Raw genomic sequence first — 144179 nt, forward strand, 5'->3', positions numbered from 1 at the left:
CGGCCCAAGGGTGGGATCAAATGCATCATCAGTAGTCTCTACGCTCTTGTCTGTTCTTATCTGGAGCCAATTTTCCTTGACCATTAGTAGTTCAGATTCTTCTGTATAGTTAGCATGAATTAAACTTGTAGTACTTTGAACTCTATCCTGGTTCCTGACTTCTTCCACCTGATATTACATAACTATTGGCCAGTCTTCTCTTTTAGAGGAAACTATTTGAAATGGTAGTGAACCAACTATGTAGCACCCTAGAAGAAGGAGATGCCATATGGAATCTGTTAGGAATGCTATAGTACAGGTAGTCCTAAACTTACAGCAGTTCATTTAGTGACCATTTGAAGTTACAACAGCACTGAAAAAGTGACTTATGACCATTGTTCATACTTATAACTATTGTAGACTGTAAAATTCAGACACTTGGCAGCTGACTCATATTTGTGAGGGTTGCCGTGTCCTGGGGTCATGTGATCATCTTTTGTGATCTTCTGACAAGCAAAGCCAATGGGGAAGGCAGATTCACTTAACAATTATGTGACTAACTTAACAACTGCAATGATTCACTTAACAACTGTGGCAAGAAAGGTCGTAAAGTGGGGCAAAATTCACTTAGCAACTGTCTCACCTAACAACAGTAAATTTGGGCTCAGTTGTGGTCATAGGTCGAAGACTAGCTGTAGTGGAACTGGGCAAGGGATTGGATTAGGCCAGGGGTAGACAACCTTGGCTCTTTTATGACTTGTGGACTTCAACTCCCAGAATTCCTGAGCCAGCCATACTGAGGGGGAAAGGGAGAGGTTTCCAAGCTGAGCCATGCTGGCTCAGGAATTCTGGGAGTTGAAGTCCACGAGTCATAAAAGAGCCAAGGTTGCCTACCCCTGGATTAGATGATCTGAATGCCCTTTTCCAAAGCCTGTAGCCCATGATACTTCTCCATGATTGTCAACTGGATTTTGGTAAGAGCAAATGATGCCTTCAAGTTCTAAACTTTGTAGAGGTTTCAGAGGTTTACAAGATTAATGGTATCTAAGAGGTTTAGGAGGACTAGAGGAATACACTCTGTCCAGGTCCGGATTGTCAACCACCAGAATGTCTAATAATATTATGGTCTCCTTAGTCCCCAGGGAAGAGAGGGACAGTTTGAAAAATATTGCAAAAGTTTGAAATTCTTCCATTCTTTGAAAAATGGATAAATAGCTCTTCCTTGACCAGGATACGGAGAACGAAGTTTTCAAAGATTAAGAGGAAGTTACCAAAGTTTGTGGAGTTACAGCCATGGCTGCCACCTTATCCTGCAACATAAATATGATTATTTCATAACTTTATACTATTTATGTAGTGTTCATTTAATACACAGAAGCTTTATTCTATGGAGGTTCCCAGTCATAAGGCAACTGGACTTTCTTTGTTTTGCTTGAAGACATTTTGCTTCTCATCCAAGAACTGAAGAAGCTTCTTAGATTAGAAACAAAAAGTCTTCAAGCAAAACAAAGACAGTTGCCTTTTGAAAAAGCACTTTTGGGAGAAGCTTTATTTGTTTTTTTTTTTATAAGTAAGCAAACTTATGTTCAGTCGACATTTGAATGAGGGGGAGCAGGTTACAAGAATAGGTTAGGACTTAATTTGCTTCTGGAAATAAATACTCTTAGAATTGGTGAAATGTCAGCCAGAAATTTGCTTTAAAGATGCTCATACTCATGTTTATGCATAATAATCCATAATATGCTGGAAATTACTTACAGACATATAGACTCTTTGCTGTCCCTTTTTTTAAAAAATAGATGTTTTTAATGAAATAGCAACAATCCTTTCTGAGGATCAGAACTAATGTATTTTAATTTAACAAAGCAATGATACATATTCAAGATCTCTTAAGAATTAATACATAATTTATACCTTCGTGCTTAACAACGTAAGTGCCTTTCTAGATCAGATTAACATCCTTGACATGAATCTCAGAAATATGGATGTCATTAGAATAGTTAATGATCTATCACTGGACAGGAAAGTTCTGTTGACCTGTTTCTTTCAATAATATTCTAAAATACATTTTTTTTAAAAAAGTAAAATGCATGTACCGACCTTACAACATGAGGATATTGGGATTAAATAATGTGTGTAAATTGACATTTGCCAATGTACTTTGTAATGTAAATGCACTGTAAACCTATTTAGGGCTTATCTGCATTAAACTGATAATAACTTCACGAATTTCATCCTGAGAATTCTTATTCTTCCTTCTCTAGATTAAATAAGAATATGGAAGCATACAATTTAGAAGATTAGCAAATTGGACTAAAATGGTGATGAAATGCCAGTTCTTCCTATGTTGGATAGGAAGTAAGATGGGAGGGTTAGTTATTTTTGTTTTTTGTTATGCTATCCTTCACTCTGACAGAAAGAAGAGGGGGTCAACCTAGTCTCCAAAGTACTGAAGGCAGAACAAGAAGTGAGGGATGGAAACTAATCCAGAAGAGAACCAACCTAGAACTAAGGAGAAATTTCCTGATAGTGAGAACAATTAATCAGTGGAACAGCTTGCCTCCGGAAGTTGTGGGTGCTCCATCACTGGAGGCTTTTAAGAAGAGACTGGGCAGCCCGCTTGTCTGAAATGATATAATGTCTCCTACTTGAGCAGGGGTTGGACTAGAGGACCTCCAAAGCCATCTCTGTTATTCTTTTACTTTGAAATAGTTGATGGGCAGAAGGGCCAACTTTGGAATTAGCTTCTTGTCTTTTCTTATAGGATGTCCTCTTTTAAAGCTCTTCACTTTACTGTTTACAGAAACAGAAAGCAGGAGAACTTCGTTGTCACTATATAATCCATTACTATTAATTATCTCCCTCCTTTCCCCAAAATTCCATGTCTGTTATGAAAAAAAAGCTTTATTGCTTTCCATCTAGGCTTCTCACACAAAGCAAAACATTAAATACATATTTGGGGGAAGGCAAGATTTCATCAGGATTCAACCCTGATGATACCAGTGGAGGAGTGTATGTGTGCATGCAGCTCCTACTTGGCCTTTGCTTCCTTCTTTTATGCAGCTAGCGTGCCATCCATTTTTCCCAAGTAGGTAGTCCCACTACTAATCCTCTAGATTTGATAGATCAACAATTCCCAGGATTTCTAGTTAGCTCGGAATCCCAGTACACATCTAAAATGCACTGATTGGGAAGTGGCTGGCTCCATACTTCATACAACAAACCAAACTCTCTTACTAGCACTGATGATATTATCTAGTTTGGTAAAGAAATGTCTGCAAGCAAACTCCCAAGCTCAGAGAGCATCAAGGACTCCACAGTTCAACTCTGAATTACAAATATTCTCATCTCTCCATACTTTGTAGAATATATCAGAATACAAGTATTTTGTCAACGCTGCTAACATCGGATGTTTTTGCTTTGACAACATATGCAGATGCAACCATTTTCCTTCTTACGTTTTACTCTTAGAATTAGAGTTAGAATTAGATGAAATCTCAATTCCCCTCCCCTGAGCCATAGAATTAGATGATACTGGGGGGGGGGGAGGAGGAGGAATGTGCATGGGCATTTAGTTAGGCATAACAATACTGTAACTAGTGTGAGAATCAAGGTTTTTGAAATAAGAGATGATAAGAATTGGCGGGGCTGGAGAACTGGAAGAAGAACCTGCATTTCAAACTAATTGGAGAATGCGATTTATGATTGTAAATTAGAGGAGGGAATTGTGCTTTGATACTATGTGCTCAGGGGAGGGGAATTCAGATTTTGGCTTTGGCTATGTAAGTGCCGATGCTATGCTTCTCGAATAAAGATTCTTTAAGGTAAACAATGCCTCGAAGTTCTTTGAAGAGTTTCATCTGTCGGAACCAGGACATATTGCTCAAGGTAACAACAATTCATTTAGTGACTGTTCCAAGTTATAACAGCACTGAAAAAAATGACTTAGGATCGTTTTTCACACTTACGACCTTGGTAGCAACCCCATGATCTTGTGATCAAAATTCAGATACTTGGCAAATGGCTCATACTTATGACCATTGCTGTGTCCCAAGGTCATGTGATCCCCTTTGGCAACCTTTCGACAAGCAAAATCAATGGAGAAGCCAGATTCGCTTAACAACCCTGTTACTAACTTATTAACAGCTGTGGCAAGAAAGGTCATAAAATGGGGCAAAGCTCACTTAACAGATGTCTCACTTAAGAACAGAAACGTTGTGCTCAATTGTGATCATAGGTCAAGGACTACCTGTAATAGAATTTTTGGCAAACATGAAAAATGTATATAAGTGGATGCTATTAGTGACGTGCTGTTGACATGTATCTCTCTCTCTTTGTGTGCGTGTAATTATTACTTACTAGTTCTTTTTTTTAGAATTCACCCAACTAAACAAAGCAAATGAGGCGCAGTCTTGGGGTACAGCTCAAACAAACGGTTGACTGTACTTCACTGTATTATATTGGGGTGATCTTTTAATTGTTGGATGTTATGCAGCTTCTGTAAATAATGCTAATTGTGAGACCATGTCTATCTTTATCCAGTGACAATGGCACTTCCTTCTTCTATTAGAAGTTAAGTACCAATATTCCCAAAGAGTTCATCATCCGTTTCTAGGATTAGGATAATATGGGGATAATTCAAATGTTAAAGAGTATTCCAGCTCCATGTATCACATTTTGTACATGCTTGAATTAGTGTATTAAGTCAGCTGAAGAAAAAAATGCCTATTACCACCTCCCCCCCACCCATATTTGGGAGGTACAGTTTCCTCAGTCCCAGGTGTTCAATGGTATCAAAAGGTGTTGAGAAGAATAATAGCATGCAGAGGGGTGCAATTCTTCCTCTAAAGGTAGCCCTTGGTTTACGACCACAGTTTCTGTTGCTAAGTGAGACAGTAGTTAAGTGAGCTCTGCTCCATTTTACGATCTTCGCAGTGCCCCATGGTCACATGATAAAAATTTAACGATCTTTCTTGCCACAGTTGTTAAGTGAATCACTGCATTTGTTAATAACATGGTTGTAAAATGAAACTGGCTCCCCCATTGACGTAGCTTGTCAGAAGGTCACAAAAGGTGATCTCGTGACCCTGGGACACTGTAACTGTCCAAGGGTCATGAGAAGCAATGGATGGAAACTAACCAAGGAGAGAAGCAACCTAGAACTAAGGAGAAACTTCCTGACAACTAGGACAATTAACCAGTGGAACAACCTGCCTCCAGAAGTGGTGAATGCTCCAACACTGGAAGTTTTTAAGAAGAGACTGGACAGCCATTTGTCTGAAATGGTATAGGGTTTCCTGCCTGAGCAGGGGGTTGGACTCGACCTCCAAGGACCCTCCCAACTTTATTATTATTATTATTATTATTATTATTATTATTATTATTATTATTATTATTATTATCAATCATCGCACAGTCAGCCAGATGTTCAGACTGGATTTGGCATTTTGTCTACCTATCGAGTCCTTACCCAGGACCTGTGATAGGCAGATGTGGATGTTTGATGGTATTACAGATATCGTCGCAGGATGGAAGCAGTTCCTAATAAGGCTGCCTTTTGCAATTGACTAATAGCGAATTTGTCAATGCCAATGGTGTTCAAGTGGTGCTCCAGTTGTTTTGGGATTGCACCCAAGGAGCCTATTACTATTGGTACTACCCTTGCTTGCTTTTGCCACAGTCTTTCTATTTCTATTTGTAGTCTTTGTATTTTGTTATCTTCTCCAGTTCTTTCTCGTCTATTCTGCTGTCTCCAGGCACTGCCACATCCACTATCCAGACTTTTTTGTCTTTCTTATCGACAATTGTTAAGTCTGGGGTGTTATGTTGCAGGTGCTTGTCTGCTTGAATTCTGAAGTCCCAGAGCAGTTTAATTTTATCATTTTCTATGATTTTCTCTATTTTATGATCCCACCAGTTTTTGCTTACAGGCAAATGATATTTATTGCAGATCTTCCAATGCACCATTGTTGCTACTTTGTCATGCCGCTGCTTGTAATCAGTTTGTGCAATCTTCTTGCAACAGCTTACCAAGTGGTCCACTGTTTCTTCAGCTTCTTGGCATAGGCGGCACTTACTGTCTGTTGCTGTCCTCTCAATTTTGACTTTGTATGCATTTGTCCTTAAGGCTTGGTCTTGTGCAGCCAGAATTAGTCCCTCGGTCTCTTTCTTCAATTTTCCTGCTCTTAGCCATTGCTAGGTTTTATTATTATCTGCTTTCCCAGCTATTTTTTTCATGTATTGGCCATGTAGTGCTTTGTCTTCCCATGTCTCTATTCTGTTCTTCATTTGGTCTTTCTTGTAGGCCAGTTTGGTCTCTCCAGTAGTCAGTAAGCCTTCCTGATATACTAATTTCAGTGCATCTCCATCATTGTCCTTCAGATATTCTTCTAAAGCCATTTTTTCTTCTTCAACCATCTGATGTACTTGCAGCATTCCACGCCCACCTATTTGCCTTGGTAAATAAAGTCTATCAATGTCACTTTGTGGATGAAGGGCATGATTCATTGTCATTATTTTTCTGGTCTTCCTATCCATTGTTTTTAGTTCTGCTTGAGTCCAGTCCACTATTCCAGCTGTGTATCTAATGACTGGAATTGCCCAGGTGTTGATATTATTATTATTATTACTGCTACTACTATCACCTTTCATCACCTTCTGACAAGCAAAGTCAACTGTAACTGTCACAAGTAGGAATGCCAAGCATTCAAATTTTTATCATGTGTCCATGGGGTGCTGCAATGGTCGTAAGTGTGAAAAAACGATCATAAGTCACTTTTTCAGTGCTGTTGTAATTTCAAACAGTTACTAAACCAATGACTTTACGTTGAGGACTACCACATCTTATGCCAAGCCCTGAAATGAAAAGCCAAGACAAGAAGATATTTGTAGCTCAGGATTGAAAGAGGGGTCCTTGGTGCTCTCTGAGCTTGGTTGTTTTCTTGCAGACGTTTGATTACCCAACTAGGTAACGTCATCAATGGTAGCATCACTGATGATATTACCTAGTTTGAGTAATAAAACATCTGCAAGAAAACAGCCAAGCTCAGAGAGCACCAAGGATTCCCTGAAATGAGAAGACCCTGCATGATCTGCTTCTTCTAATCTGCTACCTACTCACCGCCATCCTCTCAACAATGTTACCCAAAAGCGAGACATTGGAGAGTGGACAATATTTGTCAAGTATTGCCAGAATCATAGCATTGCTGGCTGAGGAATTCTGGCAGTAGACGTCCATAAGTTGCTACGTTTGGAGACACCCCGGCCTAGGGGAAGATAATTCAGGGGAAAATAACTGAGACAGTGGTAGTGAGAGATACCACAGCACTCCAAGGGGGTTTGCATTTAGCCTATAGGTCTAGGCATCATGTTGGAATGCAACGTATCCAGAGTCTTTTAGGCCAACAGGGAACCAGCTAACATCAAAAGTCATCACCACATTGATTTACACCAGGGGTCTTCAAACTTGGCAACTTTAAGACTTATGGACTTCAACTCCCAGAATTCCTCAGCCAGCCCTGGGAATTGAAGTCCACAAGTCTTAAAGTTACCAAGTTTGAAGACCCCTGATTTACACCAATGAAGAATCAAGACTTTGGGGAATCTGAATGTATGGCTCACAAAATGATGTGCAGAACTGGCACTGGGGCCAAAGGCTATCCATCCTCCCCATAAAGGAGATGGCCATCCTAACAAAGTCGCTGGCCAACAACCCCCAGCATTCTGCTTCTACTGCTGGGATGGTGTATATCCAAATTTGGAGTTGTACCTAAAACTCAGTAGGGTTGACTTTTTGTTTTCCTCCATTGGCATTCTAGGCCAGGCATGTCAAACTGCCGGCCCGTGGGCTGGATGCGTCACGACAATACCGTGCCCACCGCATTACCAGCAATGGGGGGAAAGCCGCGATACGTCGCGCGACATCCGTCGCGAGGTTGACATGCCTGTTCTAGGCACCTCTTTTGGCTAAAGTTCCCAAATTCCTCAGTAAGTTCAGCAGTCGTTGTCATGGCCCAGGCTCAGGACATCACTCCAATTCCAGACCACCTGTTCATCCATCACCACCAAGTAATTACAGGTGATCCTTAACTTACAATCTTTTGTTTAATGACCATTCAACATTAGAGTGGCAGTGAAAAAAAGTGACTTATAACCATTTTTCACACTTGGTCACGTGATCCAAAGTTGGGCGCTTGGCAATTGGTTCATTGTCCCAGAGTCATGTGATCACCATTTGTAACCTTCCCGGCTGGCTTCTAATAAGCAAAGTCAATGGGGGAAGCCAGATTTGCTTAACAACCGCATGATTCACTTAACAACTGCAGTGAATCACTTAACAGTTGTGGCATAAAAAGCATAACTCACTTAATAACTGTTCAGCAATGGAAATTCTGGGCTCAGTTGTGGTCATAAGTTGAGGACTACCTTGATGGAGTTTACCATCATGAAGCAATCACCAATGGTTCAGACATCAGGACTCTGTATTGGGATAGCCAGGCTGGAAATGGGAATTGACAATCTCTCTTTTCCTGAAATTTACAGCTTCTCTTTTCTCTTTTCATATTTATGCCTCTGCCTTATATCTCTTATCTCACCATAACTAGGATCAGTCTATCCAAATGTATCAGTCACCAACCCAACAATAACCTGGAAACGAGCTGCTGGACACGTGTCTCAAACTGGCACTTCAGTTCTCCATCAACTTTATTATTCAGTCAGTGATTTTCTTCAAAGATTTAGCATTCTTTTCTGTATTTTTTTTAAAAAAATAATGACATTTATTTTGAGCATTTGTTTAGCTTCAGTAGAGGGCATCGATGATGCCAACACATTTTAATTTTTTATAATTACATCGTTCTGTTTATTTCCAAGGGTGATTCATAATAGCAATTAGAATTGGTTTGTGACCTTCCAGTCAATCTTGACTCCTGGCAAGTGCTTGCATGAACCCTGCAGTTCTTCTGGCAGGATTCTCAGAAGTCGTTGCCGCCTTCTTCCTAGGGGAGGAGAAAGAATTATTATTACCCATCTCTTACAGTTTCTAACCCAGTATTTTTAACCAGGGTACCAAAGTAACTCTCAGAATATCATATAGTATAGGAACATTTCATCATAATATCAACCATCTGAATACAGCAAAGACTACATTAACAATAGCAAATTACTGGTAAAAAAATAACCGATTTTTCAATGGATTTAAAAAAAAAAAGCTGTTCCAGTGAAGCCAAAGATGTCTCCAAGTTAAGATGGGAAGGGTGAACCTGTCAAAGTTATTTAGAGTTGTTCCTTGGGTGCTTTTTCCAACGGGAAAGTGGACTTTCTTGGGGTTTTTTTCCCCCTAAAAAATTAAAAAAGTTTCTTGGATGAGAAGTGAAACATTTCTCCACACCCCGAAAAAAAATTCCAAGAAATTCCAGTTGCCTTTTTGAAAAAAAGCACTTTTGGGATGACCATGACCTGGATGATTGAGTATCTCCATAAATATTGATCAGAGTTAGGACCGCCTTACTGAGAGTGTGCTTTTTGCAACAGTCACCTTCAACATCTCAGTGATGACATTATGCAAAGAAGACTCACTTCTGAATGTAGACAGATAGAAGCTTCTGTAAGTCCCTGAGTCCCAGGACTTTGACTTGATTCCAGAAATGGACTGGGAATCTGTGCAACTGATTAACCTCTCCAACAGCAAGATGCAATGAGCATTATGCTCCATCCTTGTTTGACATTTATGATGGTTTTGCTTTACTTCAGGTCCTGGGCAAAACCACTCCATGGTGAGCAATGGATTTGATTAATGACTGCTGCAAATAAAAGTCGTAAAATTGGGCGAGTCACATGATTGACCTGATTTACAACTGTCATGACATACAATCATAATGGGCAGGCTACATTATGGTCGTACAGATAGTCCTTGACTTATAGCCACAACTAAGCCCCGCATTTCTGTTGCTAAGCGAGACAGTTAAGTGAGTTTTGCCCCATTTTACAACCTTTCTTGCCACAGTTGTTAAATGAATCACTGCAATTGTTAAGTTAGTAATATGGTTGTTAAGTGAATCTGGCTTCCCCATTGACTTGGTTTGTCAGAAGGTTGCAAAAGGGGATAACTTGATCCCAGGACACTGCAACTGTCATAAGTATGAACTAGCTACCAAGCATCTGAATTTTGATCATGTGACCATGGAGATGGTGCAATGGTCGTGTGAAAAACGGTCACAGGTCAGTGCCAATGACCTCTGGGTCCCTAGTAATTCATTTGTTTAGTGCTTGCAGCCCAAACTGGCAGCCTTTTATCAAGATCTAAGGCAGTGGTTCTCAACCTTTTTAATGCCGTGACCTCCAACCGATCATAAGTTGAGGACTACTCAACTGGTGCAGCACCGTTTGCAGAATGGGACTTTTGGCGGGCTCAGCAGGGCAGAGACAGCCTGGACAATTCCTATTGGCTTTTGAAAGCCAATAGAATTAGACTCTATTCAAGAGAGCCTATTCTATTGGATTTCAAAAGCCAATAGAATAAAAGGGAGTAGCACAGCTAAGGAAAAGGGGGGGGGGGAAATGGCGGACTGCGTTGTTTGGCAACCCCCGTGAAATGGTCGTTCGACCCCAAATGGGGTCCCGACCCACAGGTTGAGAACCAATGTTCTAAAGGATAGTCTGCGTTGATTGTCTTTAGGATTGACTGATCTCCTTGCAGTCCAAGAAGACTCTCAACAGGTTGAGAACCACTGATCTAAGGCAATATTTTTCAACTCCCAGAATCCCCCAGCTAGCATTCAGGCTGGGGGGGGGTGGTTCTGGGAGTTGAAGTCTGCACATCTTAATATGGTTAAGGTTGGAAATACTGATCTAATACACATTTGTTTTAGCCATTAGAGGTTTTAATTAGAAATGATCTACACTTCCTCATGTAGGGAATCCACTGAACTACAGGATTGATAGGCAGGATCCTAGGAATACATACACTGATTGGTTGGATGGGAAGTGGCCCTTAGTTTGTCCATTTGTGTGACGCAGGGTGTTGTCCCATGCCAAAGCTATCCTACACAACCTCTCTCTCAGTAACCACAATTGAAGTTGTCACCAACGGTAGCTCTTAGCACGGGGATATTTATAGGTATGGTTCTCAGGCATTCTGAATTATACACAATAGCATGCTTACTCATGAATGAAATTACTGGAACCCCGTTGAGGAAGGAGTACACAACAAGATTCAAGGCAGAGCCTTGGGAAACAAATGCTGTAATTATGCCATGCTTGAAAACAAGTAGCTTTCAATGTGTCCATGTGCCTAGAAAAGGAAGAATTATAGATCAACCCTTGTTCCCTTCCCATTCCCCGTCTTTCTTTCCCTCCTCCTCCTCCTCCTCCCTATTTTTTTTTTTTCAGTTTATCACCCATAATTTCAGGATGTGTTTTGTTTCTTTAAGCTGTTTTATCTCTCAGCTCATGAGGTCACTCATGTGTGAAGTCTTTTGTTCCAGATCTCACCTTTCGCCTTGATGATAGAAAATTGATCGGGCCTTAAAGCACAAGTTCAATAGACAGCCCTCTTGGTCCTTTGTTTAGGAGAATAGCTACCACTGAAGACCACGAGCAGGTTGCTATTAATATGACAGCCTCTCTCTATCTCCCACTGTAATTTATAATGAAATACCTAATCTCCATTATTTTGATGCAAGCAGGCGATCCCGCGGAAAAAAAAAAGAGCCTTTTCATCTAGTTCCCAATGGCAGTTACATGAGAAATGGCAAACCAATAATTTTTGTCAAGTTTTTTAAGCCAACAGAAATGCTTTTCCACTGCTACAGTTTCAAAAGGCACAGATAAAGCTCATTCAGTGAGATGAATGAAAAAAGCCATCTGGGGTTTTTCTTTTTGACTTCCTCTCCTTTTTCCTCCATCCTTGTAATCAAATTTGAGCAAAATCAAATGGGGCTTTCTATGAAAGTACCTTTTGTTGATCTGAACGAGCTGGTAATTTACAAAATACCCTTCTTTTGTGAGGTAGGCTAAAGAAATAAAGGGGAAAAAAAAAGAACCAGTAGCTTTTAAAGCTGGGCCTTAGTGGGACTCTACATGCAGTGAAAGCTGCCTGTGTAGAGAGTCTGTAATGCATTTCAAAACCAGGCCTTATCCAGGACACGGGAAGAACAAACAGATACGCATTTTGTGGGAAGAAAATAAGAATGGGGAATGGAAAAAAAAAACCCATAAAAGAAGAGAGGAAGAGAAAGACAGCAGAATTTGAATTTGGATAAAGCCTTAAAATTATTTTGGATTTCAGTCGTCTCCTTTTTGCACATCATATTTAACAAGCAAGACTGACCGACCTCATCAGCTGGACTTCCAAGGCTTAATATTTTGGTCTTTAAAGAGGACAACTCCTGGTTCATCTCTTCAATATTCCAATGGAACGGCTTCCCGAATCATCTATATATATTTACTTATCACACTCATGATTTGGGTCGAAGAAAAAATAATAATACTTGACTAAAAGCTGGACATATTCTTTCCCATTTGCTAACAATTTGTAGTTTTTATGAAACACCTTTTTTTGGTGTGGCAATTGGACCATCTAGACAACACAACAGTAAGTTTATGCATTGTTTTCATGTCTAAGTTGAGTCCTATTGAGTAACTGGATCTGTGAAGCTTTCAGCTGTATTTGCCGGATTTGGGAAACTGTGTTTATGTTATGCAGAGATTTGAGGTTTTAATTACACACTGTGAGATGTTGTAATAGTCCTGATGAATAAACATGAAAATGTGGTTGTTATTGCAAAATAATTTGCTGAAAATAATAAAGTTCAGAATCGCATGTAGATGTTTTTCATGCTTTGATTAGTAGTAGTCCTGACAGTTGCTTAAATCTGGTAAAAAAGCTGTTCCTTTGTAATGAATATTGTATTATCAGTATTGTGCAGCAGTTCTTGTAAAATATGTTGCAGGTATTGTATATTGTAAAGTTTACAGATTAGTTTATTCAGCCTTGCTTTATCATTTTCCATAGTCAAAAAATGAAACATTCTAGCTGGTTAAAAAAAAAAATCCTCTTCTTTTTGGTTGCTATTTATATATTACAGTGTGAATAGATTTGAAATAGCTCTTTCAGTGATTTGTTAGCAGTGTTCTTGCATTTCTTCAGAAAGAATGTGTGCATAGGATTATAACGGTATCACATCCAATATGGTAATTAATCTTAAACTGATGTATGTGCAACATTTAAACCAAGTGTTAGTATCAGCATTTCTGTAAATACACAAAAGCCAGCCACGGAATTCTTCGATCTAAAAACATGTCATCTGAATTCTATGTGGACTAGTATAAAAGGTCTCATTCTTCAGAATAAACCAAGATTTTCTTAACGGAGTTGCATTTTTCATTTCCATTCTAATCAGACAGACAGGAAATGGCAGTTTCATTCTTCACAACAGAGTGGGCTGTTTGCTGCCTCCTAATGTCCGACTTATCAATAGCAAATGTGACAAAGGTCTCTTTTTCAAATGCATGCCAATTTTATGTCTGTCTGTTTCCAATCAGACCGATCCTTTGCTTTGGAAAATCCCATTGGTGGCTAGAAAGAAAGTATATCAGGTGGGATTTCGACTGTTAAATACACCTTGCAATCAGTTGCAATTAATGTACGGCGTGTTTTGTGTTGAAATAATGCATAATGTGCACGGTGCTGTATTTTTGTACAGGTAAGCAAATGAAAACTTAGAGTTAGGGTTAATGAGATACTAACACGGACTAGCTGTTTTATTTTTAATCATCAAAAAGTGCCATTTCTGGTGCGAAGAAGAAAAAAACTGCATCTTTAAATTTCCACTATATACAATAACTAAAAATGTAGGAATCTTGATGCATCTGGATATTTGGTTGAAGACAAGGGCAAAATGGGAACTGTGACTCTAACATACAGTACTAAAATAGAGACAGCAGATAGAGGCACTGGGGTTATCTGCTTCTCCATGACAGAGGTGGGATACGTAGAATCAAGGGTCTGAAATAAGGTGGATGGAAGTATGAAAAGCCGAGAAATAGGATGCAAATATAGAAAATAAGTGTGATTTATGAAATTAAATAATGTTTGGAATTAAATCTAGCAACCTTTTCCTAATCCAAAATTGCAAACAATACACAGCCAGTCTTTTTCTATTTATTTTAACTAATATGTAGGACGAATGAGATCAGCACAGCTAAATACCTCTTAGCTCTGCTCTCTCTTTCTGAACAATGAAGAGTTGGTTGAAAATGGAGGGTTTACTTTTGTGAGAATGTCATAGTGTAGATGTTACTGTTAGTAAGCACATAAACATACAACCTGTGGATAAACCATTCAACCTAATCTTAACTTCTTGCAGGAGCATTTTGGAACTGGAGCATTTCAAGGAACCCTCAAACTCTATAGACTTAATCTCTTTTTTGGAAATGTGTTTCCTTTTTGAAAATTAAAACATTTTACATATGGGAGATAAATTTGGATCATCTTGAGGTCATCTATTCTTTGTGATGGGGACATAATGGAGAGGAAACCAGCAGATACATTCTCAGCCCAACCTGATGTAATTTTACTGAGGCAAACATAATTTATGCTGAATTAATGAAGTATATTTATTTATTTGTTTGTTTGTTTGTTTATTTTATGAGACTTATATACTGCTTTAAGTGAAAGCACTCTCTAAGCGGTGTACACCAGTAAGCAATGTATATATATATATTTACATTGCCCCCAACAATCGGGGTCCTCATTTTACCTACCTCGGAAGGATGGAAGGCTGAGTCAACCTTGAGCCGGTGAGATTTGAACCGCTGACCTGCTGAACACAGTCAGCTAAAGTGGCCTGCAGTACTGCACTCTAACTGCTGCACCACCTCGGCTTTGTGTGTGTGTGTGTGTGTGTGTGTGTGTGTGTGTGTGTGTGTGTGTGTTCCTGCACAGATCTACACTGGTCAGATCCCACCTCAAAGGTTTAAGATGAACTGAGATGGGTTTGGAGAAGGATAATAAATAAGAACAGGGACAAAAAAATGTAAGTCTTATCAAGAGAGATTTTGAAAAAATAATATGGGAATATAGTATATCTCAGTAGATGGAGGAGAGAGATGAGTTTCAGTACCTGGAAAGATGACAAAAGAAAGGAGATTGAGGTCTGTTCCCTATTATTCCAGAGTGCAGGATACAAAATAATGGACTTAAATTACAGCAATATGGATTCCAGTTAAATTGTAGAAAAGATACCCCAACTGTAACAACAATTCAACTAGAGGGGTGATGGATTTCTTTTCATCAGTAGTGTTCAAGACAACCATCTTGCAAAGATGCTTTAATTTGGATTCCTGGGGAGTTGAATGTGATGACACAAATAGCTCCTTCCAATTCTTTGATTCTATGATCCCTCTATCCATATCCTAGAAATGTTACAGCTGACTCCAATATTCTGCGGTTTTTCTACTGGTTCATAAAAATATATCTTCCATAGAACACCAGTCTTCCCTGAACAATTTTAAAGTGTTCTATGAAATGGTCTCAAGATCTAATAACTGTGTGTTGGCAGCTTTGGACCCACTCAGTTCCCTTAGATAAAGAAAGATCCTTTGGATGGCTGAAGAAGAAATCCTGCCGTTTCCAGCACTCTCTAAACACTACTATTCTTGAATTTACCTCTTGATGATGGGTGGATTTGAGATCTGAGCTCGTAAAAAAAATTGTTTTGCAAAATTTGAGATTTTGTAGAACAGAACTTGGAGGGTGTCGTTAGACAATGTACTAAGGCTGGAGAGCACGCTATTTTAGGTAAAGGTAAAGATTTCCCTGTCCATTGTTTTTGACTCTAGGACAGAGGTAGGCGACCCAAAACACTCAAAGAGCCACTTGGACCCGTTTCCCACCAAAAACAAAACACATATAATAAAGGTAAATATATATATAATAAAGGTAAAAAAGGATATATGCAGTGTTATCTTCATTTTAGATGTCAAAAGGGTCTCTCTCTCTGTATCTCCTCTCCCTCTCTCTTTCTCTCCCTCCCTCTCTCTCTCCCCCCCTCCCCCTCTCTGATCTTCTGCTCACCTGGCAAGCTGGCTTCAAGCTGTTCTCCAACAAGCTCAGAGGTTGGCAACCTCGGCTTTTTTATGACTTATGGACTTCAACTCCCAGAATTCCTGAGTCAGCAGAGCTGGGCTAGCTAGCTCTCTCCTGCCTTTCCTGTTTCCTGTTTCCTGCAGAGACGCAGCAAAGGGAGGAGCTCCGCCCAGTAAGCTTTTCAGCTCGTGGGAGAACACTGTGAGTCCACTTTCTTTTTTACACACATACATACATACACACACACACACACACACACACACACACAGAGAGAGAGAGAGAGAGAGAGAGAGAGAGAGAGAGAGAGAGACTCTCTCTGTCTCTATCTTTCTCTGCAAATGGCAGAGGAGGCTGGGAGCTGCAGGGGAAGACTCAAAGAGCCACATGCGGCTCCAGAGCCGCAGGTTGCCGACCTGTGCTCTAGGACATGGTGCTCATCTCCGTTTCTTGACCAAGAGACCCAATGTTTTCTAAAGACAATTTCTGAGGTCATGTGGCCAGCATGGCTATTTGCCAAATTCTGTTACCTTCCCACTATTAATCTACTCGCTGTCAATCTGCTAACATCAGATGTTTTTGCATTGACAAAAGATGGAAATGTAGCCATATTTTACCTTTTGCTTTTAGAGTTAGATGATGCTGGGAGGGGGGATGTGAACGAGAATCCAGCTAGGCATAACAACTTTAGACCTAATGTGAAAAACAAGGTTATTGTAACCAGAGCTGATAAGGGATTGGCGGCTGGAGAACTGGAGAGGAAGCCTGTGCTTCAAGCTAATTGGGGAATGTGATTTATGACTATTAATTGGAGGAGGGAATTGTGCTTTGATACTATGTGCTCGGGAGGGGAATTCAGTTTTTGACTTTGATTATGCAGTGCCTATGTTATGCTACTCAAAATAAAGATTCTTTAAGGTAAACATGTCTTGAAGTTCTTTGGAAGACTTTTATCTGTCGGAACCATGACACTTGCATTTGCATGCTTTCAAACTGCTAGGTGGGCAGGATCTGGGGCAGGTAATGGGAACTCACCCTGTTGCGCAGAGCTCGAATCTCAAAGCAAGGCTGTCAGCCCTCCAGTGTCTTTAACCAAATTTAATGAATGCAGGAGAATATACTATTTTAAATGAGTACAAGTCAAGGTTGCTTCCTCACTCACTGGGCTGGGGATGAGATACAGATGATGGCAGGAGAGTCACATAGGAAATTGATGTTGTCGGTATATAATTGAGCAACGGTGAAATGGAAGTGGGCCCTGGAACACTGTCTTTGCTAAGTTTACAGGACAGGTAATCCTTGATTTATCACTGTAACTGACCCCGGAATTACGGTCAAAAATTGTGGGAGTCTTTAAGTGGGTCACCATGTGACAGCATCTGATTTTGTGATCTTTTTTGCGATGGTCATTAAGTGAATGCCACTGTTGTTAAACAAATGCTACAATTGTTAAGTGAATCCATTGTACCCAGTGGATGGTGTTGTTTTTTGCCAGAAGTAAAGACCTATTTCCTGCAAAAAATATAAATTGCAGTCATGTAACTGGAAGATGCTACAAATGGTTGTAGATGCGGGCTGGTTGCCAACACCCAAAATGTGATCAGGTCACTGCGGGGGGAGGGGGGAGGAAGTAGCTGTTGGAACTTCAAAACTGGATCAGTAAGTAGCTCTGGGGAGGTCCGTTATAAGTTTCATTGGTCGCTAAGTGACTGGTTGTAAATAAAGGATTACCTGTAATCTCTGTTCAATCTCTTCTAATTCTCTTCAAAGAAGTTTATTCCTGGTTTGTCCTATCTCTAAGTCCTTTTCTGATTCATTTTTTCTGAGTAGTGAGAACTGATTATGTACATCAGTTGGAGTTGCTGGATTGTGTCTTATGGATGATGTATCTAGGAATGTAAACTTTAAGAATCTCTTATTAGTTGGACAGGCCTGATAGATTTTAGTATTGTTTTAGTATTGTTTCGTACCACTTTATAAAGATCACACTTGGAATACTGCATCCAGTTTTGGTAACCACATTATAAAAAAGATGTTGAGACTTTGGAAAGAGTGCAGAGAAGAGCAACAAAGATGATGAAGAGCCTGGAGGGTAAAACATTTGAAGAACAGTTGCAGGAATTGGGTATGTCTAATCTAGTGAAAAGGACAAAGGGGTGACATGATTGCAGTCTTCTAATATTTGAGAAGCTGCCGTGAGGAAGAGGGGGATCAAGCTATTTTCCAAAGCACCAGAAGGCAAAACAAGAAACAATGGATGGAACTAAGCAAGGAGAGAACCAATCTAGAAATAAGGAAAAATTTTCTGATAGTGAGAACAATTAATTAGTGGAATGTCTTGCTTCAGACGTTGTGGGTGATCCACACTGGAGGCTTTTAAAAAGAGACTGGACAGCTACTTGTCTGAAATAGTATTTGGGTCTCCTGCTTGAGTGGAAGGTTGGACTAGAAGATCTCCAAGGTCCCTTCCAATTCTGTTATTTTGTTATTCTGATTTTCAGTGGAAATTTGGAACCCTGTTCTATTTTACTTTTCCATATTTGTAGTCTCCTAAGCTTCCTAATGGTATGCTGTAAAAAAAATTGTTTTTTCTTTTCCAAAGGATTAATTGTTTTTTGATGAAATTGGTCTTTTGAATTTTGGATAACTTTTATTGCTCCTATGCTGGCTATTGCAATATACATTGCACTCATTTCCAAGTAGATATTCATAAATTACATTTAAACCAATGGGGGGAACTTGAACTGTGAATAGCAAGCATTCTTGAAGTTAGGGAGATTGCTGTTAAAGGAATAAAGAAATTGGACAAATGTACAGCATTCATTATTTAATGGAAATTACAACAATCAAACAGATTATTTGAAGTATTTGAAAGAAAACCAGCTTTTGTTTGCCTAAAGTAAGCTTGAAAATACAATTTGGAGCTCAGAAAGTGCTTGTAAAAACAGTAACTAAACACAGAAGCAAACATGATTTATATGACTTTCTAACAAGTGTGTAACTTGCTAAATAAGAAAAAAAGGAAAGGAAAATAAAATGGAGGGCAAAGATAACAAGGATCCAATTAGAGAGTTTTGAAATCCCGATGATTGAGTGGTTTCTAGAATGGTATGAGGAACAAAGCTGGAATGAAAAATGGTTACTGATTAATAAATGTGAAAGAGAATGAAGGCAAAACGAAAGAATGAAGAACAGTTGCAGGAACTGGGTATGTCTAGTCTAATGAAGAAAATTACAAGACTACGTTTGAATTGCTTTGGTCATGTCACGTGTGCAAATTCATTGAAGAAGTCAGTGATGCTAGGAATGGTTAGTGGAACAAGAAGAAGGGCAAGCAAAGAACACACTAGCTTGATAACATCAAATCCGATAACAAAGGTGAACATCCAACAACTGAAAGAAATTGTGCTTGACAGAGTAGCATGGAGAATAGTTGCTGATAAAGTCACCAAGAGTTGCACATGACTGAATGGATAAAACAACAGTCTAATGAAGAGACACACTAGGCGTGACGTGATAGTATTCCAATATCTAAGGGACGGCTACAAAGAAGAGGGGGTTACCTACCGTATTTTTCTGTCTATAAGACGCTATTTTTTCCTGCAAACACCCTCTTCAAAAATCAGGTGCATCTTATACACGGAAAAATAATGGTAACCTCCGCAGCCCAGGGCTTGCCTATATTGGTTGCCATGCTGCCTGGTGCAGGTGTCAAGCCCCTGTGGGCTTGCCACTAATGGGAGGGGGGATGGGGCAAGATCTTCGGTTGGTCGAACATGCGGATTTGCCGGCTCATGGGCCAGATGCATCATGCCAAAACCACACCCACCCCATTGCTGGCAATGGGGAAAAAGTCACGATACATCGTGACACATCATGTGACGTCGCGAGTTTGACACCCGTGCTCTAGAGCAGTGGTTCTCAACCTGTGGGTCGGGACCCCATTTGGGGTCAAACGACCATTTCACGGGGGTCGCCAAACCACGCTGTCCGCCATTTTTTCCCCCTTTTCCTTAGCTGTCCTACTCCCTCTTATTGGTGGCCACACCCACTTGGGGGTCACCACAACATGGGGAACTATATTATGGGGTCGCGGCATTAGAGAGGTTGAGAACCACTGCTCTAGAGGTTGTGGGTCCTTCATCACTGGAGGTTTTAAGAAGAGATTGGACAGCCATTTGTCCGGAATGGTATAGGGTCTCCTGCTTCAGCAGGGGTTGGACTAGATGACCTCCAAGGTCCCTTCAATTCTGTTATTCTGTATTCTATGTCCCCTCCCTGTACTTGCCCTACAGAAACAGATAACCCTTATCTTAACTTTTTTGATATCTGTGAAGTTCTGGGTCTTCTCCCAAATGCTACATCAGGATGGGAGTTAAATCCAGCATGGCTGTCGTTGGTATGGGATTATTATGGTGCCTTGGTGGGAGTGTGATGGTTTTATAATTTTCTGGGATTCTGATTACTGTCAGCCATCCTGTTACTTAGAAGGTAAGGTATTTGTGTGAACATGGAAGGAAAGACAGGGAACAGGAAGGAAAGAAAGTGAGTTTTGTCCCCATTTTATGACCTTTCTTGCTATAGTTGTTAAGTGAATCATTGTAGTTAAGTGAATAACACAGTTGTTAAATGAATCTAGCTTCCCCCATTGACTTTGCTTGTTAGAATGTCACAAAGGGTGACCACATGAAGCCAGGACACTGCAACCATCATAAATATCAATCAGTTGCCAAGCATCTAAATTTTGATCATATGGCCATGGGGATGCTGCAATGGTTGTAAAGCATGAAAAATGGTGATAATTCACTTTTTTTCAATGCTTTTGTAACTTTGAATAGTCACTAAATGAAGTTTTATAATTGGGAACTACTGTAGTTCTTTCTTCCAATTTCTCCTTTCAAGCACCTGGATTGGAGGTTGGTTCTCCCAAGAGAATAGCAAGGGATATGGTGGGAAGTATAATTTTGAACAGTCATTAAATGAAAGTTGTAACTCAAGGACTATCTATTAATTTGCAATGGATAACAAAGGAAAAAAAAGTAATAAATGTGGTAAGCTAGCATTTGCCTAGCCTTATATCTTTTTACATATAGGTAGTCCTCAAGTTATAATAATAATAATAATAATAATAATAATAATAATAATAATAATAATAATAATAATAATAAATACATGATAAATAAATAATAATAAAAAAATACATGAAAAAAATAGCTGGGAAAGCAGATAATAATAAAACCTGGCAATGGCTAAGAGCAGGAAAATTGAAGAAAGAGACCGAGGGACTAATTCTGGCTGCACAAGACCAAGCCTTAAGGACAAATGCATACAAAGTCAAAATTGAGAAGACAGCAACAGACAGTAAGTGCCGCCTATGCAAAGAAGCTGAAGAAACAGTGGACCACTTGGTAAGCTGTTGCAAGAAGATTGCACAGACTGATTACAAGCAGCGGCATGACAAAGTAGCAACAATGGTGCATTGGAAGATCTGCAAAAAATATCATTTGCCTGTAAGCAAAAACTGGTGGGATCATAAAATAGAGAAAGTCATAGAAAATGATAAAATTAAACTGCTCTGGGACTTCAGAATTCAAACAGACAAGCACCTGCAACATAACACCCCAGACTTAACAATTGTCGATAAGAAAGACAAAAAAGTCTGGATAGTGGACGTGGCAGTGCCTGGAGACAGCAGAATAGAAGAGAAAGAACTGGAGAAGATAACAAAATACAAAGACCTACAAATAGAAATAGAAAGACTGTGGCAAAAGCAAGCAAGGGTAGTACCAATAGTCATAGGCTCCTTGGGTGCAATCCCAAAACAACTGGAGCACCACTTGAACACCATTGGCATTGACAAATTCGCTATTAGTCAATTGCAAAAGGCGGCCTTATTAGGAACTGCTTCCATCCTGCGACGATATCTGTAATACCATCAAACATCCACATCTGCCTATCCCAGGTCCTGGGTAAGGACTCGATAGGTAGACAAAATGCCAAATCCAGTCTGAACATCTGGCTGACTGTGCGATAATCCGTAATAATAATAATAGTAAAGTTGGAAGGGACCTTGGAGGTCATCTAGTCCAACCCCCTGCTCAGGCAGGAAACCCTACACCATTTTGGACAAATGGCTGTCCATTCTCTTCTTAAAAACTTCCAGTGTTGGAGCATTTACTGCTTCTGGAGGCAGGTTGTTCCACTGATTAATTGTTCTCACTGTCAGGAAGTTTCTCCTTAGTTCTAGGTTGCTTCTCTCCTTGATTAGTTTCCACCCATTGCTTCTTGTCCTGCCTTCAGGTGCTTTGGAAAATAGCTTAATTCCCTCTTCTTTATGGCAGCCCCTGAGATATTGGAATACTGCTATCATGTCCCCCCTTGTCCTTCTCTTCGTTAAACTAGACATACCCAATTCCAGCAACTGTCCCTTATATGTTTTAGCCTCCAGTCCCCTAATCATCTTTGTTGCTCTTCTCTGTACTCTTTCTAGAGTCTCAACATCTTTTTTACATCGTGGTGACCAAAACTGGATCCCGTATTCCAAGTGTGGCCTTACCAAGGCATTAAAGAGTGGTATTAATACTTCACGTGATCTTGATTCTATCCCTCTGTTAATGCAGCCTAGCACTGTGTTGGCCTTTTTGGCAGCTGCAGCACACGGCTGGCTCATATTTAGGTGATTGTCTACTAGGACTCCGAGGTCCCTCTCACAGTTACTATGAGTGTAATGGAGCCTGCACATTCCATTCGTAACTCAAAAACCTGTGAGAGTGATTCTCGTACCTCGAGAGCTTGATTTTTAGGCATGCACCTCACCCCAAAACTATGGCTTATTTTGGGGGTAAGGATTATATTAGCCCCCCCCCCCAAAATCAAGCTAGGTCTTACTTTCAGGGAAACACGGTAAATACAGAAGGAAGGAAGACAACACAATATGTAATTTAGAGATATTCAATCAGTCTAGGTGAACCTTGGATTTATGTTGCCCCTTCTTCCGGAGTCTGCAGGAAGATTGAAATAATCCACTTCCTGTCTTTAAGCAGCTGCGATCACTCTTTAAGTTGAAATCAAAAACTGCATTATTATGCTTTGCTTGAATTAGTCAAAATCAGGAACGCTTTACACTTGAGCTAGTGAATTTATAATTTATAACTATTGTCATTCAAATGTAAAACCCCTGGGCTACCCCAAAGTATAGAAACTTAAGCACAATCATGTGGTATCCAATCAGAAGTGATGATCACACACAATTCCCAAATAATTGTGTAACTTATCTCTCCAGATTTGTGACATAGAATGTTACAGAACACCCAGGAAGGGGTCGCCTTTTAAAGTATTGTATTGAGAAAAGGAGCAGAAGGAGGCCTCAAGGCAGGAGCTAAAGATGTCCAACAGAACAGACTGAGATGTTTAAGTGATATACAGGTATACAGGTAGAGATGGTGGAGGAGAAAAAAGTCTCGTGTCTGCTTCAAGATTAACACATTTATTATAGCATGGATTGCAGTTCACATTTTCCAAGTAGAGCCCCATGAAAGAATTTTGTGCAGCTGCTAATCAGCTGCATTTAAGGAGGGTTGATTGGCTAATTGACTGAGGCTCTATATGGGTAATGTATATGTGGCTTGCTTGCAGATTACGTGATCTAAGAAGGAGGGAATTACAGATAAAGTGAATAGTTCAGGGGTATCCAACCTTGGCAACTTTAAGACCTGTGGATTTCAACTCCTAGCCAGCAGAGGAGGCAATTACAAACTTATCATCAGAGTAAACAAGTTTAATGGATAAGAACAGGGCAGAGACTAAACATCAAGGTGAGTGTAGAGACTATAGGAGGAAACTAGGCTATGTTATAAGTGAAATTTGTTAATAAATTAAGTAAGTCCTAAAGAAAATGATGTTCCTAACAATGTTTAGAAGATAGAAAGTTGGTAGGAGAGGAAGTTCTTTACAGTTTGTTGTCCAGAATCAAATGGGCAATTGTCTTCCTGTTGGTCTAAATCAGGGGTGTCAAACTCACAATGTCACGTGATGTGTCATGACATATCGTGACTTTTTTTTCCATTGCCAGCAATGCGGTGGGCACGGTTTCGCCATGACGCATCCGGCCTGTGGGCTGGCAGTTTGATACCCCTGGTCTAAATTGTGCCTTATCCTCAGGGCTGGGGAATTCTAGGAATTGAAGTCTACAGACTTTAAATTTGCTGAGGATGAGAAATGGTTAGTGCCTACCATCTTTTTTGATATTATGCACAAATAGTCTGTTTCTCATTCAGTTTCTCTTGCTTGACTTGTTCCAAAACATTTCCCCTGTTTGAGATCACCATCTAATCCAGTGGTTCTCAACCTTTTTAATGCCATGACCCCCCCAACCGGTCGTAAGTCAAGGACTACTCAACCGGTCGTAAGTTGAGGACTACCCAGCTGGTGCAGCACCGTTTGCAGAATGGGACTTTTGGCGGGCTCAGCAGGGCAGAGACAGCCTGGACAATTCCTATTGGCTTTTGAAAGCCAATAGAATTAGACTCTATTCAAGAGAGTCTATCCTATTGGCTTTCAAAAACCAATAGAATAAAAGGGAGTAGCACAGCTAAGGAAAAGGGGGGAAAAATGGCGGACTGCGTTGTTTGGCGACCCCGTGAAATGGTGGTTTGACCCCAAATGGGGTCCCGACCCACAGGTTGAGAACCACTGATCTAATCTATGCCTTCAGATCTGTGTCTGTCTAGCTAAGGCTGCATTTCTAGTAGTGCTACCTTGGTAATCTTGGACTTCTGTCTGTAGCCAAGAGCCTATATTTGGCTTCCAGATCTTGTTGACTACATCCCCAAAGTCAAACACCACCACTAGTTTCTGACACATGATATTCACAACCTTTGAACCAGACAGGAAAGTCACCATATGTTTACATACTTGTCACAAATCCATCTTTGTTTCTAATGATTAACTCACCTACAACTCAAATCCTCTATCCTATTTCAAGGGAATATGATTTGAAGATTAAGTGTCTTCTACAGGAACTCTCCCTTAATCCTTGAAATGATGTCTTCCTTCCTATTCTGGAACGTATATGTAATCCCAACTAGAGAGCAGGTATTAGCATGTTAGAATATCTGGCAATTATTGGGTTAAATGCTAGGTATGTTGATGGGTCAGTGGGAGGAGTCTAAAAAGGTCATTGGGAGACTTCCTGGACACAAGCCACATGGGAAGCTCTTTGTCTAAAAGAAGCATGGGCCAGGGAAGGTCACACAATGAGCTTGAGCCGTTATAAAGATGGTATGGAAGAGCATCATACTTTTACCTAAAGATATGGTCTGAAGAAATGGACAAAAGATGTATTTTCCAGGAGTATCAACCACAGTGTGAATGCAAGTAATCTTTCTCATTAACATATATTTTTTGTTTATTATAAGATCATTTCTTTTGAGTTATCTATCATAGGCATTTTATATCAGAGTCAGAATACTTCCCTGTCTAATCCTTGAAATGATGTCTTTCTTTCCTAAGTCCCATGTTCTTCTAGATAGCAAGAGTCAAGTTCCTATCAGCCCCTCACAACCAAGAAACTAGGTTCTCACAATATCTTATTAACTTTATTGAAAAGGAAAAGGAGGGCTACTTTATCTAGATCAGACACGTCAACGTATCGGGATGGTTTTGCCATTGCCAGCAATGGGGTGGGCGCGGCTTCTGGATGATGCGTCCGGCCCACGGACCAGCAGTTTGACATCTTTGATCTAGATGTTTAATTTAGCAGCCCCTTTATCTCTAAATCCATAAGGGCATGGATTCCTTGATCCTTTTGCTAGCTGCCTGTTGAAACAATGGGTGTGTGGGGCTGCCCAGATGTTACAGGGTATTCTCAGAACCTGGGAAAGAAAGAAATGGCTGAAAGCAATGAGGAACAGATGGACATTTTCAGCCTCATCTCAGTCCATTAATTATGGAATATGCCAAAAAGAAATTAAAATAGCTTACAGAGACTCTGTTGTAATATACTCAAAAGCAAAGATAGCAATTCTCGTATTTTATTTCCAAATTTCTATAGTTTAACCCCTTCTTCCTATTATTAAATTCCATGTGAATCTTGCATTCTGGGTCATGTGCTGCTGTTAGGGGCTTGATCAAGGGTCTGAAGTCCATTAGAGCAAGGGACCTGTCATCCTGAGAGTGAAGGAGAAGAGGAGACAGTGCCTGGGGACAGAGTCAAGAGAGGACTCAGCCTAGAATCATTACATGTCCACAAATGCTCCGAGTTCAATTCCATTTGAATTCTGTTGACTCTCCCCTAATGCCAATTTAGTGCTGACAGTTAATTGAGTAGATTTTGCATAGGGGCTTGAGTGATAAATCTTCTTAACTGGAACTTAATGTGTAGTCCTGATTCTTGATGCCTGACAGAGAGTAGGATGAAGCTATTCCATCCCAGAAGGTCTTATCTACAAGCATTTCTGACTTTATAAGCAGTTCAGTTGTCTCAAAATTAACACAGTGGTCTTTCTCTCTAAGAACCTGGAGCTCATTGCACTGAGTAGAAACCCTTATGTTTAACAGACAAAAAGCCATACAACTGATTCTTCATGCATGAATGCAAAAGCACACCCTTCTCTTAGGAATTGAACAGTCAATATGCTCCTTCTTTGCAAAACTGCTCTACTCTTTTTTAACTCCAGGTGCAAGAAATCAGGGACCAGGATAGAGTTCAAAAGATTTATTTCATGCTACCTATACACAAGAATCTAAGCTACTTACAGTTAAGGCGAATTGGCGCCAGATAAGAGTCAATGGACTTTAAGAGGGGGGTGGACTTAGGTCTCTTACGGGGGTGTAGAGACTCCAAACTGATGGTGCATTTGACCCTGCCCTTGGGCTCAGCCTGGTCATCTTCATTCACCTTCCTGGTTCTCCCCAACTGCTTCTCCTCTTTTCTGGCTGGGAGTGAGCTGTGGGCTGAGAAATGACTCCATCGACTAATCACCTATTCCGTCAGTTGTAGCTTGTATCCAGTTGCTTGTATCCAGTTGTAGCTTGTATCCAGTTGCCATTTGAAAAAATACCTTTGGGACATAGAAAACTGAGAGCAAAAAAAGACGAATAGAACAGAAATAGCCTAGCCTAGCCTAGCCTAGCCAAGCCTAGAATAGAATAGAATAGAATAGAATAGAATAGAATAGAATAGAATAGAATAGAATAGAACAGAGCTAGAAGGGACCTTGGAGGTCTTCTAGTCCAGGGGTCCTCAACCTAGAGGACCTCTAGGTCCTCAACCTAGAGCCAAGGTGGCGCAGCAGTTAGAGTGCAGTACTGCAGGCCACTTTAGCTGACTGTGTTGAGCAGGTCAGCGGTTCAAATCTCACCGGCTCAAGGTTGACTCAGCCTTCCATCCTTCCGGGGTAGGTAAAATGAGGACCCAGATTGTTGGGGGCAATGTAAATATATATATACATTGCTTACTGGTGTACACCGCTTAGAGAGTGCTTGCACTTAAAGCGGTATATAAGTCTCATAAATAAATAAATAAACCCCCGGTCCATGGACCAGTACTGGGCCGCGGCATACCTGCAACCAGTCCGCACAAACAAGCAAAGCTCCATCCGTGGGATGCAGGCAGCACACAAAACCACGCACCCTCCGGTCCACGGAAAAACCTCTCACCACAGAACTTGGTCCCTGATGCCCAAAAGGTTGGACACCTCTGTTCTAGTCCAGCCCCCTGCTCAAGCAGGAGAACCTATACCATTTTAGACAAATGATTTTTCCCAATCTCTTCTTATAAACTTAGTGGTTCAAAAGTCTGCCCATAGAGTTTATTTCTTTTTTGTTTTCTTTTTAATGTATGCGTTTACTATGTTTTTAATTAGTACTTTTACATTTCATTTATTTTTATTTTATTTTTATTTTTTTGTTGGATGACGGAGATGTTTTATCCTAAGCATGTTTAATCTCAATTATTGCTGATTCACCCACTGCCTCTGCTGGAAGTTGGTTCCAAGTTTCAAATATTTTTTTCTGTGACAAACAAAAAGTAGTAATCCACTAGTCTTAAAATTGATCTTTGGGAGAACCTTCACTTTGAGCATTTCTCCAATTTTAAAACATCAGTTCCCCCCCCCCCATTACACAGTTGTAGCCTTTGTCCTCATATCCTAAGACTGCTGAAGTTACTTACTCAAAAAGCTATAGTGAGAAATGTTGTCGCCAAATTTATATTCTTTGTAAACTAAAATACACTAAACATGCAAATCAATGAGATTATTTTGTCTTCATGTTTATTGATGCCCTCAGAAAAAGTTGAGTACGTTAGTAGAACAAGGCTTACCTTATACTTATAGAAACCATGATACTATAGTTTTTTTCGTGTTATTTTACATGCTTTCTCTTTGATAATTATGTCTATCATTCTGATATTAAGGTAATTGGCCTATAATTTTCTCTGTCCCCATATTATTTTTTTTTAAAAAAATACTTTTATATTACGGTACTTATTTTCCGATATATGGGAAACGGATCCAATCTTCTGTAGAATATGGTGTTTCTCACAATTGACTGGCAATTTTAGTTCTTTAAAAACCTTGGGATGGATATCATTCAAACCCTGGGGTTTATTTATTTTTAATTTGTCAATTAGGCTTATAACCTCATGTCTTGTTCCCTTTCTTTCCCTTGATTCTTCTGAATAAATCATGATCTCATAACACCTTTCCTGGTCTGAGATATTATTCTTATTCTTAAAGTTTTGAATAATTTCCAAGCGTTGTGAGAGACTTGACCTTCTCCTGACTCTCCTTTTCAGCTTCCCTGTTATCAATTCAAATGAGGTCTTTGTGGTTCCAGCATGCAAAAAACGCTGGATGAAGGCATTTGCATATAGCCAGTGCTGGGTCCTCTTTGTAAGCAGAAAGGAGCTCACAACTGGTAAACACTATAAAATAAGAACAGCTGGAATGCACTGAAACTCAGGTGCAGTGAACTCAAGTGTAAAATGATGCATTTATATTTCTGCTTGATATATAGTACCTTCACTCAGTTACAGAGGCATTTTTGTGATCTGAGGGAATATACTTGAAATCTAATGTGAGTAAACTCCTAAGCAATCACACTCTTCTTTGTTGTAATAATTTTGTGAATGATTGCCATTCTCTCTCTCTCTCTCTCTCTCTCTCTCTCTCTCTCTCTCTCTCTCTCTCTCTCTCTCTCTCTCTCTCTCTCTCTCTCTCCCTCCCTCCCCCTCTCTCTTCTTTTATGACTCTATCCTTCTCATTATTATCTATCTTCAGGGGATGATTGTTCAAAATCTGATGAACATCACAGTGTGCAAAATGATAAGTTACTCAAAAAATACATTCACAAAAGACTAATGCTATTGAGGCACAACTTATGGAAGAAATACTAACAACAATAACAAGGACTTCTAAATTCCCATGATCCCTCTACTTCATATTCTTTCAAAGGTGAATTGTGACATCCCAAAGAGTTATGAAGACATTGTTATGAAGACATCATTCACTTGATGCAGAAATATGGTGAACATAAAGCAATGCAATAGTTGTAGAGCTGTTTATGAGATCTAAGCTTTCTTTTACCTTTTTTAACACCTTCAAAGATGAAGGTGACCCTGACACTCCTTCTGCAAAGGACATGATAATGGAGGTGGAGGGTGGAGGGGGAAGAGATTGCAGCAAGGAGAAAAAAGTTTAGGGAGAAGAGTAGGGGTGGAAGTAATGGTTTGCAATTGTTATCTCAGTCTGTGCAATTTTGCAATTTGCCAATGTTTTGCTACACTGGACATTGTTACCAGGAGCCCTGGTGGTGTAGTGGTTAGAAAGCAGCATTGCAGGCAAACTCTGCCCACTGCCAGGAGTTTGATCCCAACAGGCTCAAGGTTCATTCAGCCTTCCATCCTTCTGAGGTCAGTAAAATGAAGACCCAGATTGTCGGGGCCATATGCTGGTATTTGTAAACCACAGAGAGAGTGCTGTAAAACATTATGGGGCGATATATAAGACTAAGTGCTATTGATAGTGCCATTGTAGATGTTTTGCCAACCTTGGCATTTAAGAGTAGCTTAAGAAGCTGATTGAGGCAAAAAGAAAGAAAGAAAGAAAGAAAGAAAGAAAGAAAGAAAGAAAGAAAGAAAGAAAGAAAGAAAGAAAGAAAGAAAGAAAAAACTTCCCCCTGCCCAAATTTTGCTAAAGGAATTTAGCTGCCTTCAAAATGAAAATATTTTTGGAATTATGCAAAAGTTAGCAAGCTCACCCTTCCCATTAAAAAGGCTTTAAAATGTACACCTGCATTTGTTATTTTCTGGGAAATCATTTAGATAAAGCCATATGACTCCATCGTTGTTGTATGGAATGTATAAATTAAAATTAATAATTATTTTTAAAAAGGGAGTGTGTATGTGTATATATCTTGCCCAACCATAATTCTATTCATGGGGGATGGATCACAGAAATTCATTTTATCTTTTTAAGGAGTTATAGTATCACCAAGCTTGAAAACTCCTGCTCTACTTCTATGACAATGTGACTGGGATAATCTGGTTGCTATAATCCCCTTGATTTAATCTCAGTCACTGAAATCTAACACTCCTGGTTTTGGCCTCCTTTGGAAGGAAAAAGTTATTCCTTCAGCTTTTTGCTTGCTTTCAGTTTTTTTCCGTCAGGAGAGAGAGCATCTTCCAGTGCCTTGATTGTCTGTAATGACACGTTTTGTTTTGGTCTACTTCACACTGGAAGGATGCTAAAGAGTGGTGTCAATTTGTACAATGCTATTGGTCTCAATGTAGAACAAAGTGGACATCATCGAAGATTTGGGGGCACCTAGTACTGACCAGGTGCAGTCCATCTTATTTTATATTACTCTTGGACACAGTTAGGTTCTAAACTATTTTGTATCATTGATCAGAAAGTTGGACCACTTGAGAACTTCCTCTGCTGCTTTGATGGTGGGTGAGCAATGAAGAAAATCAGTTCTGAGTTGATTGATCTGAAATAATTGATAGCAGGTAACATAAAATAGGAAGCAGATGAAAACTTATTTTGTAAAAGAGATGGTCCTACTTATCTAGTTGCTGTTGTATTAGAAACTCTAATAAATTCCCATATAAAGCTAGGATCCTGTTTACTATATTGTCTCATCTCAGTATGACCCCCATCCGGTGGAGAGGTAGAAGAAATGAAAGCTGCTGCTGCTGCTTTCTTTTCCCCTTACTTGTCTGAGTTAGTGGTTCCTCAATTAGGGTATTACTGCTCATGAGGTATAAATCAAGGCTTTTCAACCAGTGGTACGGGTACCACCTGTGGTACATTGGCACCTGGCAGGTGGTATGCAACCATCCTAAAAACGTGGTAGCAGAGGAGGGGAATGAGTTGAACCTGTGGCAGCATTGCACAAGCCTGAGCGAGAGATGGCTGGAGCTGAAGGGCTGTCAGGGGTCAGCGGAAGCGCCAGGATCAGCGCCAGGCTCCAGTTGGAGCTCGGCGCTGATCCTGGTGCTTCTGCTGAGCCCTGAAGAAGCACCAATCAGCTGGAATGTTGCAGCATCTCCAGGGTCTTGTGATTTACATTCAGATGCTTGGTAACTGATTCATATTTATGACGGTCACAGTGTCCCAGGGTCATGTGAAGTGACCAAAACCTGCTGTAACCACCCAGCAGCCGGGGGAATAAAAACCAAACACCCCCCACCCCACCCCCACTTCCAATCCTCAACAGAAATGCTCACAACAATGAAAACCTCAGACAGGAGGAAGAGTGCTGCTGGGCGGGCAGGCAGGTGACTGTGCCTTGGGGTGCACTTTTTTCAGTGCCATTGTAACTTCTAACAGTCACTAAGCAACCTGTTGTAAGTCGAGGACTACCTGTACTTTATCACTTTTTTCCTTTTTTTTTTTTTGGTCATCAGGTTTTTGACACCTTGCTAGGTGACTGGTGGTACTCGGATATTGCCATATCCTAAAAGTGATACAATGGGTGAAAAGGTTGAAAAGCCCTGGTATAAATCCCTCTTATCTGGATGTTGATTGCTGGTAAGGTGGGTTGGTCTTTTTGTTATCTTTTTAGCTTCTTTGTTGTCTATTTGAATGGTGTGTACTTGTGGTTTATCTCTATGTGCCTACTGATGGCTGATTTGTCTGAGCGTCAGGCTTCTAGTAATTCTCTAGCATTTTTTGGACTTAGCTTGGTTTAGGATGCTCACAGTTTCCCAGTTGAAAGCATAGTTAAATCTATGTGTTGTGTAATTAAGGAGTTTTAATCATTCTTCTGACTGTAGCATGTGTACCTGGATGCAATCTGCTTGTATTTTGCCTGACTGTCCTGCATAATGGCTATTATATTCTTTATACTGTATGTTGTAGGTATCTCCTCTTTTCTTCTTTTTCTTGGGCTACTGGGTCTTTTGGTTTGCTTAAGATATTTTGGAGTTGGTTTGTATCCTATGGTCATGCCATGTGGTTGCAATAGTCTGTTGGTTGGTTCTGAGATGTTTTTCCTTTGTATGGCAACATTATTCTTTTCATAGCTTGTTTTAGTTGTGCTACAGTGGGTTCATTGGTCAGGCACTTTCTGATTAGGTTCTGTGGGTATCCAGTTTGTTGGAAAATGTAGAGGCAATCTGTTTTCTTTCTTTTGATGTTCTGGGCTGCTGCAGTACAGTTGTGCTCTTCTAAATAATATTCTTACACGGCTCCTCTTGTAGGAATTTGGGTTGTTACTTTGGTAGTGGAGTACTTGGTGTGGGTGGTTTATCTGACAGATATATGTTTCTATTTTGTCACCATTTTCTCTGCTGATGAGGATATTTAGAAAGGGCACAGTGTATTTTTGTTTTCTTCTCCCCTTATGGATTTTATGCCTTTGTTGATTATTTCATGAATCTTCTCTAGTTGTTTTTTTTTTATTATGACAACTGTACATTTATAAGAAACCTTATCAAGTTTCATCTAACCTGTCTGAAATCTCTGTAGTGCCTGAAGTTCTTGCTGAAAGTTGAGGCTTCAGGATGGGAGAAGGAGGAATAAAATCAAACAACTGACATAGATGATAGCTACAGGATGCCTGAAAATGTGACATGTGGGCAGAATGGATCGAGTGGACATAGGATATCTCTGACTCCTACTTGTAAGCTTCTCAGAGGCATCTAGTTGGCCACTGTAAGAAACAAACTGCTAGACTTGAGTTGGGCCTTTGAACCATCAAGTTGGGCTATTCTTATGACCTAACAATTTGCTTAAAGGTGCCTCCCAGGGTGATCATCTGTATATTCATATCATCTCCTCTCCATCTTCAGACAGACCAAGTACTGAAGTCTATTGACTGAGGGAGATCTGTCTGTGATCATTCAAGGAGTTGAGGAGATTGGAGGAAGCACACCTGGACAATGTGCAGTAGGGAGGCAGATGAGAGGCATTTATTTATTTATTTATTTATGAGACTTATATACCGCTTTAAGTGCAAGCACTCTCTAAGCGGTGTACACCAGTAAGCAATGTATATATATATTTACATTGCCCCCAACAATCTGGGTCCTCATTTTACCTACCTTGGAAGGATGGAAGGCTGAGTCAACTTTGAACCGGTGAGATTTGAACCGCTGACCTGCTGAACACAGTCAGCTAAAGTGGCCTGCAGTACTGCACTCTAACTGCTGCGCCACCTCGGCTCTTATATATTTCTTATATATTTATTTAGTGTATTGCATACAATGTCAGGGAAATCTACAAACGCTAGACACAATGCAGTCCTGGCAGCCTAAATTGTTAGTTTATTCTGTTTGGCACTTGCGTGCCTATCTTTGGAGCCCCACAGGAGCCGAATTGGTTTACACCAGCTGACTAGCGGCGTTCAGGTTGCTGGCTCTTCTGGGCTCCTCCACCATTTTGCTTCACCTTGCCTTCTATTGCGTTGCCTTGCATCCAGCCAGGTCCAGTGCCGGCTTTTGTTCTGCACGCACACAGACGTAGCTGTTTCCCACCAAAGTGGTATCCATTTATCTACTTGCAATATTGTGTCCTTTTGAACTGCTGAATGTGTGGTGGGGGAGCCAGGGAGCAAACAGCAGGAGCTCATCCCATCTCACAGAGTTGGGCTCGAACCGCTAGAGTGCAGATCATTTCTGGCTGGCAGTTCCAGCCTCATTAAGCCACTGTGCCACCCCGTCCCTAACTGAGTCATTTCTAACTGACTATAAGCTCAGTTAGAAATATTATCAGAAATCCTTTTTTTTATGGGCAAATTAATAGCTAACCAATCAAGGAATCAATATTAGGTAAGAAAGCTATTCTCTTTTTAAAAAGAAAAACAAGTATGTACAAATTATTTATTATTAATATTGCCTGTACCATAGCTGAGTAGCAACATTTTGGGGAGGAACATTTTTTTTTAAAAAAAAGGCCAATTTTGTTGGATTGGAGTGGGCTTTTCTCTTTTTCTAATCTGGGTTTTTGGTAACGAGATATAAACCATGTCAATTTTTTTATGTGTAAGGTTAAGGATGTAAAAAATAGTAAAGGATTAGGTGAGAAGATAATCTTTTATAATAGACACACAGAAACAGAAATTGGCTTTTTCCCAGAGGTATGTATTGGATCAACAAATTCATTGAGGTCCCTGCGATGTCCACCTAGAACCTCTGTCTTAGTCAGTCCCTCTGAGTTTAATCTTCCTCATTGTTACGTATTTATTGTTGTGAACTGTAGGTGATCCACTCACCTACAGTATGTATGATGTGATGGGCATTGTAGAAATTTAACCAATAAAATAAATATATGGGTAGTGATTTTCTCCAATTTCCAGAATTTGAGTTCTGGGAACATCAACCTGAGCATGGCTGGCTAGGGAACCCTGGGAGTTGAAATCTGTAGGTCTTTAAGTTGTCAAGGTTGGACACCCCCTGGGTTAGATGTTAGTTGATAAAGTCTTAATGTTTTAAGATCAGTCATCAAATAAGATTGGGTCACAGATGCTGGTGAAAAGATCCTTCATGAGAGCTTCATGACGAAATTTGGATACCAATCAAGTCAACAATTGTATTATTAAACATATGGTAAAAACATAATTCTGGAGTTTTCCAGTAGGTGTCACTATTGGCAAATCTAAAGGCCAAAGCATCACTTATTTGAACCGGTGTTGAATAATGAATTCACTCAGTTAATATTCAGTAAAGCAGGATTAATTAATATTAGAATGAAGACATGATAAAAATCAGTTGTTTCAGGCCTCCCTCCCTTGTGCTTTCTTGTTGCTTTATATATCATGTTTGTACTTTTCATTTTGTTTATTAAATTGCAATGTTATTCTTCGCACCATCTTATGCTTGTTTTCCTCTTTTCAGACCAGTAACGAATGGTGATACATTTACCTTTAATAATAAATAATTCTTTAATATAGGATATATTTCTTTAAATCAGTGGGATAATTTTTTTTAAGGCATCAAAAGTTCAGTATGCCGGCAGGGGAATTCAAGAAGTTTAAGATGACTCATCTTAAAGTTGCCACGTTTGGAAAACACTCCTTTAAAATAAGCATCAATATTCTGTTCTGTGCCTGGCACACTTTTGAAGGCTGTCATACCAGTCCTTTCCATGAGAATGCACAAGTTATATCAATTCAAAGACTATGCAATAAAAACCCTCTTTTGTTGTGCTTGGAGTACTGTGCACAGAGAACGAAGATATGTCTCAAGTGGAGGACAAGTAAGGTGCACATGGTTCAGAATAAGTAAAATTGAGAACATTTCCTTCAAGATAAGCAAGTCTTACCATATTTTTGCACTTCTCTATGTAGATACAGGATTGCATCTTGGAATTCAGTTTTGCATGAAAATAAACCTGTCTGAATAGAATAAGATGTATGGAGGAGAGGCTTATTCCCATGAAGGGCTGGATTCAATAATGCTTCAGCTGCAAGTATATACATACTTTCCTTTGGAAGAATTCAGCTATACTCAGTGCATTACCTCCGAATAGAAGAATCACTTTATTTTAGATCAAAGATCAATTCAGATCAATTTCTGTCATGCAGACATTCTACACACAAAAAAAAAACCCTATTTTTTCCCGTGCTATAATCCGTGGTTTAAAAGGAGTATTGCTGCAATCACAAGAGCTTTCTTCAGCATTCACATGTTCTAGAAACTTGGTTTGCCCATTACATTAAGCCATGTTCATTACTTTATTACTATATTACTTAATCTGGGTAGATGTTCATCCTTGCCACTTACAAAAGCAGCATTAAGTTTGTGTTTATTTCAGTGGTATAACAGATTTTGCAATGAATTAATATAATGTTATGAATTTAGGAGCGAATATTGTCATTTTTTTCATCTGTGCCTATCTTTGCCCATGGAGGAAATGACTTGTTTAAAGATTGGGATTATTTTTTTGTCTTTTTTTATTGAAATCAAAGTAGTCTGGTCTCTTATTGTTTATCCTTCCTTGTGCAAGAGAAATTATATAACAGAGCTCAGGAATTTGTTTTCATCTTCTGCCGGACAAATCTCTGAAAGTTGAAAACATGTGACCAGCAAAATCAAAGGTTGCAGAGTAAAAGAACCTGCCATCTGGTCATGTGATCCAGGGGGGAAAGCTGGCGCAGCCTAGAACTAAGGAGAAATTTCCTGACAGTTAGAATATTTAATCAGTGGAACGGCTTGCCTCCAGAAGTTGTGGGTGCTCCAACACTGGAAGTTTTTAAGAAGAGATTGAACAACCATTTGTCTGAAATGGTATAGGGTTTTCTGCACCTGAGCAGGGGTTGAATTAGAAGACCTTAAAAGTTCCTTCCAATTCTATTATTATTATTATTGTTGTTGTTGTTGTTTTTGTTGTTGTTGTTGTTAATCATCGCACAATCAGCCAGATGTTCAGACTGGATTTGACATTTTTGTCTATCTATCGAGTCCTTCCCAAGGACCTGGGATAGGCAGATGTGAATGTTTGATGGAATTACAGATATCGTCGCAGGATGGAAGCAGTTCCTAATAAGGCCGCCTTTTGCAATTGACTAATAGCGAATTTGTCAATGCCAATGGTGTTCAAGTGATGCTCCAGTTGTTTTGGGATTGCATCTAAGGCGCCTATTACTATTGATACTACCCTTGCTTGCCTTTGCCACAGTCTTTCTATTTCCATTTGTAGGTCTTTGTATTTTTTGTTGTTGTTGTTGTTTTTGTTATTATTATTACTATTACTATTATTATTATTGCCAATCGGGAGTTGTCCATGTTCCATGATTGTCCCAAATGTGAAATGTGGTAGTTAAGTAACCAGTTGTAATTTAAGGATTACCTTTACTAAAAATCCTTCTCTTGTGAGTACTGAATTGCATAACCCAATGAGAGTGATCAATTCCCAAATGCTGTAGTTTTCCTTTGGGGCTTACCAAGATACGTATTCTACGCCCAGCCTATTGGTACTCTCTTTCAGGTTGTTTTTTTTTAAATCGTATTTCTTTACCTTGCTCCCCCAGAATAACAAACGATAGTAATTACAAGGCTGAGCTATTCAGTTTGCATGGCCATTAGAGAGGAGTACTGGAATCAATGTCTGAAGAATTAGAGGTTTCCCAACTTATTTTACTGGGCTGGTATGTGCCTTTTTCTTCCCTCAAGCTTAATTTGAATCAAGAGTATTGACTCTGAACTGTGGGTGCAAATTCATGCTTCTGAGAATGTGCGGTGTATCTTTCCTCTTTTAGGGGCAAACTTTTCAAATCATGAGAATCTTGACTAAAAGTAGATTTTCACTGGGACCCATCTCCCCCCCCTCTCTAACTTAAGCAAAAATGGATTTTATGTTCACTTTTAATCACGAATTCACAACTTTTGAAATTAACAAATCAGAGAGGAGTACTGTAGTTCAGCACAGGAGCTATTAGGAGCTACTCACCTTTTATTCCGGATTTCCATTTCTGAGCTTCTTAGGAAATGTGAAACAGAAGATGAGAAGAAACTCCAACCTGAATGATGAGCAATAATTAACCTTGATAAAACTGTTCTTGGTCCTTTCTTGGATCCCATCAATATCACATCATCTCTGCCATATCAACACATTGAAGCATTCTTTGATTGGTAGAAAAATTGCCTTTTCCAAAACTGATAAATTACATATTTCTGCAACCGTTCCTCGATATCTGGAATGATATCACTTTTCCAATTTCCTAATATAATTTTTTTTTGCCACCCTACTCCCCCCCTGCTCAGTACAATCGTAATTCCCAATAAACAGTCAAATTCCAAAGATTGGGTATATGGTACCCATAGAAGAGAACATTCGTGGATCAGGGTTGAACTATGGGGTCCTTGGTGTTCTTTGAGCTTAGTGGTTTTTTTGCAGACCTTTCATAACCAATCTTAGAGGTTACTTATTTGGGTAATGAAATATCTGCAAGAAAACAACGGAGGTCAGAGAGCACCAAGGACTCTACAGCTTTGGTATAAAATGGCAAACCACTCTTGAAAAGTGCTGCCAAGAAAACAGCAGGGGACACACCAGAAGTCCAAATTGACTTGGAGGCACCGTGCTTTCCCTGCACTGCTATTTTACACGGCCAGCCACCAGGTAGGTGACTGGCTTGCTTGCAGCAGCGAAGCAGCTCAATATACATCTCTTTGTGATCCTCAGAAGCTGAAGGAGTAGGGGTGGCATAACCTGGGGGTGGAGTCAAGAGAGGAATCAGTCTGGAATTATGTTCCCACAAGCAGTTCAAGTCCAATCCCTCTCAAACTCTATTAACTCTTATGTAGCACCAGTTTAGTGCTGACCATTAGTTGAGTAGATTCTGGTGTTTAGGCATGAGCAATAAATCACCTTAACTGAAGTTTAATATATCATGCCTGACAGACATACCACCTCCACTGCCTACGTCTGGGAGTGGACTGTCCATGTCCTGATAAGACACTGCTGGAAAAGTGTCCTTGAATTTCATTGTCATCAAGAGATGAAGAGGTCCTGATTTAACTTTCCTTTTGATCAAATTACCTGACAAATGAAAACGTTTTATTCTATCCCTTCTTTTATCACAGCACCTTTGACAAAATGTGATTGAGCTGTTGTAGTGTCAATTTAATATCTAATACTCTGAGTTTTGTAGGTCAGTGCTTACAACCAGCATTGAACTGTACTTATTACACACTAAAGAAATAGGGGTTGGTTTTCCTTTTACCTTCTTTGAACAGTGGATGTGGAATCCCATTATCTTTATAAACCTCTCAAACACAGAATACTAATCAGACACCAATTCACAAATTCTTTACCACTGAGATGATTTTAGAAACGAAAAGCGTTTCACAGAAAAGGAAGCCCTGAGGAAAAATATGCTGATTATCGTAACATATTCAAAGTCTTTATTCCTCAAAGTTCAAATCAAGGAATGAAAATAAACACAGATCTTCTAAAATTATTTAAAATTGAGTTTTGTGCCTACTGGAGAGGCTACCACAGGCTAGCAACCAGACATAAAATACAGGCAATAACAATGTTGGCGATTCCCTCTCTGATTCTCTACTATGTCTCTGTCAGCAAGAGAGAGACTTTGTAGAAATAAATATAATAGAATACTTATTATTCACAGTTCTATTATTTGAAATGCTTTGTTCCTAGAAACTGCAGTTTGGTACCCTTAGAGCCTTACGTTGAAAACTTTGTCCAATTTATCCATGTTTGAATTTTTTTTTCTTAATTTTGCTGGACATTGAGAATTTTGAACGATGCCTGCCTAACTCCTTGTTTTGCACGCTCTCTCTGTCTTTCTCCTTCCCTCCCTCCAGTTGCACATACACACACTTATAGACAAAATAATGGTAAAATGAGGAACAGCCTACAGGGCATGAGGACGTATTTCACTTTAAAACAGGTCAACTTTAACAAAGCTAATAGCCTCAGGATTCATTATTTCCAGTCATTTGAAAAGCATCTAGCACTCCAAAAAATAAACCCTGAAATTTGTATTCCATCATTTAAAAGCCTAAACCCGACCTTATACATGTGAAGTTTTCAATACATTATTTTTTAAAATATTTTTAGAACTTTTATTAATACTAATAATGGTTGCATTACAAATGCACAATCTGAATCCAATGGCCACAGAGATCACTAGAAGTTCTTCATGATCAGTTGTCAGTTTTTTGACATTCTTTTTTTAATGTGACAGAAGATGAAAATCATTAAATACATAACTGAAGATACTTATCTCTATTTTAAGTGAAATGAGTGCAAATTTGAACTTTGTCCTAGTCCAGTGATGGCGAACCTTTTAGAGACTGAGTGCCCAAACCGCAACCCAAAACCCACTTATTTATTGCAAAGTGCCACGGCTGCATCAGCATTGTGTTTCCTTCAGGGAGGGCGGGGTGTGTGGCCCACTGGGTGGATGTGGCCAGGGTGGTCACAGAAGACTGGGTGGGTATGGCCAAGTAGGTGTGACCACCTCGATACTCTAACATCTTTACTTGAGCTTGCTAGCCGGCCATTTTGCCTGCTTTGTGCTGGGCGGGGCTGCTGCTCCAGGCGGCAGCAGCCTAATGGACCTGCGTGAGCTGCTAGTGGCCACAGTGTGTGTGCCCACAGAGAGGGCTCTGAGTGCCGCCTCTGGCACACGTGCCATAGGTTCGCCACCACTGTCCTAGTCCAAACAATATTTGGAATATGGCCCTCAGCCCCCCAAATATTGAACAGTTTTGGGTTAGATTATTACTGAATATATTTTCTAGTCAACAACTTATTTTAGGATAGAAACACTGAATTTAAAAGGTGGGTGGAAAGTTACAGACAAAATAAATCCCATATCTATCATCTGGTAGTTTATTACCAAAGTTTTTGCTCCTCCCACATATCACTTCATAACCTATATAGGCAATCAGGTGGTGGGACTAGTATTATTTATGAAGGTATGGCTTTTTCTAGAAATCTCTTGTGTCTGTGTGTATTTGACAGTTATGTACATATGGACTTGATTATCCTGATATAACAAACTCAGTTTGGTAATCCCAAAGGTGCTTTTCCAAAAGGCAGCTGGACTTACTTGGTTTTTTTTCTTTGAAAAGTTTCACTTCTCATCCAAGAAGCTTCATCAGTTCTTCAGGGAAAAAAATCTAGAAAGTCCAGTTTTGGACTTTGGAAAAGCATCTTTGGGGCAATTAGGACCCGGATGATTGAGAATCTCCATGGTCAGTTTGGCAATCATAATTCAATCCAATATATTTAGTATTTTTTTCCTGGACTGGACATCTTCAGTGCTGGGGATGGCTTCAGCAAATCCTTCTTCACTGGATTAAATAGGAGAGTTTAATGGTGAAGAGGTTGCTTGAATGTATCCATTTTTCTTATTTTAAGCTTTGAAACCTAAAAAGAATTTGTGATAAACTCAGTGGTTGGGTTGTCAGTGTCTGCCAAGTCGGCTAAAGATTCAATTCCTACCTTCCACAACAACCAAACAAGTCTGATTAGTTTTAATCTTGGTAGGCTTTGTGACTTAGGGTGTACCAGTATCTGCCTTGCCAGCTCACCTTATTGTGCGTATGGATCACCTACTATTTCTGGAGGATAAGAACAGACATTGTCATCTTCTGCCCATCTCCAGCTCATTGAGCTGGGCTGGAACCATTCTATTTCAATTTATCAAAACAAAACAAAGAAACAATACACCAATAGACTTATTTAAAAAACAACAGTAAAGTAGGTATGTATGTTAGCAAATATTGTAACCAATATGCTAGTACCAATATGTTAATAGCATTTGAAACAGAAGCTGCTGAAATTCTTTAAATTTTAGATCAGAGGTCCCCAACCTTTTGGGCACCAGGGACCGGTTACGTGGAGAGAAGTTTTTCTGCAGACTGGGGGGGGGGAGGAGTTGGTTTTGTGTGCTGTCTGCATCCTGCAAATGGGGCTTTGCTTGTTTGTGTGGGCCGGTTGCTGGCATGTTGCTAATTTAATTGAAAGAGAAAGATGTATAGACAATAAATGGATTTATTGGGGACCCCTGTTTTAGATGAACTATATCACATGGAAAATTGTCCAAAAGTCTCCATAAGTGATCTTAGCATCTTAATAGATTCCTTATTGCTGAAAATAAGCAAGTTCGGTCAGTGCAGATGGTTAAAACTACTTCCTCATCATGATTTATGACCATCCTTTTAACACCCAGATCAAGGATAGGTTGTACTTCATAAGATGGGCCAGTAAATAGCCTGAGACAGTTTCATGATTGACATCCAGATCAAGGATAGCTTGTACTTCATAAGATGGGCCAGCAACAGACTCACGCAGTTTCGTGATTGACATATATCTTCATGATGTTGACCAATACTTAGGGCAGTGATTCTCAAGCTTTTCTTCACCATGGACCCCCTTTAAATCCCTTTTGTGGCCACGAACCATGGCCACAGACCCCCAAGACATAACTCAAGATTTAAATCATAACATTTCTTCAAGCCTTCATGGACCTTCTGTGACAATATTATGCCCCCATCGGGGTCCGCTGACCACAGGTTGAGAACCACTGACTTTGAAGATTATTTCTTTACCCCTAATGGAGCTTTAAACAATGTGCGAAGTTGATTTCCTTCCATTAAATTCATTTATTATCTATACATCATTCTCTTCCAAGTAAATTAATCTTTTTTCCGTTGACTATCCTAGATGAAACATACACATTATAGTCAACTGATTCATTTGGGGAATGGGGGGGGGAGATAAAGACACAATGAGTTCTAATAGCTTAGTTACGGTATTCAAAACACAAAATAAGGGGTACAATGAAATGAAACAAAAAAGTAAATATTCTTCAGAAAAAAAGATACTGCTTTGGAACAGAGGCTCAGCTAAAGTGATTCAATTTCCTTGCAATCCAAGGGAGTCTTCTCCAACAACAAAAAATATTATACCCTTTTTATAAAAAATATAGTCTTTAAATCAGTCAGGTAAATGAAATCTTTTTCGTTGATCAACTTTACTCCTTCAGTGATCAGCTTTGTTCTTGATACTTCGTGTGCATGTCCATGTAGTTTATTGAGAAAACCTCCTATAGTTCTAAGAATGGGAGATGAAAAGACTTAATGGAAGGAAATAGATAAAACTTGCTACATCTCCTTCTGCCGTCACTCAAGGCCATCCTCACTGCCCTTCTCTGAACTACCCCAGTTTATCCAAATCCTGTACTGAATATTCAGTATATTCATATACTGAATATTCATCTAAGGGGTCTCACACTCTTTATTTAATGCTGCCACCCTCAGATCACCAGCGCTAAGATTGATCTACTCCGCAGCAGAATACTGTGCCCCTGTATGGGTTAATAGCTACCATACAAGTAAGTTAACAACACCAGGAGAATAATAAGCAGATGTATTAAAACCACTCTGACTTACTAGCTTCCTGTTCTGAGCCATATAGTACCATCAGGTTTACCAAGGCAAAATGCACTAGTGAGAGAATATAGAAAAATTACGAACAACTCCCTCCTACCGGTGTGTGTCAACCTTCCTCATTTATCAGCTGGAAGATTGAAATCCAGGATGCCCCCACTGGCAGTTGCACAACATGTGCCCCACAACTTTAACATCGATTCCCATTGGAAAGCCAAATGAATACCCAGACATAGGAAAACATATTAATGACCCAGCCTTTGAATTACTATGTCAGCAATGAACAATCCTGAATAGGATTCATACCTCATAAGGTGTCTGCCAGGACTCCCTGTATAAATGCGCCATAGTATCCTCCCCTCAGTGTGACTGCAGGGTCCCATGTCAAACTGTAGATCACATCGTGAGCGGCTGTAAACTGAGGGCATATACCGGTCCAGTATCTGGTTTTTTAAAAAAATATAAACGATGTTGCACTTCAATGGTTAAATGACCTAGATTAGGAATTACCAATTTTTACGGCTTGGCGGTGGGGGGAAGAGGGGAACCAGCACACATGCCAGCCCGCTGCTTGCACAAATCGAGGTGTGTGTGTGTGTGCGCGCGCGCGCCAGCCAGCCACTTATGCAGCCCAGTTCCAAACAGGCCACGGCCCGATAGTTGGGTGCAGCCTGGGGGTTGGGGACCCCTGGCCTAAACACTCATTTTTGAACATAGATCTTTTTAACATTTATATTTATTGTGTTTATTAATCTAGTTGAGATGTTACTATATATTTTCAGTCCATGTATGATATGCCATATGCTAAATAAATATTTAACGTATTGTAAGGACTCTCTTTTATTAATTAACTCAGTAGAATCTGAAAACTAGAACAAAGGTTTTAGAATTATTTTATTCTAAAACCTGGAGCACAAGTTTTTAAAGAGGAAATTGCATATTAAAAAATGGGTTCCAATTAAAAAATTACCTCACGAAGCTATAGATCTCCTAGGAAGCGGTATCAAGTCTTTAGGATATGTATGTGGAAGCCTGGAACATGTGGATTATCATTCTGTAGAGAATGATAAATGCTTTGTGTTATCTATCCCATTGTTAATTCTTCTTCCAGTAGGATGTTCATTTCCTTTTGCAGTTCTTATGGGATCACTGCACATTTTGAAACTTGGTCTGATAACTGACTGAATACTTCTTTTTCATAATCCTCCCTATTCATGATTGCTATTGCTCTCTTCTTGTCAGCTAGTTTAATTATAATCCAGGGTTTGGGATCAATTAGTGCAATATCTCTAATTCTGCTCTACCCAAATTTTGCCAATATAAATTGTTCTTTCTCTCAATCTGTTCCAATGTTTTTCAGGATCAGCTCCTCAGTTAACTGCATGGAAAGTCACAGAGGCCATTTACAGGCTCCAGTAGACCATCTCCACTATGTAGGCCTTAATATCTCATAAATGCAAAATAGGTTAACAGCAACTTGTTCAGTGACTGTTCAAAGTTATGACAATGCTGAATTCAGTGGTACTTACGATGGATCCCCAAAGTTGTGGCTGTTGCAGCATCCCTGAAGTCACACGGATACAACTTGGCTCAGATTTCTAATTATCCTGGTGTCTCAATTCATGTAATCGCCATTTGCAATCTTCCTTTGTCCACTTCCCAGAAGCTAAGTTAATGGGGAAGCTGCCAGGAAGTCAGAAATTGTGGTCACATAAAATATATACATTTTATTAGAACTTTCCAAGACTTAGGGACTGCAACTCCCAGAATTTCCCAGCCAGATACTTGAAATCCACAAGACTTAAAGTTGCCAAGTTTGGAGAGCCCTGCCTTAAAGTATAGAACAGGGATTTCTAAAAGATAGTTTTTTTCCAGGAGAATCAGTCCTGAGGCTCATCCTGAAACATACCGATTATGTCGAAGAGTGCAATTCTTTCACTTGCTGGTTTGCTTTGATTAAATAACCTGTTCTCCTGTTCTCAGGCAGTGAGCTAAGCTTTCAGGGTTCAATTACCGCCCTAGAAAACATATAGGTAACAATTATGTTAAATTTGAGTAACTTTCCGGAGGAACCAGAGACACACAAAAACAGCATAAATCTTCCAGCTAAAAGGATTAATTTATATAGCAAACTTCACTCCCTAAATATATGTTGAATTAATACATGGAAATAGATACAGGCAAAAATTAGTAAGCAATGTGCAGTAGCAATTATAATCAAGATTATAAGGAATATAGTCTAAAGAATGATGCAAGGATAAAAGCTACATTAAAATACTGCAGGTCTGACGCCTTTTGAAAAACATAGATGAGTCCTTCATTTCTGCCTCTTTGTCTTTCAGAATATGAAATCAAGACCAAGTCTGAATATAATTCAAAGCCTACTTTTTAGCCTAGCGGCCATATTGGGTTGGTTACACGTCGTCCTCGCTTCATGACCACTCCTTTGATGACTGTTCAAAATTATGATAATGCTGAAAAAAGTGGCTTACAACCAGGGCTCAAACTTACATTCATTGCAGAGCCCCCGTGGTCATGTGGTTGTGATGTGAGAGCTTGGCAGCCTGTTCACACTTATGGCGGGTTGCAAGTGCTTCGTAATCATATGATCACCATGTGTAGTTTCTCCTTCTGGTTTCCCCTGAAAATTATTGGGGAAGCCAACAGGGAAGGTCGCAAGCAACTATCACCTGCCCAGCCACTATTGACTCCCTCTGGTTCCTATGTGATCACTATGTGTAGTCTCTCCTTCTGGCTTCCCCAGAAAGTTATTGGGGAAGCCAACAGGGAAGGTCGCAAGTCACTATCACCTGCCCAGTCACTATTGACTCCCTCTGTTTCCTAGGGACTGGCTGAAAAAGGTCCGCTATGAAATCTAAGCAGGAAATACTGCTTGGATTTCAGGAGGGACTTTTTCACCCAGCTTGTTGGATGGCAAAAATGCCACTTGATGGAAAGACTCCACCCCGTAGGGTGAAATTGGATAAAAAAGGTCTCTTGAGATTTTTCCAGGTTCAGTTGTGGTCATAAGTCAAGGACTACCTGCATTTTGCTTAGCTAGGAAAACTTCTTACAGTTGCAATTTTTACTCATTTTATCTTTACATCAAGTTACTTTAAGTAACCCAGAAGCAATGGATGGAAACTAATCAAGGAGAGAAGCAACCTAGAACTAAGGAGAAACTTCCTGACAGTTAGAACAATTAACCAGTGGAACAACCTGCCTCCAGAAGCGGTGAATGCTCCAACACTGGAAGTTTTTAAGAAGAGACTGGACAGCCATTTGTCCGAAATGGTATAAGGCAGTGATGGCGAACCTTTAAGAGACTAAGTGCCCAAACTGCAACCCAAAACCCACTTATGCATCGTCGAGTGCCGGGGGGGTGTGGCCCATTGGCTGGGTGTGGCCAATTGGGTGGGCGTGGCTGCAGTGATAACGGCAGACTGGGTGGGACTAAAAAGTTCAATCAATCAATTCCAACTTTGCAAGATCTTTTTTTTCCCGTGAGAAGTTGAAATTGACTGATTGAACTTTTTTTTTTTTTTTGCACATGGCGGAGGCCTAAAATGAAAAGGTTTTATAAAACCCAGCTGAAGGCTTAGTACTGGGGCGACGGCACGCGTGCCCACAGAGAGGGCTCTGAGTGCCACCTCTGGCACCCGTGCCATAGGTTCGCCACCACTGGTTTGAGGTTTCCTGCCTGGACTAGATGACCTCCAAGGTCCCTTCTAACTTTATTATTATTATTATTATTATTATTATTATTACTTAAAATACTTGTTGCCAGATGTGTCATCTACCTTGTAAGTCGAGGACTATCAGTAGCATCATATTTATTTAAATTGTTCCTGTTAATTACTTACAGCACAAGGGATTTTTCTATAATTGCCAGAGAGAACCCAAGTGGCAGGAATGATCTCCACAAATGGGCTGCTTTCACTGGACCAGTTTTATACTCTTGCACCTCCTTCCCAGTTGCTTAATTTAGGCATCAGCAAGGAAGGAATTACATATCAATGAGGACTAAGTATCTAGCGGGCTCTGAGCACCTGCTAGAACAAAAGAGGGGAAGAATTATCTAATTGGGGTTAGAGCTGGGACTTATCTTGCAGCTAACCAGAGTAAACAGGAAAAGCTAGTTGGTCTAAGCAACCTCATTCCAGGTGTTAATTAAAAGATGGGGCTCATTCATAGGACGTCACTATTCCAGAAGCAGTTTGTTGACGGAATGTGCTATTCCAGATATGTTGATACCGATCAGTTTATTGATACACTCTTTTCTGGAATAAATATGAAGAATCTCTGGCTTTCTTTCTAAGAACCCCTGTTTTGCTCTTTGGAACCTTCTCAGACACCGAAGTGCCAAGTCCATTATTACTGCTCTACTGAAGTTTATAATAGAATTCAGGGTGCAGAATCCAATGGTAGCTTCCCATTCCTACCATCCATTCACCAAATTGGCATCACTGATTTATAAATCCAATTATTCATATGGAATCAGAAATGTAGACATTGTCTCCTTTATCAATAGCACTAGGTAGTTTTTGTGTGTGTGGCTGTAACTCAGTTGCTACTTGTGGCATCTGTGTGGATCTCTAAAGTGATTACCATCCTAAGACCATATATTGCTATCTCAACTTGGATCCATACTGATCTTACCCAGGCTGTCAGCAGCTACATCTTGTATCAAGCAGGAGACCCTTTACCATTTCAGACAAATGGTTGTACAATCTCTTTTTAAAAACCTTCAGTGACGGAGCACTCACAACTTCTGAAGGCAAGTTGGTTAACTGGTTAATTGTTTTCATTGTCAGGAATTTTCTCCTTAGTGCTAGTTTACGTCTCTCCTTGATTAGTTTCCATCCATTGCTTCTTGTCTTGCCTTCTGGTGCTTTGGAAAATAGATTGACACCCTCTTTTTTGTGTCAGGCCTTCAAATATTGGAGCACTGCTATCATGTCATGCCTGGCCCTTCTTTCACAAGACACACCCAATTTCTGCAACCATTCTTCATATGTTTTAGCCTCCAGACCCCTAATCATCTGTGTTGCTCTTCTCTGCACACTTTCCAGAGTCTCAATATCTTTTTTATATTGTGGTGATCAAAACTGGATGTAGTAAGTGTGGTCTTACCAAGGCATTATAAAGTGGCACTAATATTTCACGTGATCTTGATTGTAGCTCTCTGTTAATGCAGCCCAGGATTGAATTGGCTTTTTTGGTGGCTACTTGCTCATATTTAAATGATTGTCCACTAGGACTCCAAGATCCCTTTCACAGTTACTGCTGTTGAGCCAGGCTTCACCTATTCTATACCTGTAAATTTGATTTTTCTTGCCTAAGTGTAAAGTCATACTTTTCTCTCCACTGAATTGCATTTTGTTAGATAGGGTCCATTGTTCAAGTCTAACGAGATCTTTTTGGATCTTGAATTTGACTTCTGGGGTGTTGGCTATTCCTGTCATAATACTGACCTAATACAAAGGACCACAAATTCAATGTGATGGGTAGCTACATATATCTACTAATACCCTTTTTTTTCAAATTGCTAACAACCATCAAGTACTCTTGGGCTGGCAACTAGCATTTTCTTCAAGAATAAGCAAGATTCCTTTTAAGGACAAGAAGGATTTAATTAATGTCATATTTCTCTCAAGTTTGTTGGCTGTCAATCAACAGAATAACATAGACAATCATGCTGCAAGTTCATGAAATTGGATCTTTGATCAGCCTAGCCCAAACTGCAGTGATATGATCTTCCTTTCATTGGGGAAGGTACATTGGATAGAATGCAAAAATTAATCTTGTACCATTACCTTGATATACATTATGGTCCAGATGTTTCTTCCATAATATCTACCTCAGGGTCTTCAAACTTGGCAACAAATCTCAGAACTGTTGATTTTCAAATTGTTGGATGTCTCAGCACTGGAAATTCCTCCAGTTCACTTTCTTGAACCAGTTACTTCAAGTTTGTGACCTTTGTTTTTCTGCTATTTACAATCCCCAGAGTTGTCACAAAATGTATAGCAGTGGTAGTACCATATCTGCTTGCTCCATCTATCTGTCCATCATCCGTCCATCCAATAATTTCAATTTATAAGGCCATCCAGCACAATTTTATTGTTTTGTATAACAAGATTACAAAAAATAAAAAAGATAAACAATGAAAATAATCATATAACACAACACTAAGAACAATAAACTAATCAGAATCAGGAAACAGAAGAGAAAATAAACACTCCATATTTTTTTTTTTTTAAAAAAAGTACCTAGGGAAAAAAAACCAGATTCCAGTACTGAATATTTTGTGTATGTGTGTGTATCCAAGCTTCTTGGAATGAGAAGTGAAAACGTCTTCAAGGAAAAATAAAGTAAATCCAGTTATTCTCTAAAGCACCTGAAGGCAGGACAAGAAGCAATGGATAGAAGCTAACCAAAGAGAGAAGCAACCTGGAACTAAGGAGAAATTTCTGCCAGAACAATTAATCAGTGGAACGGCTTGCCTCCAGAATTTGTGAATGCTCCAACACTGGAAGTTTTTAAGAAGAGACTGGACAGCCATTTCTCTGAAATGGTATAGGGTTTCCTGCCTGAGCAGACAGTTGGACTAGATGACTTCCAAGGTCCCTTCCAACTTTATTATTGTTGTTGTTGTTGTTGTTATTATTTGAAAAAGTACCTTTAGGATAGCAACTAGTGCAGACCACATAGCAGGTAGATGCTGGAGATACCAGTTACTAGTTTACCTGCACTCTGGCAATAGTTTTTCTGAGTGGTCTTCAAGGGCAGCCCCATGTGGAACACATTGCAGTAGTCTCCCTAGGAAATGACCAAAGTGTAAGGGATTATGAGAAGTGTGAAAACAAGGCAGAGATGCCCTCTACTCTTAAGAATTTTTTTCAGTACAAGTTTGGGAACAGTAGCCAAGTCCTTTCAAACTCTGTTCTTGCTATTAATGCAATTAACTATTTTAATCTTAAAACAAAAACCTTGCCATTCCTGGATTAATTAATGAGCATAGTAGTTGCAAAGAGGTACTTTAAAAACCAGAAACTTTATTAAAATGTAAATTTTAATTTTTAATCAAATCAGATCGTTCTTTTTATTTTCTGGACTCATAAAAATTATATAATTTGCTCTTCTTCAAATACTGGCTACCGTTAACGAATTTAGGAGCTAACATGCAAAGAGGAGGTTGAAAAGCACTTCAAATAACATGACAATCTCATCTCTGCAGTAACACCGGGTTGTTAATTAGCTGAGCTTTCCAAATACTGAGATTATGGTTAAAATGGCTCTGAGTCACAGATGATAATGATGTACTGCCTGTTTTACAACACATTATATGCAGTGCACATTAATTCCATTTTTTTTTCAAATTCCTTCATTATTAAAAAAAAGAAGAAGCAAGCTCCTATTTTGAAGAGTGAAATCATTCTGAGAGAAGCTTATAAGCACGCCTATAATAGTTACTGCTATATCGGGCAAGTATGAAAATACGTCAAAGTTTATTTAAGGGGGCTGTTGGCTGATTCATTGGAGGCAAGGCAGAACCATCAGGTCAATTTTTTAAGAAAAAATGAATAATTCTGAAAACGTGGCATCTTTAAAAAAAGCATCACTTTCATCCCAAATTTTATATTTTACCCTCACTGAAAAGAACTAGACGCTACATACATAAAATCTATTGAAATAATGTAACTTCATCCTACTAACTTTTAGACATAAATTATTTCCCGTTTAGGACTTTTGAGTAGCTACAGGAAAGCCATTTTCTGCTGTGCTATAATACTTGATTAAAAAACTACAATGATATAATCTTAGCAATGTTGCTTATCATTTCTGATATAATTTCAAATATAGGTTATTAACTCACATGAGTAATAAGCATTTCCCATGAGACTGTCTAAACATATAAATGACAACTACCTGTGGAACATTTATGGCTTAAAAATTAATAACCTTGATTGCTCACTGGTATTATTTTGGAAAAGATAAAATCATTTTTATATATACAGTGAAAGAACTGTTGAGAATTATGTTCTTAAGTATGAGTACCTTAATTCATGAATTATTGATAGATACCTGAAATTTAATGAGTATATTTTCAAATATCAGTGACGAGAAATAAACAAAAATCTTCCTAGGAACAATATTTTGTTTGTTTTTTAAAATGCTATTGTATCCCACTGGGATAAAAATAATTAAGATTTCTGAGAACTTTTAAGAGAGGAATTTCTTATACATATGCAGTTATTTCAATACAGGACAATTAAACTTTAACAGAATTGTCTTGAGTTTGCAATGAGAAAAGGAAGGATTCAGAAAGAAATATAATATACCCTATTGGTAGTTCTCAACTTGCGACTACAATTGAGCCCAAATTTATGTTGCTAAGTGAGACAGTCGTTAAGTGAGTTTTTGCCCCATTTTACAACCTTTCTTGCCACAGTTGTTCATGCAGCTGTTAAGTTAGTAACATGGTTGTAAAGTGAATCTGGATTCCCCATTGACTTTGTTTGTCAGAAGGTTGCAGAAGGTGATCACATGAACCTGGGACACTGCAACTGTTATAAATATGAGTCAGTTGCCAAGCATCTGAATTTTGATCACGTAAGTGTGAAAAATGATCATAAGTCACTTTTTTCAGTGGCGTTGTAACTTCGAACAGTCACTAAACAAATGGTTCTAAGTCAAGAACTGTCTCTAGTAACAAGCAATAGCTGGGTCACCAATACATTTTTCTTTTAAAAAATGGGCTCTTGGTGAGACATTGAAAAATGTATTAAGTAAATAAATGTTAGTATCTTTTGCACTTTCCATTTTTTTAAAAAAATCACATTTTTTGGCATTTTAGGCCAAGGGGTACTGTCAGGTTGCTGGTATTCCCTTTTTGACCCTGATTTTATTTCCTCATCTTACCCACTAGAACAGGGGTGTCAAACTTGCAATGTCATGTGATGTATTGCGACGTATTGTGACTTTTTTTCCATTGCCAGCAATGGGGTGGGCACGGTTTTGCCATGACGCATCTGGCCCATGGGCCGGCAGTTTGACCCCTCTGACTAGAAGATTTTTTATAGAATTGGCTGAGGATGGAGAGAGCAGAAAATCATGGGTCTGATTCATGCCTAAAACTGGATCCAATCTAGATACTAATTGACCATAAGGTGATTTGAAATAAGTCCCAAAGTTGGAAACTTTACGATTTTGTTTTTAATATTGTACTATTTTTATTGTTTTAAATGACCTTTGTCTCTGCTTACCTCTTCCCCTCAGCTGCATTTGTATTTTTATATCTGCATTTTTGAACAGGCGACTTTATCCTTCTGAGCTTTTTCTTGGAGCAATTCTGAATATGCTGCCTTCTATTGATCAACAACGATCCCTTAATTAGCTTGAGCTTGCCACGTTATGATCAGACTGTTTTCTTGTTGAATAGTCCTAGATATTATAATCTATACTTTATTTCTCAAGGTAGTATGTGGAGTTATCTTAAGTGTTTTTCCCCTCCTATATATTATTGATCAGGCAGCAAATGTGCCACAATCAAACACAATCATTTAAAAAGCAATTGCACAAAAAGTTATATTACTAACATAATAGGAATAATATAGTTTGTTCAGATTTATTGTACTAACTAAACTCCAAGAATTGGGAACTCTGTTCTGTATTTGTTTATAAAATTTGGCACTGTGTGGTTATGTTTGCATGACTTACTTAGCCAGATAGGTTAAAGACTTGGTAGTTGTATTCACACAACATGCTAAGCTAATTCATTTTAACCTTGGTTATAGGCATCAGTAGCAAACTAAGATTGCACAAAAGTTATGGTACATGCATAGCGATGTCATGCCTCAAATTCTGCCATTATCTATTTGTTAAGGTGACCAACCGTCCTCCTTTAGGGAGGACAGTCCTCCTTTTGTAAGTTCTCTCCTCTCTCGAAAGATGTCCTCCTACATGTCCTCCTTTTCGATATTTGAAGACTAATCTGTAAATCTCCGTATTCGATCGATGGCGAACCGATCCGTTGCATGTGATGTGACGTATTTGTATTTGACATGACGATTCGTCAAGGCTTGGTACAGTGTGGCGAGACGCGATTATGAGACGCATGCGCTCCGCACAGAATTGTTTTGAGAGAGTGCGCCGCATGCAAGTGGCTTTGTTTACTTCTTACCAAAACACGACACGGCACACACAAACGCATTAGACTCACTTTTTTTTCTTCAATTTATTTGTGTCCTCCTTCTCATTGTAAAAAAGTTGGTCACCTTATATTTGTGCCAGTGTTTAATTTGTAGATTTTGGATCACAATGTCATGATGTTATGCTTCATTACTTTCTGCTCACACATACACTTATAAACTTGGTTAATAATTTTTGTATTTATTTATTTTATTTATTAATAAAATTTATATGCCGCCCAATCCCTAGGGACTCAGGGCGGCGTACAAAATTAAAACAATAAATATAACAATAAAAATGAGTGCATTCATACAGCATGTCCCAATTGTATCCCGCCCCCTCCCCCCGGGGACATCAACCCCAGGCCTGCTGGAACAGGAGAGTTTTAATGGCTTTCTTGAAGGCTGGCAAGGTGGGAGTAGTTTGTATCTCGGGGGGAAGTTGATTCCACCACGTCGGAGCCATCATAGAAAAGGCCCTTCCCCGAGGGCCCGCCAGCCGACATTGTCTGGCCAACGGGACCTGAAGGAGGTATGATGTGCCAAATTTCCCCTTCCAGCTAGATTATGCAGCGCCAGGGGAGTCTACATGGACGCTAGGCCCAAAGGCAGCAAAATAAATAGTGTGCAGCCCCTTGACGTAAATTATGTGTGCAGTACTAACATTTCACTGCTTTTATTTACCTGTGTTGGCCTAAATGTAATTATTACCTATTCTTCATCTTTTCTTATATTTTACCAACCTCACTACAGGCATCTCTTTTGGTGCTTGATCTTTCAGATCATCTTAGAAAACCAAGAAGCTTATTAAAATTGCCGTTTGCACCCCTGTTTATTCCCTTAATCCTATTTGTTAAATAAAGTCAATAGATCCATTCTTACATCAGGCTAAAGCAAAGCCAGCCAGGTTTAGTCTGATGTGAGAACCCCAGCTTAGTCTGGACTTTCTCAATAATACTGATGAATATTTCTGGATCATTTGAAGTACATAAAAAATAATTACAGGAGTTCTTTCAGTTAAAATGGAAGGTTTGATTGCTTTGAAATAGTGCTTGGGATATTTACAGTTATTTCTTGTATCCATAACCAAAGGGTGGTACGTATAGACAATACACAAGGGGGAAAAAAACCAAAAGTAATGTATAATAGAAATCTCTACAAGAGAGTTACATTTTAAAGTATATAAAGTATATAAAATCAGTGGTGTGTAGGTCAATCCTAATTGTTCCCCCAAAAATTTTGATAAGTCATTTATTTAAGGTTCTTCAGAAGCCCAACCAGGAGGGCAGACAACGGACAAACTCTTCCACAGAAATGAGAGAGAAACATATCCATTGCCATGAGAATGTATCATTGACATTTCAACTTTTTAATTACAATGGAGTCCTGACAAATACTAATATCTAAAATTAAAATATCTAGGCCCATGTTTAGATAGATATTTTTGATGGACAGACCAACACCAAGCATAGTACAGTAATCAAAAGTGAATTACACAGGTATTTATTTAGTTGAGTTACATAGCTGACCATCTCAACAAGTGAGGCTGAGTAGCTTGAAGGATTAAACTACAGAAAAACCCATTGCATATACCCTCTAGTGACCAACAATAAACAATAACCCCCTCACAAGAAAAAAAAAATAGCAATATCAGTAGAGGTCCTGTACCTATCTGATCAAATACATGAGGAAACAGGGAAAGATTAATAGGGTGGGGGCTATCCAGATCTCCAGGGGGATGGACAGTGTTCAGCTTTCTCCAAAACCTGGCTCTCTTGAGAAATTTTGTGGTTGTTGGCTGACAATTCTGGATGTTACATTCCCAACATGTGTAGAGGACACCAGGTAGAAAGAAAAATTTAGCAAAAATCATAGTTCCTGATCTGCTTTTATCTATGTACCAATAGAAAAGATATCTGTAGCTCAGGATTGAACTGTGGAATCCTTGATGCTCTCTGAGCTTGGTGGTCTTCTAGCAGGCACCACATTACCAAACTAGGTAACAACTTCAGTCTGTAGAACCGGAGTCTTCAAAGTTGTCCCTTTTATGACTTGTGGACTTCAACTCCTAGAATTCCTCAGCCAGCGTGTCTGGCTGAGGAATTCTGGGAGTTGAAGTCCACAAGTCATAAAAGGGCCAAGTTTGAAGATCCCTGCTGTAGAAGAACTGCAAGAAAGCAACCAAGCTCAGAAAGCACCAAGGACTCCACAGTTAAGGATGTCAAGTGGCTATAAACAGCAGTCAGTGATACTTTCTTGTAATAAAAATATTTTTCATCTTATTATTTCATCTGCATCTGATAAAGTGCTTGAAATAATGTCACAGAAGAGAATATCTATATTATGTGAGAGTGCAGGGCACAGAAACCTTAAGTTGCAGGAACACAGTTTATAGAATAATAAAATAACATAGTTGGAAGAGATCTTAGACTCGAGGTCTTCTAGTCCAACCCCCTGCTTAAGCAGAAAACCCTGTACCATTTCAAACATAACATTGTCTCTTTTTGAAAGCCTTCAGTGATGGAGCACCCACACGACTTCTGAAGGCAAGCTATTTCATTGGTTGGTTGCTCTCACCATAAGGAAATTTCACCTTAGTTCTAGGTTGCTTCTCTCCTTGGTTAGTTTCCATCCATTCCTTCTTCTCCTGCTTCAGATACTTTGGAGAATAGTTTGACCTCCTCATCTTTGTCGGAGTCCCTCAAATATTGGAACTTATCCATAGAGTATTTACTTTGCTACCTTTGGAATATATTGTCAACCCCTAGGCTTCAGTTCTGTCTTTTACTTTTAAAAAGAAAGTTTAAGCAACTTATCTAACAAGATGGCTGCAAGATGGCTGGAGCTGAAGGTTATGAAGTGCATTAGAAGTGCTACATAAATGATAAAATAATACACTGTTTTAAAAACGATTAGGGAAGAAATTTTGTTAGGCATTTAGGTTTCATTTAACTTAACAAAGTGTTTGCAGTCATAATTAAGATGTATATTAAGCCTGGCATCAATTAGACAAATTGATGTGAGTATCTGATTGGGTCCTGAGAGGGTTAGATTTCTCCCAGCTGTGAAAGAGATCATTTTGAAAGAGGAAAGGATAATTAGTAAATTAGCAGGTTCAGCTGAATGAATATGAGTGGGTTAGTTTTTGAACTTTGACAGTTTGAGGTTGATAACTGTGGCATGGAATTGCAGAGGAGAAATTTCCTTATTTGCTGAAAAAAGTGTATGGCGAGACAGAGGGATATTCTGAACTATCTTCTCAATGTGTTCTAGGAACATCTTTCTTATGCTTTGAATGAAGTTCTAATAAATGATTGTCTCCATTAAAATGCAGAAATGCTATGCTGATAATCCAAGTATGTGGATATAAACAACAGCTTAAACAACAGTTGCATTTCAGAATACAAGGTATGGATTTATAATTATCCACACTGAATCCTTCCTTCCTTCCTTCCTTCCTTCCTTCTTCCTTCCTTCCTTCCTTCCTTCCTTCCTTCCTTCCTTCCTTCCTTCCTTCCTTCCTTCCTTCCTTCCTTCCTTTTCTATACTGCTAACTATTTGCAACCATGTTTGTAGTATATTAAATTGATAGCATCCTAGAGGGCTTTGAAGATCTGACTGTTGTGAAGGAAACAGGATGGAGCCATTTGTGAGGTCTGTTGTCTGGACTTTCTGGAAATTTTTTTTATATACTGCGAGCTGCCCAGGATTGATCAGAAATGAGTGGCACCTAAATTGAATGAATTAAAAAAATAAATTATTAATCTTCCCACAAATGCAACAGATCTTTCCACCAGACTGACCATAGCATTCTTTAGCCTTCCAAAGCTCTACAGAAGAAATTTGTGCTGATCTACAATGACTTTGGTTGGATTTACACTTCACACTAAATCATGGTTTTAAACAGTGATTCATTGAATAAATCATGATTGGTTGGAATCATACATCATGCACAAGCATAAATTATGGTTCACAAATTGTTGGTTTATGCAACATGCTAAACCAGAGGTGTCCAATTTTCTCCCTTGAAAAAGGGAGGAAAAAAGGATTTTATTTTTGTGGTAATTAACATTAAATAATCTTTATATCGTTTATCTACAGTCATGTATTTAATGATTTTTTACCTTTTTCCCATTAAAATTACATCTTTACTAAATAAATAAATAAGATTCCTATCAGAGAAAGGTAATTAATGTAAACTGGAAGAAAAATTGTGAGTCTCACAATTTAATTAATCCCAAATACAAGATAAGGAAATGTAGTCATTGCCTGAGAATTTAAAGCCTGCTCATTTCACAGATATGAATCATATCCCTGTGGTGCGTTTGATTTTTGACTTACTATATTGTGCAAACCATTTTAACTCATGATCTGTGCTTTCACATTAGGTGTGAAACCAGCCAATTGCCTCTTGGTAAATCATAAAAATAAACCATGGCTTAATGTGACATATTCCTAGCTTCAGCATTAAATTCCAAATATCTATCTTGGCGTTTATTTCAATCCCAAGTCAATATGTGTCCCATGATTTTAGAACAGAAAAGAATTTCAGTAAAACTAAGCAAACATACAGTTTTAAATATTAATTCGAAATAAATATGTGGAAATTAAAAGTAAGGAAAAAAAATAGAAGCCTTTTTAATGGTTTGTTGATTAGAAACTAATGTATCTCCTCCTTGAAGATAAATCCTTCAAATAAGCAGCAGCTGCTGGTAATTTGGTTCAAGTAATTGTACAGCCAATAAGTTGAAGTGCTTATTAGGAAAAAACTGCTTTCTTATCTGCTTGCAAGTTCAATTGAGTAATGCACTCTACATGTGGTCTGATGCTGGGTAAATTATAAACCTGATTTAAAAACACTCCATCCATAAGAGCTCCTATTTTGCTCATCCATAAAATTTTTACTTTCTTCATTACTAATGGCTTGCTGCAGCATATGGCATAATATCTATCAAATTAGGCTTTGAGGGCATCTTAGCTTGACACCCTGCTGGCTTGAAATGTATGCTTAATGTGAGCTGCAATGGCTTTAACCCCTTCTGCGGGATCCCCCCCTCCCTTGTGGGCTGCCTACTATCAAGGAGGTGGAAGCCCCTGCGATGGAATAAGATCTGCGCAAGACAACATGATGGCACACCTGCAGTTTCCTTGTGTGTGCGCAGGGTTGCTGGAAGCAGGAAGAAATCGGGGTTATTCAAGATCTGGGTCAAAGAAACACGATGATGATGATGTTATCCATTCAGCCGCGTCTGACTCTTGGGGGTTCTGTGGACCAGGTTTCTCCCCATCTTCTAATCTTGCACTACTTCTTTGAGTTGTTCTGTGCTCTGGCTGGTCTCAGCTTTGGTGGTGTCTGGCCACCATGTTCTTTGGCAGTTCTTTCCATTTACTGCCAACTCTTCAAAGCATAATTTTTTTCTCCAGTGAATTCCCCTGCACGACATGGCCAAAATAAGTAAGACACATGATTTTCATGGTTTTGCCTCCTAGTGACATGTCTGGTGTTATGCACTCAGTACTTACCATATTTGCCGGCGTACAAGGCGACCCGGCGTATAAGACGACCCCCGTCTTTGTTGCCGAGCCGCATTCCTAGAACGTCGTCTTATACGCCGGAAACTGCCAGTATTTCCAGCGTATAAGACGACTCGGTGTATAAGACGACCCCCGTCTTTGGCGCCGATTTTAGCGCTCGCAGAAGTCGCCTTATACGCCGGGATATACGGTACTTGTTGGTCACCTTTGCGGTCCAAGGAATACACAGGCGCCTTCTCCAACATCATAGTTCAAACGAGTCAATTTTCTTCCTGTCTTGCTTTTTTAAGGTCCAACTTTCACAATTATAGGTAGGTACGGAGACCATGATAGAGCAGACTAACCTACATTTGGTTGCCAGGCTGATGTCCTTGTTTTTCCATATTCAGCTTATGTTAATCATTGCTGTGTGACTGAATGCAATCCAACATTTTATTTCTGGGCTGCATTCACCAATGTTAAGCAATCTGTGATCCTAGGAAAGCAAATTTTTCTCTCGCTTCAGCACAGAAGAGTTTATTACTTCCGCCATACACAAGAATCTGGCCAATTAATAGTGAAAGCTAAATTGGCCTTAGATAAGGGTCAATTCACAGGGGACTGGGTCTTTTGCGTCTGCACAATGACTCCAAATTGATGACATGTTTAACCCCACCTTCCAGCTCAGCCTGCCATCTCTAACGTTAGGTTACTAAAGGAACTTCCTCCTGGTTTAACTAAATCTTAGTGATTTAGCTTTGAAAAGTCCTGGAGTATGGATGGAGGAAAAATAAGTGATCCAAGGAACTATGTGCCAGTCAATAATTATATTAATATGTGAGAATATTCTACAGCAAATCATAGAATAGAATAGAGCTGGGACCTTAGAGGTCTTCTAGTCTAGCCCCCTGCTCAAGCAGGAGAACCTACCATCTTAGACGAGTGACTGTCATAACATTGTTAATGTGACAGTGCCTCAAAAACTATGAGATAATTGCCAGAAGTATATATGACTTTATCAAGAACCAATCTTGCCAAGTGAAACTTATCACAATGTTTGATTAAGTAACTTGAATAGGCGAGAATAGGGGAATGCTGCAAATAGAATGAGTATTTCATAACTCCCTGATTAGCACACCAGTTAAGCTTGTGCTAGGTGGATGGCAATTAAGGGAAATTTGAAAATGAGTGCTTAATAATACCCCTTTCAAATTATAGTGAGATATCTAATGGAGTGCCCTAAATGTTTAATCTTTAGGCATTGTACTCTTCATTTTTTTTATGGACTTTGATGAAGAGGTGAAAGGAATGTGTGTCAAATGTACAAGGCACACATGGTTATTTAGCTTATAATATTGGAAGAAAAAATAAAGTTCAGAATTGTTGTTGTTGTTGTTGTTAATTGCGAAGTCGTGTCCGACCCATCGCGACCCCATGGACAACGTTCCTCCAGACCTTCCTGTCCTCTACCATCTCCATTTAAGCTCACGCCTCCTGCTTCAGTGACTCCATCCAGCCATCTCATTCTCTGTTGTCCCCTTCTTCTATTGCCCTCAATCTTTCCCAGCATTAGGCCCTTTTCCAGTGAGTCCTTCCTTCTCATTAGGTGGCCAAAGTATTTGAGTTTCAACTTCAGGATCTGGCCTTCTAAAGAGCAGTCGGGGTTGATCTCTTCTAGGACTGACCGGTTTGAACGCCTTGAAGTCCAAGGGACTCGCAGGAGTCTTCTCCAGCACCATAGTTCAAAGGCCTCAATTCTTTGGCGCTCAGCCTTTCTTATGGTCCAACTTTCATAGCCATACATTGCAACTGGGAAAACCATGGCCTGGACTATACGCACTTTTGTTGGCAGAATTAGCACCAGCAATGTTTGCTTCTGTGGACAGACTGAGTCCAAAAAATGTCATGTAAAAAAATGACAGATGAGGAACAAGTCATTGTAAGCCATGGTGGTCATTAAGTGCTCACTATGTGACTGCTCCCAGTATTATGAATTTGAGGTGGTGGTTTAGCAAATACCATGATTGTTAAGTGAATGCTGCAATCATTAAATAAGTCAGTTTTACCCAATAGTGGTTTTCTGCCAGAAAATGGAAGCTAGACCTGGCAAAAAAAAAAAAATGCCAAAAACCATGGTCAAATGACCACAGAATGCTGCAAAAAGCCATAAATATGAGCTGGTCATCAAGCTCTCAAAATGCAATTACGTGACCATTGCAATTTTAAGATTTCTACGCTGGCTGGGGAATTCTGGGAATTGAAGTCCATGCAGCCTAGATCAGACGTTGGTCTAGATCAGAGGTGGACAATTAATTTTTCTGAGAAATTGGAATTGTTGTGGAGGACTGCAGTCATCATCCCACCTCCTGCTGCCACCCCACTCCCACCACTGCTAGTATCCTGTCCCCCACCAATACTACCCCATCCCCTGCCACCATTGTGTGACAAGCTGAGTCTGCCTGTGGGCCATAAAAAAAACTCAGATATGTAGATAAATTGTTGCCTTCAGGGTTCTCATCAACTGCAGACAGACACCTTGTCAACAACAAAATGGAAAATTTGGAGACTGGTTAGTAGTTGTCAAAATTATTGGGTTCAAGTAGCTTGCTTTGCCTTTTTCCGGGATATTTTTTTTCAACTTGCCTGTCTGATCTTTTTGGGACTACTTAAATCCACTCACCAACCAATCCTTCTTACCTTCTTGAGGTCTACAGTGCGTGAATATGATTGCACCCTCAGTGCTTTTATCCAACTATCTTAATTCCTGGAAGGTATTTTCTAGTTTAATGTAAAGAATGCTTTTTTCCGAAGATTAAAAGCAGTTTGACAGTAGTATTCATTAATAGGGGAATTGTTGATTTGCCTTTTGCAAAATGTCCATAGCATCACACAATCACAGAGAAGTGTAGATTTGGAATGGTTCCTAGCCAATTCTTTGAAACTTGCAGGAAAAACGTACTGAAAAATCTATGGCTATCCCCAACCTCATTTAAACAGAGGCTGAAGAACCAACTGTTAGAAACTCTTCAATCTGATTCTTACTCTGAATATTTGGTTGGATTTGTTAACCCAAGTAACCCAATTCTCTGATTCATTCCACGTTTCTACAATAATCTTCCTTCCTTCCTTCCTTCCTTCCTTCCTTCCTTCCTTCCTCCCTCCCTCCCTCCCTCCCTCCCTTCTATAGCTACCCATTTCAAACAAGTGACTGGCTAGTGAACAATCATAAAACAATGAAAAACATAATACAAATTAAATATAGATGGCAGCCAAGAAAAAAAAAAGATCATGGATATCAAATATAGTCAGAAAAGGGCCTTCATACCATTGGGGTCCCAGGCCCGGGACAAAATCAGGTCTTCAAGGACTTAGAAAGGTCTGACAGGGTTGAGATTATCCTCAACTCTACGTGGAGAATGGTCTAGAGCAGGGGTGTCAAACTGCTGGACCGCCGGCCGGATGCATCATAGCGAAACCACACCTACCCCATTGCCGGCAATGGCAAAAAAAGTCACGATACGTCGTGACACGTCACATGACATTACGAATTTTACACCCCTGCTCTAGAGCAAGACTCTCCAAACTTGTCACCTTTAAGACTTGTGGACCAACTCCCAGAATTCCCCAGCCAGCCATGCTGTTGAAGTTCACAAGCTTAAAGTTGCCAAATTTGGAGACCCCCTTCTCTAGAGAAGGCAGACCTCCTAATACCCATCGGCCATCATTCCTTGGCTGACAGGACCCATAGCATGCCCAAACTGCCAGACTGAATTGGATGGGTAGAAACCATTGGGAAAACCTTAGGAGACCCAGTCCCAAGCCATGAAGGACTTTAAAGGTGACAACCAGTACCTTGAATTGCACCCAGAAACACACAGGCAACCAATGAAGGTCATGTAAATAGCCAAATATTGACATTTACTACCCATGCAGCTGCATTTTGACCCATTTGAAACTGCTTTTCAAGCCCATGTAGAGCACATTGCGGTAATCCAATTTTGACTTTTTTTCCCCTTCCATTGGCAGGGCTGTCATGTTTTAACAGCTATGCAGTAGATATCATAGGTCTTTAGTGAAAGAAAAGTACTGTATATGCCGCCGTATTAGGCGACCTGGCGTATAAGACGACCCCCGTCTTTATAGCTGGGCCGCATTCCTAGAACGTCATCTTATACGCCGGAAACTACCAGTATTTCCGGCGTATAAGACGACTTGGCGTATAAGACGACCCCCGTCTTTGGTGCCGATTTCAGCGCTCGCGGAAGTCGTCTTATACGCCGGCATTTACGGTATGTGTAATTTTTTATAGATAGATGATAGGCTAGATAGATGGATAGAAGATAGATAGATAGATAATAGAGTTTATCACACTCACAGACCAGAGTTAAAAATAAAACGTTAAAAATACAAATAAAAACACAAAACAGCATAAATATGTTACAATTGGTGGTGTGTTCATTGGTGGGTAATCAAGATTTGTCTAATTTTTACAGACAGTATTACAGAATTTGGCTACATTTAAGAGAACTAAATTGTAGTACTGTAGTAACGTGATAACATTTGAATTGAATATTTTAAAAGATCGGAATTTCCCAGATGTTTTACCCAGTGATGTGTTACTAGGAGTTATATACAGCAATTATTTGTCAGTTCCACTAGATAGATCACACCAAAAAAAGAAGAAGAAGGAAGGAACACATCTTAAAATTATTTTCACTATCTTTGAATTAGGATAATAAAACATAAAGGACAACTGTTTCCAGGTCGTAAAAGTCTGGACCATTAGATGAGGGCTCTCCAACCCCTGAGCTGTGTTCCACTACCGGGCCGTGACCCACTCGGAGCTGGGCCGCATGAGCGGCAGGCCAGCGCTTGCATGTGTGTACACAGCTAGACTTGTGCAAGCAGCAGGCAAGTCAACATGGCTCAGTTCCCCTCTCCCTCCTCCCCCCCGCTGGGCAGCCGAGCCACCAGGGTTGGGGGCCACTGCATTAGGTGTCCCCATTTTCTTTATCTTTTTGCTGCCTCCTACTGGCCATCTGCATGTTTTGCAGTCCAAATTGCTTCACTGTAAAAACAGCATATTGAATTTTTGGGAGACGATTGTAAGAAACTAGTGCAATTATTGTTATTATTTTTCTTTCCCCAAAGCTGCATTGAAGAGGAACAAGCAGGTTAGTTGAAGAGCTCAGATTCTATTCATGCCAGCCTTGAGATGTACAAAATCGTGGCCTCTCCTTCTGTCTCTGTCTCTTTAAAGAAAGCTGGAGAGAGAGAGAGATAAAAAATGGGTGTCGAAATCAATACAAACCAGTAATAACGTCACACTTATGGAGCACCCTGAATGGCTCTCCAAAATATTGAGACACTTCCAAGTACATTTTAGCTGAGCTGATATTTATCAAAAGTCATTTGCCCCCCCCCCCCAAGAGGTGCTGCCTTTCATTGTACCGCTGTCACAAGTGACCACGATATATGACAGACAATTACAGCATCTGTCATTAGCAACCTTATAATCAACTCCATTATTCAACGATTGGTGCAATAAACTGACTCCTGTTACTGTTTATCAGATATCAAGTCAGTTCTGGCTATTTTCACATTTCTCTGTCTCTAGCCAACTCCCGTATGCCCCCACGCACAGTATGGGGCAACCGCTGCTTTTTAATAGGCAGTCTGAAACAAGCCCCATTTTCATCTCTTACAGACTGCAGAGGCGAAGAAAAAGCAACCAATTACATGTATATATTGTGCTTTCCCCTCTGAGTGTTTCGGGGTGTGTGTGTGTGTGCGTGCAACTCTCTCTGTGCATTCTCTTAAAACCTCTCATGGGCAGGGGAGGAGAGAAAATAGCAGCTTTTACTACCGCAGATAAGAGCCTTTCTATTTAGTCTTCAGCGTGAAGAAGAAGAAGGCAAAAAAAAAATGTCTCCTGTTTAAATATTCATGTAAGGAGTGAATAAAATGTTGATATATGGGATTAGTCACAGTCTCTGCAACATGGCACGGGTCTGCTCAAGAGGATAGAGAAGGAAAAAAGCATTCACTCATTTAGAACATTCTCTCCTGCAGAAATGGTGAATGGTAGAACAATAAATTCATTTAAAAAAAAAGGGATGGTGGGGTGGATGTTCTTTTACTAGTTTGTGAAAAAGCAGATACCCGCTAACTTTTTTTGTCTTTTAAGACTGAGGGAAGATTTCTGGGAGTCGTTCCCCCCCCCCAACAATGTATAAATCAAAAGCCAAGCCAAGTCAAATGCTTTGAATTATTTTGCTAAGGTTCACGCTTCAAAAAACAAACATCTCAATTTAGGGGAAGGTTTCTCTCGTCGCTGATGTTGGAGAGCTGGCTAGACAGCAGTTGCCCAGGGATTGCATGAATCAAAGATTGTTGTTGTTGTTATTTGCGAAGTCGCGTCCAACCCATCGCGACCCCATGGACAACGTTCCTCCAGGTCTTCCTGTCCTCTACCATCTTCTGGAATCCATTTAAGTTCACTCCTACTGCTTCAGTGACTCCATCCAACCATCTCATTCTCTGTCGTCCCCTTCTTCTATTGCCCTCAATCTTTCCCAGCATTAGGCCCTTCTCCAGTGAGTCCTTCCTTCTCATTAGATAGCCAAAGTATTTGAGTTTCAACTTCAGGATCTGGACTTCTAAAGAGCAGTCAGGGTTGATCTCTTCTAGGACTGACCGGTTTGAACGCCTTGCAGTCCAAGAGACTCGCAGGAGTCTTCTCCACCACCATAGTTCAAAGGCCTCAATTCTTTGGCGCTCAGCCTTTCTTATGGTCCAACTTTCACAGCCATACATTGCAACTGGGAAAACCATGGCCTGGACTATACGCACTTTTGTTGGCAGGGTGATGTCTCTGCTTTTTAGTATGATGTATCAAAGATACCTACTTGCAATTGTAAGGGATTTTTCTGTGTCTCTATTTATTCAGGGCATGCGTCAAAGAAGAGCTATAACAGGGGTGCTCAACCTTGGCAATGTTAAGACTTGTGGACTTCAACTCCCAGAATTCTGAGAGTTGACTGGGGAATTCTGGGAGTTGAAGTCCGCAAGTCTCAATGTTGCCAAGATTGGACAATCCTGGTCTCTAAGGTCTAGGACAGGGGTCCCCAACCCCCAGTCCATGGACCAGTGTCAGGCCGTGGCATGCCAGCAACTGTGCTGCACAAATAATCAAAGCCCCATTTGCGAGATGCAGGCAGCACACAAAACCATGCACCCTCTGGGCCGCAGGAAAACCTCTCTCCACAAAACCGGTCCCTGGTGCCCAGAAGGTTGGGGACCTCTGGTCTAGGCTGCAAGAAAATCAGAAAACTCTCTTTGGTGCCATCTAGAGGTTGTATGGGATTTTGCAGACCAGACTTAGTAACTTCAACCCTAGCCACATGTCATTTATTCATTTAACCTTAGTAATTGACACCCAATTTAAATGTACACCTACCTTACAAAATGAAACTCTGGGTGGTGCACAACCATAAACAAATGATCACACCTCTCCATCAATGGCAAGAACAAACCACCCAATCAGGACATAACAATAGGTATTTCAAAATCCAATCTGGGTTGGTCACCGGGACCAGAGGTTTAGTCTTCTGAGCTTTCAGACTCATGCTGGAGCCCATCCTCAGGGAACTTCTCTCTACTGGAATATGTGCTTTGGGGTATTCTATGTGTCGTATTTATGTGATGCCTTCCTACTGGTCAAATGGTGTATTGGTGATCGGCTGTTGTTTCCTTGTGCTGCCAAGTCCTCGGCTCTTAAATAGCTGATAAGCTGGTGGTAAATCAGCACTCCTGTTGACTGGCTGTTGACTGTTTTTCAAGCTTCAATCATTTCCCTGGCTTTCTTTGTACCTGCACAGCCAGCAGTCTTAGCAGCTGTGAAATTGAATGTATATTTGAATGCGTCTTTCACCTCCCAGGACCAGCTCACCTGTTGTTGTTGTTGTTAGTTGCGAAGTTGTGTCCGACCCATCACGACCCCATGGACAACGTTCCTCCAGGCCTTCCTGTTCTCTACCATCTTCTGGAGTCCATTTAAGCTCACACCTACTGCTTCAGTGACTCCATCCAGCCACCTCATTCTCTGTCATCCCCTTCTTCTATTGCCCTTCTTCTATTGCCCCTAGTGACCTGGTTTTCCATGCTTTCTTAAAGACCAGTGGGGTGCTTATATGTTTGACAAATATTTATTTCATTTGTTTTCCCCCTGCCTGCTGCTGGCTGGCCTTGTTTGCTGTCTTCCAACCCCAGCAACGAGTACTCCATAACCAGGCTCCTTAGGGGAAAAACTGTGGGAGTGGGAGAGTGTTTTGCAACTTTCCCTGATGGCTTCCTCATTGACTCTGCCTGTGGGAAGCCCACAAGGAAGGCTGCACATGGCAATGACATGACCACAGCATGCTGCAACTGTTGTAAATGCAAGTGAGCTGCCAAGCCCTGGATTTCGATCATCTGAAATGGTAGAGGATCTCCTGCTTGAGCAGGGAGTTGGGCTAGATGACCTCCAAGGTCCCTTCCAGCTCTGTTCTGATTGATTGATCAGGGAGGTGCTGGAATTTTTGAGGATTGGTCGTAAGTAACATTTGTTCAGTACCAGTCATCATTTTGAATGGTCACTGTTCAAGTGGTTGTTAAACGAGGACTTCCTATAAGCAAGTCTATCTTGTTCCTAAATGGACTGTACTTATATCTATAGTCCAGTTATAAGCATGTTAGACCCGAGAGTGAAGCTCAAATACTTTGGCCACCCAATGAGAAGTGAGAACTCCTTGGAAAAGGCCCTGATGGTGGGAAAAATGGAAGGTAAAAAAAGGAGAAAGTTATGGCAGAGGATGAGATGGTTAGACAGTGTCATCAACACAATGAACATGAATTTGGACAACTTCCGGGAGACCCGTGGAGGACCGGAATGGGACAACTTGCCACAGTCAACTCGTGGTGGCCAATTCGTTGCAAGACAACTCGCCATGGGGCAACTTGCTTCAGGACAATTTAACAATTCTATTTAATTATTTTAAATAAATAAAAAAAATATTTTAATTTTTGCCTTTCACATTTCATTCTGTCTCTCCTTTGGCATCCTTTCTTTAACGATTCTATTCCACTCTTTCTTTGATATTAGTGTAACTCTTGTCCTACAGTGAGTTGGCCACAGCAAGTTGATGGTGGCAAATTGGTTGTGGTGAATTGTCATAGACTTGTTGAGAACGGGGGGGGGGGTGTCTGGCGTGCTGTGGTGTATGGGGTTGCAAAGAGTTGGACACGACTTAGTGACTGAACAACCACAAATATAAACATGTTAGATTTCTCAGCCTTTTGACAATATTAATCAGAGGTCATCATACAGACTGCTGATGGAATAATTTACTTGGAGAATAAATCAAGGAAACCTGAAAAGGGTTTAGCCTTTTCCAGATATTTTATCAATCAAGCTGGCTATTAACAGGAAAGACAGTCTACTGAAGATTCTGATCCAAAATTCTTTGGGGTCTAAGAATAAAACCCTTAACCTGGCCCATGGCTAGATTATTATAATAATAATAATAGTAGTAAAGTTGGAAGGGACCTTGGAGGTCATCTAGTTCAACCCCCTGCTCAGGCAGGAAACCCTACACCATTTTGGACAAATGGCTGTCCAGTCTCTTCTTAAAAACTTCCAGTGTTGGAGCATTTACTGCTTCTGGAGGCAGGTTGTTCCACTGATTAATTATTCTCACTGTCAGGAAGTTTCTCCTTAGTTCTAGGCTGCTTCTCTCTTTGATCAGTTTCCACCCGCTGCTTCTTGTCCTGCCTTCAGGCGCCTTGGAGAATAGCTTGATTCCCTCTTCTTTGTGGCAGCCCCTGAGATATTGGAACACTGCTATCATGTCCCCCCTCGTCCTTCTCTTCATTAAACTAGACATACCCAATTCCAGCAACTGTTCCTTATATGTTTTAGCCTCCAGTCCCCTAATCATCAATTGAGGTATTAATTTAAAGCAATTGAGGAATTGCTTTAATACAGGTATAACATGCATGATGTTGTGGCTTGCCTTACAAAACCGAATCACTTTGAAAAACCTGAATCGCCGCTTAAAAACCTTTGGCCAACTACCTTACAAAGACAAGACAAACGAAAAGACACAGAGCAAATTATAGTGTGGTGTTGCAATGTTTTGATCAACCCATCTTGGTGACCTTCTTTATCCCTTCATCATAAGTTAGCATGGCAGCTACGAAGGTAGTCCTCAACTTATAACTGTTTGTTTAGTGACCGTTTGAAGTTACAATGGCACCGATAAAAGTGATTTACACTTACGACAATAGTAGCGTCCCCTTGGGCACATGATCAAAATTCAGACACTTGGCTACACGTATTTATGATGGTTGCAGTGTCCCAGGGTCACGTGATCACAATTTGTAAACCTCCCAGCTAGCTTCTGACAAGCAAAGTCAATGGGGGGGGAGCTGAATTCACTTAATGACTGTGTGATTCACTTAACAACTCCAGAGATTTGCTTAAACAACCATGGCAAAAAAAGATCAGAAAATCAGTCCGGTCTCAATAACCGCCTTTCTTAGCAACAGAAATTCCTGTCCAAATTGTGGTTGTAGGTCAAGGACTAGTTATAATTCAGTATAGTCGCACCATAAGAAAGGCTGAGTGCCAAAAAATTGAGGCCTTTGAACTACGGTGCTGGAGAAGAGTCCTGCGAGTCCCCTGGACTGCAAGGCAATCAAACCGGTCAGTCCCAGAGGAGATCAACCCTTACTACTCTTTAGAAAGCCAGATCCTGAAGTTGAAATTCAAGTACTTTGGCCACCTAATGAGAAGGAAGGACTCACTGGAGAAGAGCCTGATGCTGGGAAAGATTGAGGGCAATAGAAGAAGGGGACGACAGAGAATGAGATGGCTGGATGGAGTCACTGAAGCAGTAGGCCTGAGCTTAAATGGACTCCAGAAGATGGTAGAGGACAGGAAGGCCTGGCAGAATATTGTCCATGGGGTCACGACGGGTCAGACACAACTTTGCAATTAACAACAATAGTCGCCTAGAAATCAAGAAGCTGTGAGTTCCAGTCTCTTAGGCATGAAAGCCAGCTGGGTCACTTTGAGACTTTCTCTCTCAGTTCAACCCACCTCACAGGATTGTTGTTGGAAAAAAAACAGGAGGCAGGAGCATTAAGGAAATTTCTCACGGTTGTTAAGTGAATCACGTGATCATTAAATGAATCTTGCTCCCTTATTGACTTTGCTAGTCAGAGTCTAACCGTGAAGGTTGCAAATGGTGACCACGTGACCCCAGGATGCTGCAAACATTATGAATACACTCCAGTTGCCAAGGTCCAAAATTTTGGGCATATGACAATGGAATGGTAACAACAGTCATAAGTGCAAGGACCGGTCATAAATCCCTTTTTTCATAACTCTGAACAGTCGCTAAACAAATTGGTTGTTAGTCAAGGACTGTTGTTATTAGTTGCGAAGTCGTGTCTGATCCATCGCGACCCCATGGACAACGTTCCTCCAGGCCTTCCTGCCCTCTACCATCTTCTGGAGTCCATTGAAGCTCACGCTACTGCTTCAGTGACTCCATTCAGCCATCTCATTCTCTGTCGTCCCCTTCTTCTATTGCCCTCAATCTTTCCCAGCATCAGGCTCTTCTCCAGTCAGTCCTTCCTTCTCATTAGGTGGCCAAAGTACTTGAGTTTCAACTTCAGGATCTGGCCTTCTAAAGAGCAGTCAGGGTTGATCTCCTCTAGGACTGCCTGGACTTAAATTCATATACTCATCTATCCAAATTCAAGCACATACATCATGAACATTAGATTTTCATGACGTCCCTCAAAAAAGCTTCAGGCAGCTTTGCCACTAGTCCAAATTGGTTCAATTTTAGTGCTGATTGCTCCTGGGAGAAACCCATCTGAAGAACTTCTTAGAAAATGCATCTTGATTAGTTTTTTGTATAATGAAAAGGATACCCAATCCTATTAATATTTCTGAAGAATATTTGAGATTATTTCTAAATATCTGACATTCGTAGAAATAGTCACCCTGCTATGTACACATAAAGACAACAAAAATAGGAATTTATTTAGAGGTTTCAGTGAGTTGATACCATGTAAAAAAGCAATCAGTGCTTTTTCTATGGTTTCTGAAAGGAAATTAAGACCCTTATGTGTCTGAATATGTCACTGTTACATTTTAATATGTTAATACCAATTTTTAACCACATAACATGTTCCCATTTCTGGATGCAAGTTTAACTTTTAAGCACATCTACTTTACTGTTAGAGAGCAAAACTACAAATCACAGTTCATTTAATATGTAGGGTTCCTTTTTTGAATTGCAAATAACTTCAATTGGAGTATTTGATAATTATTGGGGGCTGTGGGTGAGCCCCTCTGAATTCATGAGCTTATCATCTTTGCTCTTGGAAGGGGTGGCACTGCCCCCAGACAGATCTCAGGCATAAGCTAAAGTCTCCAACCTTTTGGGCACTGGGGACCGGTTATGTGGAGAGAGGTTTTTCCACGGGCTGGAGGGGGCGTGGTTTTGTGTGCTGCCTGCATCCCATGGATGGGGCTTTGCTTGTTTGTGCAGCCTGGTTGCTGGCATGCTGCGGTCCGGTACCAGACCCCGGACTGAGGGTTGGGGACTCTTGAGCTATGGGACTCATAGTTCCTTCTCAAAAACCAGGTGGCAGGCATGGCTGGGGTCCTTCCTTCCTTCCTTCCTTCCTTCCTTCCTTCCTTCCTTCCTTCCTTCCTTCCTTCCTAACTCCTTTCTTTCTTTCTTTCTTTCTTTCTTTCTTTCTTTCTTTCTTTCTTTCTTTCTTTCTTTCTTTCTTTCTCTCTCCCTCCGTCCCTCCGTCCCTCCCTTCCTTCCTTCCTGGAATATTCTCCCCCTGAAGGTGAAGCAGACCCTCCATCCAATCTCCTGGCCTTCTGAAAAGAAGCTAAAACGCAGCTCTGCGGCCTCATCTGAGGAACCCAATGGAACATGCAGCCGTGGGGTCACTTAGTGACCTGAGAGCCCTCCCTTCACCTTTTGATTTTTAGCAGGGCTTAATTATTCCTGCCTTCCTCTTAAAAAAAAAATCATTTTGAAATTTTAATTCTAACATTTTAATTTTTATAAACTGTTTTTATATTTTATTGTATGTCATCCCAGAGTCTCTCTTTGAGGGTGATGGATGGTTCAGAAATGCAAAAATAAATAAGTAAAAAGTAGGATTCCAACATGTACAGAGGTGGAAATTCACTATTCTTCTTAGGCTGTGATCTTTAAAAAAACCTGGCTGGTGTTTGCACTTCTGTGGAAAGCAGGTTATTTTCATTTATGGAGATACGTTTGTGTTAAGATGCAACTATTTTTACTTCCCATTTCTCTGAAATATCTATGAGCATTACTTAAGTGACTTTAAACTATTTGAGATTGGCTTGTAAAATATTTTAAAATAATCAAAATCGGACATCTATAAATCCAGTAGGATATTAAGAATCAACTGCTGTTGATGTTGAGGGAATTTCTAAGAGTTATTCAGACGTACCCTTCTGGGAACGGAAAACCTAGATTTTATGTTCAATAGTAAGTTATTTTGCTGCAAGCCAAATTGGGACACTTATTCTGCATGACATTCGCAGAAGCTGTTGACTAATTGTTTGATATAGAAAAGTTTAATACCGGTAGTCCTTGACTTATGACTGTTACTGAGCCTGGCAATTACAGGTTATCCTTGACTTATAACCATAATTGAGTCTAAAATTTTCCTGGCTAAATGAGACAGTTGTTAAGTGAGCTTTGCCCCTTTTTATGACTTTTCTTGCCACAGTTGTTAAGTGAATCATTGCAGTGGTTAAGTGAATCTGACTTCCCCATTGACTTTGCTTGTTAGGTGGCTGCAAAAAGTGATCACATGATTTCCGGGACACTGCAGCCGTCATAAATATGAACCATCTCAATTTTGATCATGTAAACATGGGGATGCTCAACGGTTATATGGGTGAAAAATAGTCATAAGTCACTTTTTTCAGTGACGTAACTTTGAACGGTCACTAATTGAATGATTGTAAGTTGAGGACTACCTGTATAGTCATAAGCTGTGATGGTCATGAAGAGAGACATCATATAACTGATCTGATTTTATGGCCTATTTTTGCAGTGGTCATTAAGTGAATGCCACAGTGGTAAAGTGAACCCATTGTTCACTATGCGCCAGTACATGTGAGTCAGTTGCCAAGCGCCCAAAATGTCATGTCACTGGGGGGGGCGGTTGGGGGGAGCCTTGCCATTGAATGTCAGAACCAGGTTTTAAGTAGCTTTTGGGGGGCCTGGTCATAAATTGAGGACTATCTGTATTCTATTTCAATACTTGATTTACTGTTTGACAGACATGCCAATTTTGATATCAAGTTGATATATCGAAGAATGTTGTGGTTAATATGCAATGGTATTCAAGTTTGCCAGTGATGCAAAATCTGGAGATATTTAGTCCAATTCTCTCTCCCTCTCTCTCTCTCTCTCTCTCTCTCTCTCTCTCTCTCTCTCTCTCTCTGTGTGTGTGTGTGTGTGTGTGTTTTGAAGAAATTTTTCAAGGACACTTCTGGAAAAAAAAAGGCAGATATATTTTGTGAATGCCGGAGAAAATAGTAGTGCCTTCCATTGTTTTATTTTTCTGTGAATGACAGTGGTATGAAATAAAGTGTTTGAAGAGTATTTTTCTGTCTGTGCTTTAGCAGAAAATTACATTGGAAGAGCACACAGATCTGAAAAAAAGATCCTTTTCGAAACCATTTATTTTAAAAGAATGTGTCATTCCCGAAGATGTTCTGACAGGCTTTCTGATGTTATTTTATGGATGAATGATGTACAGGAAAACAGATAAGGCAAGTTCCTCTTTTCCCATGCTGCACCAACCCAGCTTTTGAATTTTGCAGTAACACCAGAACAGAAACCAACTATAGATCTCATTACAGCCACAGAGTCAACCAGCAGGAACAATAAACTGGCATAATCAAAGGCAAAACAATTGAGGTTTAAGGCAGGAGTAGGCAACCTTGGCTCTTTTATGAGCTATGCTGGCTCAGGAATTCTGGGAGTTGAAGTCCACGAGTCATAACAGAGCCAAGGTTGCCTACCCCTGGTTTAAGGTATCTGCAGCCTTTGCCAGTGCCAAAACACTCCCTTCCAACCTCACAATCCAAGGCAGAAGAGCAGGGACATCACTAGGAAGAGACCCAAACATCACCCTCTCGCCAGCTGATAAAAGAAGATGCATGCTTATCCTGAAAACAGATGGCTACAGTGCCAAGATGGACACTTTCCTGAAGGACAACATTACTACATATGAGGCTCGGAAGAGAAAACTGATGAAATTTTTTAGAGGAGACATGAAATGTTTTGTTCTTCTTCCTCAAGGAAAAAAAACAAACACCAGCCCAGTTGTCTTTTGAAAAAGCACTCTTGAGACAACTATGATCTGGATGACTGAGAATCTCCACAGACTTTAAACCCAGCTTCTTATTTTAGGATGCTTTAGGGAAAGGAAATGAAAAGTTTTGGATGCTCACCAATATCAAAAAGTAAAAATTAAATAGTTACGGTTATTGGTCATCAGTTAATGGGGTACCCTTTTCCCCAGAGTGGGGATAAGGGAAGGAGCCATATGCAGAAAATTGTTTAGAGCAGGGATAGATAGGCAACCTTAGCTCTTTTATGACTCGTGGACTTCAACTCCCAGAATTCCTGAGCCAGCATGGCTCAGCTTGGAAACCTCTCCCTTTCCCCTCAGCATGGCTGGCTCAGGAATTCTGGGAGTTGAAGTTCACGAGTCATAAAAGAGCCAAGGTTATCTACCCCTGGTTTAGAGGATAGCCTAACCATTCTGCTATACAGGTAATCCGCAACTTATGATTGGCTGCTTAGTGATTGTTCAAAGTTACGACAAACCCTTCTCAAAATTTATGACCATAATTTGAAGTTCCACCCCCTCTGGTCAGATGATCATATTTTGGGTGCTCGGCAACTGCGTTGCATTTATGGCAGTTTGTAGTGTCCCACAGTTATATGACTGCAATTTATAACTTTTTTTTTGCTAGAAACGGATGTTTACTTCCAGTTTCTGACAAAAAATGCCCATTGCAAACAATAGGTTTGCTTAGTGACCATGGCATTCACTTAATGACCATGGCTTTGTTGAACAAGCAGGTTTGATGATTGGCTTAATGGCTTCTGCAAGAAATGGTCACTTAAGTGATCTGGTTAATAACTGTCACAATTTAAGACTAATTCCAGGCTCAATTACGATTATAAATCGAGGACTGCCTGAATGAGACTCTATAGTGCATATATATGTTGTACGATCTGAAGCAAGGACTGCACTTGGGGTGTCCACAGTAAATATCAATACCATCGCTGTGACTCAGATGTCCTGGAGTTTTTATTTGAAGGTTTAAGGAGCACAATGGATGACTTAAAACTTACACAAATTGAAGGCCCCTGTTTTATCCCTTAAAATAAGCTCTGCCCTGTTCACTTTTGAAGTGCAGCCCTTAAATTGCCATGTTCTTGAATCAATAGACTGTGTGGACTTATATTAGGTTTGCCTAAAATGTTAATTTCTAGATTTATCTGATGGCCTAGGCCAGAGGTAGGCAACCTTAGCTCTTTTATGACTCATGGACTTCAACTCCCAGAATTTCTGAGCCAGCAGGTGCCCTAGGCCTAGGATAGAAGTTGTTCAAACAACGCACTAAATCACAAACAAAAACCCTCCCAAAGTTGAACTTTACTATGGCTAGTATGTTGTATAATTACAGCTGCTAGGTCTTTAATTCATCTGACCAAGTGTATTCTGGCAAGCCCTGAGATCTGGCCATTTCCCCCTGAGAAACAGGACAAAATGGAGGAAACTAATCAAAGAGAGAACCAACCTAGAACTAAGGAGAAATTTCCTGACAGAACAATCAGTGACACGACTTGCTTCCAGAAGTTGTGGGTGCTCCATCACTGGGAGTTTTTAAGAAGAGATTGGACAACCATTTGTCTGAAATGGTATAGGGTCTCCTGCTTTAGCAGGGGGTTGGACTAGAAGATCTCCAAGGTCCCTTCCAACTCTGTTATTCTGGATTTTATTTGCACTGTGTGGTGATTTAGTACAAAATATTAATTGGTTTCTTGACAATAGTTGGCCATTGTGTTCTTCCAGGATAACTTTTTTTTAAAAAAAAAATTTGCAATCTACTTTCCTGTCCCTGATAGTGGCCCATCCAAATACTAACCGGGCCTGACATTGCTTAGCTTGTTCTATATCAGCCAAGTTTGAATAGATATTGTCAGCTACGGCTGGTATTGTTATTATTACTAGTATACAATTTTACGTGATGATATTACAAACAAACATCACTCGGGAGCTGATAATAATTTTTTTTTTAAAAAAAGTAAAAACATCAGTAGAATAATATTCAGTATATACAGATCGCCTCTATATTCCACATTGCAATTTATTTATAGGCCACCCAACCCAAACAATGTGATTCTGGACTCTGTACAAAGTCATTAAATAAAAATACAAAAGTCATATGGTAATACCAATGAAGTAAACTAAAACAATGGAATGGCAATCAGGATTAAAATATATCTCACCAATTGGACACCACTGATTTTCTATACCAAAAAACTTCTTCGTGAAATATTTTGCATTTTTTAATGGGCAGAATGCTTTCTAGTTCTCTCTCTCTCTCTCTCTCTCTCTCTCTCTCTCTCTATATATATATATATATATATATATATATATATATATATATATATATATATAGGTCTTTGGTTGTTCGGGTTTTCTCCCGCGTAAAATTGGAAGTGTCTTGGCGACGTTTCGACGAAGTCCCATTCGTCATCTTCAGGCTGGTGTTTTCAGCTTCGTGCTTTGAGCAGCAATGTGTGGTCTTAGCTGTTTCTTCCTTTTAACTGCCAGTGGGGGTATGAACTGATTGGGTGGGAGCTTGGCTGTGTTCTGATTGGGTGGAGGTGTGTTCTGAATGGTTAGGGGCTTGGCTGTGCTCTGATTGGCTGGGGGAGTGTTCTGTTTGGTTGTGCTCAGGTTAGTCTGAGTTGCAGAGGGGTTTAAGATTTGGGCTGCCTTGCTATTTTTTGGCTTCGCGTTCGTGGTCGTGCCTCCTCTTCATGGAGGTGTCAGTTTGCTTCATGTATGGATTGGAGGGGTTTAAAGTGGCTAATGATGCAGCTGTGGTCTGGCTTCTGGTTTGTGGTCGTGACTCATCATCGGTGTGGCTTTGGGTTTGTTTTTGCGTGGATGTGTGGTGGTGACATCCTGAGTGGTTTTTGTGAGTGTGGGTCTGGTGTCATTTTTGTGTTAGGGAGTCGTTTGTCAATAAGGGCGGGTTTCCAAATGGCTGGTAGGCGGGAGGTATCATCTCATTTGTTCATGCTGTGTGGGCTTTTTTCTATCTCGATGGCTTCTCTGATTATTCTGTTATTAAAATGTTCACTTTTGGCAATGGTTCTGGTATTTTTAAAGTCAATTTCATGTCCTGTGGCTTTAAGGTGTTGGACCAGGGAAGATGTTGGTTCCTCTTTTTTGACTGAGTTCTTATGTTCTTCAATGCGTGCACTTATTCTTCTGTTGGTTTGTCTGATGTATGTGGTGGGACAAGCGGTGCATGGGATTTCATATACTCCTTGATTTTCTAACTCAATTTTGTCTTTGGGGTTTCTTAGGATGGTGGATATTTTTCTGTTTGTGCAGAATGCTGTTTTGATGTTGTGTTTATGGAGGATCTTGCTGATTCTGTCTGTGGTGCCTTTTATGTATGGGAGGAGGGCTTTGCCGTTTTCTTGTTCTCTGTCTTGGATTTTAGTGGGGGTTTCTTTTTGGATTAGGTTTGAATGTTTGCGGAGAAAATTGTGAAACATGCTTGGGTGCTCCTTCACTGGAGGCTTTTAAAAGAGACTTAACTTCCCTTCTTGTCTACCATTCCAGACACCTGTCTGGAATAGTATAGCTTGAGCTGGGGTTGAGCTGGAAGACCTCCAAGGTCCCTTCCAACTCTTTTATTCTGTTCATGAGGTCACCAGGGCTAAACTTTGAAGATTACATCTTTCCCTTTAGAAAAGAAGATTTATGCATAGTTGTGTATGTTGCTGGATGGTGCTGGATAAATAATTACAAGGCATAAATTACAAGTCCATTGAATTATTGTTTTATTTTATATTGGAGCAATCCAAAATTAATCTGTTCAGTACTGTAACAAAATGTCTTTCTTCCAGAATGTAGAGTGGTAATTTATTAACTACAAAACTGTCATAGTGATAACTATGAAATCAGTTTCCATAAACATATTCTTTGTTTAACTCAAGGTATCTGCTGTGCTAAACATTTTTTTTTCAATTTTAGTATAGGTCCTGTCTAAGTGAGCAGATTTTTCCAATTAGTCGTACATGTGCAATATAAGGATCTAGCTCCCTCTAGTGTATTAAAACAAAAAGGTTAATCTAGCAGTTAATCTGTTTATAAAACAGAACCCATGCTGGCTTGGGCAGTGTCGCAAAAATGGTGTTATCTTAAAAAATAGCGCAAATTAGGTTGACGTGGTTATAAAAATGTAGTGATTGAAAACTGGAGGAATTTTTATTTGAGATGTATCTGTGTATCCTTGAAGCAAATAAATGCTTTGAATCAAACTGTAATATTATTTGAATTAACTAGGGTTAATTCAGCAATTGTTAAGAAATGTCTCAGAAGAAATGTAGGCTTATGACCCAACGAGTCCACATTTTAAATACCAGCCCGCCAATTTATTGATTTGTGGCCTCTGGTAACTTATATTCAAAATGAACCATATTGACTATTGAACACAAAGCTTCCAATATCATGATTCATATAACTGTTCTGTCCATAAATTGAGAGCTTTTATACAATTTTCTACCCCAAAGTGATTAATCTCTCTTGTCTTCTAGTAATTGATATAGTGATATAGCATATTCAACTTGTCCAATCTTTAAAGCTGAATGATTTTTTTAACTTGTATTGTTATGATTGATGTTTTGAATGGATTTGGCATTTTTGTCTACCTCTTGAATCCTTCCCAAGGACCTGGGATAGGCAGATATCATTGCTTAATTATTGTTGTTATTGTTTTGGAAATGTAGGGTTACTTGTGTTCTGTGTGAACAGAAAAATAACATTTAATTTAAATAAATAATGAAATAAGCATGACGTGACATCAGTAACAAGTTGTGCCTTTCTACTTGTCATAACTTCCATTAGATTGCTTTACTCTCTGACAAATGAAGCCAAAACCTTTGCCATTATGAGGGTGAGAAAATTACACAACCTTTTCTCTGTGGAGTCAATGCTGTGCAAATTTTATTTATTTATTAAATTTGTTTTCCGCCCATCTGGCCATGAGGCAACTCTGGGCAGGTTACAACATTAAAAGCAATACATATTTCTGATAACAATAAAAATACAAATTACAATTAAAAGATGGGGAAGGAGGGAGCAGGGTGCACTGGGGGAGGTGAGATTTTAATGGCTTAACAACATTAATTAATATTAATGACTGAGTTCATTATTAAAATAAGATTTGGAGTCTGATGGGGCTCTGGGAGTTGAAGTCTCAGCATAAGCGTGCTAGATTAGAGAAAGCTCACCTAGTAGAAAGTCATGCGTTGCTTCTGTGTGTGTCTCTTTCTGTGTGTGTGTTTTTGTTTGTGTAGGCGTGTGTGTTTGGCTGATCTGCATTTTCCATCTTTAACTGGCTATGCCAAGACTCAGTGCTTTCACGTTGTGATGGCCACTGCCAGAAACACCCAGCTCTTGAAGGGTACTCTCCAAGTGAATAGGAGGCTTCGCACAAAAGCTGGGTGAGGCATTATGTGGGGTTGAAGAGGGTTACCATGGGGATAAGAAAATGTTCAAACCTGCCCAATGTGGCCTGTTGAAGCAGGGCTGCTTCCGTGTGGAAGCCGCTTTCTTCAAGGTCAACTGTGGCTGACTGTATTTTCATCGTTGGGCCCTCATTTTAGTGGATTGTTCATTCAGATGCTTCAGAAGCTATTTCACCAAACAAGCCTTGTGCTTTATGTTTAACATAAAAGTAATTTTCTCTGGTTCCTAGTCTAAAATTGAAATTGCATGGAAACAGCCATCATAATCATAGATGTTACAATTTGTTTTTCAAATCTTCTTGTGCGGGCCCTTTAAACCTAAAAATAAACAGTAACTGATTCAGCGAGGATTTTTTTCTTCTTCTTTCTTTAAGGAAATGTATAGTGAGATGTTATTTCTTCTTTTTTTAGTAGCTGTTCTACAGTATATAATGAAATCATAAACTGAAAATTATAGCTTCATTCTAGGGTGTAAGAAGACTTATTCCAACAGATGGCATCAAAACACCGGTCTGAACTATATGATTGCTGATTGTTAATTACTTCTGTAAAACAATCCTTTTAAACAAAGTAATGCATTTTATCACACAGATTATAGTTCTAAACATTTGGTATTTCAATGTATGTTAACATTTTCTCCTTCAGAATAAGATTCTGCATTTGCATAATTATCAAATTAAAGAAGACTAACTGAATTGTTCCCAACAAAACTGTGAATTAAAGAAAATAATGCTTTATCATAGATATAAGGAACCATAGTGTGCATTTAGGTCTGTGTATATCTGTGTTTGTGCATATCTTTCTCTCTGTCTCTCTGTATATGTGTATATATGTGTATATGTGTGTGTGTGTGTATATGTGTGTGTGTATATATATATATATATATATATATATGTATGTATGTATACGTGTGTGTGTGTGTGTGTGTGTGTGTGTGTGTGTATCCAGAGAAAGAGAAAGAGAGAGAGAGAGAGAATGTTTGGTTTTTAAATTATAAGTCTTTTGCCTCAAGCTATCAAGATAGGAAATTTTAATTTAATGTGGTATCACATTACCTGTTAGAAGTTTGCTTTAAAGATTGTAAACTTTAACAAAGATCTAAGTTTACATATCATGTAAACCATTTCAGATTAGGATTAGTGTGTTATCTGAATCTGGACCAGAGCTGAGACTGATTTTAAAGCATTTACCTTTGATATACCCGGTTTGAAAATTAAAAGCTCATAAAGTCATGAAAAATATTTATTCGAAATTATTACAACACTGAATTTTAAAAGTCTACATTACTTATCATTTGTTTCGAACAGCATTAAATCAATCACAAATATACATTTAAAAAAATATGCTTGTCTATGTTTATTATCCTGATATTAGACAGGGCTTTTCTCTGTGTCTTTTATAAATATCTTATGTTACATAGTAGAATGATTTTGGAAGGTTGAAGAAGTTTTAAATATGTTTGCAAGTTTAGCAGATAGGAATCTTGGCAAAAAAGGAAGACTTGAATTCTTGATACGTGAGTAAATGATTTCCCTGAAACATAGTTATAAAATGCAAGTATAATTATTTAAAATTCAAATAATAAAGCAACTGAATAAAATCTAAAATTTGAATACAAAAGTAGCCTGTTTTTTTTTTTAAATGTCTCAGGATCTAAAGTTCCATTTCAGAATCCAGAAAAGTAGAGTAGTATGGTCCAGCTTTCTTGTAGATATATATATATATTTACAGGCATGATGAACAACTCAAAAAATCTTTTTTGACCTCTGCATTATACAAGGTGTCATATAGAAGTCACCTTCAATTGCTGCTGGTCATGTGAATGCTGAAGTGGATAGGGTGAATTTTTGTCTCGTCTCCTATGATTCCAGAGACTTAAAGTAGATTGATAACATTATGCGAAAAATCTCCCCTAAAGTATGAAATTAAGAACCATGGGGGGGACACGTTAAAACAGAATTTTTAAAAAAAAATTCATTTGAGGCTTCATTAAAAAAAGAAAACTAGCATAGTTCTGTCACTGGACTAGCAGGAACTTCTGGGAAAAAATGCAAGCCATAATGAGTAATCAAGCGTTTCTAAAATTCAGAAGGGTTTTTTTTTTTTTTTTGCAAAACTAATATGCTTTGGGTTTCAGAAATTGCCCCCCACTTCCCTCTAAGACATGTTTATCGGCTGCAAAATGAGGGAAAATCTGATTGCAGCTCCAATTTTTCCTGCGTTGTGTGATCAGCGCTCTATCCTGTACACCAGAGGTATTTTGTCTCTCTTTGTTTAGCAAAAAGATATCTTTCCCTCCAAAGATTTTTAGGATGGAAAGAGAATCCCTCCTTCCAGCTGCAGACATGGGGTGTAAACTTGTGGGTTTTGGTTCTGTATTCTTTGCAGGCTACTTCCAGGCTGGTCAAGGCAAACGTAAATAGCAGATGCTGGTAATTTTCTTTGTCCTATCCAATCCCAGAATTCAGCGTGCAAGGGAGATGTTGACCTTTGTGTCTTTGGCAAAGTGTAGCTGAAAAGCTACACAACAACCATCATCTTGCAGTCTTCCTTCTCCACCTCCATGCTCCCCTGCTGTTTGGTTCACTGACTGCTGTTTTGAGATAGAAAATCCAACTGGTATATTTATTTATTTTCCCCCCATTCCTGATAAGCAGGAAGACATATGGGAAGGATGCAGCCTTCGTCCTGTAGTCATCAACCTGTATAGACCTTGGGCCAGATTTTCAATTGCTAAGCAAGGCGGTTGTTAAATGAATAGCACCCAATTTTATAACCTTTTTGGCCATAGTTGTTAAGGCGAAACACTGCAATTGTTACATGAATCATTAAGCAAATCTGGTTTCCCCCTTTGACTTTGCTTGTTGGAAACTAGCTGGGAAGGTCCCAAATAGTGATCATGTGATCCCAGGATGCTGCGACTGTTATAAATAACTGCAGGTTGCCAAGCTCCCAAATTTTGATCACGGGACTGTGTGGATGGTGCAAGTGCCATTGTAATGTTGAACATCACTAACCAAATGGTTGTAAGTTGAGGACTACCTGTACATATACCGTGGTGTGTGGCTTTGGAACATTTTGGGAGAAATATCTTTGTCTGAATTAGGAAATGCTTCTTAGCCCAGAGGAGAACCTCTGTTTGGCCTGTGGAAAGATCAACTCATCTCTTTGTATAGAATCAGGCAACTGACTCATCCCAAATTTTCAACCCCATGTTTTGAGAAAGGCTATATATTGAACAAGGGATGATGGTTGCCACAGAAGATCTACAGAGTTTCCTCTTTAGATATTTTAGATCTTTTTTCCATCATCGTTATTTCTCTATTTTGTGTTAATGTCCCTCCTGCCAAAACAAGAGAAGAAAATTAAATGAATATTCCCTCCTCTCCAAATACATACAGGAAAAAAAAAATGAGAGAGAGAGAGAATCAAAACTTACTATATTTAGGTCTCTTTTCTGAGTGTCACATTTGAAAAATGAAAATAATTAATCCTTTTTTTAAAAAAATGAAGATATATGAAGGGGAAAAAAAACCCTGTAGAATTAGACCATAAGAAGAAGTAAAGATGTTTAGGTTGCTTATAATGTGTACTAATTTTTATTCAATAATATTGTTATATTTTAATTTTAATTAAATTAAATTGCCAACAGTTAAACAAGCATGTGCATGCTTGGGTGAGTATTTATGTCTACACACACACACACACACACACACAGAGTTTGCAGTTAGTTGTTAAATTGTCTGACCAATTCTACTGTCTCACCTGTACAACTCTACCCAGTTACATCTAATAAAAAAACCAACAGCTTGCTATGTTGCAGCTATGCTAATGAAGCTTTACTATCAATGAGCTGTACATATATGTGATTGGTGATAGAAAAATTGGGCTTATTTATTTATTAAATTTATATGCCACCCAGATTGCATAGAGGTAGCTTTAGGTGGCTTACATCAAAGCAAAAACAACAATATAAAACATTAAAATATTAAGAACGTAAATATAAACATTAAAATTAACATTAAACATAATATACATAATCATAAATATAAACATTAAGCATATACTAAATATATACCCCCTTTCTTACTTAACAGTGGTAGAAAAAAAAGAGAGAAACAAGACGAAATTCATGCTGAGTGTCCTAGGAGACATGTAGAAGTTGTGAGGAATAAGAGCCTTAGTTTGCTCATCTGTTATCTGGATTCTCTGTATGGTTGTTTCTGTGCAATCTTGCTTGTTTTAGTTTAGATATGCTGTCTTAATTCTGAGTAGGATGCAACTGCCTGCGACTGTAGTGCATCTGAGGATCTTTCTAAGTTTCATCAATTCGCCTTCTTTAAAATATTGGTACATTTCTTGTACCAATAGAAGAGACTATTCGTAGCTCAGCGTTGAATTGTGGGTAACATCATCAGTGCTAGAAGAGAGTGGGGTTTCTCCTAGAGCTGATGACGTTACATAGTTTGGTAATGAAACATCAGCAAGCTCAGAGAGCAACAAGGGCCCCTCATGTATTTGTTGTGTTTTGCTGGCATTTCCCCTTCCACGACAACTATTGTGTGATAATGTCCATGGCATTCTTTCAAAATTGGAAAGATGTCCACTTGTCTCGCTAGGCTGGAGATCTATTTGGTGGTCAGTCAAGTCTATAGTTTTCTTTTTCAGGACAGGGCAGTGTCCTGAACAATAAATGAATGAAACTATTAAAGAGCAGCACATTTTAATGTTCTAATCCGAGAGAGAGGATCCTTTAAAGTTACATTGCTCTCAGTATTATGGCTCTCTCTTCCTATGCAACTCTTCTGTGTTCACAGTCTAAACTTTATTATGAAGCATCTCATAAAAATAACATGTATTTCTGCAGAGAATGCAGAAATGTTTTGTTCCTGATCCAGGGGCTTCCTCAAAAAAAAAAAAAAATTGAGATGTAGCTATGACTGCATAATCATAGCCTGTTCCCAGTTGCAATCATTCCTAGTTTGCGAGGCTATGCTCACAGTCACTAATGCTGGTCAGCTCTCGAATGTCTGCTGTAATGGTATGTGAGAATGACCTTGGTAGATAGAGGGGGGGGGAGAGATGCTGCCTAGGGAACAATGAGATAAGGGGCGAGCCCGCAATTGCATAATGGGCAGAGAAAGAAATTCAGAAAGAATCCTCCATCATTTATCAGGCTGTAAAAAGAGACAGAGGAAGATTTGCACTTTCAGACTTGCAAGATTCTATTAATGTAGCTTTACAATAATGTAACATTAGCTCATCTGGTGATGTTTCCTGTCTGGTCTACCTGGGAAGGCTGACAGCTACCCCTGAAGACTATCCAGAGGTTGGTACAAAATACAAGCAATTACTGTAGGTGTACTTCTAGAGTAACACATGTCATACCTCTGCTCTGTGAGCTGCAATGGTTGCTAGTATGGTTCCAGGTCTAGCTCAAGCTGCTGGTTTTGATCTATAAAGCCCTTCATAGCACGATGCTAGATTCTCTGAGGGACTGCCTCTACCTGATCCCATTTAGTTCGGCAAAAAAGATATGCTGTGGGTCCCCTATGTGAAAGAGTTTCATCTGGTGGGACCCAGGAGACCTGCCTTTTCTGCCATGGGATCCACCCTGTGGAACAACACCTCTCCCCCCCCCCCGGTGAGATTTCCCCATCCCTGGAAGTCCTTTAAAACATGGCTCTATCAGTTGGACTGGGAATTTCAAGGAAATCTCCTTTTGATGACATGGCTGCATTGTTTATAACATCAATTCTCTTCACTATCTTCATATAAATAATATTGTTGATGTCTTTTAATTGTATTTTTTAACATCTGGATATTTATACCCTTTTGATACTGTAAGGCACTTAGAGTCACTTTATTGTGAAATGGGCAGCTATATAAATGTCATTAGTCAGTCAATCAATCAAAGCTGTGTCTTACATGCATGGGACTTCAATTGTGCAATTGACCTTGATCTCCTGTGGAATCTCTCTGCTCATCTGAAGTTTCCTTCATTTAATCTCAAACGTATCTCCAATACACCTCAGATCCCAACCTCTAAAATAAATGTCATGTTGCAAGCTCATTAGAACCCACTATTAATAGACCGGAATCTTGAATCTAGGCTGGTGACAATTTTTCTTTTATTTCTTTCCATCTACTTACTGTGTAAGCCATCACATGTTTTTCTTAACCATTGCTTCAGGTCTTGTGCAAAAAGAGGCTAAGCTTACATTTTCTTTTGGAGGAACATTTTGGAAGAAATGCCATCTTTATGGAATGTCAGTACAGTTATTTTAGGCACCAGATCACTATCAGGCTTATTCAGAAATGTCTTTGCTCTATATAAATCATACAGTGTTTGGGGTTTCCTAAATGAATGCAGTATTTGTAGAAGATAAGGAAGACAATGTTGATCAAAATATCCAAGGACAGTTGCCTAGGCAAAATGAATTTAAACATTTAAGTCCAGAGCTATGAGTTAACACTGAGAAATATCTTAGGCAGACTCTCCCTAATACACTGAGTATAAGAAGGGAGAGGAGCTACAGCACAATCAGATTTGCAAGATTCCCGTATGATAGCCAGTCTCAATAAAAGTAGCTTTAGCCATCCTGTAGAGTTGATTTCCTGGTCTGGTCCAACTAGTGGGGCTAACAATACCACAGTTTTTCTCACACTGTGTCACTTGTGTTAGAAACACAGTTCCTAAAATCCTCAATACATCTAGAGATTGTTTATTTGCAACACAGTCTTGCTTGCTGTGTCTCTTAGGCTAGAAGAGGATGATTTCATTAAGTTTCTGTTTGTACTGCAACTCAAATACAAATGTAAGCTTCTGAGTGATCAGAATCTATTTTAACAAGTGTCCAAACTGAACAAAAAAATCTATTTGTGTTCAAATATGAATAGAATTACATGCACACCTCCTTATTCAACACAGGGAAACAAACAAACAAACAAACAAAAAATAGCATGGTCCAGGGGCATGAAGATTTAGAAATGCTCAAGAGATGGAGAATTTGAATATAGATTTAATTTTATTATTTTTTCCTGAATTTTTTTTAGTTTATTCAAAGGAAAGTTAAAATATAAAATGTCAAAATATTTAAAAAAGAACAAAAGAATGAAAAGTATTTTATTATTATTATTTGAGGCTACTCTACATTTCTTCTTAGGAGTGGGCTAATTTTTTTCTAGACCTTTTTCATTTGATTAATTTTCTGTTTGTTTCTGTCATTATTTTGTAATCAATTTATTTTTGATTTTAAAAAGTTGAACAAAAGCTTGTAAGATTAAAATAAAAATCAGAAAAACCTTGAGTTTCTACATGCATAGAGAATGTACCATTTAAATTTTGAGAGAAGACTCTTCTTCATTTTTTCTTAATGCGGTTACTAAGGATTTACACAAATTCTAATACTGGTCTTTAAAATTCATGTCAAGCTATCTTGGGAATAATGTATATATGTGTGTGCGTCTCTGTGTCTGTGTATATGTCTTGACTGTTGTTGTTTTTTTATGCATCCTGTCGGCCCAAATATGGGAGGAAGAAATCTTTTGCCTGTATCAGCCCAATCTAGGGCTATCCACAGGCAGCAGTTGCTAAATTTTTTTGGATTGCTAACAAAGAGTTAAAGGGGGACTGGGATAGCTATATATATATATTAATTATATATATAATTAAATGATTTTTATTGAGATCAGTAACAATTTCAAAATAGCCCTACTGTACAATTAATGTCTATGGACATGTATTGTTCATATGATATGAAAATCTATAAGTTTAGCTTTATTTAGCTGAAATGCTCCTGCTAAAGGCTCAGCTGGCAATAATGGGGTTAATTGTAATGTGTATGTGGGGGGATTCCAGTTGACAGTAAATCAGTAATAAATATGCAACAATTTGGTTCCATTTGCTGTCTCCAACATGCAAATCTTATATAATCCAATTATAAAAAGTCAGTGGTGCTCTCTATGGCTGGATCTAAGGTTAGCATTTTTTATTGCGTGCATTAAAAAAAACCTTGTTTACTTTTCTAAAAGCTATTTTTACGCACCTGCTTTTAAAAACAGAATTTGCAGTTGCCTTCACATTTTAATACATTTCCCCCCTCCATTTATTTTCTTATTTCTATAGAGCTACAATAGTCCATCTTAACAACATATACCAGTCAAGTTATACAATCAAATAAAATTAGTGTGTTATCATCTAAACAGCAATGTTAAAGTATTAAACATTTTAAATGCATTTTGGAACATGTTTGGGGTAGGTGCCGTACAAAGTCAGTAAAATGACGAAGGTATTCATTAGCCGAACGAGAGAATGTAAATTGGGACTGGGTGTTCAAATTATTTTATGACAAGTGAAAGGGACAGTTGTTGTCAAAACACTTTTTAAAAGCAAAACAATTACGTAATTAGGAACGGGCCAAGAAAAGCAGGATTTGTTTTCCTTTATCCTTGCCCAAACCATGCTTCACACAAATACTATTGGAAGGATCTGTTGTGTCAGAATTTGGCTTCTTTTTCTGGCAGCAATTAAAGATATGTGCTAATGTACAATGTGGGTGATCTGTCATTGTCCATTTCCTGTACTAAAGGTTAAAGTCTACCTCCCACCAAGATCATTTTGCCAAGCATGGCAGCATTGGGGCTGAAATTGCATATTTGATTACCTCATCAAAAAACACTAATCCTGATGAGGTCTTCCTTTAGAGGAGGCCCATTGTTTGTAATAACTCAGTGGTTAGGCTGCTCTCAGATCTGAATTTGGGATATATATTCTCCTGGGCTAGTGAAGCAGAAATGATAAGTCCTAATGGAATTGAAGCTCAGAAGTTCAGGGATGAACCAAAAAGTGCTAAACCATGTGAAGGGAAGGGGGGGAAAAAATAAAAGGAAAAGAAAAAAACCCCAAACCCAGCTTAGTGATCTCTTTTCTAACCAAGTGAAATCAGATGCATGCTTTTCCAACACAGATGAAAATGGATTGAGGCGTTCTTGAAAAACCCGATTTTTATTATGTTGCAAGAGGAGCAATTATATTAATTTGATTTGCATTTTTTATGGTCATGGCTTTATCCAATCTGGTCCTGTCCTTATTTATCTTCTTGGAATGTCACATTAATCTGCAGCGCCCCCCCCCCCCCGATAGTTACATATCCAGTTTTAAATCTTCTTTTGGCTGACTTCTAGATTCTTTAGGAATTCCTTATTCCTGGAATTTAGCCCTAGCATCTAGAGGGCAGCAGACTGGGGAAATATGATCTAGAAATCATATAAATCATGAGCCATAATAATGAATCATGAAATCATAATTCTGTTATTTCTTGTACAAGAGCCAAACAAAGGGAATCTCCTGCTTTTTCTGATGCAATTAAGCTCAGTGCTACCTAGTGACTAAATTATTTTGTGACGTGTAGTGCTTTCATTTTGTTTAAATAAATAAACAGGCCTTTCAACAATTTCCCCACAGTAAACTGTCTCTAAATCACCAAGGTTTCCATATAACTCATCAGGTGCAAGTGATGATAGGAACAGTAATGTTGCAATCACTGTTATAAGATGGGTTAAGCAGAAGATGAGTTGTTAGATATTATCATGTTAAATTATGTGAACTCACTGGAAGGGTAGGTCAAGGAGAGAGAGGTGTTTCCCAATTTAATTTAATAAATAAAATAAATGAAAAACCCTCAACAGGTCTACGACAACTCACTACAACCAACTTGCCGTAGCCATTTTGCTGCAGCCAACTCACTGCAGGACTACTTGCTGTGGGACAAGAGTTACACTAATACTGAAGAAATAATGTAATAGAATCATTAAAGAAAGGATGCCAAAGGAGGGACAAAATGAAATGAGAGTGATAAAAATTAAAATATTTTTAAAATTATTTTAAATAATTGAATTGAATTGTTCAGCAGCGATTTGCCCGTGGCGAGTTGACCATGGCGAGTTGGCTGTGGCGAGTTGTCCCATTCTGCCCTCAACTGCTCAATTGACTACGTCTGATTGGAATAAAGAGAGGAATCTCTCTCTCTCTCCTCTCTTCTCTATCTCTGTGTCTCTGTCTCTCTCCATCTTCCTCATCTACAGGTGCAAGAATGGATGTATTTATGAGTTTTAAAGCATGGGTGTATGAAGAAAAGTTTCAATCAGTTTTCAAGTGTTTGAAGATACATCAGCTCTTGGACCAAAAAGGATGATTCATCCTTTATTTATGGATGCTAATAGAAACTAAATGACTAATACAGTACATGTTATATCATATGGTGCAATATCTTTTGTGGGCCAGTACTTCATTTTCAAGGCTGGCAGGTTGGCATATTATTGTTATGATCCATAATATAAATATTTGGAATGGTAACAAAGTCCGTTGTGCTTCAGAAGTGGTGTTTTAGATGTCCTTGCCAAAAGATTATACCAATGAAGAGTTGCATTCTGTAGAACAGTGGTTCTCAACCTTTCTAATGCCATGACCCCATAATACAGTTCCCCATGTTGTGGTGACCCCCAAGTGGGTGTGGCCACCAATAAGAGGGAGTAGGACAGCTAGGGAAAAGGGAAAAAAATGGCGGACAGCGTGGTTTGGCGACCCCCGTGAAATGGTCATTTGACCCCAAATGGGGTCCCGACCCACAGGTTGAGAACCACTGCTGTAGAAGGACAGACAGGGCCTGGGGGGCAGAGTCAAGAGATGAATCAGCCTGGAGTTATTACGTTCCCAAAAGTCCAAATCCCTCTTGAATTGCGTTAACTCTTATCTAACACCAATTTAGTGCTGACCATTAATTGACTAGATTCCTTTTTTTAAAAAATATATTTTATTGGTTTTATAGTTTTAACAAAAAGTGTTTAAGACACACCATGGTGTTTGGGTAAACAAAGATTCCAACATAAAATCACACAATAACAACTCAACTTAATACATTCGCTATCATCTCTCTATTTCCCTCAAGTAACATAGTAAATTTAATATATTTCATTTCTATCCTAAATTTCTATTACTACTAAACCTGTTTATTAAAACTTTAAATCAATTTCAATTACCATAATCAGATAGTGTTTTACATCAACATATTATCACTTCAAATACCTCTTGCAAATATATTCAAATTCTTAATCCCTCTCATCCCTTTTTTATGACCAATCTTATTTATTTCTTTTTCCAATAATAACTAGTTTAGTTAAAAAAAATATTATCATATCTTATCAAATCGTATTATTATACACAAATATCTCTTAAGTAATTAAACATTACACATGTATATAGTTATAGTTTTCTTACTTCTAAATCTAAATCATTATCTTTAACCTTTCAGTCAAAAAGTCCATTTTTGTTACTTATAGTAGTCTTTGACTTAATTCATTTCCATTCATTAAAGAAACCAAATTCCATCCAATTAATTATCATACCATATCAAAACATATTATTATACACAAAAATCTCCTAATTAATTAAGCATTTCAAAATTCCAGTCTAAATCAATCTATTATTCCAAGGAATGCATTCTTAGTCTCTATAAAGCAAAGTTTCTTTTTTCACTCCACGTTTAACTTTCAAATTTCCATATCAAACAAATTTCCATAAAACAAAAAAGTCATCAAACTAAATTAAACACACATAAATATAATTGAAGATTTCTTACTTCTAAATCTAAATTATTATCCATAGAGCCAACATTGCCTTTTAATCCATTAAACAGTTTTTACTAATTTAAACACGCATGTATATAATTGCATTTTTCCGTTCTAAATCATTATCCTTAAAACAATCCATGAAGTCAACATTGCCTTTTACTCCATTAAAGACTTTTAAATTTGTTTTTCAGTCTAATTCTGGGTTTCTTTCTATGCCACACAGGCTTCCATAAAAACGCTTCCCTTTCAACCAATAAATCCATTCTCAATGCTTGTAATAATCTTTGAGCAAATGTACGTCCCTTTCTCTGCAGTAAACGTCTTTTTTCTCTTTCAACCAATAGATCAGTTCTTATTGCTTGTAGTAGTCTTTGAGAAAGTATAGATCTCTTCCTCTGCAGTAAACGTCTTTTTCTGTTCTCTTTGCAATATAGTTGCTTTGTATTTTGAAGTCTTAGTCTTTGCTTCTAGATTCCTGTGTATAGGTTTGAATAATAAATTATATTAACTTAATGTGTAATTTAATTTATTGCATCTCCTTCTTATCCCTTTTTTGATAGATCAAGTTGATTCACATTAAGGTCTCCCTTCTTTTTATTCCCTCCACAACAATAAGTCATAATAGAATGATCATTCCTGATTCTTAATAAGTTTTATAAAGATAAAAAGTTCCATGGGTTTGTTTGTATTCCTGGCCAGTACTAAAATAACTTATTGTCTTCTTCTGGGATTTCTTTCTTTTTTTTATATTCCAGACTTGTTTAGGGTCAGGATTTCTCTGGGACACTCTTTCAAACACTAACCAAGCCCAAGTTTGTTTGACTTTTTCAAGATCAACAAGGTCATCTGAAAAAAAAAATCAATAGAAAAACAATGATTGGAAAGTATGCACTTTAAATCTTTGAGTGATGCTACCACTTGTCATGAACTCTTGCAAAAATGTTCCTTAGTTTAGAACAGGCAACCCTGGCAACTTTAAGACTTGTGGACTGGCTAACTGGAGAATTCTGGGAGCTGAAGTCCACAAGTCTTAAAGTTATCAAGATTGGACATCTCTGGTTAGCATGTTAACTCTTCAGGGAAACATTATGAATGAAAGATTGATTTTCAGACACTTCCAGTTAAGCTCTCTGCAGGACCATTTACAGAATAATAGAGTTATTATTAAGAGACCTTGGAGCTCTTCTAGTCCAACCCCCTGTTCAAGCAGGAGAAAATGCTCTCCAGTGAAAGAAGTGATACAAACACATTAAAATAGCCTAAAGAAGAGGGGTCTTCAGACTTGGCCCTTCTATGACTTTTAGATTTCAATTCCCAGAATTCCTCAGCCAGTGTGCCTGGCTGAGGAATTCTGGGCGTTGAAGTCCATAAGTCATAAAAGGGCCAAGTTTGAAGACCCCTGGCCTAAAGGAATGCAAGAGGAAGTAAAATCAGGGAAGGTCATCTGCATTACCAATCAAGAAAGTCACAATGTGAGTTTACCATGCTGAAAATAGTTTCCATTATAACACAGGCCTTTATAAGCTCAATACATGCATTTATTGTAAAAATAACCAGGCAGATTTATTATTTATATTTATTTTTTTTCAAGGGATAACAATTACTCACCACCCCAATTACTTTTGTTTTGATTTTTGTTTTTGTTTTTTTGGCAGCTCCTCTCTTTTTAGACCTTATCAGAAAGAGATCAAGGGAAATATATACATATTAGATTTGCTACAGCCTTGTTTTCTTGCCCACTCAAATTGTGCAGACCTAAGGTGACCAACTTTTTTACAATGAAAAGGAGGACACAAATAAATTGAAGAAAAAAATATTGTAAATAAAAGAAACATTTTATTCATTGCAACAATAATACAGACAACTTGCATGTGCAAAGTTTGCCAGCCGAGTGTTTTGGCGCGCTCAGCAGCAATTTCTATTGGCTTTCGAAAGCCAATGGGGGGAGTAGCACAGCTCATGCAAAAGTTGAAAAAAAAAACATCAAAAAAAGGTGCCGGAACACCATTCTGAGCGTTCTATGAGGGAAAAAAAAGCCCTGCAGATTAGTCTTCAAATATCGAAAAGGAGGACATGAAGGGGGACACTTTTTGAGGGAGGACAGAGCTTACAAAAGGAGGACTGTCCTCCCTAAAGGAGGACAGTTGGTCACCTTAGCAAACCAGTTTAGGGAGAAACATCCTTTTCTCTTGATAGCCTCTTTAAAAAAGAGGGGCCATTTTAGGAAGTTAAAAAAAAGTCAAGATGGTGACTACGACGATGTAATCCTGGCCACCATCTTGAGATCTCGAAAATGGTGACTATGACTATTCAATCACAGTCACCATCTCAATCTTTTTTTTTTTTATCCTGGTCCTTTTGGGAAAAGTTACCTTTTATTATAACAGTCTTTACTATAACTTGCTTCATTCATGTCACAAATCCTTCTGTCTTTATTTAGAAGTAAGCTGTATGATCTATGTTTCCTTCACCTTTGATTTCAAGTATCTATGACTCCGATGTTATGTAATTAAAACATTAAACATTTCTGCTGCTTTTGGCCAATTTTGACCTTTTTTGCCAACTTATTTTTCTTCTTAACTCAGTACTTGGAGGTTTATCTACCTATAGCAGTATCTTGATAGAAAAATTAGAGATAATGAGGAGAAAGGAGGCAAGCTTTAGAACATTTGTACTTCTTGTCGTTGACTCTGTGCATTTAGCACCATTAATATTGTTACCCAAACAATAAACATGAAAGCTTCATTTTGTCATCTTTAATTTTAAAGATGGAATGTATTTGCTACGCAAGAGTTCTTTAAAACATTTTTCTTCTCCCGCTAAAACCCATTTCTATGGAGTTGCCAGAATGCATCCAGGTCCAAACCTGGATTATTTTTTTTATTTTTAAATAAAAAATAAACCTCTCTCACTGAGAGGTTTCCTTTATTTTTATTCTAAAAACCACTTTTGTGGACAGTATTGTAAGCATTGTGGTGATTAGATATTTAGTCAACAAGTAGCAAATACTTCAGAAACCACTTAAAATATGTAACACTGGAAGGTTTGCTGGTCTTACAATAATTGAATATAAGTGGTGAGAGATTATATTTTTAAAAGAAACTGTTCCATGTCTATCTTAATGGCATGTTACTTTTTTTTGCTATTACTTTATATCAAATATATATTGTTATATAGTTCTCCAGATTTTGATTTGCTCAATAAAAAAGAACCTTTAGCCTAAATTTTAAGCCATAACATGCTTAAAATCCACAATATTTTCCATTCTTCAGTCGAAACAAAAACACGATGTCTTAATCAAACACTGATTTGAGTAGAGTGATTTCAGTAGACCTAGAAATAACTGTTTCTTTATGGTGTGATTTGAACACTCCTCAGAATGCTTATAAAATGCAAAAATGTTCTTCTTTATATAATTTGTTGGGAAGAATTGAGAGAGAGAGAGAGAGAGAGAGGGGGGGGGGGGGACATGGTTTCCTAATAGTGTGTGAATCAGCCCAGCTTTAACAGATATTTTTCTGTCATGTACAGACTGAAGGCTTATGCCTATCTGAGCTTTATTTGACAATTACCACTTGCCAGCATAATTAAATGATAATTTATAAATACAGCAAGAGCATTATGTAGGAGAGCAAATAGGAGCTTATCGGAGCTTTGAATAAACTCAATGTGCCTCACTCACAATTTTCATCTCTTATCAGGGTTGTTAACTGCACCCTTACCCCCCCCCCTTTTGGGGGGAGGGGGTTGATAACTTATAGACTGACTGCCACAAGCTGTCTATGTTACTCTCTTTCCATCCATATTCCTTGCATAAATACCTTTCATGCAAGCTTGCAATCAATAAACAGGAAAGACCACTTTTATGCTGCCTTATCCGATGGGATGCAGTTTTATGCCTAGCCATGAAAGTGAAATTTATACAATTATTTTAGAGCTAAAGGTTATTTCCTCTGAAATGTAAGAAGTGCCCTTTACGAGTGTTCATGAAATCCTCTGTGTGTGTGTGTGTGTGTGAGAGAGAGAGAGAGAAATTTTCAAAAGAAGAATGGATTTAAAGGTTTAGATATGGAAGTGAGTACTCATTTTTTTCCTAGTCACAGAGAAAATGCTTCATTCATATATTTTTAAAATATCACTCTTTACTCTCATAACACTCAGCAGACACAGTTTGCATGCTGAATGCAATAAATTAGCAAGGGGGGAGATTCTAGAGGGCTTCTGTCTTTTGTCTTGCCAACTTTTCTTTTCTAGGCCCTTGAATCATTATAAAGGGGTATACATATACATACATACACACACACACACACACACACACACAATCTATATTAAGCTAAGGAACAAGGGAGGCTTAGGAATCCTGTATTTCAGTGGAAACAGAGAAAGAAAGAAAAGGAAGGAAGGAAGGAAGGAAGGAAGGAAGGAAGGAAGGAAGGAAGGAAGGAAGGAAGGGGAAAAAAAGGAAGAGGGGGGAAAGGAAAGAAGAAAGCCAACCAGCCATGTATTTACAAAAATAAATCTACCAGAAAATGAAATAGGCCAAGTAAAAATTAAACATATTAATAAGTCACAATGATAGAATATCTGTGATATTAAATATTTGTAGAAACTTCACTCAATATAAAGAGCCGAGGTGGCGCAGCAGTTAGAGTGCAGTACTGCAGGCCACTTTAGCTGACTGTGTTCAGCAGGTCAACGGTTCAAATCTCACCGGCTCAAGGTTGACTCAGCCTTCCATCCTGCCGGGGTAGGTAAAATAAGGACCCAGATTGTTGGGGGCAATGTAAATATAGATATACATTGCTTACTGGTGTACACCACTTAAAGAGTGCTCGCACTTAAAGCGGTATATAAGTCTCATAAATAAATAAATAAATATGTACAAGTAATAAATACGAATATTTGAGGAAATAATCATCCTATACTTTGAAACTCTTAAGTTTTTCTAGCTGGAAAAAAATATATAATTTAATTTATCTAATTAAATTATTAAGATGACTAGAGAAAAGAAACACTAAAGAGTTTGAAAGTTTTAAGATGGCCTGTTCCTCAAATTATTCATATTTATTTCTTGTAAATGCTAATTATTTTTTAAGTCTCCATTTAGCACTCTCTCAGAAATGATCTTTTATACTCGTATATTTAAAGATATAGTGCTATAGCCCTCCACTTTTTTAAAGAAAAAAAAATCAGACCAGTTTTTGCAGGAGGAAATAATTTGAAAGGGATAGGTTAGTTTTCACCTTTTGAAACACTGGGCTTTTTGTAATCTTCAAACATTACTGAGGATAATGGAAGCCACCATCCTGATTCTCAAACGTAGCACTTCCATTAAAATTTCCTGCTACCTCTTATTTTTTATATTAAAATACAAAGCTTAAAAGGTATTATCTTACTAACGGGGAGGGGGGGTTGACAATTGTACAGATGATTTGATTGAATAAAGGAAATAGCCATGCAGGCCTTTTAAGATCAAGAGTGTATTGATAGAAAGCTATCATTAGAAACAATTAATGCTCTCCAAGGAAAGAAATTGATTATGGACAGAGATGGACCCTAAGGAGAAGATCTGTCTTAATGCTTCAGGCCTTAAGGATTAGGCGGTTTGCTCACAGCATCTGCAATTTTAACCCCTTTTTAGAGCATGGATTCTTGCAAAAATGGATCTCTTACTGGTGAATGGGTGGTACAGGGTTTCTTTTGCTTTACTCTGGGCACATGTTAATCTGCAAAACTAGCAAAAATAGTAGTTTTACAAGCTGGTAACACCACACAGTACTGCACAGTGTCCAAATATTGTATTAGTAACGGGATATGATGATTTGCAGTAAATTATGGCATCGATGTATTATATTCCACACTTGAAAAGAAATCTGTGATAGCTGTTTTAGTGCTTTCTTTCCACAAGGCTTCATGAAGCTGGATTAAAGGTGAATGAGCCAAGAAGTGAAGCTAATTTGGTGAAAACAATCCCCATTTCAAGAGAATTTAGTATTGGAGAGGATAAAGCTGGCATTAGACTTTTCCCTGCCATTAGTATGCTGAACTAAGTTTGAATGAACAAATGAAGGGATATTTTTTACCTATACACTCCTGTTTTGCACAGTGAAACAGGGAGCTTTAAACATCTTATATTAAATCAGATTCAAATCTCTCATTTAAAAAATAATAAGAAAGGATTATCCTGAAAGTGTCTGTGTGATTTTAACTTTAACAATGGGGAAAGGGTTAAGGATGGTATTCCATCACAATGCACAGGTCTTGAACAGACAGTATTCGTTCTAATAGGCACGCTCTAGGACAGACATGTCAAACTCATGATGTCACGTGACGTCGCGCAATGTATCGGAGCTTTTTCACCGTTGCCAGCAATGGGGTGGGCGCAGTTCTGGTATGATGAAACCGGCCCATGGGCCGGCAGTTTGACACCCCTGCTCTAGGATAACCCTTTTAATTTTTGAAAGCTGAGCCAATGAAAAACAACAGATGATACTATAGTTTAGCCTTACAGACCTTTCCAGTCCTTGATATCTGGAAGATGAATTCTGAATAGGGGCATAAACCTAAATAGATGTATACCAAGTCTCTCTCTCTCCCTGTGTGTGTGTGTGTGTGTGTGTGTGTGTGTGTGTGTGTGTGTTTAATCATCACATTTATACACTTCCCATCTCACCAAATGGGTCTGGGTGGCTTTTACAATACATCTAACTAGCTTTATCTATTTCTGTATCTATTCTATACCTGTATTTGTATCTGTCTTTGTGTCTTTATCTGCATATCTCTATATATATCATCTGTATATCTGTATACAATATATCTATATAGACATGTTTATCTATATCAGTATCTATGTCTATGTCTATGTCGGTTTACTCTACATATATCTATAATATACTGTATCTGTGTGTGTGTGTGTGTGTGTGTGTGTGTTTGTGTGCAGGTGTTATGGGTTCTTTAATTATCTGTTGCTAAGATGACACTCATCCTCATAACTGGACAATCACTATTATTGGGGAAAAAAATCTTACACTGAAATAGTTGAGCAGTGCTATCAAATCTTGGTATGGAATTGGCAATAGGCAAAATGAAGAATTCTAGTGTCTTTGGAAATCTGGAATTTCTTGAGGCATTCATTTAGTCAACAGGCTGTGCCCACTTTCTGTTGTTATTTATTTATATTTATGTTTCAATCATTTAAACGACCGCCTAGCTCAAGAGAGTGCCTCTGTGTATGAAGGGTGAGGTGTTGCTGTGTAGATCCTGAGGGAAGTCTTCTTATAGCAAAAGTGAACTTTTGGGCATTGTTATGGCTAACAGTGTTTACCAGTGAAAATTAATACATAAGAAATCTGTGGTGAGGCATTTATTAAGATGGATCTGTCTGTCTGTCTGTCTCTCTGAATTCAATCCGTTGTGTTTTAAAAATGATTTAGAATAGAGGTCCTCAACCTTGGCAGCTTTAAGACTTGTGGACTCCAACTCCCAGAATTCCTCAGCCAGCAAAGCTGGCTGAGGAATTCTGGGAGTTGAAGTCCACAAGTCTTAAAGCTGCCAAGGTTGAGGACCCCTGATTTAGGAAACTTTGTATAGTACAATAAGTGAGATCATGCAGATATCTTACATTTTTTTAAAGAACAATGAATAATTTGAAATTAAGTGCATAAAAATGTGAATAAAAATTAGCATACTTAGGATGTTGAGTTTGGGTACTTGCATAGAATTAAATTCCTAAATCACGTCAGAGAAAACATTCTTATGGTTTAACTGTAATATTCTTCTGGAATTAAATATGAAATCTACCTTAGAATTTCTTTTCTTTGAATGAATTAGCCTTCAATTTAGTAACCATTGTTAGTAAATTTAAAAGCTAAAACAATTATACTGCATTTCTTCTTCTAAGAGGACTATTAATTTATCCATAATCTTAAAAAAATGTTTTTACAAGACAATTTGCTACATTTTAACTTGCATTTAATCTTCCGCAGTACTGTATTGCAATCCAGAGTCGTACATAATCTAATTAATATTTAAATAGATGTTTAAAATATAAACGTCGATCTCATTTGATTTCATATTTACTGTAAGCCTAATTTGTTTTTTTTTTTTCACTGAATAAATATGTAGGCTACCTAATATCTGTGGGATTTGGAAACTGGATGCCAATTTTACATGGCAAGAATGAGAAAATTAAAACTAAGATATGAGGTAAACAGAACAAAGCTCACTTAAAAAGAGACAGATGAAAGTATGATAAACGTAGGAAAGGACGGTATCAAAGAAGCTAATGGATTTCTAAGCACATTATATTTTATTGTTTTTTTTATTTATAACCAGGGAGAAGTCAGGGTGAGGGTGGGGGAGAGAAAAAGAGAAAAAGAGAGAGAGAGATAGAAGAGAGAGAGAGAAGAAAGAGGAAAAAGAGAGAGAGAAAAAAGAGAAGAGGGGAAAGAGAGAAGAGAGGTGAGAGAGAGAAGAGAGAGGAAAAAGAGAGAGGAGAAAGAGACAGAGGAGAAAGAGAGAGGAGAGAGAGAGAGAGAGAGAGAGAGAGAGAGAGAGAGAGAGAGAGAGAGAGAGAGAGAGAGCCTCACACACAGTGAGAAGATACCACTGGGCATCAAGCAGCTTTCACCTGTATTATTTTTTCAAGCTGTGAGCTTCCTTTAATTACAAGGTTAAAAAAATTCCACCCCCCTCACACACCAGCACACACAGCCATTTAAAATTGGTAGCATATGTTGCTGCCTGTATGTATTTAGCACCTGCAGAAGTGAACATAGCAAATGTGACAGGCCTCGGATAGATCCCTGCGGTACACCAATTGTGAATACTGTCAACAAATGTTACTTTGTTAATTTTTTCTTATTAAAAAAGAAGGGGGAGAAACCAAGAATCCAAGAAATTAATTGAGCCGTGCAGGTGCTCGAAGCATCACAACAAGATAATTTAGTGACATAGAAAGACTAAAGATACGCTTTGGAGCGGAAGGAATAGGGTGGTCTGAGAATTTAAAAAGAGGTTTTGTAGGATAAGGCAGCAAAACTAGATGTGTATTGGCTGTCTGTCTATCTCTGTTTGAGTGTGTGTACTCATACATATGCAAACACACATATCATTTAAATCCTTTCTATCCCTTGAGCTAAGGAAATTCAATAATAATAATGTGATTTTTTTTTTTAAAAAATAATCCTAAAACTAGAATGACAAAATAATAATACGGTGGTCCTCAATCTATAACCGTTTGTTTAGTGACCATTTGAAGTTACAATGGCACTGAACAAAGTGACTTACGACCATTTTTCACACTTACGAACGTTGCAGCATCCCCATGGGTCACGTGATCAAAATTCAGATGCTTATCAACCGACTCATATTTATGACAGTTGCAGTGTCCTGGGGTCGTGTGATCTCCTTTTGCTACCTTCTGACAAGCAAAGTCAATGGGGAAGCCGGATTCACTTAATAAACTTGCTTCTAATTGCAGTGATTCACTTAACAAGTGTGGCAAGAAACGTCGTAAAATGGGGTAAAATTCACTCGACAAATGTCTCCTTATGAACAGGAATTTTGGGCTCAATTGTAAGACGCCGGGACACTGCAACCGTCATAAAAACATTCCAGTTGGCAAGCATCCAAATTTTGATCACGTGACCACGGAGATGCTGCAATGGTCCTAAGTGCGAACACTGATTAGAAATCCCTTTTTCAGTGCCGTTGTAACTTTGAACAGTCTCTAAATGAAAGGTTGTAAATCAAAGACTACTCGTAACGTTACTGTTTTGAGTCAATGAAACACATTCAATCTTTTTGTAGTTTGGGGTTAAAAGCAAGTGGCAGTCACTTTACCTGAGAAATGGAGTGTGAAGAACTGGAGTGTATTAGTGAAACATTGTTAACCATACAGTAGGTTAGGCAACCTGCTGGAGTTATTTGAAAATGTTACTACTTTAGGGATTAGATGGACACAGCCACTGTCCACCTTATCCCAATTGTTCCAATACAGATGGTAGGTTCTTCGTTGTCTATTGCAGATGCCTGCAGTTGCTTGATTGTGCTAAAGCTGCACCTGCAAGCAATTTATATATAACCTGTATGATGCAAGAGAAGACTAAGGAAGTCTAAACAATTTGCAGAACCATGAATTTTATTCTTTCAATTTGGAGATACGATTAAAATAAAGGTACGGTCATTGTTTTCAGGTGTTTCCGGACCAAATCCTTGATTTTAATTACTGTCTGAAGAAATGGACAGCAAAATATCAGTAAATTTTATTGCAATTTTCAAAAACTAATTAAATATGTTCCTTCCGTTGGCATGAAAGCCAGCTGGGAGACTTTGAATTAGTCACTCTCTCCTAGGCCCACTCACTTCACAGGATTGTTGTTGTTGTTGTTGCTGTTGTTGTTGGGAAAATTTGGGGGGAAGGAATATTATATATCTTCACTGCCTTGAGTGACTTAGAAAATCATAAAGGTGGAATAGAAAAATATTAAACTCGTTTATAGTAATGAGAAATTGGTAAATTTCCCCCTCTCTTGTGATGAGGCTATAATGTTCCTTTATCCATTCTTGCACCTGTATTGATATAATAATTTAGGAGAACTGAAGTGACAAAAATCCTATAAGCCATGGTTGGAACCGTCCCAAAATGCTGGTACTATTTACACCTTGTCTCAAAAGAACAACCGTATGGCCAAGGGCTTCAAATGAAGAGCATGATACAAATAATTGCGATTCCATCCATCTGAAAGGCTGTGGATTATGAAGATTATAATGTCTAAATATTGGGTTTTGAGGCAAACATCAACCTGGAAGAAGTCCCAGGAATAAGAAACGTTACGTCTCTGTCAGAGAGAGGTTTGCGAGCTCTCTTCGGCTGTCCCAGTGGGAATATCATTATAACAAGGAGCTGTTTGCAGTAATAAGTGGCTGTATTGACAGTCTTCCCAGCCATTTGCTCAAGAGAGCCAGTGTTAACTCTATCAAATCCTAATATTTTAAGACGGCTGATCTCCGCACCCCAGAGACCTGGCTACACTACACTAGCATCGGCTAGCTCATTACTCCAAACTCCCTGTTGAAATGCTACATTTAAAGTGCTGGATTTTTTTTTTTTAAAAAAAAGGAAACCATGCGACGCCTAACAACGATAATGTGCATTATCAACTGAAATATTTTTCTGAACTTTGTGTGTGTATGTGTGTGTGTGTGAGAGAGAGAGAGAGAGGAGAAGGAATCTTTTTGCAGTCTACGAAGTTACTTTTTTTTTAAACTTGTATTATCGAGAATTCTCTGCATGACACAATAACGGTGAAAGCATTAATCTTAAACAGATACTTGAATGCAGCCATATTGATTTAAATGGCTTGTTCGATGAAGTGTCATAGAAGAATAAAACATTTCCCTAGAGGTGCAGACTGGGAGAGAAAGCTACTGAAGTGTCCCCTTGCAATGAACTGATGACCTAAGATCTGTCTCCAGGGCAATTTATCTTGCCATAGGAGCATCTGGTTTGGTCTAGTGGTTAAGGCACCAAGCTAGAAAACAGGAGACCATGAGTTGAAGTCCCGCCTTAGCCGCAAAAGCGAGGGGGGTGTCCTTGGACCAGTCCCTTACTCTCAGCCCTACTTACTTCATAGGGTTGTTGTTGTCTTGAAAATAGAAGGTGTGTCAGATATGTTCACTGCCTTGTGTTATTTGTGAAGGTAATAAAAGTGGGATATGAAGGAATGAAAGAAATGAAAAAGGAGGACACTTAAAGAAGTCAAGATAGTGTCTATGACTACAATCAAAGCTCATCTTTTTTACATGTGGTGCTCATATGATGCACATTGCCTTCAGTCATGTGGTTTCATATGGAGGCAAAAGAGACTTTATTTATTACTTTATTATATATTTAGTATAAATTTAGTTACTGCTCCTATGTACATTTCATCAAACTTAACTTTTGGCATCTGGTGGACATATATCTTCCCAAGAATACATAACTATCTCTTTTTCATCAAAGTCCAGGCAGTTAGATCTAAAATTCTTCCTAAATAGATAAATTCCATAAGTTAGGAATATTTGTTTATATAAATTAAACATTGATTTGTAACAACATTCCTTAATCCAAACCACCTCAACAATGTTAAAGTTATTCAGTAACAAGGAACAACCTGCGGATATGATGAAATCATGTGTGGCATGAGTTCATCTTACTATAATATTATGCAGGCTGGGGAATTCTGAGAGTTGAAGTCCACACATCTTAACGTTGGCAATGTTGAGAAACATTGATCTACTGATATAAAGCGGAGCGGATTTTATATTGTCAGGAGGAACTTCAAAGAGATAAAAATGCAGGCTATCAAAACATTCCTTAACTAACTTGAGTCAATGTGTTTTGATTACAAAATATTTACAATTAAGTTACTCACCAGCTCAGGCAATTGAATATATTTTACTGCATTTATTTCATGGAACACATAATTGAATTCTGGGAAGAAAAAGTGCTTTAGGAATAGGTTCTTCCCTTTTCTTTCCGTTCTGCATCTTGCAGCGGTCTAATCATTCATAGACCTTCCCTTCTATATTTGTATCTCTTGTTAGGCCAATAGCTACTATTTACCATAGGAGTAATTTAAAACCGACAAAAACGGTGGAAGATTATACTTTAAAAATTAACTATTCTGCAAGGTAGGGAATGAGAGACTCTTAGAAAAGACCTGATTGTAACCTTACCCTTCATAATTTTGCACCACCACATTCAGATTTAACGAAAATCTTTACTAAATACCTGCACTCTAAAGATATTAGAAATGCATAAATGTGTAATGTAAATGCCCACAGTATTACTCTGTAATTTCAATAGGAGGGTCTCACTGAAGACCCATATCAACAGGCATAATTTGGCCTTCTGGTTATTGTACTGTTGCAGATATGTTTTATTTAGCTTTCATACTTAGGCAGACAATCTCTTACCCGGCTCATTTCTAACCAACAGGGAGTGCCTTAATGGATAATCAAACACATTGCTAAACAGAGCTAGAGTAGTAGCTCACTGGACTTCAATAACAAACAGCTTTTGCGTCTGCCAGTATTTTATACCCAAATTTAAGTCACTAGAAGAGGTGTTTGGGTAGACCAGGCATTTTAAAACATTATTCACTGAAGCACCATTGAAAGACCGTAAGAATTCTTCTTGAGAATTGGAAGCTGACAATAGGAAGAAACATTTCTTGAAGTCTGAAAGTCATCTGGCTTCTGATTCATTTGTTTTAAGTCAGCCTGGTCTCGTTCTGCTGCTTCTCTGTTACTTGTGGCTTTAAATCGTTTTAATTTTATGTACTTTAATTAGGTTTCCTCTTTATTGATTTAATAAGGTACAAAGCTCAGCACTATGTTGTTCCAGGCATAACATTTCACAGCATGTAAATTTATTTCTACTCTGATAAACTTCCTCAACTGGAATGTACTTAAAGGACACAATTGTGTTGTAATGTTGCTCATGAACCTGGAAAGATTGTAAATCTGTGTTTGGTTGGTTTCTTTCTGTTTCTTCCCCTTTTTGCTGGACATTAGAAGATGACTTTATTAAATCAGTTAGTCTTTGGATAGGAGTTATTTTAATAAAAGCAGAAAGGGTCACACATTTGCCCCCTCCCTTCCTTTGTGCTTTGGAAAATAGGCTGACCTCCTCCTCTCTGTGGCAGTCCCTCAAATATTGGAACATTGCTATCATGTAATCCCTGGTCCTTCTCTTCACTAGGCTATCCATGCTGTTTTCGCAGTCGTTCTTCATATGTTTTAGCCTCCAGCCCCCTAACCATCTTTGTTGCTCTTCTCTGTATTCTTTCTAGAGTCTCAACATCTTTTTTACACTGTGGTGACCAAAACTGGATATGGTATTCTAGGTGTGGTCTTACTATGACTTTTATAGAGTGGTGTTAGTATCTCATATGATCTTGATTCAATTCCTCTGTGAATGTAATTTAGGATTGCGCTTTTTTGGCTGCCGGTGCATACTGCTGGCTCATATTTAATTGATTGTCCACTAGGACTCCAAGATCTCTCACAGTTACTGCTATTAAGCCTGGTTTGTGTGTGTGAGGGTGTGAATGTGCGTGTAGCATGCTATAAAACGAAAGTCTTCTGTAAATTGACATTACTGGAAGCTTTGAGCTGATCTTATGAAAGTGGCATATTGCTGCTTTTATATAGTTCTATCCCACATATGACTAAATTGAATTAGATGGATGAGCATAATAATAATCACCATTCTGCCTTAGTCTGATATTCTACTTTTCACACTGTCCAATTTTTTGTATGTCAACAGGAGAGATATGAGATGAATTTGTAAGCAAGCAGCAATAATATTTTCCAATGAATCTTTAAGGTAGTCTAAAGGTGGAGTGGATATTATTCATTTAATTTTTAAAATATTTATTTAATTTTATCTGAGTACTGTAGATGATCTTTATCCCATGGTCATAGATGAACAGTCACATGTGCTTGTCTGTGTCCATGATGACCTATTGATCCTTTAATTCTTCAAGCTTGAGAGATACACTAACCATAGTGAATGACAAATTGACCCATTATAATATTATTTTTCAAAAGTTTGCAAGTCTCTTGTAGTGTTATCGATCCTATTATCTATGGTTAGTCTGCTTAGGTGCTCAGATTTATTTCTAATTAAACCTTCTATGTTCAGTTGCAAAATATGGATCTGGGGTCCAATACCTTTTGTCAGTGAGTTCTTAAAAGAATCTAATCGTAATCTAATTGCTGCCTTTTTGACTGAGAGAGATGCAATAACCAATTCAATCACTATGTATGTAAATTTTTAGCTGCTTTCTTAAAATAGAACATTGCCCCAGATATACCATCATGGAGGTAGTCTATGCTTCATACCGCATCCTTCCATTCACAAAAATGTAGATTTCTACGTCAATGCAAGGTTCCTAACTTAGTGATCAACATGGTCAAATTCACATTAATTTTGTCTAACTGAAGCCTGTTGAGGTCAGATACCTATCGTGGGAGAAAAGTATTTCGATAAGAAGAAGTAACACCTAAAGGGGAAGAAACAAATTATAGGCTTTTTTGAGAAAGTCAAATGTGGTGCATTACAATTTGTTTTCACAACTGGTGTTTTGAAACTGCTATCATTTTCTTTATATAAATTACAATTAAAGCTTGATTACCTGTGAGCGTTATTGTCTCTGCATAAACACATAGGGGTATATCTTGTTTTCCCTTTAAAAGGTTTTTTTTTTTGTAGATTTTGCATTAAGAAGGAAAAGAAAACAACATTTCTTTGAATGAGCTGAACTGTTCTTTTTTTTTTTGCATAGTAGATTATTTATTGCAGCCAACATGTTGACATGCTATAAACGGTTTCTTTTTTTCTTTTTTTTAAAAAGACTAATAAGGTTAATTGTCATATGAACCCTCCCTCTGTAGTTTGCAATCTGTAAGCTTTGATTGTTTCTCCTAGGGAAATTCTGCCCAGATGGCATTTTCCTCAAGGCCCTGACCCACGCAGGGCCTGCGGAGATGGAGAACAAGGTGCTTCTCCACAGACTAATTAATTTACTATTATAGCACCTGTTCCTGAATAGATAGAGCTGGAAAGGAAAACAGTCCCTTGGCACAGTGGTAGACTCACTGGTAAATGGATTTGAGCTGATTATATTAAGCCAACACTTTGATCATCTAAAGGCATTAAGATGGCAATATGTTTTTGCTGGCTGTTGCCTTCCATGTGAGTGCTGTTTGTATAATTAGAAGTGATCAGTAAGGGGGAAGAAGACTCCAGTAAATGGCTTTTTTAAATAAAAAAAAGAAAGAAAGAAAAAGAAAAGAAACTAACCAAATTGAAAAGAATTTCCTTGACTTTGTAAAATTCATGCATGTTTCAATATTGCACATGCAATGCCCTTTTGGAAATTATAGTCCTAGGTGTCGTTCTCAAAACCTATTCAGCTGAGAACAGATTCCTCAACAAAGTGCGCCTTCCATTCATGAATGTTTGCTTGTTTTGTAAAAGTTCCTGTTTGCCTGATGTGGCCTTGAACATTTTGCAGAGATGCTCGTAGAAGCTAGCAGTCAAGTGTTCTTAATGCCTTCAGTGAAAATGGACCCTCAGCCCTCTTCTTATTGCTAAGAGTTGTCCTTCAACATTGCAAATATACATTTATGGCCTCATTTACTCAATGGACTCCTCTTATGTGTGACTTAATGAAGGAGTAGCTTATAGATATGAATGGGATATTATAGTTAAGCACGTAGAATATGAGAGTTGGAGGTCTTCTAGTCCAATTTTTAGTCCAGCCCACAGCTCGAGCAGGGAAGGAAAACCTTGGCTCTTTTATGACTTGTGGACCAACTCCCATGATGATTTTAAAGCAGTCATGTGCCTGACTCAGTTTGATGCCCTTGTTATGTGGTGGTGGTTGTTCATCCTTGGTTGGTTTTGCCAAAAACTAGAAACAAATGCCAGTTTTCAGCAAAAATGTCATAAGATGTGGTCATGTGACTGTGAGATGTTGCAAACAGCTGTAAATGTGCCCCAGCTGCTGAGTGATCAAAATGCAGTCACATAACTCTGTGTGTGGGGGGGTGGGCCTCAGAATTTCAGAACCGAGTCATAAGCACCCCTGGGGAAAGTCATAACTTCAAATGGCTTCTAAGCAACCGGTTCTAAGTCAAGGACTACCTGTACTTTACCTACCGTGTTTCTCTGAATTTAAGGCCTACACCAACAATAAGCCCTAGCTTGATTTTGGGGGTGAGTGGGCCTAATGTAAGCCCTATCCTAACAATAAGCCCTAGTTTTGGCGTGAGGCACATACCTAAAAATCAAGCTGGGGTGGGGGTGGGGGTGTGGAGCTGCCCCACCCGTCCCGCACCCATTTACCTTACAGTCAGGCCTCTCTTTGGTGGCCGACTTCTTCTTCTGAGGCCTCTTCTGCAGCCAGGCCTGCATTTCTCAGTCACAAGACTTTCCGGAAGGCCTGTGCAGCCAAGAACCAAACTATGGATTCAATCCATAGCTCAGTTCTGCAAGACCTCAGCAGCCAAACATCAAGCTATGGTTTCAATCCATAGCTTGGTATTCAGCTGCTTAGGCCTTCTGGGAAGGCCTGACTGCAAAAAGCAGGCCCGAATGCAGCTGCAGAACTTCGGTCCCAGAAGAAGTGGACCGGTTGGATGAGGCTGTCGGTGCCGGAGGTGAGGTAAGGCCTACCCTGAAAATAAGATCTGGTGCCTCTTTTGGAGGCAAAAAAAAAATAAGACCTGTTTTATTTTCGGGAAAACACGGTATCTTTTGTTAAAACATTTATGCAAAAATTTTATACCCATATTTACATGTGTGCATAATGTTTGTTTTTTCTTTTTATTAAATAAAAAAAAATCATTCAAAGGTTCTAGTTCCTTGATTCTATACATGTTATTGTTGATTCTGCATTCTATGTTTCTTTTAATATAGCCTCACTTATATACAATAAGCCAAAAATCATAATTTACCAATCATAATGATGTCTGGAATCACACATCACACTAAGCCAGAACCAAGCTGACCTTGTGATCGATTTGTATGATATGAAACATGTTCCTTTCTGATAAACCTTGGAGTTTGTCTTTCTATTTACTTAGAAATGCAGATTGTTTTTGTCTTAGTTTACTTTCCCACACATTTACCTCTCCATGGGATAGCAAAAAACAGGCTCCTGGCAATATCTAATGTTAGCTGAATGCTGATAATTCACTTAGCTTCATTTCAGTACAAGATTTTGTAGACTGCCATGGAATTGTGCAATTAGATTTTATTTTTAATGTGCCAAAATTACATTCAGCTTGGGACAGTTGTTGTGAAGGGCATGATACCCAACTGAGGTAAACAGCGTTCTGCCAAACAGCCCTGCTTCTCCCATTTATCTGTGTATCTTCATTTACACATCTGGATTTGATTTAATTGAGCCTTTGGGAAGTAAACAGTTAATAACTCTTTGCTGCAAGAAAAGATAACCTCTTGGAATGAGACTTGAGCAAGAAAGCAGGTTTCAATTAAAGATTGATCCAAGAGTAGCAGGCAGTAGCAAATCACTATGTAAACAATGCCTGATTGTAAATGGATTTACGATGTGTTAATCTGCACTCACTTTCACTTCATTGCTGTTTGAATTTCCCCAAAGGATTAGGTGCCATTTTATTGGGTTTACATGATGACAGTAGTGTTATTTACTTTTTCAAATGAATACTGTTAGGGGTTTTTCCTCCCTTTCATATTTATTTAAGAGTACAAGAGACTTCCAGCTTTAAAATAACATTGATTGACATAATAGTTTATTGGTTAAAACTGCTTTTAATTAAAGTCTTGTTGAATTGTGCTGGCCTTGCCCCTCCTCCCATTGGAAGGCTAGAGAATCACCTAATGTTTTATTAGACAAACTGCTTTTTTTGGTTTTTGCCAGCATTCAAACCCGCCAGTAATTTCATCCTATATACAAGCAGAAAATTAAAAAAAGTAAAGTTTACATGGCCAGCCTTTATGATTTGAACATTTGTAGAACAAAGGATATATTTGATGTTTTGGTGCTTGGAACTTTACAGTAAAAAAACCCCTATGTTTGAGAAAGAAATTTTGAAGTAAATGTAAAACATACAAATGATGATCAGGGGACTGGAGGATAAAACATAAGAAAAACGGTTGCAGGAGTTGAGTATGTCTAGTTTAATGAAAAAAAGGGACTAGGGGTGACATGATAGCAGTATTCCAATATCTCAGGGGCTGCCACAAAGAAGAGGGAGTCAAGCTATTCCCCAAAGCACCCGAAGGCAGGACAAGAAACTAATCAAGGAAACTAATCAAGAAAAGAACCAACCTAGAACTAAGGAGAAATTTCCTGATAGTTAGAACAATTAATCAGTGGAACAACCTGCTTCCAGAAGTTATGGATGCTTATATTGGAAGTTTTAAAGAAGAGATTGGACAACCTTTTGTCTGAAATATTATAGGATTTCCTGCTTAAGCAGGGGGTTGGACTAGAAGCCCTCCAAGGTCCCTTCCAACTATTGTGTTCTGTTCTGTCCTGTCCTGTCCTGTCCTATCCTATCCTATCCTATCCTATCCTATCCTATCCTATCCTATCCTATCCTATCCTATCCTATCCTATCCTAATCATTTACATTACTAAATTGACATGATTGACAGGAATCTAACAGTTTAAAAACAAAAGCATCCTTTCCATTCAATGCATAACACAAGACACAGAATAAATAGCCACACCCTACTGCCCACACTATAATACCAATAAAATATTTTAAAAATTGAATTTAGCTCATTAAAACAAGAACCCAAATATCTAAAATGGGCAGTTTCCTCAAAGGAAAGCTCTTTTAGAAGGTTACTGATGAGGAACAAATGGTCCAGAATCTTAGCTCTGTTCATATGCTTTCTTATCCCAGTTAGATGTAATTTTAGGTGTTGATGGATGATGGAAAAGTGCTGATCTCAGTACGTGGTAAGATAAAGTTCAATATGTGTATCCTGAACAATTTTTCTTCTCACTAGATGGATCAGGATGATTCTGAATCCCAATAATATGAATCACCAAGGAAAACAAACAAACTTTCTATCCATTCTTGCCAAATCCTGTATAATCTTACAAATTTATATGATGCCCTTCCTTCCTTTATTTACATTTTTATCCTGGTAGTCCAGAGCTCATAGTATAGATTTTTTCTCCCAGTCTCTCAGTCATTCTCATTGTCCTTTTTAACATCATGTCCAAATTTAGAGGATCCTTTTATATCATACATCTATGTAAAGATATTGTTGGAATATTCATGAGCAGGAAGAGTCATGTGGTAACTCAGTCAGCCAATGTGAAGAAAGTACTACTGAGTCTGGGCAAAAAGGTATTGAGTTAGAAGCTGAATTTTCAGTCTTGGGTTTATCTCTGTATCTCTCTGTAAGAAGTCTTCCTTGAGCTATGTTGCTGTAAAGCAGAATGTATGGTATTGTAAATATTTTGATATGAATATAAAAAAGTTATTTTGAATCAGCTAAATGCAGTCAACTGTGAGAGCTTCTGATTTATTTTTCACCAACAGAGAAATTAAAATTCTCTAACAGATATGATTATGAAGTCAGTGCAGGGAGTGACAATTTATTCCTATATTTTTGTTTGTTTGCCTAGAAACTTCAGGACTCTTGTATTTTGGACACAACAATCCAGATGACCCTTACATGACTGTAAAGAGTTCATGTTCTATGATTTTCTTTGCTGTCCCTTAGAGACTACCTGGATGTTCACAGATCCGGACATCCAATATTTAGTGAAGGACTTTTGGATATCCTATTTTTAAAAAATGGCCAAAGAAACTTGTTACTTGAACCCTAAACAATTCATGACATGGGGTTTGCCAAGGTCATGACAATTCATTCAGGCACAAGGGGCTTCCTACCTCTTTGCCCAGAATATAACAGAATAAGTCTGTAATTTTCTACAACTTCCCTACATCATCTGCATTTCCCGTATTTCTAATCTAGATCCTGGTCTGGAGGACCAGCACAGAGGAGTCATTAGGACTGCTTGCTTATCATTTCTCAGCCCTATAGTTTTGACCACATTTACTGCTAGTCTGCTCTACTTCATCTTAATAGCAGTGTCTACGGAAAGCAATATTGCCTCATTCACAGCCAGTGACAGCTGGTGCCCCATAGGCCTGGTGGAGCCATGTTCACAGTCAAGGTAAATGGAATCAATTAATAATAGCAGAGGAAGCTGCTGGAGGACCTATTCAGTTACAATTTCCCTCCTATTCTCCTTTCTCGTCTTCTTTTGTAAAGATTCAAAGGGGCTTAAAAATGCATTACAGCTGCAACTATTTGCTCATCTAAGTAAACTGAAAAATAGACCTTTACCTTGGTCCAATTGATTTTCATGCTGTTATGGTTGACCCATGTGGCAGAGATGTTGTGTGGTTTCACCCCGAACACGGACCTGTCAAGATTATGAAAGTAATAGATTTTTAATTGTTCTAATAACACAACACAGAATAATACCCAGGGGCTGATGTTGCTACAAAGAGATGGAGGAAGGGAAGGAGTAGATGATAATGGGTTGCTGAAGAAAGGATGAAGAGGAAGACAGACTTCTTATATATCTAAACCTCTCAAATGTTTATATCTTGAATAATCATGATTTATTTACTTCATAGCTCTAGGTATGATGCATTTTCCCTTTTTTTGAAGTTTACCTCAAGGTATATGTCGAGGGTATCTTCTCTCCTTTTCTTTTTGGATTTAGAATTTCTTAGAACTTCTTATATATTCAACGATGTATAATGTCATGTAAGAAATGTCAATCCCTAATCTTATTTCTTTAAAACAGATAGTCCTCATCTTACAACATTTCATTTAATGATCATTTGAAGTTACAAAGGCACTGAAAAAAAGTGACATGATCATTTTTCACACTTACAACCATTGTAGCATCCCCATGGTCACACGATTGAAATTTGGATGTTTGGCAACTGACTCATATTTATGACGGTTGCAGCGTCCTGGGTTCATGTGATCACCTCTTGCGACCTTCTGCTAAGCAGAGTCAGTGGGGAACTCAGATTCGCTTAACAACTCTGTTACTAACTTAGCAACTTCACTGATTCACTTAACAATTTTGGCAAGAAAGGTTGTAATATAGAGCAAAATTCACTTAGGAACTTAGCAACAGAAATTTTGGGCTCAATTGTGGTCATATGTCAAGTACTATCTGTATAAGAGTTTAGCATCACATTTGGAGGTTATATAAAATGTAATACCATTGGTAATACTGGATTTTACCTGAGGTAACTGCTTCAGTTGAAAACAAGTGGAATTCAGCAATTAACATTTTTCTAAATTTATTTATTAATTAGATTTGTACCTTGTTTTTCATTCAGGAACTCAAGATGGCATGTGTAGCATTCTTTCCTCCTCTTTCCTTACCCAAAATAACTCTGCAATGCAATGTAGGTTGGGCTGAGGACCAGTGACCAGCTCAAAGTTTTCATGACTTAGGATAGATTAGAAGCTGAATCTTCCTGTTTCTATTTCAGTGTCTTAACTGTTACATTAGGCTGGCTGAATGCAAAACATCTCTTCATATTACTTCTTTGAACTTCCTGAAACAGATATTAATATATTAAAGGCTTCCCCAGAGGTTTATAGCCTGGATTAACAGATTGCATTTAATCCTTAAATCATGTTTGACTATCAATAGCACGTTATTCTCCTTCTGTAAAATTACGGTGTCATGTTCATCAATGCACTCTTTCTCCTGTGCTTTTTAATTTGGCTTTAGGAGCTCTTACTTGTCTATTATAAATCCACTTAGTAAGTGAGCATCAAGAGTAAGCAACATCCACCGTGTGAGCAAACAAGGCGGATAAACGGGAACCTGGCGGGTATATTTAGAGTTTGAAGGGGAGACATTCAATTTGGTAGTTGGTTGTTCACTGGAGCATCATGGAGATGAAGGGGTCTCCTTTTGTAACTTGAAGGGAATGTGCCATGTTTGTTTTTGTCACCCAAGAACAAATGGTATGAGGTGCTGAGTGTTTGACCTGGAATTTGAGAAGAGAAGATGAGAAGAGAAGAAGCAACAAAAGTGGTCATTGCCCATTTTATCGAGGGGAAATTAGGATTTCTTGGAAGGGTTACAGGAAACATTTGGGAAGGGTCAATCTCCCAGAAGATAGCAGTTCCAAGAGTTCCCTGTTGATGTCCTGAATTGCTGAATGAAGAAGACACAGCAGGTTTTGCAAATGAAAGGATTCCTGCCACTTAAGCAATGGGAGGTAGTGATTGGAGATACTCTACCGAAATAGACCCAAGCATCAGTCCAGCAGTCATTCTGTCATGAAGGAAATGTACATATTCCGGATGGTATGGAGCTCTCCAAAACGTTTTACAGCCACTGTTATTTCCCTCTTTCTATTAGTCCACATGGGAATAAATACAATCTTGAAGACCATGCAAGGGACTTTGAAGTTCTGGACAGGATTGGTGTTCTTTCCTTTACCCTTTCCTCTTGAATGATGAGATCCACAAGAGGGAGAAGAATGCTAAAAGTGAACATTTGGCTGATTTATTTATTAGATTTATACAGCCACTCATCTTAGGCAACTCTGGGCAGCTTATAGCCATAAATCTAATAAATAAATCATAAAACAATAAAAAATAACAAAACAATAAAGAAAACTCCTTTCCTTGCCTTCTGTCCATACAGGTGAGGCCAATGGGAATGGTGTGTGTGTGTGTGCTTGGATAATGGCAGCACATTTCTGAGATGAAAGATTTCTGGTAAGAGGTGGGCTGCAACTCACAAGCAGAAAGACTAATGGTTTAGGAAGTTGCTTTGCAAACCTGATTTTCAGTGCTTTGAACTGAATCTCATAGAGGAGGGAGAAGAAAGCCTAGAAAACAGGGTAATGCCAAGTCCTAAGATGGACAGGAGGAGACACCCAATAATGACCTTGTAAACAAAAGAAAAAGTCCAGTTGTGTGATCCAAGGGCTCTAGTGTCTCCAAACAAATGCACCAAATGCCGCATGAGAAATAAAAAGGCGTTGGTAATATTTAATGGAGTGAAACTCATGATGGAATGAAAGGACTGAAAGGTTTAATTTATTCAAACAACCTGAACCATGAGATGGGCAGCAAATAAATTAGATAGATAGATAGATAGATAGATAGATAGATAGATAGATAATGATAGATAGATAGATAGATAGATAGACAGACAGACAGACAGACAGACAGACAGACAACAAGTAAATAAGTAAATAAACAGAATAGGCCAGGCCAAATCCAAGGGAGAATGACTTTGTATGTGAAAGAAGTAAAATGTCTACTGAGATCCATGAGAGTCTAGTGAAGGACACATGGCTAAGCCTAACCATACAAAGAAGATGGTATTCTATAGACCAGTGATTCTCAACCTTTTTAATGCCGCGACCCCCAACTGGTCATAAGTCGAGGACTACTCAATTGGTCGTAAATCGAGGACTATTCAACTGGTGCAGCACCGTTTGCAGAATGGGACTTTTGGCAGGCTCAGCAGGGCAGAGACAGCCTGGACAATTCCTATTGGCTTTTGAAAGCCAATAGAATTAGACTCTATTCAAGAGAGTCTATTCTATTGGCTTTCAAAAGCCAATAGAATAAAAGGAAGTAGCACAGCTAAGGAAAAGGGGGAAAAAATGGCGGACTGCATTGTTTGGCGACCCCTGTGAAATGGTTGTTCAACCCCAAATGGGGTCGTGACCCACAGGTTGAGAACCACTGCTATAGACCATTAGCCGAGCTGAAGATCCGAATAACGTCCTTCAGACCCAATTATAGAACTTTCAGAGAAGATAAGTGCTGAAATAGTTGGAAACTTCAACTACTTGTACAACTGTTGGAAAATCAGCTCAGCCAGGACTGAAAGATCCCTCAAATCTTTGCTAATTATTTTCCAGAAGGCTGAAGAAATGAACGATTTAGCTTTTGTAGATCTATCCTAAGGAATAAGAAAAACTGGTAGAAATGGAAAAAACTGAGTTTGATTAGCAATTTTGTGAAAAATTCTGACAAAGGAAATGTCTTTATTGATCTAAGATTATCATTTGGCAATTTAAGCAATTCAAAATATTTGGACTTGGCCTGATGCTACTGTTGTCTTAAGATTCCATGTTTGCTATAGATCATAGAATAATTTATTAAGTTATCCTGAATTAGTAATTTATTTGTTAAGAAGATGAAGGAAGTAGAAATTAATATTATTGACCTTTGAAATAAGCTTCAACATCCTATTTTTCAGGCCAGCAGCTTATTCTGAAACCTGTAAAACTAATGTAGCCCACAGTACTGCTAAAATGCAATTAAAGCAACAACAAAATTGTTTCATTTATCTTGGATACCTCAGATAATGTTTAATAAAAGCTGGTTGCTTTGTTGTAAGATTGGATATAACAATCTTAAAATCAGGTTAATTGAAAGACTTATTCATAGGGTTTGGGCATGTCTAACTATTGCTATATTTTTCACCTAAATTCATAGTAATATTAACATAAATTTTTGTTGAAGATGCTAAAACTGCATGCAATTTTTTTTTAGCTTTATCACCAGTATTTGGATTATACCAAAGCCAATTATACACATTTAGTACCTGGGAATCGGCAGTAGTCAAAAGCATTATCGTAGAACATGAGAAAGTTAAATTTACATTTGATTTGTACTTCTGATTTGGCAGGTACTATTTGTTATCATTTGAATTAATTTTTTCTCACCAAAGGAACAAGGGGAAAAAAACATTTGAGAATTTTTATTTTTAGAAAAGATTGTATTATCTATGAGTCAAACTTCTGAACTCTTTATTAAACAAAGAAAAATAAAAATATAAGTAACACATTACAGTAGAATATAAAAATACAAACTCATGTTGATAGCGTACAGGTGTTAAAAATGGCATGTTCTGACTTACAAACAGCAGAAATTCTATGATATAAAATTGAAAAATACTCTGCACATACAAATATATAATAAACAGGGTTTAGAAGCTGTCAAGAACAATCTTGTTTTGCAACTACTATCTCTTGGACCCGTTTTTCATTGTTTCTTCTAACCCCACTGAATACAGCAGGGAGGGCATGCTCCAGGTCTCTTCCATCAAACCCTGAAGTCTGGATCTAGGAGTTAGGGCTTCCCTGTGGCAGCCATTTGGACCAACATCCTGATAACCCTGGCCTTGTTAGCCTTTTGTAAAGGACTGAAAACATGGCTACCCATTCCAGGCACTTTCAGGGATAGGAACTTAGGAGGCTTTCCAGGTAATGCTACTTTTGTGAATGGGTTTCATTGTTTTGATCTTGGGCTTCATGATTTACATCAGAGGTGTTCAACCTTGGCAACTTTGAGACTTGCGGATTTCAACTCTTGGATCCCAGAATTCAACTTCTGGGAGTTGAAGTCCACAAGTCTTTTTTTTAAAATACATTTTATTGATTTTTTTAACGTTGTTGTTGTTAGTTGCAAAGTCATGTCTGACCCATCGCGACCCCATGGACAACGTTCCTCCAGGCCTTCCTGTCTTCTACCATCTTCTGGAGTCCATTTAAGTTCACACCTACTGCTTCAGTGACTCCATCCAGCCACCTCATTCTCTGTCGTCCCCTTTTTCTCTTGCCCTTAATCTTTCCCAGCATTAGGCCCTTCTCCAGTGATTCCTTCCTTCTTATTAGGTGGCCAAAGTACTTGACATAATCACCTTAATATTTAGTAAACAGCGTGTTGTCTGGGTTTATATTAAAAAAAACACTAAATAACAATTAGTTTCTATAATTCTATAGTCCACATAGTAACTTTGCTCGATTTTCTCTTCTTCCAATAATATTCTCTTTTGCCAACCTTGAATTAATACAGTTCTTATTATTTTGATAAATCACAATTAAATATAAACATTTTCCTAATATTTCAACAAATAATAACCACATCAATATAAAGCTTCTTTTCTAACTGATCATCTTGATTGCCTCATCATAGATCCTGTTTATAAAATTCTTATTTAAATTTGTTTTCCCCACAATGTTCAAAACATTCTTACCAGTTAAGATTTTCTCAAAGTTAATTGTTGTTGTTGTTGTTGTTAATTGCGAAGTTGTGTCCGACCCATCGCAACCCCATGGACAATGTTCCTCCAGGTCTTCCTGTCCTCTACCATTTGGAGTCCATTTAAGTTCACACCTACTGCTTCATCCAGCCATCTCATTCTCTGTCATCCCCTTCTTCTATTGCCCTCAATCTTTCCCAGCATTAGGCCCTTCTCCAGTGAGTCCTTCCTTCTCATTAGGTGGCCAAAGTATTTGAGTTTCAACTTTAGGATCTGGCCTTCTAAAGAGCAGTCGGGGTTGATCTCTTCTAGGACTGACCGGTTTGAACGCCTTGCAGTCCAAGGGACTCGCAGGAGTCTTCTCCAGCACCATAGTTCAAAGGACTCAATTCTTTTGCGCTCAGCCTTTCTTATGGTCCAACTTTCACAGCCATACATTGAAACTGGGAAAACCATGGCCTGGACTATACGTACTTTTGTTGGCAGGGTGATGTCTCTGCTTTTTAGTATTCTGTCTAGATTTGCCATAGCTTTCCTCCCCAGGAGCAAGCGTCCTTTAATTTCTTGGCTGCAGTCCCCATCTGAGGTGATCTTTGAGCCCAGAAAAATAAAATCTGTCACTACCTCCATTTCTTCCCCATCTATTTGCCAAGAATTGAGAGGGCCGGATGCCATGATTTTGGTTTTCTTAATGTTGAGTTTCAAGCCACCTTTTGCACTCTCCTTCTTCACCCGCATCAAGAGGCTCTTTAGTTCCTCTTCACTTTCTGCCATTAGAGTGGTATCATCTGCATATCTTAGGTTGTTAATATTTCTCCCGGCAATCTTAATTCCAACTTTTGATTCATGTAGCCCTGCCTTTCTCATGATGTGCTCTGCATATAAGTTAAATAGGCAGGGCGACAGTATACAGCCTTGCCGGACTCCTTTTCCAATTTTGAACCAATCAGTGGTTCCGTGTTCGGTTCTCACTGTTGCTTCTTGACCCGCATATAGGTTTCTCAGGAGACAAATGAGATGGTATGGTACTCCCATCTCTTTAAGAACTTGCCACAATTTGTTGTGATCCACACAATCAAAGGCTTTTGCATAGTCAATGAAGCAGAAGTAGATGTTTTTCTGGAACTCCCTAGCTTTCTCCATGATCCAGCGTATGTTGGCAATTTGATCTCTAGTTCCTCTGCCTCTTCGAAATCCTGCCTGTACTTCTGGTAGTTCTCAATCCACATACTGCTGGAGTCTAGCCTGTAGGATTTTAAGCATAACTTTACTAGCATGTGAAATGAGTGCAATGGTTCGATAGTTTGAACATTCTTTGGCATTGCCTTTCTTTGGAATTGGAATGTAAACTGACCTTTTCCAATCCTGTGGCCACTGTTGAGTTTTCCAAATTTGCTGGCAAATTGAGTGTAGCAATTTTACTGCATTGTCTTTTAAGATTTTGAATAGCTCAGCTGGAATACTGTCACCTCCACTAGCTTTGTTGTTGCTCAGATTTTCTAAGGCCCATTTCACTTCACATTCTAGGATGTCTGGTTCGAGGTCAATGACCATCTCATTGTGGTTATCTGGGATGTTAAGCTCATTCTTGGATAGTTCTTCTGTGTAGTTTTGCCATCTCTTCTTAATCTCTTCTGCCTCTGTTAGGTCCCTGCCATTTTGGTCCTTTATCATGCCCATCTTTGCATGAAACGTTCCCTTCATATCTCCAATTTTCTTGAAGAGATCTCTGGTCCTCCGTATTTTGTTGTTTTCTTCTATTTCTTTGCACTGTTCATTTAAGAAGGTTAATTACACTTAAGTATTTAAGTCTTTTTCCTCATATAGGCCATCTCAACACTTTTACATTTCTCATGTCTTAAAAATAAGAGAGAGAGAAGAAAAAGAAATAAGAAAATAGTATACTACTTAAAATACATGTCCCTCTTAGACAAATATACGTTTACACCCAGAATTTTTCTCTTCTTTTTAAGCATATTCAAACATATGTTTAATCTTTGAATGTTCCATTTAATAAATCCAATTATCTAATCTTTTAGATCTATTCAAAACATGAAGTCTTAAAGTTGCTAAGTTTGGACACTTCTGGTTTAGATGGTTAGGAGTTGTTTTAGTCTTGAATGCTGCCCAGAGTCAGTTTGAGAGATGGATGGCCATCATATAAATAAATAAAAATACTCAGACCTACAGATCTGAGTGGGGGCAGGGGTGGAGCAGGCAGGGGGGCCGTTTTTGGGAACTAGGTCTCTAAAAGGTTTGCCATCACTGCTATAGGATTTTCTGCCTGAGCAGAGGATTGGACTAGAAGACCTCCATGGTCATTTGCAACTGTGTTATTCTGTTATATACAAATAGGGGAATCAATTTTATAAATGGAAGATCTAAATGTACAGGCACTTACTATCATGACTGGAAAATCTCTAGAAATGTTTCAGCTATAGTTCTTAACCATAAATTGGCAAATTGAGCATTGCGCAGGAATTTCACCAGTGTCTGTTATTAATTGATTTGTTGGAAATGACTTCACTTTTTCTTGTTTTTGGATAAATAAAGTATCCTGTATTAAGTCCCATTCCATGCATATTATGCTGTAGCCTGTAATTCACAAAAGCAAATGCAATTACAAACACCTGGTTGGCTGTTTAAATGTCAGAAGAACATTTGTTGTGGTTATTTACCAGCACAAGTACAATTTTCCCATTGTCACTCTCTCTTGTGCAATGTGTTCCAACACTGTCTTCTTTTTTCCTTTTTTTGTTCTGAAAAAAACAAACTCAACACCTATTTATAGCAGGTATGTTTTTTCTCAAAACTGGTTGTTGAAGTCTAGAGGTCCTTCCCATTCTGCATTTTGCAATATTCTTTCTTTTCAGTTGTGTGCATTGTTTGTTGAAAGATGCTTAGGTCAGGATTTTTTTAAAGGACTTTTAGAACTTTGGTTTTCTAGAAGTCTGAAAATTGTACCATATTTGTAGCCTATGATTAAGTATGAAACTGCAGTTTTTTGCCCAACTAGGAATAAGTCTTACTAAACTAAATTAAGCTGACTTTTGAGTAGTTGTGTGGAAAAATACTGCTATTAATGTTGGTTTTAGTCTGCATGCCTAATTCATAGTGCAGTCGCATAGCCATCCAGAGGATAGAAAAGGTCCTTAGGAAAATATATATTTAATCCGTCAGAAAGATGCAATAACAAGTGTGTTATGTGAGAACTATTGACAGATATCTGTTTATGTCACTTAACTTCAAGGATTCCTCTGATGTTTATTAAGCATAAATCTCTATGGCCTCAAAAGTTTCAAGAGCAGTTTATTTTCTGTCTGCCTATTCTCACACACCATAATGCGAAAATCTCAGTTAAAACCCCGAGTTTCTATATTTATTCCTTGATTGGCTAATTCTACTAATCTGGATCACTGCGTTTATTAAAAGAATGAGATTTCTGTTTTAATACTCTCGGAGATTTACTGAATCTTTACTTTTGTCAATATTCATTTCCTCTTAATCAGACTTGGGCATTTTACAGCACCGTGCCACATCCACCCCTTTAGATGTGTCCAGCCCACGTGAGGTCAATCGGAAATTAGAAATCAAATGTAAATAAGTGTATGACATGCATGCACTACAATTGCGTTGCTTTTATTTTGAAGACGACTGCTATTTTTTCCTCCAATTTACGTACGTGCGTGCATGCGTGCGTGCCTACAGAGCTCCACAGCCTTATTGGTTTGGCCCTCCACAACAGTTCCAGTTTCTCCTATGGCCTTTTGGGAAAATTAATTGCCCACCCCTGCTCTTAATAGTAGATTTGGTTTGGAGAAAGTGTTCAGCCTTAGAATTATTGAACTATTCTGATGATGAGAATCTGCTTTAGTTTCACAGAGTTCTCATGTGGGAAGTCAGCCCCACAGAGAAGGAAATATTAAAAGGGCAGGAAAATATATTTTCTCAAAGGATCTTGAAGAGGCAGGAAAGCATGCCCAGTTTTTCTTGATAGCCCCAGGTCTCCCTCCCACAAGCAGAAGCCAGCTCTGTACAAATGCAGATGTAAACCATCAGGAAAGTTAGAGCTAGGAGATTAGGAAGACAAAGACCTAAAATCTGCATACCCCACCTGAGACAGGACATGGTAGGATTAACTCGCAAAGGCCAAAGGGCACACCCAAACTCAGGTCAGAATACACGACACAGGAAATAGCCTCAAAACAAGAACAGGAAATAACTCCAAACAAAAGGCTCCAGAGGGTATAAAAATCCATTCCCTATATTGTGCTAGTTTTTCTGCCAGAGCCATCTTCCTGTCTGACTCTCCTGTCCAATAAACTACAACCTTCTTCCCAAAGCAGCTGCCATGTTTATTCCCAGCTTGGAGGAATCATGATGAAGACTTTTCTTCCAACACTCGCAAATTGAAATCACCTACAAATTATTTCAGGGTTCTGAGTCTTGTTTTATTTTGTTTTGCCAACCAAGTGTTACAGCATGAGAGATTGTGAGGGTGAAGGTTCGTTCTCCTAGCTTGTGGGTTGGTTTCCAAACGGTTCGATGCCAGTTCGATGCCAGCGGAGTTGAAGATATTACCTAGCCTGAAGATGTTACCTACCTAAATGTTACCTAGCCTGGTAACAAAATTTTCAGAAACCAACATACAAGGTCCGAGAATGAACCTTCACCCTCATCCTCCACCCGAGCTACAGATATTCGCCATAAGAGATTATATTTTGATAGAAGAGAATATTTGCTGAAATGTGGGCTCCTTGGTGCTGTCTGAACTTGGTGGTTACCATGTAGATGTTTCCTTAACAAACTAGGTAACATCACCAACACTGATGATACTTAGTTTGGTAATAAAACATCTGCAAGAAAACCTCCAAGCTCAGAGACCACCAAGGACCCCACAGGCTATATTCCAGTTAACCTATATGCTAATTCCACAAAATTAAATGCTGAAGTGTCTTTAGTCTCCTTACAAAAGAAAAAAAAACCCTGCTGTTATTGGCTCTGCCTGTGTGAATCACCTCTCTTACTACAATGGTTGCCAGCCATCACTCCTGTCCCTATTAATTTTTGTTGCTATTTTCTCCTATCAACAAAGCATAATATTTTTGTGTTGTGATTGTCAGTAGTTTTTATTTTACAATGAGTGGCCTGGAGTCTTTGGAAACAGTGTCATATAATGATTATCTAAATAAATGTTAGTTTCATTAATTTATGACTTAAAGTCTCCTTGGGCTGCCAGATGATATCTGATGATGTTCTTTACTTACTGTCTTTCTAGACAATGTTTTCCAGCTCATCCCATATCACAAGCATCAAAATATTGCATACAAGTAACTGTCAGAATCTTTCTAATTGTTAAAGAGATGCTGGACATATTTGTGTGAACATTTCAGATTATTGGCATTCCAAATAACCAACATTTTTCCCTTGCTGTAGTGAATTGTTGACTATTCTCTTGGGAAGAAATGAAATGTTTCGGTTTTCTGTATATATTAAGGTGATTCTATGAATACAAAGGTTATTTTTTGCCATACATCACCTCTTGTTTCCTTCTTCTTCCTATATACACACATTTGACCTCTTTGCTCAGACAGCCATGGACACAGAACAATAACAATCAACGCAACTCTCACTGTATAAAGGTTAATTTAGGTTGCTTTCCAACTTGCAATTTTGTTGTTTAAATCCTTGAGAAAGGCTGAAGAGAATTTTGAGGAGACTGAAAAGGCCAGCCAGGGTTGAGCGGAAGACACTAAAAATGCTAGAAGACGGCATTTAAAGAAAAGATTGGCTGATTTTCTTTTTCCTTTGGATAATTTTCTATGCTCAAAAACCGATAGAAATGAAAAGGAAACAGATTCTTTAAAATTGTGAAGAGAATTGTTTCGAAGTTAAGGGGGAAGTACATTCCCTTGAATCCAATGAAATGGTTTAATGTCTGTGGAGATTCTCAGTCATTTTCAATCATCCAGGTCATGGTTGTCCCAAAGGTGATTTGATTTGATTTGATTATTTTATTTTATTTTATTATTTTATTTTCTCAAAAGGCAACTTTTTTTTTTACTTGAAGACATTTCACTTCTCATCCAACAAGCTTCTTCAATTCTGACTGAATGGTGGAGAATGGAAGGATTTATATTCCTTTTAGTCATCTGGTTATTAGCACTTTTTCTGAGAGTTGTTGAGGTCTTTTGGAGCTACCACAAAGAAGAGGGAATCAAGCTATTTTTCCAAAGTGCCTGAAGGCAGGACAAGAAGCAACGGATGGAAACTCATCAAGGAGAGAAGCAACCTAGAATTAAGGAGAAACTTCCTGACAGTTAGAACAATTAGCCAGTGGAACAACCTGCCTCCAGAAGCGGTGAATGCTCCAACACTGGAAGTTTTTAAGAAGAGACTGGTCAGCCATTTGTCCGAAATGGTATAGGGTTTCCTGCCTGAGCAGGGGGTTGAACTAGATGACCTCCAACGTCCTTTCCAACTTTATTACTATTATTATTATTATTATTATTATTATTATTATTATTATTATTATTATTAGCTGTGCCCTCGGGGTGGACAAGGTTCTGCCTTATTGTATTTGGGGGTTTAAAGTGTGTATGTATATCGTGTTGATTGAAATTTTCAACCAACACAATATGTATACACACTTTAAACCCCCAAAATTCTTGGAATTGGATACCTTTGCTCTGGCAAAACATTTCTGCTTGGAGAAAGAAAAACGCGATTGAGCATATCCTAACTTTGCTGAAGATCCCAGAATATGGAAATTGGATAGTGCTACTGCTATGAACGTCTTTGCAAATTTTGCAGGATGTTAATTGCAGATGTTAATGCGGAAAGCTAAGTCTTTTTTTTTTCTAAAAAAGACAAGGAATAATTTCAGCACCAATTATAGCAATAAGAACAATACTTTCTCCCAGAAATGAAAATTCTGGTGAATGGGATGTTTTACAGTTGTCTATCAGCCAGCCAGACATGCAAGGAATATTGTTTAACATGGGATGAGGGGATGAGAGGAGGAATCTATTTATTTATTTTTGTTATGCACTGAGCAAGAATAATACAAAGAAACCATGTTCTCCGCTTTAATAAATTAGAAGCGCTAACAACTGTTTGCCTATTAGTTTTAAATGGATGACTCTCAATCACTTTGCTTCAATAACAGACCTAGGTGGTAACATTTTCAACTTCAAATTAGTTGATAATTTGCCTGCTTATTTTGTGAGTCAGAAGCTGTTTGCTGAACAATGTTCTGCCTGGTGCAAGCTACTATATATCTTATCGCAATATTTGACAGCACAACAGGTTTGGAAAATTGGTTCTCAGGTGACTGTAGTTTTTCAATTAACATGAATTTGCTGATTAGTAGCTGCATTTGCGTGACTGAAAAACGAGTTCATATTCTCCCAGTGTTGCGTGACTCTGACATGAACAGAAGTGTTTAGGGAAGGAAACATTTGATGGTTTTCATTTGCTGCCTGACTGATATGCTTGGTAACTGGTTTTTCAGGAACGCTCTGCTCTATTGGCTTACAGGGGCTACGTATAATACCAGATAAAGGTGCAGTCATCTGTGTAGCTACACAATTCACACTTCCATTTTAGCAGGTGGCTGGGTTTCTGGGGAACCTTGTTAACTCTAGGAGCTGGACAGCTTGGGGAAAACCACATGGAGCGAATTTCGTATGGACATACTGCTCTGTCCTCATGCTACAAAGATGTACAGGTAGTCCATCACTTACGGCCACAGAGACAGCAGTGTTCCAATATCTCAGGGGCTGCCACAAAGAAGAGGGAGTCAAGCTATTCTCCAAAGCACCTGAAGGCAGGACAAGAAGCAACGGATGGAAACTGACCAAAGAGAGAAGCAATCTAGAGCTAAGGAGAAATTTCCTGACAGTTAGAACAATTAACCAGGGGAACAACTTGCCTCCAGAAGCTGTGAATCCTCCAACACTGGAAGTTTTTAAGAAGAGACTGGACAGCCATTTGTCTGAAATGGTATAGGGGGTTTCCTGCCTGAGCAGGGTATTGGACTAGATGACCTCCAAGGTCCCTTCCAACTTTATTATTATTGTTATCATCATTATTGAAGTTGGGAACAGAATCTCTGTTGCTAAGCAAAGTGCTGTTAAGTAAGTCCTGTCTAGCTTTATGACCTTTTTTTTTTTTTTGCCAACTACGAATCACTGTAATTGTTAAGTGACTCACACGGTTGTTAAGTGAATCCAGCTCCCCCCACTGACTTCACTGATCGGGAGGCAGCTGGGAAGGTTGCAAACACTGATCTCATAATGCTGATTGCCAAGCACTCAAATTGGGATCACATGAGATGCTGTGGTGGTCGTACATGCAAGGACTGGTTGCCAACCCCTTTTTTCAGTGCTGTTGTAACTTTGAACTGTCACTAAAAGAATGGTTGTAAGTTGAGGACTACCTGTATTGATATTCGTTTATCCACCCTATTGCCCAAGAACTCAGAGGAGTGCACATTTGGAATAGAACACAACAATAAAGTATCATAATTTAGTTATGATGAAAGGGTCAAAACATTCTGACTTTAAGATAACAGCAGAAACAGCAGTTCAGGAAGCTAGTAAAAGATAGCATTTATGAATACTAATGTAGTTTTTTTCCATATTAAAACTTACTGCAAGCAGATATGGCCACCGCTAACCCCAATGAAACCACTGTGTTGAAACGTGCATTGTGATATCACAGTTTAAGGTCCATCCTCTGGTACTTGCAACATCAAATGGAAGCATGTAAGGGACTAAGGTTACATAATGGTAGGGGTGTCCAACCTCGGCACCTTTAAGACCTGTGGACTTCAACTTCCATGCTGGCTGGGACATTCTGGGAGTTGAAGTCCACAGGTCTTAAAGTTGCTAAAGTTGGGCACCCCATCATTATGATGCAGTGAAGTATGTTTTGTTACCCCTGGGACTAAATGTTAGTAAAATTACAGTATTTACTAAATGTTGTAGCCTCTCTCTGTCCCTTCTCTTCCAAATTTCAATATCTTATTTCTCCTTAGCTTTCTTATTTTTTAATGGGTCGTGCCTATACTTTATTTTATGACTTAACACCTGAAATATTGATAAAATACATTATATCTTCACAGTGGTCACTAGTGAAATGTATTTCATGTGACATTGAACCGATTCGCGGTGACCAATTTACAATATTTTTTTTTTTATAAAAATTGCTTTCCTCTAAACCAGTCATCATGACTTAAGCAGAATCCAAGCTGTTTGCAAGTGTATATAATATGATCTATTATCTAGTCTGTGGTTAGGTAGTATTTATCCTTGAGTATCTTCTGACTATTTGTTCTTCATAGTTAATAAAAGCTGCTCAAAGGGTCACAGGTGAAAATGAATCATAGATGGTCAAAGCGTTTTTCAGAAAAGATACAATACTTGTTATATTAAAAGACACAGTAGTCTCTAGGTCTTAATAACTTCCATTTCAAATTGTTCTTTTGAGATAATATTTTACAATGCATGATACATCATAATTCCAGGTAGTACAGGATAGCTTCAGGTGTTTTTTTTTTTTGAGATAATTAATTTCCATGGACTATTTTAGTAGAGTTAGGGACACTTTTTGCAATTATTTTCAGATTACTTTGATCATTCTGAGAAGGTTGAGCATGGAAGCTATTGTATTCTCTCACGATAATTAGCTTTATCGTTAATACCAGGAAGAGGATGGCATTATGAACTAGTTCAATGCTGGACATCAACTAGAAGAGCATTTGGGAATTTGTTGATCCAGATAATGATGGCTAATCTATCAAAAAGAATTTTTCAAATAAACATATGTCAAGGTAATGATTTAATAGCTAACCAGCTTATGTAATGTAAGAAGTATGATGTAATGATGGGAGTGATTCAGCAGGGTCTATGTCCCTTTAAGAGCCAGCAGGGTCTGTGTCTCTTTAAGAGCCTTTGTATAAAAGGAAGGCTCTTCTGCTGTGTTCTCTCTACCGTTTTCTGCTATAACTGTGGTTTGTTGGATCCTGCTGTATTAACATGTGTATGTATATTGTTCCTGGTGTATGAGATTGTAAATAGTGTAAGATAAACCACCATTTACTATAGACCACTGTTTACTGTGTTTACTCCTGGATTATCTCATGCAATAAGACTCTGCATGCTCTGACAACATATAATACAGAAATAATTTCAGTAAGCAGGTAAATATCAGGCGTGAAGAATCAGGACTATAGATTAATTTCCAGTTAAGAGGGTTTATTGCTCATGCCTAATATACAGGAATCTAATCAACTAACAGCACTAAATTGGCGCTAGATAGTTGTTAACGGAATTCAAGAGGGGCTAGACTTATTGCGATTGTGGCAATGTAGAGATTCTAGGCTGATTCCTCTTTTGACTCTGCCCCTGGGCTCTACTTGCTGTTCTTCTACTGTAACGGCATGAAAGGGTTTGTTTCAAGATGAGCGATTCCATCTTAAAAACTTGCTTAACAGTAACAGTCGTTCAGCACAGGAATCACTCTGGTGCCTTAACCACTACACCGAACTGCCTCTCTTTCAATCCTTCCAGCTAAATACAGGTAGTCCTCAACTTATCACCAAAATTGAGTTGAAAATTTCTGTTGTTAAGAGAAACTTTGGTTAAGTGAGTTTTCCCCCATTTTATGACCTTTCTTTTGTCACAGACATTAGGTGAATCACAGCCATTGTTAAGCTGGTAACATGGTTGTTCAGTAAATCTGATTTCTCTATTGACTTAGCTTGGGAGAAGGTTGCAGAAGGGGATCCCATGACCTCGGAATACTGCAACCGTCATAACTATGAGTAAGTTGCCAAGCGTCTGAATTTTGATCACGTGGCCCATGGGGATGCTGCAACAGTCATAAGTGTGAAAAACGGTTGTCAGTCACTTTTTTCAGTGCCGTTGTAACCTCAAATGGTCACTAAATGAACTGTTGTAAGCCGAGGACTACCTGTAATTGCAATTTCTTTCAAGGAGATACTACCAGAGAGGGAAAATAATCTTTCTGAAACACAAATCCAACTCAAAAAAACCTTTAAAAACAATCTATTCAATTCCGTTCCATTCCGCTCCCTTCAAGAAAAAAAAACAAAAAAAATTTTCCAATCGCCATTTTACTTTCCCTCTCAGTAAAAGAAAAAAGAAAAAAAGGAAAGTAAAAATCAATCTATAAACTTAAAGTCCAAATAAAATAAAAAAAAATCCTTTATCCAGCTCTGTCCGCTTTTAAAATAACTCACCAGGTTTCTTTAAGCGCTGAGGTAGAAGCGGCGTCTTGCTTTGTCCCCAAGGGACAAAGACAGCTGAGAGGCGGAGACAACCTGAACTCCGAGGGAGCACTCTTTTCACACCCAAAAGAAAACTTCCTGGGGGGTCTCAGAGGCTCTACCTCTATTCAGGTGATACTCCCCTCCCCTCCTTTGCCCGGGAGGGAGGTTTTGAGCTGCGGAACAGCTAATGCCTGCTGTTCTCTGCGGTTCTAACGCTTTCTCAGGAGGACGGCTACAAAGTAGCCGCCATCGCCAGTGCTAATCCACTGGAAGTCCAACTCAGTGATTTTTATTATTTACATGTTTATTTCATTTTGATTCTTTTTTTCCTGTTTCTAGATACTTTGCAGAACATTCTCTATTAATATTTTCTTTTTAAATTATAGAACACAACCGAGTAAAATGCAGTGTATTTTTCTCTTAGTTCCTTTACACTAAGATGCCCCCCCGCCCCCCGCCCTGCTTGTAATGTATTATTTTTCAGTGTAGGCTGGCTAATAGTTTTGATTTACGTGAAATCAAAACTATTTGCCAGGCTACGTTGAAAAATAATACAATATTAAAAATCCTGTCAAAATAATTATGAGAAGCAGTAGTGGTAGAAAGGGGTGTGTGTTAATTTTTATTCAATAAATATAATGTATACAACCTATATCTATCTTTTAGGGTCCTCCATAATTTTTATAAGTGGAAAGGGGTTCAGAGTAATTTTTTAAACACTGCTTTAAGCTTTGCCTCAGTCAATGTTTCTCTGTGTTTACCCATTTCTGTTTTTTTGTTATCAATTAATATTAGCCATATAATTTCCTTTCCAAGCACAACAGAGCAATCAATTATAACCTTAAATATGTTTTCTGTTCATCTTTCTGACCTTTGAATTCCTATTTGGACTTTGTATTTAGCTAAATGTTCCCTAATACGTTGCTGAGAGTTGCTGCAAATGGGAGGCATATTAATTAATTACATCATTAAATAAGTAAACCTGATTTAATAATAGTTGTCAATTCTGGAACAAATTATGGCAAAAATTGTAGAAATTCATATTCCTCTTCGGGAAATATTATCACAAATAAAAGAAAACCTTTGTCATATTTTCCCCAATGAATTTTTAAATCATTTCCTTTCATTAAATAGCCATAGGCTAATTTTTCATTATACTTGTACAACGTGTAATATATACATTGAGTTTATTCCCCTGGTAACTTTTGTATTGAAATCTTTTGTATAAGGAGGCATTTCTTTAAACTGAGGCAACCCTTTCTTTCTTTTTAATAATGAGATAATTTCCTGCCAATACACATTTACCCTCACAGTGAACAAGAGGAGGAAACAAAACTGAAACTGAATTACTGAATGACGTAGCTTCAAACAAAATCTACAAAATAATGAGCCCCAAATACAGAAAAAAACTGATGAAGATATATACTTTAATCTGCCCTTTTTTTTGTTTATGTCAAGCCTGACATGGAACTAATTCATAATTACAACCTGTAATTTGATCATTTAAACGTGTATTCTGCAATTTAAACTTGGTTTTCTTGTTCAACAGCTAGAACTGCTCAAAGGTATTCACAGTGATTAATTTGAAGAAATCAGAACTTATTGTGACCAAACAGCATTAAAACACGAGGACTTGTCAAATGCAGATTAATTAAACCAAGCTACCGTAAGAAAAAAAGAAATGTAGGTTTAAAACTCTGGTAAACTTTTATAACGACAATTTTATACAGTTGAAATTTCTATCATTATTTTATCACAGTTTTGCAAAGCTCTTTCTATGGGATTAATTAATAACATGGCTAGTGAAACCCAAATGATTTTTGTGCCTTATGCAGATTATCTCACCCAGTATTTCATTGAATGGCCCTTGTAAATTGACAAACAATTGCTTTTACTGGGCTAGGAAAAGTATAAAGAACTGAAGAGCCACAGGGGTGTAGTGGTTAGAATACAGTATTGCAGGCTAACTCTGCCCACTGTTGAGTTCGATCCTAATTGGCTCAAGGTTGACTTAGCCTTCCATCCTTCCAAGGTTGGTAAAATGAGGACCCAGATTGTTGGGGGCATTAGGATGACATTTGTAAACTGCTTAGAGAGAGCTGTGAAGCATTATGAAGTGGTATATGAATCTAAGTTCATCTCTTGCCTTTACAGTCCAAGAAGTTAGGGAGATGTTCTGAGATGTTTGCCACACCCTCATTTCTCTGTGGGTTCAGCTGCCTCTTATCTGACCCTTGCCTGGTCTGCAGCTTTTCCTCCTGCCTCCCACAATAATTCTCACATATCGTTATATAATATATATGTATGGCGGCATGGTGGCTCAGCGGTTAAGATGCTCGGCTTGTTGGCTGGAAAGCCAACAGCCCAGGTTTGAGACCCGAGTCCATGCAGTGGCATGAGCTCCCGTCTTTGCTCCAGCTCCTGCCAATCTAGCAGTTCAAAAGCATACAAATGTGAGTAGATAAATAAGTACAAGAATCTGAACTACTAACAGTCAAGGCAATTGACGGTAAAGAAGATTCAAAAGAATTCAAGGAGGGCTGGACTTAGATCTCTTGTGGGTGTGAAGGGATTTGAGACTGATGATGCATTTGACCTCTCCTTCGGGCTGAGCCTGGTCATCTCCTAAAGTTAGTCTTGACAGCTGTTATGAGTTAGCAAATGAAGCAGCCATAGAGATCTCCATCCCTGTCCACAATTATCCTCTTCTAGGGCCTGACATAGTCAGCTCCAGAATGCATCAAAGCTTTCCATGGCCATCCATGTTTTGCAGCTGGTACTCTGGATTTTTTTTTTTAATCTCATAAGCTTAGATTCATTTTTTTGACATTCATATAATCCTACAGTAAAATCTTTAAGGAAATATATAATCCTAGAATGGGGACACTTATTCCTCTTTTGTCTGAACAAAGAATCCAAAGCTGAGTTTCATTTAATATGGTTATTTTAGATGAAGGGGCACTCCGAACGAGAGAATGAAGCCATGTTTCTACCTATTTTATTTTATTTTATTTAAAAAAAATAGGCAACAAAACATTGCTTCATCTGCAGGTGGATCTTGATATAGGTTTCCTTCTGAAACCCATCTGGAGGTGTTAGTTTAGCTCTATTGATGTTTAAGACTGCCTCTTTCATCACAACCACATGCCAAGACAATAAGTAATTGAACTGGATGTTTTGCCTTTTTAAAAAGGTGTAATCTCCTTCTGAAGAAGGGAGATGTTGAGCAGGATATTTTTTCTAATTTATCTGTCATCACACCATGCCGGCAAGGTTCCAAGGCTTGACTGCGGCATCTCTTTATCATCTTCTTTTGATGAACACCTGTTTCCAGCATACAAATGTGGATCTGCTGAGATGCAAAATTAAAATAATTTTAACAGCATAAGAATAATTAGGAATCCTGTCTTTGAGAAGGGAGGGAGGTCCACCTGTTTAAAGTACTGTATACTTTGATGTAATATGCAGATACATATGTTGGGAGAAATAGGCACATATATGCCAGAGCATTTTAAAAGATGGGTGGGTTCAGATTTATTTAACAGGGATACAGTTTTGGCTTTTTCATTATTCGATTTGAAAATGCATCAAGAATATACAGTATGTATGAGTGTTTGGGAAAGCATTGTTTTTCTAGCCTATATAACTTGATTTTGAATCAGTATGGACAATCTTCCTGCAGCTAATATTTAAAATTATTAGAGCTCAAACAGAGTTCTGGGTACTTAATAGAAAATAGAATTGAATCCCTAATTGGAATTTGATGATGGCAATAGAACTAAGTGAAGGAAAATAGAGGAAATGCATATTGCAGAAACAAACCTGTAGGTGAGCTTTAGTTGTGACTATTTTTCCTTGTCAGATACTGTACCTTGTATGTTTAATATAACAGGCAAAATACAGTTACTATATGAGAAAGGGTACAGAGCTATATCCACTGGATTTCTTCCTTTCAGTTATTAAATCAGATATAAAAGCTCTAAAAGGAGAAAAATGAGCTACAAAATTCTCTGCACTCCGTAATCAAAAAGATCCGACGGATATCCAAATTATTCCTTTCCATAATCCATTGTTAAAGAAGGTCATAGAATATTTGAACTTCTACACAGGTCTACCCTGTGTATTTATTTTTTAAAATAAACTATCTGCCATCAAGTACATGTTGACTGTTAGGGGCCATGTAGATGAATTTTCTCCAGGTTGATCTCTCCCTGATGTGGTCCTTCAGCGTGTACACATCATCATTGTAAGTGAGTCCATTCACCTGGCAGCTGGTTTTCTCTTTCCTTCTACCTTTGCCAGAATCAGAAATTTCTCCAGAGAGCTAGGTCTTTGTAGAATGTCTGCAAAATATAACGTGAGTTTTGTTCATTGAGTGAGAACTCTTGCGTGTTTTGTTCGATGATTTGTTTCATGGCTATCTAGGCAGACATATCAAACACAAGGCCCGGGGGCCAGATGTGGCCCGTGAAGTGGTTTCATGTGGCCCGTGAAGCCATTCTGGAAACAGTGAGGGAACGGCCCCCGCTGCCTTGGCCCTGGCCCAGGCCGGCCGGGAGCCAATGTACAATTTTGTGGTGGCCATCTGTTATGTCCCGAGCCTTTGCAAACGGCTCGGGCGTTTGCAGGCAGTCCTGGGCAGGTGCAAAGCTGCCCGGGACCAGACAGGCTGTCGCCAGCGCCGTGCGCATGCGCGGGTGCTGGCGCGGGAAAAGTAACCCATTTACCCGGGAGTTGCCTATATAAGAGGCTGCGAGGCGTTTGGGCGAGGCTGAAGCCATCTTCCTGTAAGCTGAACGCTGAATAAAGGAAACTGAGAACTCCAGCTGCTTCTCGTGTCTGTTTTCCCGCCACGGACTCAACACTGGCGACGAGGATGGGATGCCTTGCACTACCTGGAAAGGAAGAAGTGTAAGCTTACCCAAGGAGTCCTGAGCGGCGAAAGAGGAACGGCGTCGACTCGGCAGCTGCCCGCCAATCCGGTGCGCATTCGGGGGTAGGCTGGCTGATAGACCCGTCTCCTGAAGATCCGAAGATGGCGAAAATCGGAAGGCTTTCGGAATTCGACGTCTCACATCCAGAGCGGTGGGAGTCCTACGTATCCAGAATGGAGAACTACTTCAAGGCAAACCAAGTGAGGGAAGATAGCTTGAAGGCGGCCACCCTGCTTTGCGTTTGCGGCCAAGACGCCTTCGAAATCGCAGAAAACCTTGCAGCACCTGTCCCAGTAGAGTCTGTAAGCTACGCAGACCTGAAGAAGCTGCTGAAGGAGCACTTCCACCCCAAGGTGTCCGTTATCTCATGGCGCCACACCTTCGAACAAAGGGATCAACGGTCCGGTGAGTCAGCCAAGGAATACATCGCCGCGTTACGGAAGGCCGCCAAGCCCTGCGAGTTCAAGGACCTCGAGGAACGACTGAGGGACTGATTCGTGTGCGGGTTAAGGCATCGAGAGCTACAAAGAGACTTTTCGCAAAGGAAGAATTATCCTTCCAAGACGCCTTAAGGGAAGTCACCGCAGAAGAAGCAGCAGGCGGCGCCGTCAAAAACATGCGGCCGATCAGAAACAGTGCAGAGGGTGCGTCCGTGCACCAGGAAGACGTCCGACGAAACTCCGAGGAGGATCCGGACGAGGAAGTCGACCGTCTACACCCCGCAAGGAAGAGAACCAGAAGGGAAGCTCTTCGGCTCCGCTCAAGTGCATCGGCTGTGGAGGTCGCCACAGGAGAACCGACTGCAAGTTCCGCTCCGCTACCTGCCGGGCATGCGGTAAACAAGGGCACATTGCAGCTGTGTGCCTGGGCCGACGAAAGGCACAACCCCAAGAAGAACGCCTGAAGGGTACCAGATTCCCCAGCCAGAATAGGGTAGGTTTTTGCGCTTCGCGAAGAAGCATCTGTAGAACAGGCACACACAAGCCCATGAAGAAAAAGCTGTCACTCAACGTGAAGCTACAAGGGGTTCCATTATCTATGGAACTAGACACAGGGTCTGCCCTGTCCATCATTTCATTGCATACATTTAGGAAGATTTGTTCCAGAAGTGGGTCTAAGGCCAAGTTAAGGCCTTCTGATATTGTATTAACAGATTTTCAGAACTCAAGAGTGTGTGTTAAGGGGGAGGCCACCCTTAACGTGCAATACAAGATTTTTGAAGGTCCACTAGACTTATTAGTAGTAGGGGGTGAACGAACGAGTCTCATAGGACTCGATTGGTTTGAGGCCCTGGGGATACACGTCACAGGACTCAATAGCTTACAAACACTCGACCTACAGGAAGTCTGCAAAGAATTTGCAGATGTTTTCAGCCCCCAGCTGGGCACATTCAAAGGACCACCTGTGTCCTTAAAGCTAGACCCCACTGTCACTCCCATTAGGATTAAAGCAAGAAGGGTCCCTTTTGCTTTAAAAAGTAAGATTGACACTGAACTAGACAAACTAATCCAACAGGGAATCCTAGAACCTGTTGATTCCAGCCCGTGGGAGACCCCCATTGTCACGCCTCTAAAGGCAAATGGGGACATTCGCATTTGTGCTGATTACAAATGCACACTCAATAAGGCATTGCAGCAACATGCCTATCCTGTTCCTGTGGTCAGTCACATCCTGGCCTCTCTCAAGGGGGGGCGTGTTTTTGCAAAGCTTGACCTAGCTCAAGCATATCAACAGCTGCCTGTTGATGATGATGCTGCCATAGCTCAGACCATTGTGACCCACAGGGGAGCCTTTAAAGTAAAAAGGCTACAGTTTGGAGTAAATGTCGCTCCTGGGATTTTCCAAAGCGTAATGGAAAACACACTACGAGGTATACCAGGGGTCTGCCCCTACTTTGACGATGTCTTGATTGCAGGAGACTCCACACACATTCTAGCTGAAAGGCTTAGGGCTGTCCTGTTAAGATTCAGGAAATCAGGCCTCAAGCTCAGAAAAGACAAATGCCAGATTGGGGTGCCTTCTACTGAATTTCTGGGATTCAAAATTGATGCTGCTGGGATTCATCCTGCTGAATCCAAACTAACTGCTATTTTAGATGCACCCAGGCCAAAGTCTAAGGCCGAACTTCAGGCCTTCCTAGGCCTCCTGAATTTCTACAATTCTTTTCTTCCACATAAAGCTAGTGTAGCTGAGCCTCTTCACAGGCTACTAGACAAACAGGCTGTGTGGCTGTGGTCACAAGCGCATGAGGCTTGCTTTAAAGAAGTCAAGGCCTTGCTCACTTCTAACAGTGTTCTTGCACATTTCAACGAGTCTCTCCCTGTGTGCATCGCTTGTGATGCGTCCCCCTACGGGGTTGGAGCTGTCCTGAGTCACCTCAGGTCTGATGGAACTCAGGTTCCTATTGCATACTACTCCAGAACACTGTCTTCTGCCGAGCGCAACTACGCTCAGATAGACAGGGAGGCTCTGGCTGTTGTTGCTGGAATTAAAAAATTCCACGATTTTCTATATGGCAGGCATTTCACGGTCTTCACTGACCATAAGCCTCTGCTGGGACTGTTTACCACACGTAAGCAGACTCCCCACATCATTTCCCCTAGAATGCTTAGGTGGTCTATTTTCTTGTCTGCATATGATTTTTCATTACTCCACAAGCCTGGGAAAGAAATGGGCCATGCTGATGGCCTCAGTAGATTGCCTCTGCCAGTAGTAGAAGCTGACCCCGCGCCAGCTGTCAACATTCTATCAATCCAAGCCTTGCCCGAGCTCCCTCTTAGTGCCAGGGATGTTACCGCTGAAACAGGTACAGATCACACACTTTCACGTGTCCGCTCCTGGGTCCTGTCCGGGTGGCCTGAGCACTGCCCTAGTCCTGAGTTTCAGAGTTTCTGGTCCAAAAGGAACGAACTGTCCCTTTCTCAGGGTTGTCTGCTTTGGGGAAACAGAGTTGTCATTCCCACCTCAATGAGGACTAGGGTCTTAGAATCCCTCCACGAGGGTCATCCTGGCATTGTTCGTATGAAGGCTCTTGCACGCAGCCACTTGTGGTGGCCTGCTTTAGATAAAGATATTGAGGCTAAGGTACACGCATGCCACCTGTGCCAACGATCTCGCCCAGAGATGCCCCAAGCTCCTGTGCATAGATGGGAGGAAACACAGTCCCCATGGTCTAGGGTGCACATTGACTACGCTGGGCCCTTTCAGGGCCAGTTCTTCTTGGTCCTTGTTGACAGCCATTCAAAATGGCTTGAGGTTGTGCCTGTCTCATCCACCACCACTGCAAAGACTATTCAGGTACTGAGGGGGATTTTTGCTGCACACGGGCTGCCAGATGTCATTGTGTCCGACAACGGCCCTCAATTCACCTCCTCCGAATTCCAAGCTTTCTTACAGGCAAACCTGATTCGTCATGCCACGTCTGCGCCTTTTCACCCGTCCACCAACGGTATGGCTGAACGCATGGTGCGCATCGCAAAGGACGCCTTGAAGAGACTCACCTACGGGGACTGGCATCACAGGTTGGCTGACTTTCTCCTTTCTTATCGCACCACACCGTCCACTTCTACAGGGAGAAGTCCAGCTGAACTTCGTTGGGGGCGCCAACTTACTACTAGACTTGACCGGTTGCATCCGGACAGACTGCCTTCATCTACCTCACATCCTAGGGCACCTAGACAACTACTTGTGGGTGCCCCGGTTTGGGCTCGCAATTACGGGCCTGGTCATACATGGGTCCCCGCTTCTGTGTCCAGGATCACAGGTCCTCTCTCCTACGAGGTTGCCCTGGACAACGGTCGTGTCCTGCGTCGGCACATCGACCAACTTCGCTCTAGGCGAGACTTTTCTGCTGAGACTCCTGGGTCTTTTCCAGGGGGGGAGGGGGACCCTTTGGAGCAAAGGGAAGGGCAAGAGATACTGCCCATCTCCACTGAGGGAGCCACAAATGGCTCGTCCCAAGGTTCTGCAATTGCTCCGAAAAGAAAGTCATGGAGCTTACCCACACAACAGGCACTCACGCCTACTCCAGCAACGGAGGATACCCGGGGGCATCCCAACAAATCATTCCCCGCAAGAGAGCTGACACACAATTCCCAAGGTTGGCCTGACCTTACCCCAAATCCTACAGGGGGTCAAACATACACAGAGTTAGTCGAGGAACCAAGTCCCGACTACAACAACCCTAGCACAAATCAGGGACCACCTGAGTTTGGGGAAAGTACAGAAACCCACACGAGCCCGAACACAGAATGGGGTTCAGGGAATGGACAGCCTCCTGACAGGTCTTGGACTGACCTAGGAGGTTATACAGAGACGCCCAGCAGCGGCTATCACTTCAAGGGGCCTGAGGGTCTACAGCTAGGTAGGTCAACCAGGTCACAAAGTAACAGACGCCCTGGCCTGACGAGCCCGGTGGGCAAGCAAGCAGGCCAGGCATCGGGGCACAGTCCTTGGAAGACACCAGGGCACAATAGAGAGAACAGGCTCACGCCTCCCTCCAGTCAGGGGACTTCTGCCAGTAACCCAGAGCTAAGAAGGTCACAGAGAGCAAAGAAATCTCCTAAGTATCTAGAAGATTACATAACATTGCTGGCAAGGAAAAAGCCAGTAATCAGTGGGAGCACTGGGGAGCAAAATGTCATATAAATAAATGTTGTATGTTGGTAGTAGTTTTAGCCCGGGGGAAAGGGGTGTTATGTCCCGAGCCTTTGCAAACGGCTCGGGCGTTTGCAGGCAGTCCCGGGCAGGTGCAAAGCTGCCCGGGACCAGACAGGCTGTCGCCAGCGCCGTGCGCATGCGCGGGTGATGGCGCGGGAAAAGTAACCCATTTACCCGGGAGTTGCCTATATAAGAGGCTGCGAGGCATTTGGGCCAGGCTGAAGCCATCTTCCTGTAAGCTGAACGCTGAATAAAGGAAACTGAGAACTCCAGCTGCTTCTCGTGTCTGTTTTCCCGCCACGGACTCAACACCATCTATGCTGAAACACATTCAGCCTTAGCTCCACAAGGCCATCTAGAAACAGCGAGGAACCAGCCCCTGCTGTGTCTGCCCCACCCCCTGGGTGCATGCTGGGGAGGTGTCACCCTTTGTGAGGAATGAAGAAATGGACCATGCCTTGGTGCTTGCTCTGGTCCTACCCCCTTCTGCCAGAGACCCTCAGATCTGTCCCACTCCTGCCCAGGCCCCCACAGGCACCCTTGACGTGAACGGTGTAGAGCTGGCCATGCCCACCCGGTAGGCCACACCCACTCCATCCACACCCACTCAGGCCACACCCACCTGCCCCCCCGAGGGCAACCGCAATGCTGATGCGGCCCTCAATGAAATTGAGTTTGACACCCCTGATCTATAGTATTCTCAAGACCCAGACACAAACTGAGCAACGTGATATATGCAGTACAGAGCAGTGAGCCATAGGCAGATTTGTACATTGGGGAAGCAAAACAACCACTTCATAAATGTATGGCACATCATGGGAGAACAAACCCATCAGGACAGGATTCAGCAATCCATCTGCATTTGAAAGACAAAGGCCACTCTTTTGAAGACAGGAAAGTCCAGATAGAGAGGACTGCTGGTTTGAATGAGAGGTCAAAGGGGCCATCTTTGTCAAAACTGAACAGTCTTCTCTCAACAGATGACATCAAAGACATCATCTATCTCCAGTCTATAACACAGTCCTTTTAGCAGTTCCAAGAAGGCTCCACATCTATTTGCACTACCCAGGTGACCCTGACGACACAGATAAGCCTCCATGTGGCCTCAATGACTCTCTACAAGAATGCAAATGATCAGCTGTCTGCATGGAGTATAAATCCTTCCATTCCCCACTATCCAATCAGAGCTGAAGAAGCTTCTTGGATGAGAAGTGAAATGTCTTCAAAGAGAAAAAAAAAAGGAAGTCCAGTTGCCTCGTAAAAAGCACCTTTGGGGCAATCATGACCTGGATGATTGAGAAACTCCATAGACACTCAAGACCTAAGTGTCATGATTCCGATAGATAAAACTCTTCAAAAGAACTTCGAGGAATTGTTTACCTTAAAGGATCTTTTATTCGAGTAGCATAATATCGGCGCTGCATAATTGAAGCCAAAAACTGAATTTATTTATGAGACTTATTTATTTATGAGACTTATATACCGCTTTAAGTGCAAGCACTCTCTAAGCGGTGTACACCAGTAAGCAATGTGTATATGTATGTATGTATGTATGTATGTATGTATGTATGTATGTGTATATATATATATATATATATATATATATATATATATATATATATATATTTATATTTATATTTACATTGTCCCCAACAATCTGGGTCCTCATTTTACCTACCTCGGAAGGATGGAAGGCTGAGTCAACCTTGAGCCGGTGAGATTTGAACCGCTGACCTGCTGAACACAGTCAGCTAAAGTGGCCTGCAGTACTGCACTCTAACTGCTGCGCCACCTCGGCTCTTATGTGCCCAGGGGAATTCCCCTCCCCTGGGCACATAGAATCAAAGGACAATTCCCTCCTCCAATTAACAATCATAAATCACATTCCCCAGTTAGCTTGAAACACGGGCTTCCTCTCCAGCTCTCCAGCCCACCAATTCTTTATCAGCTCTGGGCTCAATAACCTTGATTCTCATGCTAAGTTTAGTCTTGTTATGTCTAGCTAGACTCTCATTCACATCCCCCCCCCAGCATCATCTAACTCTAAAAGCAAAAGAGAAAAGATGGCTACATTTCCATCTGTTGTCAATGCAAAAACATCTGATGTTAGCAGCATTGACATCAAGGTTCAAAAGTGTCAGTGCTCTTTTGATCCTGCTTCTTCAAAGTCTGTCACCTCCATAGAGTTCATCAGAAAAATCAGTGACTGGATGATTCCTTTGTTTCTAGGCATAAACAGATCTCAGCATTTGAACATCTTTTCCAAGGCTTTCATGGTTGCTGTACCAAGTGCTAATGGATTTCTTGATTGCTGGTGCCTTTTCTGTTGATAATTGATCCTAAAAACAGAGCCCACTTACTGTAAATAATTTCACTGTCAATTCTAAGGCTGGTTGTTTTAACAGTTGCCATTAGTTTGTTCTTCATATTTAATTTTAATCTAATTTTCTTTCACTGTGCTCCTTCACTTTCATTACCAGACCTTGCAGATCGTTTGCATTTTTAGCCGTCAAACTATGGTCATCAGCACAGATTTTTGAAATATCTTTCTCCAGTTTTAGAACCATGTCCATCTTCCAGTCCAGCTTATCTTTATAGATGTTCATCGTATAATAAATAAGGGAACGGTATACAGACTTGTTGCGCTCCTTTGACAACTGGATCTGGTCTATTTCACCATGTTCTGTTTGCACTGTGGTTTCCTGAGTTGTATATAAATTTCTCAGGAGGACAGAGAAATATTTTGCAGCTTCCATTTTCCTGAGCACTTTCTGCAGCTTGACATGATTGACACAGTCAAAGGCTTTCTATAATCAATGAAGCACATAATGACTTCTTTTTGGCATTCTTTGGTGTTGTTGTTGTTAATTGCGAAGTCGTGTCCGACCCATCGCGACCCCATGGACAATGTTCCTCCAGGTCTTCCTGTCCTCTACCATCTTCTGGAGTCCATTTAAGCTCACACCTACTGCTTCAGTGACTCCATCCAGCCATCTCATTCTCTGTCGTCCCTTAATCTTTCCCAGCATTAGGCTCTTCTCCAGTGAGTCCTTCCTTCTCATTAGGTGGCCAAAGTCTTTGAGTTTCAACTTCAGGATCTGGCCTTCTAAAGAGCAGTCGGGGTTGATCTCCTCTAGGACTGACCGGTTTGAACGCCTTGCAGTCCAAGGGACTCGCAGGAGTCTTCTCCAGCACCATAGTTCAAAGGCCTCAATTCTTTGGCGCTCAGCCTTTCTTATGGTTCAACTTTCACAGCCATACATTGCAACTGGGAAAACCATGGCCTGGACTATATTCTTTGACTTTCTCAATTATCCAGCATGCATCAGAAAGAATGTCTCTTTCTTCTTTCTTCCATCTTTAAAACAGCTTGAACTCTTTTTCCATATAGGGCTTTGCTACATGAGATGATCCTAAGTGTCCTTTTTCTAGCGTATGAATTTAAGGATATTGCATTCCAACTTGCACACAGTGAAGTCTTTTTTGGGGGGCACTAGAATGTAGATTGACCCCTTCCAAATGGTTGGCTGCTGTGTTTTTCTCCAGCTTTGCTGGCATAGCTTGGTCTAAATCTTTACTTACTCTTCTTCTGTAGATCTGTGCCTGTTCCATCAGTTTCTACAAGTACTCCTCAATTTATGACCGGTTTCTTAGTGACCAAAATGACCAATGATAGACCCCCCCCAAAATGGTACTTATGATACGGATTGAAAGACAAATGCTCCCCCATGCCTCGTGGTCATATGATGGCATTTTGGGTCCTCGGCCATTAAAATGGCTGGCTGGCTGGCTGGCTGGATGGATGGATGGAACGAAGGAAAGAATCTCTCCCACCCACTCAGCATTTGAGAAATAAATATTTGCTCTTCTGTAATAAAAGTTTTTTTTTTAATTTCTATCTCTGAACATACACAAGGGCCATTGCATCAAAATCTTGTTCCATCAGCAAAAATCTTTCAGGCGATACAAAAAGTGCTCACAGTATTAAATGTTGGGCATTTAAATGAAGTAAAATAGCTATCCATGGTCAGATATTTTCTGCAATACAAGATTACACCTATATGTGACAAATATATTTATATTTATGTAATATTAGATGATAGATAGATAGGTAGATAGATAGATAGATAGATAGATAGATAGATAGATAGATAGATAGATAGATAGATAGATAGATAGATAGATAGATGTAGGAAGGCAGGCAGGCAGGCAGGCAGGCAGGCAGACAGACAGACAGACAGACAGACAGACAGATCCTCTGGATGATAATGTAATGTAATAACAGAGCAGAACAGAACAGAACTACTCTCCCATCAGAGGTGAGATTCGCTCTCAGGACTTCCGGAAGAGCCTCAAAACTTGGCTTTGTGTCTTGGCCTGGGGCCCTGACCTTAGGGGTGACTGACAAGGTAGAGATGAGTTTTGGCCCCAAGTTGCCCTTCATCTTGGTTGTAAACTTTTAATTGTTTGATTTAAATTTTATTTTTTTAGCACATTTTAACTTCTTATTCTATTATAAGCCACCTTCCCTCTGTATTAGTGAGAGGGGCAGCATAGACATAAATAACACTCACACAAACACAGATAGGAGGACCACCCAGCTATAGAAGTGGTGCATATTATCTTGGTAAGTCCAGTTGCCTTAAGAAAGAGCCTATTTAGACTGCTTTGTATTTTTTTTTAATTATTTGCTCTCTTCTGAATAGGATGAGATAAAAGACGAAATGAACAATGATGTAGCTGCGTGAGATTTTGAAATACATGAATCTATAATCACTTTTCTCAGTTTTCAGGGAAGTGAAACATCCAATATCAAGTCCTTTAGAACTTTCATATTTCTGCTTCGTTGCTGGACTTTCTTTTAAAAGTGTGGCCTTGTGTCACAATTAAACATTTAAAATGATTAGAGAGCCAATGACTGGTATTTGGGTCATCAATTAGTTGGAATTCATTTTAACTAGCAATTATTTATTTCCTCCTAAT

The sequence above is a fragment of the Crotalus tigris genome, unplaced genomic scaffold (assembly GCF_016545835.1).
Source record: "Crotalus tigris isolate CLP2741 ecotype Arizona unplaced genomic scaffold, ASM1654583v1 scf7180000018690.2240587, whole genome shotgun sequence".
Lineage (NCBI taxonomy): Eukaryota > Metazoa > Chordata > Lepidosauria > Squamata > Viperidae > Crotalus > Crotalus tigris.